This window comes from Megalobrama amblycephala, linkage group LG3 (assembly GCF_018812025.1).
Source record: "Megalobrama amblycephala isolate DHTTF-2021 linkage group LG3, ASM1881202v1, whole genome shotgun sequence".
Lineage (NCBI taxonomy): Eukaryota > Metazoa > Chordata > Actinopteri > Cypriniformes > Xenocyprididae > Megalobrama > Megalobrama amblycephala.
The window spans coordinates 13,830,249-13,974,427 of NC_063046.1; the positions used below are offsets into that span (position 1 = coordinate 13,830,249).

General features: G+C 37.4%; 7 protein-coding genes and 1 non-coding gene across 23 annotated transcripts; 5 read left to right on the forward strand and 3 right to left on the reverse strand.

Annotated features, from left to right (window-relative positions):
* Nucleotides 1–7,908: 7,908 nt before the first annotated feature.
* LOC125264596 (acetylcholinesterase) lies at nt 7,909–16,602 on the reverse strand. Of its 2 annotated transcripts, none has more exons than XM_048184052.1 (5): nt 16,356–16,602; nt 10,984–12,449; nt 10,599–10,791; nt 10,268–10,452; nt 7,909–9,519 (listed from the first exon to the last, which is right to left on the reverse strand). In XM_048184052.1, exons 2-5 carry the CDS (start codon nt 12,380–12,382, stop codon nt 9,398–9,400), a joined length of 1,899 nt encoding a protein of 632 aa, XP_048040009.1. In that variant the 5' UTR covers nt 12,383–12,449; nt 16,356–16,602; the 3' UTR covers nt 7,909–9,397. The 2 variants fall into 2 exon arrangements, with proteins under 2 accessions (XP_048040009.1, XP_048040010.1); XM_048184053.1 differs by lacking the exon at nt 16,356–16,602 and adding an exon at nt 15,639–16,273.
* A 20,814-nt stretch (nt 16,603–37,416) lies between these two features.
* On the forward strand, nt 37,417–50,872 carry muc3a (mucin 3A, cell surface associated). 5 transcript variants are annotated; one of them, XM_048184066.1, is made up of 14 exons: nt 37,417–37,600; nt 38,524–38,595; nt 41,291–42,796; nt 43,097–43,324; nt 43,861–43,979; nt 45,860–45,918; nt 46,046–46,123; nt 46,294–46,406; nt 46,496–46,555; nt 47,157–47,331; nt 47,527–47,688; nt 49,592–49,671; nt 49,835–49,992; nt 50,269–50,872. In XM_048184066.1, the coding sequence occupies exons 1-14, from the start codon at nt 37,546–37,548 to the stop codon at nt 50,311–50,313; spliced, it is 2,910 nt and encodes a 969-aa protein (XP_048040023.1). In that variant the 5' UTR covers nt 37,417–37,545; the 3' UTR covers nt 50,314–50,872. The 5 variants fall into 5 exon arrangements, with proteins under 5 accessions (XP_048040023.1, XP_048040021.1, XP_048040019.1 ...); XM_048184064.1 differs by having other exon boundaries at nt 41,291–41,374; nt 41,525–43,324; XM_048184062.1 differs by having other exon boundaries at nt 41,291–43,324.
* A 4,316-nt stretch (nt 50,873–55,188) lies between these two features.
* LOC125264599 (mucin-17-like) lies at nt 55,189–84,722 on the forward strand. 8 transcript variants are annotated; one of them, XM_048184057.1, is made up of 13 exons: nt 55,189–55,549; nt 60,687–60,755; nt 64,560–66,668; nt 66,852–66,967; nt 70,513–70,571; nt 70,710–70,781; nt 70,979–71,097; nt 71,183–71,233; nt 71,853–72,027; nt 72,223–72,369; nt 83,212–83,273; nt 83,474–83,598; nt 83,862–84,722. In XM_048184057.1, the coding sequence occupies exons 1-13, from the start codon at nt 55,495–55,497 to the stop codon at nt 83,904–83,906; spliced, it is 3,204 nt and encodes a 1,067-aa protein (XP_048040014.1). In that variant the 5' UTR covers nt 55,189–55,494; the 3' UTR covers nt 83,907–84,722. The 8 variants fall into 8 exon arrangements, 5 of the variants coding, with proteins under 5 accessions (XP_048040014.1, XP_048040013.1, XP_048040016.1 ...); XM_048184059.1 differs by having other exon boundaries at nt 55,190–55,549; nt 83,578–83,598; XM_048184056.1 differs by having other exon boundaries at nt 83,474–84,722.
* Nucleotides 84,723–85,785: 1,063 nt separating this feature from the next.
* Nucleotides 85,786–89,861, reverse strand: snapc2 (small nuclear RNA activating complex, polypeptide 2). Of its 3 annotated transcripts, none has more exons than XM_048184069.1 (5): nt 89,845–89,861; nt 88,244–88,508; nt 87,984–88,157; nt 87,103–87,670; nt 85,786–86,657 (listed from the first exon to the last, which is right to left on the reverse strand). In XM_048184069.1, the coding sequence occupies exons 2-5, from the start codon at nt 88,457–88,459 to the stop codon at nt 86,323–86,325; spliced, it is 1,293 nt and encodes a 430-aa protein (XP_048040026.1). In that variant the 5' UTR covers nt 88,460–88,508; nt 89,845–89,861; the 3' UTR covers nt 85,786–86,322. The 3 variants fall into 3 exon arrangements, with proteins under 3 accessions (XP_048040026.1, XP_048040024.1, XP_048040025.1); XM_048184067.1 differs by lacking the exon at nt 89,845–89,861 and adding an exon at nt 89,617–89,765; XM_048184068.1 differs by lacking the exon at nt 89,845–89,861 and adding an exon at nt 89,575–89,714.
* A 518-nt stretch (nt 89,862–90,379) lies between these two features.
* Nucleotides 90,380–90,461, reverse strand: trnal-aag. Its single transcript has one exon. It is a non-coding gene; the product is annotated as a tRNA-Leu (tRNA).
* A 5,650-nt stretch (nt 90,462–96,111) lies between these two features.
* Nucleotides 96,112–111,206, forward strand: nat16 (N-acetyltransferase 16). Its single transcript, XM_048184072.1, has 4 exons — nt 96,112–96,281; nt 101,556–101,779; nt 103,930–104,154; nt 104,268–111,206. The coding sequence occupies exons 2-4, from the start codon at nt 101,564–101,566 to the stop codon at nt 104,832–104,834; spliced, it is 1,008 nt and encodes a 335-aa protein (XP_048040029.1). The 5' UTR covers nt 96,112–96,281; nt 101,556–101,563; the 3' UTR covers nt 104,835–111,206.
* Nucleotides 111,207–111,840: 634 nt separating this feature from the next.
* Nucleotides 111,841–123,808, forward strand: si:ch211-196f2.6 (immunoglobulin domain-containing protein). 2 transcript variants are annotated; one of them, XM_048184075.1, is made up of 7 exons: nt 111,841–116,221; nt 119,697–119,947; nt 121,445–121,810; nt 121,892–122,024; nt 122,166–122,214; nt 122,818–122,968; nt 123,460–123,808. In XM_048184075.1, exons 2-7 carry the CDS (start codon nt 119,896–119,898, stop codon nt 123,486–123,488), a joined length of 780 nt encoding a protein of 259 aa, XP_048040032.1. In that variant the 5' UTR covers nt 111,841–116,221; nt 119,697–119,895; the 3' UTR covers nt 123,489–123,808. The 2 variants fall into 2 exon arrangements, with proteins under 2 accessions (XP_048040032.1, XP_048040031.1); XM_048184074.1 differs by lacking the exons at nt 111,841–116,221; nt 123,460–123,808 and having other exon boundaries at nt 117,417–119,947; nt 122,818–123,250.
* A 1,315-nt stretch (nt 123,809–125,123) lies between these two features.
* Nucleotides 125,124–135,617, forward strand: nat16l (N-acetyltransferase 16, like). Its single transcript, XM_048184073.1, has 4 exons — nt 125,124–125,347; nt 125,916–126,151; nt 130,814–131,038; nt 134,891–135,617. Exons 2-4 carry the CDS (start codon nt 125,963–125,965, stop codon nt 135,458–135,460), a joined length of 984 nt encoding a protein of 327 aa, XP_048040030.1. The 5' UTR covers nt 125,124–125,347; nt 125,916–125,962; the 3' UTR covers nt 135,461–135,617.
* The last annotated feature ends 8,562 nt before the right edge of the window (nt 135,618–144,179 follow it).

Below are 144,179 nucleotides of genomic sequence, written 5' to 3' on the forward strand. Positions count from 1 at the left end.
ATCCATCAATAATTAAAGTAATCCATATGGCTCCAGTGGGTTAATAAAGGCCTTTTGTAGCGAAGCGATGTATTTTTGTAAGAAAAATATACATATTTAAAACTTTATAAATTTAAATAAATAGCTTCTGGTGGACAGATTACTTTGATTATGGATGGATGATTTTTTTTTTTTTCTCCAGAATGCGGCCCCCCATTCACAACCATTATAAACCCTGGAGGACTAAGGGTATTTTTAAAAATATCTCTGATTGTGTTCATCTAAAAGAAGGTAGTCATATACACCTAGGATGGCTTAAAGGATTAGTTCACTTTCAAATTCAAATTTCCTGATAATTTACTCACCCCCATGTCATCCAAGATGTTCATGTCTTTCTTTCTTCAGTTGAAAAGAAATTAAGGTTTTTGATAACATTCCAAGATTTTTCTCCTTATAGTGGACTTAAGTGGACTCCAAACGGTTGAAGGTCAAAATTACAGTTTCAGCACAGTGTAATGACTGAGACAAATCAGACACAATTATTTGTTATAGTTAACCAATAATTGTTTAAAGCACTCTGGGGCCTGTCCCCCATCCCCCGAGAAGTTCTTAGTTACAAGTTTTATTGCACTAAAGAATGTGGTTGCCACATTGAGAGCAGAGAAGAGACACACGAAAACGTGCATCTTTCCTGCATTATCCCCACATAACACACTCTCTTGCATTAATGTATAGACAGACTGGTCTATAAATGAACATGCACATCCCCAGGAAATGGTATCCATTATTACCGTTGCTGTATTACAATCATTGTATTCACGTTTTATGATACATTTAAGGTAACTTCAGTTATGCTATGTTTAGTGTCTATGGGTTCATATCGAGAAGATTTAAATGCTTGTGTATGCGGTATGTCCATACCTGTGCAACACATCAGTATTACAAGAATCTTTAATAGTTCTTCAAAAACTCAGTCAGTTAATCTTGCTCGGTCGTAAAAGCCCTGACAGGAGGTGTGTTGTCACCCAGAAATACAACATCTTCATTGGTCCGGTCAACAGGTTAAAAGCCAGTGAACAATGCCACTCCCTCACTCATTCTTGCTTCTTGGATGACTGAAGAGACCCCCTTTTTGCTGCAGGCCTTTTCAGGCCAAGACCCGTAGGCCTAGGCTTGCAGACCTCTGCCAACAACCCAGCCATGTGCTCATCTATAAGTTGTTTCATAGTACTTCATCCAACACAGAAGATACTGGAAACAACTTCAGACAGAATCATCAAGATTTCTCCTCAGCCTGTAGATCCGATGCTCCTCAGCCTAAAGGCATCTTGCAAGTATCGTACATTTGAACACTAAACAGCGATTTAGTATTCATTTGTATTGATTCGTGCTCCAAGTGGAATATAAATCACACAGAGTAACACAAAGAGCTGAAATGCAAAATTGTTCCAGGTTTGCCAACATTCTTTTCTTTGCTCTTTCTACCCAGGGTGCGTCAGGAAAGGTCTGTTTGAATCTTATGGCGGCATTATAATGCCATTAATGACCGAGCGCACAACTGATGCTTGCGCGCGCAGTAAATCACTTCCGCGAGAGGATAACAGATCTACACGCGAGGAAACAGGAGCCCGCAAGCTCATTTTAACTCGCGCGTTTTGCAGGTTTTTTTTCACATTGCAGCAAAACAGACTTAAAATACTCCGTCATTTCTTGTCATAGAGACATAAGTAATATATCAATTGAAACTATAGAATGTCTTCTTTTATTTGTGTACACTCAGAGTAAAAACACAATGTTGTGCTTTTTGTAAAATAAAGAAAACTAACATGATGCGTGATCTCTCCTCTCCCTCTGAACGAACTCCAATCTGATAGTTCTCAGAAAATGAACTGTAACTTATGAATACTAATGACAAAAAAAATGACACTTACGTCTAAAGAAACGTTGAAATGTCAGGTTTTAAATCGTGTAAGTCAAATCAAAAACAAACATTCTGTGTTTATGTAATCTGTATGAAAAGAGAGCCATGTCAGAAGTCTGTGATTCAGCTCATTACCCGCTAATGCGGCCACGCCCACGGAGCCAGTGCTATTCAGACGCAAATACAGAGGCAATACATGCATACATCGTCTCAATCGTGTATTTATTGTCTTGAAAAGTTTTTATTTGGATGGTAAAGCCATGGTTAGCGATCTCTAGAAGACATGCCGTTAGTTCCTGGTTCCTTTTCTTCTTTATATGAATTTGTGGCCTAAAGGTGTACAGAGAGCGCCCTCCGGCTGCAAGTATGAATTAAAAACACCATTCCTGAAATGTTCTCTTCTTCTTTAGAATAATTTGTGGACTAAATGTGCACAGAGAGCGCCCTCCGGCTGCAAGTATGAATTAAAAACACAGTATCCAGCACTCATAGTGATGACAATAAATATTACTTCTCAGTATAGAAAACTGACATAAATATATAAGAATCCATCAATATTTCTCCAAATGTGCATGCTTTTAAGCTAAAAGCCTATATGAAATGCCATAGAGGTAACATAATTGTTCAGACACTTTGCATCACAGAAATAAATTATATTTTAAAGAATATAATAGAATACAATTATTTTAAATTGTAATAATATTTCACAGTATTGCTGTTTATGATGAGCTGAGACATGATTACAGAGGGTTTGTTTCACAGCCTACCTGACTGAAAGGCCTCATTAATATGCAAGTCATTTCAGGTCATTATTATGTGATTCTTTTGTCTTCTCAGGTGTAAATGGCCCATTATGCATGCAGATATACGCCTCCACGCATACTGTGTTTCTTGACAAAAAGTGTCTTACAAAAACTAAATCAATATATTGTTTTATATGAAGGAGTAGGCAGCATAATTTTTACATAATTCTGAAGCAAAAACTCTAGTCTACAACCTCCAATAACCAGAAGTCTTGTGAACACAGATTTAATATACTTATTTTGGCCTTATTTCAGTGACTTAAGTTTTTAGTTTTTTCAATAACCACGCATAAGTCATGACATCTTCTCTGCGCGCAAATCAAGCCCTCACGTGCCGATACGACTCGCAGCACGCGCGTCATCACTTCCCACACTCGCGCTCGATCTTCTATTTTGCTTGCGCAAACACTTTTTATTTTTGACAGTCGTGGGGCGGGACTTTACTTATTTCAGTGTAACCTCAAATGTCATTGGTCACTTCAGTTTTTCCAGAAGTCTGTTGTGATTGGACGCCTGTTGTAAAACCATTAGACATGGCTTCATCAATGGACCAGATGCAAGTGGGTTAAAATTTATTGACTGATTGATTGCATTATTATTATAATATATCCTTACCAGATACTATATTAACTTGATTTATTATTATTTTTAAGGAGCTGTAGCTGCTGGGGAAAAATGAGAACACATATTGTATTTGCTGTAGTTCACCGCTACATTACCACTATACTTCCACTAAACAGTAGGCCTATCTATGTTTACCCAGCCAAAATTAAATCAGTTCTGAGAACTACAGAAATGTGAAAAGTGTCCATTAAATAGTTGTTACTATGATTCTAAATCCAAAATTACTCCATGTGGCTTTGGATGAAAGATAAATCACTTGTTCATATCAGTAAGCAAGAGTTGTTGTGTAAGCTTTTTGTTATCATTCTTTGTCAGTTTAATATATTGTCAGGTTAATATATTTTCCATTAAATATAGTATAAGGGTTTCAGCACTTTACTCCGTTGAAAAGTTTCAGTTAAAGTTAAGATACAGTACAGAGTATGAATGATCATACCTCTCTGAAACCCAATTTAGAAATTAATCTTTATATCTAAGACACATTTAGTTTTTTTTTTTTTTTTTAAATAAAATCATGTTCAGATATGGACAGTTGTACTCATTTATACTGTGCACTGTACTTACTTTGAACTTAAAGGGTTAGTTCACCCAAAAATGAAAATAATGTTATTTATTACTCACCCTCATGTCGTTCCACACCCGTAAGACCTTCGTTCATCTTCGGAACACAAATTAAGATATTTTTGTTGAAATCCAATGGCTCAATAGCCGCTTTTCCACTGTCGGGCCAGTGCAAGCCAGGGCTAACAGCGTGCCGGGCTGGGCCTATGGCCACAGACCTTAGCCACCGAGGCCAAAATCAAGTTGCGTTTCCACTGTCAGTCCGCTAGCTCCACAGCGCTGATCTAAAAACCGCCCTTAAACACACCTCCCTTGATCAAACGTCGCACACAACCCATTTCAGCGTGTATAGACCATCACCTGACTACGATTAGCTCCGCCTTTCACCTCAACCGTGCCTCAAGCCCCAGCTGGCCCGCTTTGGATCAAGGTTTTCGGCGGGCCGAAAAACCCGTGCCTTTGGCACAGAGGAAGCACCGAAGAGGCACGATCAAGCCCCGGAAGTGACAGTGGAAACGCAACCGGCCCTGGCACGCACTAGCACGCCCGCCTTTGGCCCGGCAGTGGAAACGCGGCTAGTGAGGCCTCCATAGGGAGCAATGACATTTCCTCTCTCAAGATCCGTTAATGTATTAAAAACATATTTAAATCAGTGAATGTGAGTACAGTGGTTCAATATTAATATTATAAAGCGATGAGAATATTTTTGGCGCGCCAAAAAAAACGAAATAAAGACTTATATAGTGATGGCCGATTTCAAAGCACTGCTTCAGGAAGCTTCAAAGCACTGCTTCAGGAAGCTTCAAAGCATTATGAATCTTTTGTGTCGAATCATGATTCGGATCGTGTGTAAAACTGCCAACGGCTGAAATCATGTGACTTTGGCGCTCCGAACCGCTGATTCGACACGCTGATTCATAATGCTTCAAAGCTTCCTTTTGTGATATGTTGCCCTCTGGTGCACAAAACAGCCACCTACTGGAATTCATGTTCAGATGTAGCTTTTTATGAGAGAAGCAGCACACAAACAATAAGTTTTCCTTTAAGTCAATAACTGTTTATTGTGGTTGCGTTGGAAAGTTTCTGATATGGTGCCCAAGAAGGGCAGATATGACAAATAACATCATGCGGAGCATTTGCACGATGCTGTCACTATACATGTTTGGCACTAATTTGACAGGACAGGCAATATCTGGACCAAATTAATAATAATAAAAATAAAATAAAAAGAACAATAACATAGATTGCTATTATGTTGTCAAAGTGCAACAAATGCAGAACATATGCTTTCTCAGCTATGTGCAATATTCTGCATATATTTGGGGTAGAATAATATGGATTTACAATATAATATTTATAAATAACATTTTTTTTTTCTTTATGATGAAATTAAGAGGCAGGTATCCTCTGTGGCAACCAATTTACTTGAGAATTGCCATAATAGGACATTAGGAAACCTTTGCCAAGTTAATGCAAATTAGACAAACGATAACATTAAAAACTGAAGGAAAATATTTGCAAGATAGCACATGGCACTCTATATTGCTATGAAGAAACAGCTGATTTATAGACAGTTACAATACTTGTGATCATTGCTGTCAATTCATGACCACTGTTTTTTATCAGTCAAGTCTGTGGCATTACATGAGTATCAAAGCATTCAAATAAATATATTTCATTTTAAGTGTATTTTGTTATTGCTAACATCAAGATCTATCTCTGGGCTATTATAATGTTTTTATAGCTATAAATGTGTAATTATTAACAGACATCAGCACTAATATTGTCAGAGAGGATAACAGTCAAATTTTAAAGCACATAATACAGAGGAGGAGGGGTCTAAGGCATGCACAGGGAGATTTCATGGAGTGGAAGAGATAGGTGGGAAAGAGCAGCTGTCATTCAGACCCATAAACAAACACACATAATCGTACCATACCCGCGTGACATTTTATAGCTAGTACTACATATTATTTTCATTTTAAATGGCATTGTTTAAAGCTAATTTACATTATTCCAGTCATATTCAGAGGTTAAATGCTTAAATGTCGTCAACCTATCATTTGTGTGCGGAAGAACTGCTGTCTTGGCACTCAGTCAGATCCTTTCCACAGTGTTAACAAAACACTAGATGAATAGTACTAGACAAGTACATGGACTCCATATTTAGAAAAATAAAAAAATAGACTGGCAGAAAGTCGATGAGATGGGCATAGAATAGCCAGGGTTGGGCAAAAATACGTCAAAATGTATTTTAAAATAAAATACCAAATACATTAATTCTAAATGTATCGAAATAAACTACAAAATACAGCAGCCACACCATGTATCAAAATAAAATACTGTATTTTTGTATTTGAAAAATACTAAAAAATACTTTTACAAGGGAGCAAGAAATTTCTTCGTAAACCTTCCATCAATTGGCCTATTAGATCTATCCCTTCACCATTACACTGACTCAGTTGATTAAGAAAACAATGTTTGATAGCACCAGCTTTTCTCTGTCAATAAATCTAACATATGCAACCAGTTAAAGGCACAATATGTACATTAGGATTTTTGGATTAAACTATCCAAAAACCACTAGAACAATGTTATATATTTTGTTGACTTGTGTACTTGCATTATCCCAAATGTTTCCAAGAATGTTTAAATCAAGATAAATATGCAATTTTAGCCAGGACACAGTCCGTGTCTATGCGTCACCTATCAATGACATCATACCCGCGTTACCCTTGATGTCCGGTTTTATTTTGTAGAAACCATGCAAACACCAAAGACGCATTATATTCCTCATCTGTCTAATAAAACAGATTATATGTTTTATTAGACATATGAGGAACTATTTGGAATCATTCATCGACTGAAAACTAATCATGTTATTTAGCTTTTTGTTTAAATCTCGTTTTCTTGATTTACTGTGAGTACCATGTTTTACCATGACTAATATCAATCTAGCTTACTGCAGTGTGCAATAAGTGTCTCATAGCAGCCGCTAGGCGAACACACAGAGTAGCATTAAAACAACTTTCAAAACACAAATGTATCTAATTTGATAAACAGCGCCACATTACCCAACATACGCTAGACCGAACAATGCGAACAAAGCGGTGACTGCGGCGTAATAAAAGTTCTGCTGCTCTCGAGACGTATTGCGCTCGTCTCTCATTAGCAATCTCTCCTGTGGTCTTGTTCAGCTCCAACATCAATCATCCTGCTCTGCTTCATACTACAGTAACGTTAATAATCTCATCCATGAACATGATTTCTGCCCGAGTCCCATCCCGATTCTTTTCCACTGGCTGTAGACATGAAAACAACACATCCCATGATTCCACAAAATCAAGGATAAGCGACTGAATAAGTGACCTCTAGCGGCAAAAATTTACATATTGTGGATTTAACAGATCAAATATTCACATATCCCTGTGATCTCCCAGATGAAGGTTAGTTTTAAAGTAACCAACAGTTTAATTTTTAACACTTTGTGAATGACTCATAATTATAACCTAATTTAGTTACTTGGTGTTTGGTAACGAAGGGCCTACTTTGCATCAGCAACACTGACTCAATGACAAGTCATTTATAAGAAGACAACTGATGGCTCCTGTATTCAAAGCAACTAGTTTATAACTAATTGATCAATTGATTGTTAATCATAAATATAGGGGACTGCTGCTCAGTATAATAGTTTTCAAGAACATTACGTAAATTGGTAAACTATTTAGACTAGGCTACTAAAACAAACAATGAAACTTAACATTTGTTCTGAACAAATCTGGGCAAACTACTGAGTAGGCACCAATCAGAGGCTGCATTTTTATGATGTCATCAAGTAGACTCCTTAAAGTATTTTACAGTATTTTAAAAATACAAAACACTAAAGTATTTTGATACAAAATACAAAGCCATTTTCATCAACCCTATCAAATACAAATTACAAAATACTATTTTGTATTTGAAATACATGTATCATAAATACTGCCCATCCCTGAGAATAGCATTCACAAATTCTGCATGTTCACATGTATATGACAGTGTGTATTATGATTGACCATGATGCATTCACACAAAATAATGTTTGATCCAGATTCACAGGCAAAATGCAAATATATGTATGTAATTCCACACTCTTAATAAATACACACACACACACAAAATAAAACATCTGCTCTTTTTTAAGCTAACTAAAAATGTTTAGTTCTTTTGATACTTGATGTAGTCATGCAAATAATTTACTTAAATAAAAAATACACCAAATATTACAATAAATATAGAACATGTCAAAAGAGTGGCTGTTGTAACCCTGTATTCTTGCTTTTCCTTACAGCTTCCCTTTGCCTGTGTTTTCCTTCATCATCCTCCCACTGCATCAAAAGGGCTGGAGTTAAGATGGCTGACACAGCGGGCTGTCATTTCAAATGAGCACTAAGTAAATTACTCTCCCTCCATTATCGTAATGAGAAGCCTTTCCCATCAAGAGAGGGAGACAGCAAGGGGGAAAAATGATATTGACCCTTTGGCACACAGACAACATTAGTCTTACTCACCAAAGCCCTCTTCCTCCATCAAAGATAAAACACTCAAACATACAATGCCCGTATGAAATTTGAACTAAGAAGAGGTGAAATAGATGAGCTGTATTCTACATACAGACATTTATACTGACCTATGTAGTTGGTATATGGTAAACAACAGAGTTTCTCTCTCATACACACACACACAGGAAGAGTCATGCTGTGTGCACTAGAACACATGCACTGAAATAAAAATAGGTTTTAAATATTAGTACATTAACACACACAGACTCACCCACGCAGAAACATTTCCGTTCAGTTAGACATACATGAAATTAAATGGCTCCTGATTCTTGCATGAAGTATTAGTATATTGAATTGGACCACAGTCAGAAAGCGGAGACAGCAGACAAATTCACACGATAAGGGATAAAGCAGCACATGAAATACTGAGTAGATGTGGTAGATACAGTATGGAGATAAATGTATGGTGAATCAGCCAGTATAATTTAAGCCAATAAGAACACAGGATAAATACAAGAAAATTATATAAAAAAAAGTGGGATCCTGAGGACCAGTGTAAATGAGGGTTTCTAGGTTTCAGTGGAACGGACATGCACGCTCACTGTTCAGAGGTAATATATATCTATAACATTTTTTCTGATAACATACATTTGATGACCGTAGCACTTGATAATCTCTAATAGCAGCTTCAATTCACCTCCTCTCCTTTATATATATATATATATATATATATATATGTATATGTCACATAATATAATTGAGTGATAAGTATAATATTCTATACAGGGAGGAATAAAACTCTGCACTAAAGTGCAACATTCACAAATTCATTCTCATGCCTACTCAGACAGTAATCAACGAAAAAGATTTGGCAACCTTTGCTGTTCTGTAAAGAGACTATTAAGGGTTATGGTCATCAGTTTTCCCTTTCTTTGATCTGCATTTTCTTACATTTACATCAGATTTATCTAGAGGTCTGTGCAGCGCTCCTGCTTGCTGTAATGGTCGAACTGGCTCTTCCAGTGCATCATGTAAGAGCTCCAGCGATTGAACTCCACTTTCCACTGTCGTTCAACATCATCAATGTTGTCTGGGTAAGAAATATGAAAATAAATGAGGAAAACAACAACAACATGAGTTTTGACAAAGGCAAGAGAAAAAAGTTGAAGGAAGATAAAAATGAAGTAATCAATTATACTACTCAGTAGTACCACATCACTATAAAGATTCCACCCATTAAACAGAGCATTTGCCAACAGCCCCCACAGGAGAATTTATAATTTATGATTTTAAGTGACTATACACAGGCCTGCACAATCCTCCCTGCCCCCCCCCCCCCCCCCCCCCAAAAAAAGAGCAAGTGTTTAATTGCTATTTATTCTGGTTCACTTCCAGTGTAATAGTTGGCACAGGACATTTGTTTATATTCTGAGCACAACAGATACACTTGCACAGACAAGGCATTTCCTTGAGAAATAAAGTGGATAGTTTATATTATGGCTGTACTTTGTTCTTTCAAAACTCTTTTGCCCACAGAACCAAATAAAAATAAAACAAACAAAATGTATACTCCAGACAGAAGTATATTAGGTAGACAAAGTGAACCTAACATGTTTTCTTTTGTAAGATGATTTAATCTTCCTATTATGTAGACTCACTCTCCTAAACAACAATAAATTCCACGGACCCATTACATAAAACACAAGCCTGCAGTTTCTCATCTTCAAAATAAACTCTAAGAAAATGACCTACAGTCTCTCTGTAGTTCCTCTATGTGCATGTTAATAGATATAAGATGTAAACGCATGACAGAGGAATATACTGGTTGGGTTTGTTACCTGTAATGTTAAGCAGGCGAGGCAGGAAGCGGTTCCACAGAGCACAAACCTGTGTTCTTAGACCTTTGTGGACCTTTAGTGGCTCTGTGTTCAAGCCCACATGCTTTTGCTCAGTAGATGTAAATTGAGGCCACTGCTTCGGCTTTCGAGTGTCTAAGGAGCCATCTGTGTTAATGTTGGGATTACTTCATGGAGACAAAAAAGGTAGGGAGTTAACCTTCCAGGCAACAATACAAAACATTCCACAAATATTATTTAAATCAAACCTTTTCTGAAAAACATGATGACAAATCTTTTATGGGCACTCTTTTGCTATTTTGCCACCTCTTACCCAGTGCGAGCGAAGTTGGCCCAGTATCTCATTATTCGTCGACTGAGTTTCTCTTCCTCTGCTGTGTAATTGAGTCGTTTTTCTAATGGCAGGCCAAACACAAACTCAATTTCATAACCATGGATTACGCCCATCCACTCAGGCCAGGCCAGATTTGAGGCTCGATGGTCAAACAGGTAAAGGTACACAGCACCTAAGGACAAAAAGAAGAGGTACAGACTGAGAAAAACCGGTATTGCACGATTTCATAATATAGATGCACTCTGTTAATGTCCATTTTGCTATCTTCATCCTGTCGGTCTCAGATTTTAAACTGACATTTGTCTGCAAGGATGCATTAAGTTTATTGAATGTTGTTTATTCTTTACCACTATTATGACCTTACCATGCGAGTTGCCACTGTTGTAGCCTACTGATCCTGAGCTTCCCCAGCCTGGTGTCCCTGGAGCTGCAGCATGGAGGGCAGCGTGCTGGGCATAAGACTTCGCAAAGTGCTGCAGAGGACAGATGACATTTTGATCTCCTACAATATCGTCCATGGCATCTCGATTCTTCTGGGGGTTGTTCTCATCCATCCAGTCAGTGTACTGAAGGAGAACTGCCTCCAAGCCAATCTCATTAGCATGAGGAACGCCCATCTTCACACCTTCAAGGAAGTCTTCTCGAGATATCAAACTCTCATTGTCTTTACTGAATCCTGGTGCACCGTAAAGCAAGAAGTAAGATCCCTCATTTTGATTTACACCCATCAAGATCTGAGTGTATTTAAAGTTCCCTGAGCTAAGCATGGCATCTGGGGTGTCGGGAAGGAAAATGCCATCTATGACAGGGACAAAGGAAAAGCGGAACAAGCTGCTGTAGGGGAGCACTTGCCACTCCTGATCAATTAGTTCCTGTGGCTCTTTGTTTCTCAGACAGTCAACCAGCTCAGTGTCGTTACCCTCACTGCAGCCAACGAGTTTGCCTAAAGAGGTGGCCCTCCGACGGGCCTCATCAAAGCTAACAGTAGCCCAGGGGGTATTAGGAACACCGCTCTGCATTATGGCACGTGTGAAGAACGGGCGGCTGTCTGGTGACAGAACATGCATGCCAACTGATGCTCCCCCAGCACTTTCTCCAAAAATGGTGACCTGTTTTGGGTTACCGCCGAAGAAGTGGATGTTTTCTTGGACCCATTGTAGGGCCATCCTCTGGTCAAGGAGACCCACATTCCCTGGTGCTTCTGATGAGCCATTGAGGGCAAGGAATCCAAAAGCTCCAACACGATAGTTCATAGACACAACCACTACCTTTTCAGAGTATGCCAAGTACCGACCATCATAGACGTCGAGAGAGGAGGAGCCACTATAGAAGCCGCCACCGTATATCCAGACCATTACTGTGAGGCTCTGTGGCCTAGGGGCAGGAGGTACCCACACATTAAGGTACAGGCAGTCTTCGCTCATCATTCTGTTGGGGTTCCACATCTCGATACCTGGAAAGCCTGGGTAAGAGGTGTCTACGAACTGAAAGCAGGCATTTGGGTAGTCTTTAGCCTCAAAGACACCATTCCAGGGCTTTTTGGGCTCTGCTTTCTTGAAACGTCTCTTCCCCAGTGGAGGTTCAGCATATGGGATGCCCAAGAAAGCAATCACATTATTCCGGTCTGGAACAGGCAAGCGTACACCCTGCACACGGCCCAACCTTGTTGCTACTACGAGGTCAGATTCACTCTGTGCAAGACAGCAGTTGAAGAGGTACATGAGGAGCACAGCAGGCAGAAGGAAAATGTCAGAGGTCTTCATGGTGATTTTCTTTTGTTGGCTGGGAAACTACTGTGATCTCACTGTTCTGAGCCAAGGTCAGTATGACCTGTGAAATATAAAAGTTACAAAACTGAGGCAACAAAATAGATTTGTGATGCATTCAATTTCATTCTATGCATGTGAATGTAGAAGACCAGAAACACAAGCTCATTCAAAGAAAGTTTCCCAAGTATAAATTGCAATACCTACGAATTTTGCATAACAAAAAAATACAGACTTATTGAACTTATTGTTTGAATTTAATGTATATTTAAAATTTGCATGCTGTAAGCCTAGTGTGACTGAAAGAACATTGACAGTGATTTCCAGGCCAAACATGCTATAACAGTACAACCAAACAAAAAGGGACTGATGCGAATAGAAGTGTGCTTTAGTTAGGTTTCATGCTCATTTTCGTGTTCATTTCCTGTGAGGTGAATGTTTATGTTTTACATGTTGCCTAGTTGCTATGCTGACTGGATTAGTTCTGGGGTCACAGTTGGGGATAAGAGCACATGAATTTGACTGCAGCTGTGTGAGTGTCTGTTTAAACAAGGCTATTTCTGTTCCCCCTGCCTCCTTTGCCTTTGTGGGGTTCTATTTTTGAGGGTGTTACTTCTCTCTATCAGTCCTTCTGCCTCTCTTTCTATCCAACCCTTTCTCTTTTATATGCAAGCAACACAAAGCATCAATTAATGTAAGTGATTTCAGCAACCCAACTTTTACACAATAAGAGAGATTTTGCCAGAAAATGGCAATTTTGTTATCATTCACTCATGTTTTGTTATCATTCACTCATTCACTTTGTGCTATGTAAAACACACAAAAAATATATTTTTTGAAAACACTTTGTTTTTCCCATACAATAATCTTTGGCTTTCATTGTACGGAAAAACATTTGAAACATTCCTACACATTATTTATACACATTTGTGTTCTGCGGAAGAATGAAATACAGGCTTTCAAAAGCAACATCCATGGATTATTAGGATAAAGGATATCGTAATAAGGAATTGGTGCCAAATGCATTAAACTGGACTGCTTATTACATAATATATTGGCTGTTTCAGAGAAACCGATCTTAAAATAACAAGCAAGATTATATTGGAATCAATAGTGAAAAGAGGCTTAGGGGACTGCAATGCAATTTATCAGTCACAGCATCTCAATGGATTTATTAATATCTTAAAAGACAGCTGCATGCCAGAAATGGGGGGCAAGGGTAGCTATAAGTGGGGATCGGGGGATAGGCAGAGGGGGAGAGGCTGCTGGGACTCAAATTAGATCCTGGAATCCATGTATGAAGTTCACTGGGGGGTTTGCTTTCAGCTTGGGATTACACGTTGTTGTGCACACCATCATGTCATTAAACACAGCTTTCTTTCTCTATAAAAAAACTTTCTACAATTCTTTCCTATGAGGAAGAATGATGGTCTGTCTTTTTCAATTTAACGGGAAACTTTTTTCATGTGCTAAACCATTAAGCACATAGGCCTATTTGTCCCTTTCTCATTCTTTGTATTTGTCACAATCACTGCCAGCAAACCTTAATCTATCCATCTAGGTTGAACTCCGTTGCCATGGAAATTAAGAGCCCACACTACTCACTGCATCCTCACGTATTTGTACGGTCGGCCTGTATACTTGGTTTCACCATTTTCTCCCTATCTCTGTGACTGTTGCTTACTTTTTGTGTTAATGAAGAGGTTAATTAACCCTTTAAAATGCTCAAAAAAGAGCCATTTATCAATTTTGTAAAGACCACCGGTAGGTCCAACCAATGCAATAAAACACAGAATAAACATGATTAGTCTGTCTCACTAACAGTAGAAGCAAAGATTTTGACTAAATTAATACCACCAGCAAACCTAAATGACGCTCAGTCCGTGGTACCCACAGCCTGACATGACCAACAGGCCAAAACATTTCAAAACTGACAGTTTGATGAGCGGCACTGAGATCGATGGAATTTTCAGTTTCGTGGTCTGTCTGTCTAATATTTCATGAGAGAGTGCTCAGCAGCGAACACGTGCCAACAAATACACACTTGTGCTCATGCTGTCCAGAAGCCAACTGTAGATGATAATATTACAATTACAACCACAATATTTTAAGCTTTCAAACAGTCCCCCAGTTGATGAGGTAGTGTGCATGCTACAATAGAATCTTAACATTAATTGCCCTTCTCTGAGGCAGTTGTACGACTATAATTAACTTTTCCCAGCGGAGCACAGCTTCTGAAGTCTAAAAGCTTATCATAACTGCATCAACATCTGAGTCAGAAGTCTCTATGTAATTGTGAGACCAAGTGGGTCATTCTTGTTATGCAGTATATTTTGAGCTATCTAACTTAAATGAATATGCCTGTGCTGTAGTTGTCAGACTTTCAGAAATGTGCTCTGGTCAGGTCAAGAAAACCCTCACTAAGGGTTTTCTAAATTAGGGTTTGTTGCAACTGAGCATATGCACTTTAATTGTAAAGTGCATATTTGAGCATATTTGTATTAATTGTAGCTTGATTATTTACACAATGGAAAGATAATTAACTGGATCCTAGGATAGAGAAAACAGAAAAAACATTTATCGGTGAGGGATTTGAGTTAGCTTACATGAGGATGTCACCACTCACCAGTCATTTAATCTTGATATTTTTTAAACATTTTTAGGAAAATGTGACCATTTCATCAATATCACAGCCTGGAGGATGATGTCATCACAATATGGCTTTTGATAGTTAAAGGGAAACAACAGAAGACTAACAAGATGGAAAGTGATAGGCTTTTCTGTACATGTAATTACCAATTTAAAACAAATCCAAGAATTTTTTAATTTGAAATATTTTAATTAGAAAAAGGAAACACCAGGAATATTTCTTAAACTGCAGTGTACAACATGAAAAAATGGTAACATCCATGCAAAAAGAGAAGAAATTATTTGAAATCCATCCCTATGTTTACATAATTGTGATACTATGTGAAAAATAGAAAGCTAACTAACTAATATGTATTATCTCCACAAATTGGGAGTGCAATATTTTATCAAATTTATTAAAACATATGATGGGTACATGTCAATATACAGCATAGCAAAAAAAATAATAATAATAAACAAAATGAACTCATTCATCTAACCCAGACATGAAAGCTATGATAGGGAAATCCGACAACATTTAGCCTATAATTCAAATCACCATGCTTTGGGATGAACATCATTAAACAAAAATCACAGACGCGCACGTAAATTGAGCGTTACATACCAGGAGGATTCAAAGCAAACGAGTGGCTCTAGTGAAGTGGTAGAAAACCAAAGGAGACGGGAAGGTTGCAAGTAGACAGGTGCTTTTTTTGCTGAAGGTAAACAAGACTTAATATCAGGCAAGCAGGGCCTCCGAGTGCGCGTGCGCCACTGTATTTCTCTTGCACGTCTAATTACATCCATTCTTTAGCGTCACAAATATGACCATCAAAGGCACGAGCATCCAATACTTACAATGTTTTTCGTTTTTACTTGCTTGTTTATAAATATTTGTTCGCAACGCGCATAATTTCAGCGTTTGACACGTTTCTGGCATTATAGCGGGCTGTAAAACAGAAATTAAAGTCAGTGCTTCGTATTACAATTATGCAACAATAATCGGTTTGGCCTGCAAAATGACATACAAATAACGGCGTTAAATGTTGTTATATTCCTAATTAAAAACGCTACAAACCGACCTGTATTCATGACTGTACAACTACAACAACAACATCATACTACATAATATAAACAATACAGTAAATAATAATGTAAGCTGCCTTATTCGGTTATAAATGCAACATGAATCGAAATGTAAATTATGCCCCGAGACGCCAAATTCTGATCTTTTCTATATTTTATTATTTTCACACAATGTAGCCAGCTAGACTAGTCAACTGAAGAACATATGAAGTACGCTCACAGAAGCCGCAAAGATGACTGAATTATTGTAGGCTACCTGGTGATTCCGGTTCACAAGCCGGCTTTGCTTCAGCGCCTCTCCCCTGGGCTCTTCCCCTTTTCTGCCTGTCCTTGAATGAAGAAAGCCAGAATTGTTGCCGTGCCGTAGGGTGATAAGCAAAAGCAGGACAACTGGGCTAGTGGTAGCGCGGAGGGAGTGAATTATAGTGTTGCCTGCCTGATTTTAACGCTGGATCAAGCTCTGACGAAACCAGAAGAGCATTGCTGTGTCGGTAGGGGGAGACTCATTATAAGCATAAAAAAACAAAAAACAAACAAACCATATAGTTCTCGCGAGACGGTGAACCACTGTTGTTCGCTCTCAACAACCACCCAGTTCTAAAGTGCCTATGTAGGGTGCGTCGTTTGCACTGGCGTCAGCATTATGTGCACTTGTCAGGTCCATTGTATTTCTTGTTTTGTACCGCAGTGTAAATGATCGCACAGTGTGCGTTTTCGGTATTTATCATAAAGATTTTTTTCTTAAATTACCCCCAAAATAGAATAAAATGCAACTCCAAAAATTATTTTTAAATCTCAATATACTGTAGGCTACATAACAATGAAAGATCAGTTTCTGTTTGAATTGTCTAAATAAGCAAAATAGCCTATAGTCAAAAAATGCATATCATGGCATCATAAAATCATACCATGTATCTTTCCAACAGATAAGCACAGGCGACTGCATACATTTGTATCTATATATTTGTTTCAGATAAGGTATCACCTTCATTGTGTCAAATTAGTGCTGATCCAATCTTCCTCAGGTTATTGTCTTGCCTTAATGCCACTAGCTTATCACACACAAGCACAAAGCATGGAAGAGAATATCAAAAGAAAGTATGGAGTTATATCTCAAATAGGACTTGAGCCTTCTCTGAAAAAGAAGTTGTCTCTTGCCCACATTGTTCTTAATGTCCATGCTTAATTAACATTAGTTATTCCCATTGCTGATAAAGAAGGCAGAGGAAAATTTGTCCTGCAAAATATATTATCATCTACCTTGCTGGTGTTGAGATGGAAATGGCTAAGATTACACCACTCTGCACAGTTATCTTCCACATTCATTTATTCCTCCTTATTTCCATTGCTAAGCCCCAAACAGAATCTGCTCCCACAGAACTCGGCAGAAAATTTCCTCAGAATTGAAATACTTAAATTTCTACACATGCCATGCCCCTCGCTTGTATGCTTATTAAACATTTTGATTAAGTAGAATAATGCATTTAACTAGAATTAAGAGTGTGGTACTCTCAGTTCAGATTAACACACATTTTACCATCCATTCTGCAGATTTAGAACAATCAGGACAGAAAAGTCAAGAAAGTCGTCAGATTAATTCTGGGCCTTTTACTGAACTACGAGAGCCCATACAGATGATGAAACTTTGAGTTTATCTACCTGTTAGAGTCCATCTCAGTAGAGCCCAGTACTGCCTGCCAGTGAACACATATACTTAAGTCAACAGGTCCACCAAGGGATCTGTACAGACATTAGTGTATCCCCTTAGCATTGGGGTCTGTATGGTGTTAAATGGTTGTTAATCTGAAAGAAGATAGTCATATACACCTAGGATGGCTTGAGGGTGAGTAAATCGGATCATTTTCATTTTTGGGTAAACTAACCCTTTATAGTGAGGGAGACACCCTGACTCACAGCGCATTCCTGTTAACCATGTAGAATATATATTTTTGAAAAAGTATGTGTTGAAGTTTTATTATTGAAAACATGGTAAAAGAGTGGCTATGTCCTATTGCTATTAGTGTAGGCCTACTCTTCCCTAGAGCATACTCTAGTCTTTGATTGGAAAATTATAATGCACCATTTTAAATGCTAATACAGTGTAAATCCATCTTCCTCCTTGTTGGTTCTGCATTCTGTGATTCCTGCCAAATCAGCACCAGCCATGGCATCCATGTATTTCCAAGCCAAGCAGAGAGTGAAAAAACTGCAGACAGGCAGACAGAAAAACGCAGCGAGATGGTGGATAGAAAAAAGCCTTGTCAGAGCAATCAATACGGGGAGTTAAAAGCATCTGTTTGCTGAGCTCAACCTATTATCTAATTGCTGGCCTACTGGTGATTGCATGGACACATTAATCTCTCTCCCTCTCTCTTTGTACCCCTAATAATTCTGGCCTCATAATTCACTGCTTTAAATTTCAGCAATTTGAAGACAAAATGCTGATTATGTTTGTAAGAAAAACTAGTTAAGCCATTAGGGAGACATGTTTAGTCAAGTACAAAAAGATTTTTTATGCACCAATAAGAAATGTATTTGAGTACATTTACATGAAATTTATATGAAAGTCATTAAAGAAATGGAGGTACTGAATCAATCTTTAAGGATAATGATAATTATTAAGCTACTATAATGATGATGATAACAATAATGATGATAATGATGACAGCAGGCATACAGGATCCTTAGTCGTGCTCCAAGTGGAATATAAATAAAAAAGAGTAACACAAAGAGCTGATATGCAGAATTGTTCCAGGTTTGCCAACATTCTTTTCTTTGCTCTTTCTAGGGTGTGTCAGGAAAGGTCTGTTTGAAACTGCTCCTCCAGCAGGCCAAAGAGTGGAAACACAGAGCAGAGCAGCTTGAAAAAGTCAGTTCTGGCCTGGGTAGCTTACTTACCTGTTGATTGTTACTGAAATTACATTACTAACTACAATTTTTTATAATCTATTATATTACACATTTTAGGTAATGCACTCTTTTTGATTACTTTAAGAATATTTTGACCTAACTTGTTAATCACATAGATTTGAATAGGATTGTTTTAAACCATAGCTAAATACAAAAAAAAAAAGAAAAAGAAAATGCATTACATTCTTTATTAACAACATTAAGTGAATTAAACATTACATTAGGAGTTAATTAGATATGAAATGTTGAGAAAACAAGTTTACTTTCAAATCCTTTTCATTTATTTGTCTCTTTAAGGAAATGGGTCATTGACATTACCCAAGCAGTTTCAAGGCGCGCATTTATTGCATGGACGTAGCAAACACATAATGTGTCAAAATGCATACGAACAGTTCAATGAATGATAAATGCAATTATGAACTTAATTTCGTTAAACTGAATGTGCGACGGAAACTGCTGAAATAACTACACACCATTAACAACACTGACGTAAGAGCGCGCGGTTTAGCTATCAATCAGATGCGCGTTAAAGTTGCGTTTGTTACTATGTAGTCCATCCATGTAAGCATTAGTATATTTAATGTACCTGGAACACTTTTAATAAGGTTGTGTAGCCATTCACACTATCCTGCACTATAGTTAACTATCTAGGCCTAACAATACTTTTAAAGACCTTTTAAAGTTTTGGTTTATGCACATTTCCGCAAATGCCAATTTTTATAGGCTATTAAAATAAAGTTATGTAGCATCATTAAGAACTAACATGAACTAACATCAACAATGGACAAAAGGTTGTTTTTTGCCCTTACTCTCTGACACACCTTGACTAAGACACATTGAGGGAAGCATTTCAATAACCCTATGAATGCATATTAAAATGCAGAATCAAATCGAATCACATCAAATTTTAATATGAATCATCTCAAAGCAAATCGTTCTGAATTTGCAAAAAAACATTCTTGAATCGAACGCAACAACTATGAATCGTGAATCGAATTGAATCACTGTCTACCCAAAGATTCACAGCCCTAGAGAAAACGCATGGGCTGCGTCCGAAAACCTAGGTAGCTGTCTTGCTGCCTCGCTGCCTTATAAGAGAATGACTTGCACGGCAGCATTTGTGCATAAAGGCACCTCACGAAACTGATTTCGGACAGACTTCTGAGGCAGTGTAACAGTTTAATGATCTACAGCAAACTAGCGCGAGCTTTGATGAGAACTAAACAAATATTTAACTACAGTAGTAATTTCTCGATAGAAATTATATCAAAATTTAAATATGTTGGTCAAAATTGTACATTTATACACAAACTGAGCAGCAAACGCAACTTTCAGATGCCATCTTTATTTTTCTAGCTCAACTGAAAGCACAGGATTGTAGGATATCAAAGGCAGCTAAGGATACATCTATGCTTCCTTCAAAAATCGATCAGATGTAGCCTATCTCATGAGACAGAAAGTGAAGCTAATTGGATTCGGCTGTGCCTTGATGCCTTCCTACCTTGAAATGTGTCCTCAGAAGGCAGCATTTTTGGATGCATCCGATGCAAAGGATGCATCCGAAAACCTAGGCAGCTGACTTGTTGCCTCGCTGCCCTGACTTGTAAGGCAGCGTTTGTGCATGAAGGCACCTCACAAAACTGATTCCGGACAGACTTCTGAGCAGTGTTGGGTGTAGGCCTACGCGTTACAAAAAATGCTAAACTTTGACAAAAAGTAATTTTTATTGTTATAATTGTGATTTCATAACATTTAGATATGAATCCAACAACAACAAAAAAAAAACTTATGAAAAGATGTCTTTCAGTTAGTCAAATAACACAGCAAATAGTGGAGCTCTGCAGCCATCTACTGGTAAAAGTGATTTTTTTTTTTTTACTTTTAAAACTGCATTTTCCAAAAGATGGGCAAAAATCTTACACTAAACCATGTCAAATTATCCATGTTATCCCCATGAATGAAAGTTAGAAATGTGGGTCTTTTATAAAGTGAATTTTACATAAAAAGCTGTTTTTGTAAAAATATTTATTTATTTATTTATTTATATAAATTTAAAAGATACGAGAAATCCTCCAAAAACTGCACAAATATGAAGTAAAAACATTAATAAACAGAGTAAAATTACATTTGTTTTTTAAAAAGCAGTTATTTTATAACAAAATTACATTTTATTGCCTGGGGTCTGTGGAGACCCCGAAGACCCTGAGTGTACCTTTTTTTTCTACACTAACATAAAAACAAGCTATCACTCCGATTTTTTTTTCTTTGTAGATCTAGAAAGTGTTAACAACGGTACAAAGTTTCATGTCATTTGGACAAAGAGAATATTTTTTTTTTATTTGAGCAAACGTTGTTTGGGGTCTAAAAAGACCCCAAAGACCCTATAAGGGTTAATGACGTCACTAAAACAGTTTTTTGACTAACCTCCGCCCACAGGAATACACAAGAGTTGCATTTGTAGAGTGTGTTTGTCGCCATGTCGTCGAAACGCTGTTATTTTCATCCCGCAGTCCAATCACCGGGTCTGATTCCGGCTCAAATTGATAGGGTAAAATTAAAGACATGTTTACAATAACACTGAGCGCGTGCATCTCCACGTTATGGTAAGAGGCATGACCTTTCCGGGCAAGATGCGCTAAACTGCTGTCGAATCACAACACAGGAACCGCTGGCACAATCAGAACTCGTTACGTATTTCTGAAGGAGGGACTTCATAGAACAAGGAAGTCATCAGCCCGTTTTTATGACAGTGGAAACAGCGGTATACAGATAAGTAAATTATGTGAAAAATACTGTGTTTTTTTACACGCGAAACATGAGCACATGTTATATTGCACACTATAAACACAATCAAAGCTTCAAAAAACCGCGAAAAACGGGACCTTTAAAATCTAAATTTGTCGTCTAAAGTTAAAAGTGAACACTGCCTCTTTAAAATCGTTAGCTGTAGTGAGTTGCACGTAAGTTCGTAACTTTGCACCAGTTTGTGTAGTCGCTGTCTGAAGATGTTGGCAGAAGCGAGTGGCTGTTTTGCAGAATGGAAATATTCCCATTACTTCACTTTTTATGACACAGGTAGGCAAGAACATTACGGTAAAATGTAAGCTATGTCCTCTGAGAGAAAAAACTGCGCGCGCTCTTTGAGAGACGGTCTTCAGTCAGTGCGCTCTCAGCGCACACACATAGACGCCTCTCGTGAGTGTCAGATTTTCATGGTTTATTACACATAAACGTTCAAATATTGAGAAATAGATGTCGTTCCTTCAACATAATGAAGTCGTGGCCACGAGAAAAATATATCGTTCCCTCACCATATGATCTCGAGGCCACGACTTTACATCGCGTGGCCACGAGATCGTTTTGTCGAGGTAACAACATCCTTATGTCGTGGCCTCGAGATCATATGGTGAGGGAACGACTTACTATCACGTTCCCATGAATTAATATCTTGTGGCCACGACATATTATCACGTTCCCACGAGTTTATATGTCGTGGCCACGACAAAACTAAGTGAACCGAACATGTCCCCTCCCGGTCACCATATAAAGTAAATAAAAGTGTTATAGTATATGTTTTAATGAAGTTAAAATGTTTTAAAAAGCTATAAAAGGCTAAACTATTTTATGTTTAACTAAATTATTAAAAGAGTTTCCTTTCTATTGTCTATCCGGTAAAGGTTTATAGGGATTTTAAGAATTAGTAAGTTACTTACTGAGTAATTAAATTACTTTTCAGACAGAGTAATTAGAAAAGTATTTTAAATACAACATTAATTATGTAATTAGTAATTAATTACTTTTTTGAAGTAACTTACCCAACACTGCTTCTGAGGTAGCGTATCAATTTATAGATCTACCACAAAATAGCGAGAGCTTTGGTGAGAACTAAACATATATTTAATTACTACAGTAGTAATTTCTCAATAGAAATGACATCAAAAGTGGAAAATGTTGGTCAAAAACATACATTTACACACAAACTGACCAGCAACTGCAACTTCCAGACGCCATCTTTATTTTTCTAGCTCAACTGTTACAGAATGGAAAGCAAAGGATTGTGGGATAGCGAAGGATACATCTATGCTGCATTTAAAAATCGATCAGATGAAGGTATCTCAGGAGACAGGAAGTGAAGCTAACATTAGATTCGGACATGCCTTGATGCCAAATGTGTCCTCTGAAGGCAGCATTTTCCAGTTTTTAGAGCAGCCATAAATCTCTCAGCAGCACTGTTGTGTGAGTGAACCTCAGCAAACTGCTCAAGAAAGAGCTCCTCCTGATGGTCAGTCCTCTTGGTCTTGGTGAGTTGATGACTCATGAATTTTAAATATTTGGTAGGTTGTAACAACAGTAAACTAATTTACATTGTAGGAATAAGTAGCTACATGGTTGTCCAGTAGTGCACAACACAACGAATTTTAAACAACACAACAGAAACAAGCCACAACACAAGGAAAATTTGGCACAACACAACGGAAACAAGTCGCAACTCAACATAAATGGTATGCTAGCACACAAACAGGGCCTCATTTGCTACTTATTGATGTGTTGAGCTCCTCTTTAAAGGGTTAGTTCACCCAAAAAAGAAAATTCTGTCATTTATTACTTACCCTCATGCCGTTCCACACCCGTAAGACCTTCGTTAATCTTCGGAACACAAATTAAGATATTTTTGATGAAATCCGATGGCTCTGTGAGGCCTCCATAGGGAGCAATGACACTTCCTCTCTCAAGATAAAGGTACTAAAAACATATTTAAATCGGTTCATGTGAGGACAGTGGTTCAATATTAATATTATAAAGCGACGAGAATATTTTTGGAGCGCCAAAAAAACAAAACAAAATAACGACTTATTTAGTGATGGCCGATTTCAGAACAATGCTAAATAAGTCATTATTTTGTTTTTTTTGGTGCACCAAAAATATTCTCGTCGCTTTATAATATTAATATTGAACCACTGTACTCACATGAACTGATTTAAATATGTTTTTATTACCTTTATGGATCTTGAGAGAGGAAGTGCCATTGCTCCCTATGGATATTTTTGGGTGAACTAACCCTTTAATAAATGCAGTGCTTCTTTTTTAGAGTTGAATGAGCCGAGGGATTTTTTGCACAGTCTGATGTAACGAAATCTAAATTTTGATATCCAATGTATTTTTTTATGAACCCTATGGGGCAGTACATTATAATGCTATTGTGCAATCAGCCCATTTTGCATTAAAGCTAACATGCAAGCTTTATAACTACTTGTTATTGACCAACTAAACCCTAATTCTGAACAGTGTTTACTGCACCAACATATTTTTTATGAACCCATGAAGTTTCTATGGGGCAATAAATCTATTGCACAATGCACGTTGCACATTCACTGTGCTGATTCCGTAAAGGCGTGTCAGCTAAACATGCAAGCTTTAGTGGTAATAAACTTATGAAATGCAAATTTTGAACAGTTTTTACTGTACAAGTATATATTTTTTACAAATTCTTGAATTTCCCATATGGGCCAATAGAGCTGTCTGTTGTGCAATCAGCTCAGTGTGTTAATGTTAACATGCAGGATTTATACTAGTGGCAATGGACTAACGAAATAAAAATTTTTTACAATACCAATGTTTTTTGGACCCTTGAGCTTTGCACATATTACCGTTGAATTCATTTCACAATGCTATTTCACAACACTGTTTCTCACGGCCACGTAAGTGATGCTTTAAAGCTAAAATTTGGGCTTCATTCTAGAGTTAATGGTCTAACAATATTACTCATTTTAAACAGCTTTTACTGTACCAGGCTTTTTAAATGACACTTTAAATTCGCATAGCTGTGATGACAACTCTCGGAGAGATTGGCATGATAATGAATGTGGCAATGTTAACGAATTTGGCCTTGGCATAATAGATCTGCTATGCGGCTGCTGCTGTTAATGCTGCTGCAGAGCAAGTACAGAGACTTGCTACAGCCAATACATTCACAGAAATTGCTGTAAGCATGTAAGACATTCTGCTGCTTCTGCACATATAACGAACATAGAATAACCCCCGTAGCAGATCTATTCAGCTGGAGCTGGGGAGTGTGGAGGGTTTTTGGAAGCGCGCTGTGGACTAGGTATGTGCAACGATTAATCGCGATTATTCGTTTGCAAAATAAAAGTCTGTGTTTACGCAATATATGTGTGTGTTCTGTGTATAATAATTACGCATATATAAATACACACACATACATGCATAAATGTAAGAAATATATGCATGTTTAAATAAATATATATATTTATATTTTATATTACATATAAATATATTATATATAAATCTAAATATATTTTTCTTAAATATATACATGCATGTGTCTGTATTTATATATACATAATTATTACAGAACACACACATATATTACGTAAACACAGACTTTTATTTTGCAAACGATTAATCACGATTAATCGCCAGTTGGCAGCACTATGTAGATAACAATGTGATCGCTACAATTGACTTAAGGACCGTCCTCATTTATGTCCCAATTTTCCTGGTTAAGTTAACATTACATAAAAAGAGAGACCAAATTCTATTTTGTATTTTTACACTATGTAAAATGAAAAAAAAAATATATGTATTTATTAAAACCAAGTATAAATTTAATCAAGTTAGTGTTTTTACAAATTTTTACATTTATTCCAAAATAATAACTGAAGGCAGTAACAATTTAAACAATATATATTATAAACTAATATTCAGCTTTTCTTTTTAATAGTCAATTTATTTTCAGCAGTCATCAAGCTAGTCATCAAGGTACATCTTTGTGTCTGTGAGTGAGTGACCAGTGTGTAACTGGTCACTCACTCACAGACACAAAGATGTACCTTTAATTTCGCTGATTGCTCACTAAAAACCCCCTAAAAACTTGAAAAATGTTTTCAGGCCATTTCGAGTTTGATTTTGACATGAAATAAAGCGGTGATATCTAAGTGACAGTTGTTTTCTTACTTTTTAATTAGTCTTCCCATTAACTGTCTTCATTCAGGCCAATTTGACGAGAACGTGCTCGAAAACGAGGTGGGATTTATCTTGCACCAATCATGTCTAATCGTAACCAATCATATCCAATCATAGCGCGATGGAGGCACTGCCTCCTCTCACGTGACTTTCCCCCATTCATTCTCAAATACCCCCCATTAAACCCACTGCACGCTTTGGGTGCTCTGCTTTGTTTCTATGAGCTGAAGGGAGGCACAAGAGAAGCAGACTCCCCGCTGTAACTTCACCTGCGGGAGTTGCTGTTTGACATTGTTTCTTTAGAAAAACGAGTGTCTTTTACACTTTTTACTGTCAAATTTTGTAACGTTTGCATTGTTTTAGTTTTGTAATATCGATTATTTTCTCATCCAGGTTTTTTGAGTAGGCACTGCCTCCCTTGCCTCCTCGAAGGAAACGCCCCTACTATCATCAGCCTGCACCATCTAGAGTTTCACGCCAGAACTTTGTATAAATGAGTTGGCTAATGCTTTAAAAAAATGGTTACTACAGTAAAATGTCCAAAATCTGGATTTCCGTTGTGTTGTGGCTTATTTCTGTTGTGCTGTAGCTTGATTCCGCAGTGTTGTTAACTTGTATTTGCTTTTTTGTTTTTCATTTTGGAAATGAATGTTATGGTTGTCTTTTTCAGTAGCCTACCTTAAAATAACTAATTTGTGGGAGAGGATATAAAAAGGAAGGGGAAATATGTTATTCTGATCCACAGTCCATACAAGTCGACGGTAGTAATACACAATTTCGTTGTATGTCAACCCCCAATAAAATCTCAAAAGAAGAATAAGATTTTGTTGTGTTGTGCACTACTGGCCACTGCACTACATTAAAACAAGATTGATAAGGTAATATTATATCCATATATAAATTAGTAAAAAAATCTTAGTAAAAAAACAATGACAAACTAAATGTACTCCAACACTCCTCTGTCTCTCATAATGCTTCAGCTCCTTTGATTGTAAATCCATAACAACCATCAAATATAACATGAAGACACTGTGAGCTGAATTTTAACTGTGAAAAATCTTTAACCGAATCACCAAATAATCTTTTTGTCTTCATAAAACGTTATGTCTTCAAGGTTAGTAGACAGCTGGTAAAATGAAAGTTCAGTCAGTAAAGGTATTTTCATGGTCCAGAGTCCACAGTTGTTGTTGTTTTATTTCCACAATCACTTGAGATTTGAACAAACTGTATTTTAGCATTTTATATCATTATATAAGAACCATGCCATAATTTGCTGACGGCATTCTGATTAATACACCAATACCTTGTTATCTGCATTTTGTTTATGACAGCTAAGGACAGAAGCAAATAAAATACAGGTCTAGGCCTACAGTACTGTTACCAGCCATGACCAAAAGCTCACTTTTTATGATAAACTTATATCTGACAAGCATATGACAAGTAATTATGTGGTGGCCACACAGGCCATAAAAAATATGTCATGCACAGGTGCAGGATAAAGGTCACAGATACTGGTGCAGGACACAATGCCACACCCACTTTAAAAAGAAAAGTGCGACATTCAAACAGTTAAGTCTTCATCCGATGAATAATTTGGTCAGAATGTTGCATTGTTCAAATTTAAGTATTCAAGATTTTGTGATATATTATTGGTACACTGTAACATTGTTTGTATTTTTTACAGGAAAAATAATGTAAAAATGCATAATATGGTAAAAAAAAGAACTGCAGTTTAACATCATAAGTAAATTTACAGTAAAATACTGTTGAATGTATGTTTGACAGTATATCACTTAAAGAAATACACAGTTATAAGTTAAAACACACAGGCCATTATGTCATCTCCTAATACCTGAAACTTTTTCACCATATTTTTGTGATGAAAAATCACGGGCAATCACAACTCTTTTTTTACCATAAATTTTAAAGGATATTTTTTACAGTGTATTTTTTTATGTTAGCCTAAAGAGCAAAGAAAATTAATGCTGAAAATGGCAGTTGTTCAGGAGATATTATATTTGTGAACGAGTATTGCATTAGTATTGCATTTTGTGTATGAGTATTTTATCAGAACAAAGTGGAGATTACTGTTTTCTCAAAGCATCAAAGCAAACCTTGACTGTGGTCATAAACTTGTGCAGTGTTTGAAACCATGATAGCAAATAAAACAACAACATCCTCTTATCTTCCCATTATGAGTGAATGAGAAAATATGTTTTCCATTGAATAATTTAGTTGTATGCCAATCCCATTCCATAATAAATCATTTATAAATAAATACATATGGTAACATGGGATAAGTTGCACCCTGGCAGTTGACCCTTAATTTTTGCTCCTGACCATAGATGACACAAAATCTCATCTTGGTCAACAGCCTCTAATCTGAAGAACTGAGGGATCTCGATGGGTTGTTTATGGACAAAGGCTCAATAGATAAGTAGATGCCAGTCCGTTTAAAGATTTAAATACAAAATATAGCTGCAAGCAAAGATGACGGGGCCCAAGCCCCAGTGGCTTTAGGACAGCTGTTCATGGTGGGCAATGTGCATTTAAAGTGGGTAAATGTTCAAATTTAAGTATTTAAGATTTTGTAATATATTATTGGTACACTGTAACAATTGTTTGTATTTTTTACAGGAATGAAAAATGTAAAAAAGCATAATATATATATAAAAAAAAAAAAAAAACTGCACAGTTTAACATCATAAGTAAATTTTAGTGATGCACCGATACCAAGCTCCTGTACTTGTACTCATACTCGTAAAAATACCCCCTATACCAAAGACCGATACCTCACGTGACGTAACTGACAGAATTTTCCGTGCACACCGGCGGCAGCAGCAGAAACAATGTCAGCCTCAGAGGTGTGGAAATACTTCAAAATTAATTACGACAACACACGCATTGTGAACTGCATGCTTTCAATCACAATTCGTTATCGATTAGTGAAGGTGGGATAGGCAGAATCGCGCTGAATGACACAGACCAGAAGGGCTCTCTGTCGCGCGCACTCTCTCTCTTTCTTGCATGCGATCAGATGGCGCGCAATCAGTTCTGCTCATGCCTGAATGGTAATGCACACATAGTTGTCAAAATGTCCATCGTGTGGAGTATCTCACGTAAATACAGTTGGTTATGGCTTGAGTGGACGTAAACATTAGGGTGAAAACAGGATATGTGTCAGTATCCATGGATTCGGTCTTAAAGGGACCGTAGCCTATTTGTCATAAATGTTAATAAAACAACAAAATATGTTAAACAAATGTATACATGGTAAATAAACCTACTGTATCTGAAAAACAAGTTTATTTATTTTGTATCTCCATAGTATTTGCTGTATTGTTTGTAATTTGTTTGTACATTTCTTTTTATATAACAACAATTATATATATTGGTAATTATGCCCTTTGAAGGTTATTGGACACTGAAATTTTTGTTCTTTACGTTTGTGACAAGCACATAAAAATTATTACTTTTTTCATTAAAGTAATAATAAAAAAGCTGTCCTACATTCATTAGTCTCACTGTGTTGTGCTTGGAAAACTGCAACATCACCAAAAAAATAAAAAATAAGAGAGAGAGAGAGAGAGAGAGAGAGAAATTAATAAATGTATAGGTATCGGTATCGGTATCGGCGAGTACTAGAAAAAAAGGTATCGGTACTCGTACTCTGTCCTTATAAAATGGTATTGGTGCATCCCTATAAATTTACAGTAAAATACTGTGAAATGTGTGTATGACAGTTTATCACTTAAAGAAATACAGAGTTATAAGTTTAAACATACAGGCCAATATGTCATCTCCTAATGCCTGAAACTTTTGTACCATATTTTTTGTGATGAAAAATTACTGGCAACCACAGCTGTCAGTTTTATTTTACCATCAATTTTATAGGATATTTTTTTTTGTGTATTTTTTTTTATGTTAGCCTAAAGAGCAATGAAAATTTATGCTGAAAATGGCAGTTGTTCAGGAGATATTATATTTGTGAACGAGTATTGCATTAGTATTGCATTTTGTGTATGAGTATTCAACAGAATAATGTACAGATTACTGTTTTCTCAAGGCGTCAAAGCAAACCTTGATTGTGGTCATAAACTAGTGCAGTGTTTGGAACCATGACAGCAAAGAAAACAACAACATCTTCCTATCTTCCCATTATGAGTGAATGATAAAATATATTTTCCATTGAATAATTTAGTTGTATGCCAATCCCATTCCATAATAAATAATTTATAAATAAATGCATATGGTAACATGAGGTAAGTTGCACCCCGGCAGATGACCCTCCCCACCTTAATTTTTGCTCCTGACCATAGATGACAAAAAATCTCATCTCAGCAATTTTGATGAATGGCTACGTTATTTTTAATTTTGTCATTTCATCTGAATATTAACATTTGTCAGATTTAGTCAAGTTTTTTAAAAGTCAAGAAAAACAAATGAGATTTTAACTTTAAGATTTAAAATCAGAAAGTGTTTGAGTAGTTCTAACACAGAGTGGGCAGGCTATTCCACAGTTTAGGGGCAATAACAGAAAAAGCCTGATCCCCTCTCAATTTAATCGTGCCCTTGCCTTGGTCAACAGCCTCTAATCTGAAGAACTGAGGGATCTCGATGGGTTGTTTATGGACAAAGGCTCAATAGATAAGTAGGTGCCAGTCCGTTTAATGATTTAAATACAAAATATAGCTGCAAGCAAAGATGATGGGCTCAAGCCCCAGTGACTTTAGGACAGCTGTTCACAGTGGGCAATATGCATTTAAAGTGGGTAAATGTAAATGTAAGAACTTTGTCAAAATCGTTGGAATATGCCACATTTGGTGCCAATATGACTGTGAACCACAACAACCACATACATGAGATCATTTAAATTTAGATTAATTTCATGTCATAGGATGTTATAGGTCACTTTCAAATCAGCGTGATGTTATCATTTGCAGCTCAAAATTTTGTAAATCCAGAAGGATTTATCTTAAAGTATATTTTTGTTAACAAAATTATTAAATGAATTATATAAAACTATGTTGTCAGTGCACTACAAATGAAGTGGATCTATGCCTTTTATTTTATTATTCAAACTGATAGAGAAAGAGAAGGCCTAAGATATTTCTTATCCATTAATGTAGGCAAAAGCACACAGCAATGAATGGGTTAAACCATGCTGGCTGGTCCCCACAATGTAGGTGATCTCAGGTTTTACTATCCTTGTGGGAACTATTTGGTCCCCACAATGTAATATAAACCTGTACACACACACACACACACACACACACACACACACACACACACACACACCCACACACACACACACACACACACACACACACACAGAGAGAGAGAGAGAGAAAGTTTAAACAAACAAACATTTAACTGTGACAGAACGTAGTATTTAATAATGTCTAATTATATATATATATATATATCCAAGTGCAATAGTAAATAAAAGTAATTATGTCTGAAAACACTGTTCTCAGCAACAAGGCTCAAGGCTCAACCAGGGTTTATCAACCCTGTTTAAAAACCTTTTTTTAACTTTATTTGTATTATTTTAAATATAAATAAATGTTGTATAATTTATTATACAGAGGATATGGGACTCTTCCAGTTTCCCTTTTTGTCATTACTTTAAAGACCCCCTGTGGTGAAAATCAAGTTTTGAATGTTGTTTATATGTCTGTGTGGTGTTTTTAATATGCTTTTGCAAACCATGTGCAAATTCATCAGTCAATGCCATTCTTGAAAGACAGTCTCAAAAACGCGGTTTGAAATCGCCATTGTTCTCTACATCACAAATGAAGTTGTTATGAAAAATCGGGTATAATTAGCAATATAGTGGTTGAATTATGTATATGATTTATATAACAATGTTATGATGAACTATATGCCTTTCTCCACTGACTTTCTATGATGTTCAGAGTGTCTCTAAGGATGCTGACTTTTAGAAGGCAGCTGTCTGATTCTGAGATGGCGAACAGGAACATGGTTTGTTTAACATTAGCAACACATTATTAGCTGTTTGAAAACATAGTCAAGGCAAATGCTAATCATATCAATTATGTTGTCCGATGTTGTAGAGAGCAATACATAAACCGCATCACCATTCTGAAACATCGGCTTGTAGACGACCCTGTAAATACTCATCCACTTCTTCTGAATCAGTTTCTGGTTCAAACATATACTGACATATATTTAAACATATAAAGGGGCTTTTGCACCAGAGGAACCTTTTCATAGTTGGCTGAAGTACCTCTTTTTGACGTTTTCGCACTACAGGAACTAGGAATGATTTTAGTTCAAGGAATTTCTTTTAGGGGAACTAAATTAGCTCCTACTTCAGAGTAGGGTCTAAACCAGTACTATAGAAACACTACCAGTGGCATAAGTGTATGTTGATTGGTCAAATGCATATGAAACACCCAGCACCTGACATTTTTAAAAAGGAGTAAACATGCTTACTCCACAAAAATTTAGAGCTTGATTAAAAAAATCTACATTAAAACAAAAATAGCTGAATTCCTGTTTATCGGAGCTAATGACTGTAAATCAGAAAGCTGTCTGGCTCGATAAGAAAAATATATATGCCAAGTTTGGTGACTATGTAAAACTCATTTTAGTCAAAAGGTGGCGCTACTGAGCCCCTTCTACAAACCCATTTCTAGGCTTTGCCCATGTCTACTGGCCGACAACTCTGATGTGTGTGATGAGTTTCATGCAATTTGAAGTATGCTAAGAGTCTCAAAATCACCCAAAAAGAATATTGAAGTTTGATTTGTTTCCATGACAACAACATTTAAGATATCAAGAATCCTTTCACAGGTGTACATCTGCGGTGTCTTGACATTATTCTTACAAAGTTTAAGCAAATTGGGTAAAAATAAGAGGGCGATTTCAAAGCATTTTTGAAAGAGACACATTTCCTTCTGCCAATTGGTGGCACTATGACTTTGACTTTCACTAGTCACTACCATGTGATAGGCCTCCTACAACGAACACAAAGCTGAAGTTTCATCAAAATCAGTCAATATATAGAGAAGTTACTACACAGTTCCTGTTTGCTTTTTTTGCCAAACCATTCAAGATATCAAAAATTTGCTTGCAATTTCGCAATTTAGCATCCTCAGTGTCTTGGCTTTAAGCTGGCCGAGTTTGTTGGCAATCGGATGAATCCTCTAGGAGAAGCATATCAAATGCCGAGCATGCGTTTTTCAAACCCATAATAGCCGATTTCCTGGCCCAGGTGAAGAAAAAGTACACTTCTATAATGTACTTAAAATGCTCTTTTTCATGCACTAATTTTGTACTTAATATACTAAAAATTCTTCTATAGTACTTTAGATAATCTTAAGAACATCTAAGTGTACTCAACTGTGCTATTTTGAGACAGCATGAAATATGAACTAAAATGTGCTTTTAATATACTATCTCTGTATTTAAAAAAATATATATTTTGCTACCACTTGTAGTACACTGGGTTCAAATGTACTATAAGTAGTATCTAAATGCATTTTTTAAATACAGAGATAGTATATTAAAAGCACATTTAAGTTCATATTTCATGGTTTCTCAAAATAGCACAGTTGAGTGCACTTATATGTTCTTAAGATTATCTTAAGAAGTACTAAAGAAGAATTTTAAGTATATTAAGTACAAAATTAGTGCACGAAAATAGAGCACTTTAAGTATATTATAGAAATTTTTCATATGTTTGTGAAAAGGGGTGTGCAACAGAGCCCCTGAGAACAATAGGGCCCTTCGCACCATAGGTCTTGAGCTCTGATCAAAGAATCTTGAAATCAGTTCTATAATGGACAGGATGCCAATGAAGGGACATTAAAATTGTGGTAATATGATCACACTTGCATACACCAAACAAAAGTCTAGCCTCAGCGTTTTGCAACATTTGAAGTTGAGAAATAGATTGTTGGTTTATACCTACATAAAGAGAATTGCAGTAGTTGAGTCTGGTAGAAATAAAAGCATAAATTACCTTAAAATCTTTGAGGGAGAGCCAAGGTTTGACCTTTGCCAAGAGCTTTAGAGCTGGCTTTTACAACCGAGTTTGTCTGCTTATCAAAATTAAGGGAGCTATCAAATATAACAGCCAAGTTTTTTACAGATGGTTTATAAAAGCAAGACAACTGCTCCACACTGTAAACCCAGATAGTACTACTAACTTAAAGATTGAGTACAATTAAAGTCTGTTAAATCATTGATGCAACTTTAAAAATTAAATTTTCTGAACGAGGAGTTTAGTTTTATTTTTGTGTAACTCAACATTTTTGAGTAAACCCTTATACTTAAATCATTATTTTTAAGTTTACTGAGCGATATATAAAGTGACATCATGCATGTCACATCATTGTCGATGTTACCGACGTAACCAGCTTTGTCAGAAGAGTCCGTTCAACATTAAACTGAGTTGCAGCAGATTTCAAGTTCCCAGCATGCTTTGCGCCACACTCTGTAAAGGGGAATAAATGTTGGAATTGAATGTTATTTTGTGTGTTTTTGCACAAGATTAATACAGGGGAAGATGTGTTATTGTTTAATGTTCTGTTATTTTAGTATGTAAAGGTGATTCTGTGATGTTGAAGTTTTTACGGTTACCATCATGGTAAAGAATAGTGCCTGTGGTTAAGTCAAGAATGGGCTGTGAAACATCAAGGCTATATATTTGTTGTTGTTAACTAACACTTAACTGTAAAGATTAGGTGTTAGTTTATTCAATATTTCAATTAAATTGTAATTACTGAATTTGTGTAGTAGAAAATAATCTCAGTTGTTTATGAGTATTCTGAACTTCTTTGGGTTTTACAACCACTACATCAAAATAATTGAAAAATAAAAAACATTACGTATGGTAAACAAGTTTTATTTACAGTGGACTTAAACATTAAATAAAACTAAAATTTAAAAAATCAGTTTGACTTAATTGTTATTTATAATTATTCTTTACTTAAAAGATTTGAGTTGTTTTACTTAAGTTTTTTGAGGTAATCAGTGTCTACAATAATTTTGAGTACTCTGAATTTATCGGTTTTACAGTGCAGATTAAGACTTTGAATATCATACCCATTGGAAGGACTAAACTCAACAATCTCTGTTTTGGATTCATTTAAGTTTAGTTACATCCAAAGTTTTAGATCAGTCTAGCAAGCCAAAAGTTGTAACGCATTTGAATCATTCAATTTCAATGGCAGATATATTTTCAATTTCAAGATAAATTTTAATTTTTATCTGCAAAACAGTGAAATGAAACACCATGTTTCCTAAAAAATGGTGCCTAACGGAACCATATATAGAGAAAATAATACAGGATCTAGAATAGATCCCTGAGGGACACCAAACATGCTGCAGCAGAAGAAAATTCTCCAAGACAAACTGAGAAAAGGGTGTTTCCTTTAACCCCTCTACAATGTTCAAGGCAGGAGATGAGGATATTATGGTCTATGGTATCTAACGCTGCACTCAAGTCTAGTAACATGAGAATAGCATGTCCACAGTTTAAAGAATATAATTTTAAACTTTCAACAAAGCATACTCTGCGCTGTGGTATTTCCTAAATCCTGTCTGAAATATTTTGAATATGACTGACTGAAATATTACCCTAGTAGGTGCCATCTTACCCCCCTTTTAATATTTGACATTTTGTGCTATAACATTTAAATTAGCAAATGTTTCTATTTATTTCCTTTAATTACATATTGGCTGATGCATCATCATCATCCTGCACATGCTAAACGTATATCTAAATATGTTACAGTTTAAATGTAAATCAATATTGTCCTTAAGGGGGACATCTTCACCCATGTTACCTACATACATTTGTATATCTAAGGTGGTTATAATAGTCAAGATATTTTTTTTGTTAGGATGTTGACAAGAAATATCAGATGTAAAGATGACATTAATTGAATATCTTGAAAATAATCTTAGCTATGCAGGGAAAATAAAATCTCTTTTTCTAGGAGAATGGCCAAATTTATGTACATTATGTATAGTTAAGTAGTCATGCAAATAGATCTTATAGTATGTAAAGCACACACTGGTAATATATTTAAGGGAGAGACATACAACATGTGGAGTGCTTGAGTCCACAGGATCAGGACCACTGAGCTAGAAAGTATGCATTTGGATTTGTAGGGGTGTGGTGGAGAATATGGTGGCTCTGTGGGTTTGCTGTCATCTCCTAATACCTTAAAATTTGTTCACTATATTTTTATGATGAAATACTGGCAACCACAGCTGTCAGTTTTTTTTTTATCATAAATTAAATTTTCTTATAATATTTTACAGAGTATACTTTTTTTATGTTGGCCTAAAAAGCAATGAAAACTTATGCAGATCTTTTCAAATGTTCATCTTGAGCTGAAAATGGCAGTTGTGCGGTTACCTAGATATTGTTCACTGAGAATTGCATTTTATTATAACAGTACAGATTCCATTGCTATCAAGGCATCAAAACAAACCTTGATTGTGGTCATCAACTAGTGTTGTGTTTGAAACCATGACAGCAAATAAAACAGTGACGTCATCTTCATCTTTATGAATGATAAAATGTATTTTCCATGTTCCATTGTGTAATTTAGACGTATGCCAGTCTGACCTCTCACTTTTGCTGTACCTTCTTCTGAACTTTAAACACTAAATTGCCTGTATAGGCAGCACTACCCCAATGACCTTTGTTCTTAAAGCATTAAATGTGTATGAGGAAATAGAAACTTTAGCAAGGGCTTCAAATAATCATTTAATTTATCAATAAATGAAACGGAAATAACATTGACCTTTGTTGTAAAATCATTACCTGTGAGGAAACAGAAACTTTAGCAAGGATTTCAAGCAATGAATTTATCAATAAATGAAACAAAAATAAGATGTATTTGGATGTATTTACTGAAAACATTGCTATGTTTAATTTCTCGCCATTTTTTTTTAAACTCTAATTATCCCTTTTCAGAAAATGTTCTTTCAGTTTTTCAGTGTCTCTCTCTCTCTTTCTCTTTCTCTGTGTATATATATATATATACGGGGGGGGGGGGGGCTTGGCATTTTTTCTTGCTTTAAAGGCCAATTCAAACATGCATTTGCCTTTATAATTTATCATTTTACTGTAACAAGAATGTGTGTGGATAGCAGCTGTGTTCCTTTTGTCAGTCATCATATCCAAATCATGAGAGGTTTTCACAGCATTATAGTTTGGTGTGTTCAGTTGAGTTAAACATCAGGGCATGCAGTTTGCATCCACCAGATTGTGTAATATCAGTGTATCATAAAATGACGTTGGGAAATAAGTAGAAATGTGAAATGGTTCAAGGAAAATGAGTCTTTATCTTTATCAGTGTTTCATGATCTGTACAAACCATCCCTCACAGTGGACTTTGATACTTGTATGTGTGACTTGTACTATCTAAATCATGTACTTGGGTCAGTAAATCACATTGAGTTGGACACTGAAAGTTGCACAGGCTGAGATGTGTTAGTGGCTACACCTGTTAAGGACAGGTATTATTTTTCATGTGTTTGGACTCATACTGGCATCATTTGGGGAAATGAAAAGCTACACATCTTCATTCCTTCTGATCCTGAGTCTTTTTCTCACTTCAGGTAGGTAGAAAAAATATATATATATCAAATTGTCACGATTAGTCTGTTTTCCATTTTAATGGACTCTTTGTTTGTTTCTCCTTGTTACCTGTTTTAACTTTTTGTTGGTTACTATGGTTTTGATTAAATGGCACACCTGTTCGTATTTGAGTTAAGTCCTACAGTTTGTTGTCTTGTTCGCTGTTTTGTTGTTTGCATCCATTTGGATATCCATTTTGCTTTATTTAACAAAACCTTTCTCTCTCAGGCTGACAGAGATAAAGATCTAAATACTGTTTCATATAAATAATGAGAGATTTGTAACAGTTAAAAATTTGTAACAATTAAAAAACTAGAAAAAATAATCTTAAATACAAAGTGAATTCTACATCTCATGATGTAACAACAGGTGTTGTATGCATGTTAAAAGGCTAGTAATGTTTGGAGCTGAATGTTTTGTCTATTAGATATGTGTACTAAACAGTAAACAGTAGACATTCTGTAAATATATAATTTAATAAAAATAAAGTCTAAATGTGAATTTGGATGAATTTGGGCCAGTTGAAAGGACCAAATGTTTTGTTGCTTTCATACATTGATTCATCCATAAACAAAATCAGCCTACATAGTCCTGAAAGGGTGTTTAAAAAGAAATACAGCATGTCTGTTAAAAACATATGTGTACCAAACGCGCTCTCAGTGAAATGTCAATGTTAGGAAAGGGTGTGGAGGAAGATTTACTTTATGATGATTATTCTGGTTTCATGTATAAACCCTCATCTAAAGGACATTGCATGGTGGAAATGCATGAACTGTTAGATATCACATTGGATTGTTTCACATTTAGAACGACTGCATGTTTGCTTCATAACTTGAGCTTTGCTTCATGACTTCATGACAGACATCAGATCCTCTTAAAGAAACAACTGTTTCTATATCCACAGCAGATGCTTCTTCAACTACTCCCCTGACTACCTTGACTTCTCCAGAAGTTTCATCTACAGAAATTACTACAGGTAATTTAGATATTTAAATCACCCATTTGTTATTAGGACTGGGCAATTGAGAGCACAATCATCATGGTCAACTTTTACATAGAATATTCTCAGAATGGGACCCAAACCTCAAATTGTAACAATGAACTGCTTCAATTTTCTTGATTCAGTCCGATTTACTGAATAGAAAGAATAGAACTGAATATAAATAAATATTATATTCTGAATAGAAAATAGAATTGTGGAACTTGTGTATTAAATAAATTCAGTGCACACAGACTGAAGTACTTTAAGTCTTTGGTTCATTTAATTGTAATGATTTTGGCTCACATTTAACAAAACCCCACCAATTCAATAATCTCAATAAATTAGAATACTTAATAAGATCAATAAAAAAAGGATATTTTAAAAAGAAATGTAAGGCTTCTGAAATGTACGTTCATTTCTGTGCACTCAGTACTTGGTTGAGCCTCCTTTTGCATGAATTACTGCATCAGTGCGGCGTGGCATGGAGGCAATCAGCCTGTGGCACTGCTCAGGTGTAATGGAAGCCCGGGTTGCTTTGATAGCGGCCTTCAGGTCATCTGCATTGTTGGGTCTGGTGTCTCTCATTTTCCTCTTGACAATACCCCATAGATTCTCTCAGGCGAGTTTGCTGGCCAATCAAGCACAGTAACACCATGGTCATTGAACCAGCTTTTGGTACCTTTGGCAGTGTGGGCAGGTGCCAAATCCTGCTGGAAAATGAAATCAGTATCTCCATAAAGCTTGTCAGCAGAGGGAAGCATGAAGTGCTCTAAAATTTCCTGGTAGATGGCTGCGTTGACTGTGGACTTCAGAAAACACAGTGGACCAACACCAGCAGATGACATGGCAGCCCAAATCATCACTGACTGTGGAAACTTCACACTGGACTTCAAGAAACATGGTTTCTGTGCCTCTCCACTCTTCCTCCAGACTGTGGGACCTTGATTTCTAAATGAAATGCAAAATTTACTTTCATCTGAAAGGAGGACGTTGGACCACTGAGCAACAGTCCAGTTCTTTTTCTCCTTAGCCCAGGTAAGATGCTTCTGACGTTGTCTTTGGTTCAGAAGTGGCTTGGTACATGGAATGTGACAGCTGTAGCCCATTTCCTGAAGACGTCTGTGTGTGGTGGCTCTTGATGCACTGACTCCAGCTTCAGTCCACTCCTTTTGAAGCTCTCCTAAGTTCTTAAATCAGCTTCGCCTGACAATCTTCTCAAGCCTGTGGTCATTCCTTTCACTCGTGCACCTTTTCCTACCATACTTTTTCCCTCCAGTCAACTTTCCATGAATATGCTTTGGCACAGCACTCTGCGAACAGCCAGCTCTTTCAGCAATGACCCTCTGTGGCTTACACTCATTGTAGAGGGTTTTGATGATCGTCTTCTGGACAACTGTCAGATTTCCCCATGACTGCTATGAAAGTACAACAGGGCTTTCCAGTGTAACTTCAGAAGATCCTGCTACAACTACAGTCAACACCACTCCTACACCAGATATTTCAACAACTGTTGAAACCACAGCAACCAGTGAATCTCCAAATACAGCAGAAACCACTGTAACTCCAGATGAAAGTAAAATAGGCATTTCTGGTGTAACTTCAGAAGATTCTGCTACAACTACAGACAACACCACTCTTATAACAGATATTTTAACAACTGTTGAAATCACAGCAACCAGTGAATCTCCAAATACAGCAGAAACCATTCCTTTCACTCGTGCACCTTTTCCTACCATACTTTTTCCCTCCAGTCAACTTTCCATGAATATACTTTGGCACAGCACTCTGCGAACAGTCAGCTCTTTCAGCAGTGACCCTCTGTGGCTTACCCTCATTGTAGAGGGTCTTGATGATTGTCTTCTGGACAACTGTCAGACTTCCCCATGATTGCTGTTGGGATTACTGACCTAAACCCAGTATTTATACCCTGAGAATGGTAATTTAATAGAACTTGAAATTAAATATTCTAATAATTTGAGATACTGATTTTTTGATTTTGATGAGCAGCAAGCTGTAATCATCAAAATGAAAACAATATTTTACTTTGTCTAATAAATCTAGAATATATTTAAGTTTTACTTTTTTAATTAAATTACAGAAAAAAAAAACATTTTCATGATATTCTAATTTATTGAGATGCACCTGTAGAACCCTAGAGTTCTTGACTTTTTAAGAACCCTTTATGCCAAAAAGGTTCTATATAAAGAGAAATGTCTTAAATGATTACATAATACGGTAATACTGCACAGAAACCATATTGCTTGAAGTCCAGTGTGAAGTTTCCACAGTCAGTGATGATTTGGGCTGCCATGTCATCTGCTGGTGTTGGTCCACTGTGTTTTCTGAAGTCCACAGTCAATGCAGCCATCTAACAGGAAACTATTTTTTCAAGTGATAAAGTTTTAAATAACTTCGTAAAATCAAAAGTTAAAATTAATAAAAAAAATAATTAAAACTAAATCCATGAAAAGATTGACTGAACCTTTAAAATGAAGACTAAAAGACTCTATATGAAATGTAGAACACTTAACAGTTCTATATAGAACATTCTAAAAGTGTGCTGATTATTTTATGTTGCAAAATATTGATAAACAGGTTTATTGTGTTTTTAACATGTTTTCCACTGACTTTTGTAAAAATACAGCCAGTGCTAGACCAATAACAAGAACTGTTTCTATTTCCACAACAGATCTCACTTCATTTTCAGCTAGTGTTTCTGATGTAACTTCAGAAGACCCTACTACAGCTACAGTCAACACCACTCCTACACCAGATATTTCAACAACTGTTGAAACCACAGCAACCAGTGAATCTCCAAATACGCCAGAAACCACTGTAACTCCAAATGAAAGTACAACAGGGCTTTCCAGTGTAACTTCAGAAGATCCTGCTACAGCTACAGTCAACACCACTCCTACACCAGATATTTCAACAACTGTTGAAACCACAGCAACCAGTGAATCTCCAAATACAGCAGAAACCACTGTAACTCGAGATGAAAGTACAACAGGGCTTTCCAGTGTAACTTCAGAAGATCCTGCTACAGCTACAGTCAACACCACTCCCACACCAGATATTTCAACAACTGTTGAAATCACAGCAACCAGTGAATCTCCAAATACAGCAGAAACCACTGTAACTCCAGATGAAAGTACAACAGGGCTTTCCAGTGTAACTTCAGAAGATCCTGCTACAGCTACAGTCAACACCACTCCTACACCAGATATTTCAACAACTGTTGAAACCACAGCAACCAGTGATTCTCCAAATACAGCAGAAACCACTGTAACTCCAAATGAAAGTACAACAGGGCTTTCCAGTGTAACTTCAGAAGATCCTGCTACAGCTACAGTCAACACCACTCCTACACCAGATATTTCAACAACTGTTGAAACCACAGCAACCAGTGATTCTCCAAATACAGCAGAAACCACTGTAACTCCAAATGAAAGTACAACAGGGCTTTCCAGTGTAACTTCAGAAGATCCTGCTACAGCTACAGTCAACACCACTCCTACACCAGATATTTCAACAACTGTTGAAACCACAGCAACCAGTGAATCTCCAAATACAGCAGAAACCACTGTAACTCGAGATGAAAGTACAACAGGGCTTTCCAGTGTAACTTCAGAAGATCCTGCTACAGCTACAGTCAACACCACTCCCACACCAGATATTTCAACAACTGTTGAAATCACAGCAACCAGTGAATCTCCAAATACAGCAGAAACCACTGTAACTCCAGATGAAAGTACAACAGGGCTTTCCAGTGTAACTTCAGAAGATCCTGCTACAGCTACAGTCAACACCACTCCTACACCAGATATTTCAACAACTGTTGAAATCACAGCAACCAGTGAATCTCCAAATACAGCAGAAACCACTGTAACTCGAGATGAAAGTACAACAGGGCTTTCCAGTGTAACTTCAGAAGATCCTGCTACAGCTACAGTCAACACCACTCCTACACCAGATATTTCAACAACTGTTGAAATCACAGCAACCAGTGAATCTCCAAATACAGCAGAAACCTCTGTAACTCCAGATGAAACTACAACAGGGATTTCCAGTGTAACTTCAGAAGATCCTGCTACAACTACAATCAACACCACTCCTACACCAGATATTTCAACAACTATTGAAATCACAGCAACCAGTGAATCTCCAAATACAGCAGAAACCACTGTAACTCCAGATGAAACTACAACAGGGATTTCCAGTGTAACTTCAGGAGATTCTGCTACAACTACAGTCAACACCACTCCCACACCAGATATTTCAACAACTATTGAAATCACAGCAACCAGTGAATCTCCAAATACAGCAGAAACCACTGTAACTCCAGATGAAACTACAACAGGGATTTCCAGTGTAACTTCAGGAGATCCTGCTACAGCTACAGTCAACACCACTCCCACACCAGATATTTCAACAACTGTTGAAATCACAGCAACCAGTGAATCTCCAAATACAGCAGAAACCACTGTAACTCCAGATGAAAGTACAACAGGGATTTCCAGTGTAACTTCAGAGGATCATACTATGACCACCGTTGATGTAACAACAACAACATCTACTCAGTCAACACCCACAACCACAACTGCCAAACCTATTGTGTGTCAAAATGGTGGAACTCCACAATCAAACAACCTGGCTTGTATCTGTCGCCCTGGTTTTACAGGGACACACTGCAGTAATGCTGAAACTCAAATTACAGTCAAAGGTTTGTTAAAAAGTCTATTAAATAAATTTTATGAAAATTAATAAATGATTGTATTAACTTTTATCTCAACATCACATTTTTTGGGCTTGACATGACAATTTCTTTGGATTAATTTAGCTACAATTTCATCTTCAATCCTGTTCAAAAGAATAAATTCACCAGATTTAAATTCTTGCAGTTGTTTTTCCAGTAAGAATGGTCTTAATTAAAATATAGTGCATTCAAATTTTTTCAAAGCTGCGGCTTAATAATACCATAGCTTGAATTTTGTTTTGTTTTTTTGTGGTTACACTTTATTTTAAGGTGTCTTTGTTACACTGTAATTATACATTTAATTACTGAGTAATATTAAGTAACTACATGAACTTACTTACTATAGGTTTAGGATTGTGGTTTGGTTTGGTTTGGTTTTAGGGCTAGTTGCATGTAATTATGCATAATTTATAGTTATTACTATAGTAACTGCATGTAACATATTGACACTGTAAAGTGGTGTTACCTGTTTTGTTTTTCATAAAATTTTCTTTACTTTTCAGAGAACATTGAAAGGACAGTCAAAGTTGGTATGGAAGTGAATGAAGAATTTACTGCTGATCATGGAGACGAATCATCAGAGAAATATAAAAATGTTGTTAAAAGATTCAATGAAATGGTGGTAAGTATTAGATGGCTTTCTTTTTCTAAAACAACATAATTTAAGTCAGTGGTGAAAAGTACTTTATGTAAATGTAATTACTTACTGTACTTAAGTATCTTTTTGGCTACACTGTAGTTTGAGTATCAAAGATATTAGCAACTTTTACTCTCTGCTTGACTACATTTTTGAATAAGTATATGTTTACTCAAATAGATTTGTGATGAGTTATGAAATTACTCGTTACATTTTGCATGGCATCTAACTTTTTTTTGCAGCAGATTAATTCTGTTACAAAAGAAGCAACTTCTCACTAATCAACTGTTTCCTGTTTATCACTTGCACGGTTCTTACACCTGGTATGCATTTTGGTCGATCGGATCAGTAGTAGACAGTAGTACACATTCCTGTTTCCACCTGGTGTTTTAATCCCTCTTTTGTCCACTTTCAACTACGTCTGTCCTGTTTTCTTCTTGGGGAAGGTCTATGGGTGGGTAAATTTATGTTGTTGTTTTTTTTGTTTTTTCACCAGATCTTTCAGTCTAATAGACAAAATAATCTTGTGCAATTTACATATGAATGCGCCCGATGAGCAGCAGCTTTTTCTGCTCTAACAGTCAGAAGAGGAATCAGGAATGGTGAAAGAACATTGTGCTTGGTATGTTTTTCCTCTTCAAACCAAACTTGGGTCTTCAGCCGACAAAAGTTTTTATATCCCGTCTGGCAAGTGCGCTTTCCATAATGTTTATGCATTAGGTCAGGAGGCAGAGAGTAGGTGGTCTTCGGCTGTTCGAATGCATTCGACCACAAGAGCATTGAATGCATTCGAACAGCACAGGAAAGTGTGCTAGCCAGGTGGGACTTAACTTTGTCGGCTGGATATAATATAAGTATATATGATATAACTTTAGTTTGAAGACGAAAAATGTACCAAGCACAATGTTCTCTCACCATTCCTGATTTCTAACACACACTCACAGTGCTCGGCGTGGTCTTGCGGCTATCAGGGCAGAAACGAAAGCTGTATGTTTTCCCATTATCTCTGGGCGCATTCATATGTAAACTGTGTAAGCTTATTTTGTCCATTAGATGGAAAGAAAAAAAAATAATAATTCACCCGCCAATAGACCTTCCCCACGAAGAAATTAGGACAGAAATGCTTGAAAGTGGACAAAAGAGACGGATTAAAACACCAGGTGTAGATGGGTATCTGTCTCTCACGTCTTCTTGTGACCCGAGCAACCAAAATGCACCTTAATACTAGGTGTAAACAGGGCCTTTGAGTCTACTTTTTAGCACAAGTAAAATAAATAAGTACTGTTAAATACGAGAGGCTTTTACTCTAATCATATTGGAATTTGTGACTTGTAATTTGAAAAGTCATTTTCGTTGTAAGGTAGGCTATCTGTACTTTTACTAGTAGCCTATGGTTTTCAGGTACTTTTTACACCTCTAATTTAACTAAAGGATTTAGTCTCAATTTTAACAATACAATTACTTATTCCACAGATTTGACACAAGGAAAGTTACTTACATATAAAATTTCAACACATCTGGCTTTTTATTTTCTATTCCTCTTCTTCTCACAAATGTGCTTGATCACTTACATATTATTGCCCATAAACTTGGAGAGTGGAGCTAACTGCATATATTTACTAAAAATCAGCTTGGGACCACTTGATTAAAAGTAATTTACATGATAATTTAAGTGAAAAAGTGAAGTTAGTTTTAAGAGAAGCTCTATTTTTTATTAATTTGTTTGCAGAGGCCTCTTTGTTTCATACATTGTTACCTAAGCAATAACATACCTTTTTAAGAGTGACTTAAGTGTACAAAACTTTAATTTTGAACAGAGGAGATCTTTTTTTTTTTACTACTTAAAAATTTTCATTCTATTATAGGTTGAACCCTTTTATAAGGAAATGTCTAATTTTGAGCGTGTGGACAAAATAACTCTAAGGTAATTCATCTACTTTAACAGCACAAGCAATTTTGTAATTATATTTTTGCCCATATAATGTCTGACTATAGGTCTAAATGCAGTCTGTTTTTGATGTTATTGTTGTTGTTGTTTTGTCCTGTCAAAGTGCTGGTAGCCCAATGAAACAAAAAAGTAGACTGAGGCAAAGAGGAATAAGAAGCTTATCTTTGAAGGAAACTCAAAGGTAACGGTACAAAATGTAATAACTAAACATGTATAATAAATACTTAAAAAGAAAAATTTAAGTGTTAAACCCACAAAAATGTCCACAATAAAAAAATTACACTGAAAAAGAAATTAAGGACTGATTTTATATTTTGTTTTCTCTCTCTTTTTTTAAAATCATGTGGCTAGTGTGAAGGTTGATCATGATGTTATTCTTAACATTATAAACGAGAACATCGAAGAAACTTATACAACTCTAGTCAAAGAATTGGATGGGGTTCTCAATGAAATCAAAGAGGATGGTAGGTTGTCATAAGCATTTCCTCCCTGTATCTATTCTGGAGTTATTAGATGCATTGTTAATACGTGTTTGTCCTTTTTTGTATTCTAGTCAAAGACTTTGTAAGTGGTGCCTCAGCAACACCGACTAACCTCAAAGATGACATCAAAGGTGAGTTTTTAGTTCACTTATTGTGCTAGACGCAAAAAAGAATAGTGAACTATTTTATATACTACTATTAATCAGTTTTGTCATTTTATTGAATTGCATATTCTACACAAAAAATATATTTTTAAGTACTGAGTGAAACATCTGAAATGCGTTTTAATGTGTAATGTTTGATGTGGAAATATTTGAAACATTCTGCATGCTTTTAATCACAGTTCTGAAAAAGCTTAAAGTTTACACAGTTAACTTACAACTGGCCTCAGCATATGAACAGCATATGATACATAAAAGGGGCACAATATATTATTGAAAATAATTCACAATTCTAATAATTTAATTGTTACTAGGAACTAGAAGATATCAAACCTCCAAAAGTCTATTTAGAAAAGGTTAAAAAAAGGTTCTAAAATGATTCAGTGAACAAAGGAGAGAACTGGGAGAGAAGCTATAAACAGAGACCAACAATTAATTTAGTGAAGCTAAAAAAATGACAGTAGCATACAAATATTTTCCATTAAAATCAGGGAATTGTTTATACTTTATTTATTACTTTTTTATTGTATTATTATTTATTATGACTGTCTCTTTATTTCCATGGTCAAAGAGGTTTGTACAGAGGCTACAGAAGATTTAGGTGAAGACTTCCAAAAGTATTATGAAGCAGTTCTGTTGGATGCCAAAGTGACATGTGTGACTCCATGCCATAACGCTCATAGTCATCCAAAAACATGTATGAACGCTGGCACCTGTGGAGTTACTAAACAAGGTCCATCCTGCTAGTACGTACTTTTATTTTAACTATATTTAATTATTTAACTATATAGTGGTGGTTAAAGATCTGGGCTGGACACTCAAAGATTGTATGTCTGTCCCCAACATAAGTATACTTTTAGTTTGAATAAAAGCATCTGCTAAATAACACATGTACAGATATTTTTTTCTGAAAATTGAAAAGGACTTATAATTTGCTCTAGTTGCCTCGAAACTGAAGCTAACTGGTACTTGGGAGAGGATTGCAGTTTCCAGGTGCACAAGGTTGGATTCTATGCTGGATTGGGAACAGTGGCAGCCGTTGCAGTAATAACTATAGCATTCCTGACAGCTTATCTTGTGATAAACAAACAGGCTGTAAAAAGGTAAGCAATTTATAAAACTGTTCAGTTCAGCAATATTTTTGGCATATCTGGTCTGAGTTGCTCTCTTGAGGTCATAAGGTATTTCAAACTGGGCCTCTCCAGAAGGCCAATGTTCTTCTGCCGAAGTCATCCAGTTGTTTGTTTGCTTCTGTGCTTTGGGTCGTTGTCTTGTTGCATCACCTGACGTCTGTTGAGCATCAATCGGTGGACAGGTTAAACTTCATGTAAAATTATAAAATTCCTGATGATAGCTTCAGGCCCTGTGAACACAAGATCATTATGTTCTGAGGGATTTGCAGACAAACCTAACAGTAGATTTGTTCAGCAACTTCCCTGAAAAAAACAAAAAAAACAAAACTATCCAGCAGCTTCTCTCAAGTCTAGAAAAGGCAGTTTGCTTGGACAGTTTGTTTAATAATTTTCTAATACCATTTGTTTATTTAGCTGTACCATTAAAATGTATGAAGGCCAGAACACACCAAGCCGACGCTGACGAACTAGTAGCGACGAAAGCAGACTGCGGGGTTGGCTCTCGTCAGCAGCATCTGTGTCCAAAGTTGCCCTGACACACCAAACCAACACTAGATAGCCGACAGCCAAGCAGCTCGTCAATTCTGCGCCTGCGTGAGATGAAATGCCTTTCCGTAGCAGGTAGCAGTATCTGAACAGCCAATTAGAATGATCAGATGGCCCGACGGACCGATGCCGATTCAACATTTCGAATCGGCCGAAAAAAAAAAACCAACGAGGACCAACTTCAGCTGACGGTGCGGAACACACTGAGGAAACTTATGCCGAGTTCAGACTGCACGATTTTCAAAGTAGTCGGGTCACTGTTCTTTTCACACTGCATGACTATCTTGGCCAGCATTCAGTCACTGCTGTGTTCACACTGGATGATGGATCGGCGACAGAAGGTTTCACACTGCATGACTTAACAATAGGAAGAATCACCGACAACTCTGTCTGGCACGCAAACTTTCACAACCATGCGAGATGTGACAAGGAAACAACGCGATATCACGCGTGCAAGACCGGAGTTATTATTATTATTATTAAAAATGGTAGTCCGCAAGAAGCTTGCAATACGAAATGCCTGATTCCGCTGATTTGCAGCGAAAACAAGAAAAATAAAAGAAGAATATGGAGGAGGAAATGGTTGGGGAGACTGTGGATTGTGTGTTCTGCAATGAGAGTTGGAGGTAAATACATAACTTTTCAATGTGCTGCTGTTGCGGATGGTCAAGCAAATGTTTGTGCTTTGTTTCTGTTTGATAGAATTGTAATTTATCTGAAACAAAGCCATGCTTGCTGATATTGTGGTCTATAACTCCTCCCCGAACTCCCCGCTGCTCTGTATCTTGCTCTCTCATTGGCTGTCGGTCATCGCCGATGTAGTTTTCAGTCAGAACACTTTTCACACAGCAGGATTTTGAATCGCCGACAGGTCCAGATATTTAGCATGCCAAATATCTCACGGGCTTCGGCGACTCGTCTGTGATTCTCTCAGATCACGTCTTTGCTCATTCACACTGCGTGATTCTCACTCGCGTGAACGAGCACCGATTTGCCTGTGATTTCGGGCATTTGTCGGCGATTTCTCAAAACCTGTCGGCGAGCCAAAATCGGGGCTAAAATCGTGCAGTCTGAACTCGGCTTTAGTCGGCCGACGAACAAAAACTGCCCGACAGCCGACCGTCGGCTTGGTGTGTTCCTGCCTTGAGGGCTACAATCCTGTCACTAAATCTGTGGACGATTCAAAACTTTATGACAGCCCCTCTAAAAATCTGGGAAAATGCAATCAATCGCTCAGGTTTACTGAAAACATTAAGTGTGTATCGAAATAAAAGACGGTGTTCCTATAATGTTTTTATGTCCATAACTCTATTTCTTTGTTTTACAGGAATAAGGACATTAAGCAAGAGCTAGTGAAAGAATGGTTAGATGATGACTTTGAGTGGCCACCACAAAAGAAAACATCAGGTACCCAAAAAATCATTCAACAGTTGTTGCCTGTAGGCAGTAACTGAACATTTGAATCATTCACCAAATTATTTTTGTGCACAATTAACAATATTGTTAACAGTTGTGTTGTCTCATTTTAACAAGTCTTTGATTAGTTAACATACCTTTTTTATATTTCCAGTTGGCATGTATGATAATCCAGTCTACTCATCGGGAGGCATGCATAAGCAGAACAGTTTAGAAAAATATAAACCAGATTTCTCTGCGGATCGATACTACACCCAGAATTTCTCACCTGAACCTGATATTAATCTCCGGAATTTTCAGAGAGACCAGCTTGTGAGTACTGACAGTTGAATACATATCAACATATTTTGTTCTTACAAAGTAAACAAATCTAAAGCCACTACGTGCAGAAACAGGGTTGATAAAGGACGAGTTTTAATTTTTGACTCCTTTTACTGCACAACTGCATGTCCATGGAAGGTACCTGTTACAAGTAGCCACTGATTTTTTTTCTTCTCTACTGATGAATTCAATGCAATATTAGCATTGTAGCATCACTACTATCATGGCTTTTCAATAATTCCTCATTATGTCTTTTGCTCTTAACAGATGAATATGAACAGACCTCAGATCCGGACATCTTTTGATATTTAAGTGATATTCGAAATGTATGGAATTTAACACAAGTAGAATGGCTCTGTTTGACATATTGAATGTATCTGTTGCTTGGATGCTTTAAAAATTTCTAGTCTTGATGATCAATCTCAAGTCAATTGCGAGAGAGTTCAATTTTGTACCATAACATTTTTTAGTAATAGTACAATTGTGCATATTTTCTGTATCTCAGATGTGTGACAAACATCGTCCGTCCATATTGTGTTTGATCATATGATGAAGAGAAGCAGTGAAACTTTAGAAATGTCCTGCTTCCCTTCAGATATGTTATTAAAATAATGAAAGTAGCAAAATAACAATATAGTGTAGAGCTATATCATTTTTACAGCTTTGTTAGTGCTCCTTTAGGAGTCCTAGTGTTTTATTATCATTGTTCTTTATCACATTGTATTAATATGAATTGGTTTGTAGATTACATATTAACCACAAATTATTTATTAACATACTCCAGAAATTATTTATTATCATTATATTCCACACGTTTGTAAATTGACACTTGCTCATGTTCAAATAAATAAATATAAATATATATTCTCAATTGTTTTAGTTGTCTTCTTTTTCCCTGTAATTGCAATCAAATACATGAACCACAAAATTATATTCTTGAGCTGTGTACTGGCAGTAAGAAAACATCAAATAGAGATTAAACATCTTAGATTTTAATGTATAAGCCACATCATGCACTAACGCATGTCTCTTTATTAGTTATTTTTGTACTTTTCAATGTTTTCCTATTCATAGACACACAACACACTTTGTTCTTTCAAAAGGACATCTCATAAGTTCTAATGAACAGAAGTTCATAGATCCTGTTTATATACATAAAAAAAAAAAAGGAAAAAAAAAAAGAAGGGAGGTTTACCTTTGATCTTTTTTGCAATCTTGGCACCAGTCCCTCAGTGAGGCTGTCTGAAGAAACTCCAGGAGCCTGTCACAGGTGTGTATTCTTATAGTTTAAAGGGTTAGTTCACCCAAAAATGAATGTCATTAATTACTCAGTCATGTTGTTCCAAACCTGTACATCTTCATAACACAAATGTAGATATTTTTAATCGAAGTGATTTCTGTCCCTCCATTGACAGCTATATGCAACTACCACTTTGATGCTTCAAAATATTCATAAAGAGATCATAAAACTAATTCATATGAATCTAGTGTTACAGGTAGCTGGTGTAGAGATGAGGCAGATACAGATTTCCACAATAATATAACGTACTTTAATAAATCAAGGCAGGGAACACCAAACATACACATAACACAACAGAGAACGAACGAGGAGTGAATGGAGTGAGTGCAATATAAAGGGAGTGCAGGTGCAAGTGATCCGTGAAGATGGGGAGATGACGAGGGAAGTGAGTGCAGGTGTGGAGAACAGGAGGATCTTGGGAATTGTAGTCCAGGGAGACAAGGGATCTGTGACATTACCCCCCCCCCTCCCGGTAGACGCGTCCTCGCGCCGTAGATGGAACAACCGGGAGGGGGGTGGGCGCCCTGGAGACCTCATGCCGGTGTAGGGGGCGTGTCCAAGAACCATGGCGGGTCAGGAGCCAAAGGCGGCCATGGCGGGTCAGGGACCGAGGGTAGCCATGGCGGGTCAGGTGCCTCGGGCAGCCATGGCGGGTCAGGTGCCTCCGGCAAAGCCGCAATGCCGTCGAGGCCAGGCGGCACAGAAGGCCTGGCGGGAGATGGCAGGAGATGGCGGAACCAGCGGCCAAGATGACGGCCAACAAAGTGAACACCGGAGGGAGTGAGGAGGCCAACTGGAACTGAGGGACGGAGGGATGGAGCGGAGACAGAGGAGTGCAGTCCAGAGGGGAGAGCAGGCTGACGAGGGACCAAGGTGTGAGCGGAGGCAGGATGGAGACCGGTGAGACTGGTGGACTGATGGGCAACGGTGGAGGAGAGGGAGGTTGGAGCCAGGGTGAAGGTAATCGACCAGAGGGCCGAGGTGGAGATCTGGGTGAGGTGGCTTGAGGCGTAGGTGTAGTGTGGACACAAATGGAAGGAGGTGGGAAAGGGAGGCAGGGAGGGAACACAGTCTTAGGGCTGAAGAACAGCGGGGAAACACAAAGTTCATAGACTGTAGCAGGATCGGGCTCGTGACAGGCTGGAGCGTCTGGCTCGGTGGCGGCGGCTGGAGCTGAGGGCTCGGCGGTGGAGCATGGAGATTCTGGTTCGGCGGCGGAGCATGGAGACACTGGCATGGCGGCGGAGCATGGAGACACTGGCTCGGCGAAGGAGCATGGAGACACTGGCTCGGCGAAGGAGCATGGAGACACTGGCTCGGCGAAGGAGCATGGAGACTCTGGCTCGGCGAAGGAGCATGGAGACACTGGCTCGGCGAAGGAGCATGGAGACTCTGGTTCGGCGAAGGAGCATGGAGACACTGGCTCGGCGAAGGAGCATGGAGACTCTGGCTCGGCGAAGGAGCATGGAGATTCTGGTTCGGCGGCGGAGCATGGAGACACTGGCACGGCGGCGGAGCATGGAGACACTGGCTCGGCGAAGGAGCATGGAGACACTGGCTCGGCGAAGGAGCATGGAGACTCTGGCTCGGCGAAGGAGCATGGAGACTCTGGCTCGGCGAAGGAGCATGGAGACTCTGGCTCGGCGAAGGAGCATGGAGACACTGGCTCGGCGAAGGAGCATGGAGACACTGGCTCGGCGAAGGAGCATGGAGACACTGGCTCGGCGAAGGAGCATGGAGACACTGGCTCGGCGAAGGAGCATGGAGACACTGGCTCGGCGGCTGGGTGAAGAGGGGTCCAATCCATCCCCTCATACATGATTAAAATTCCAATTGGAACGGGAACGGCAGGCTCGCACAGGGTTGGAGCGGCAGGCTCGGAGAGGGCTGTAGCGGGCTCTGGAGTGGACTCACTGGCTGGAGCGGGCTCTGGAGTGGACTCACTGGCTGGATCGGCTTTCTTCCTCCTCCTCCGCTTTCTGGACCCAGCGGAGGAGTGTGGGTTCAGTGTGGGACAGGCAGGGAATTCGCTCTCCAGCGAACGACCAACCTGTAGGAGCCCGATGAGACGATCTCCGGCCGTCATAGTTGTGGGAGGCATGGGAGAAGCAGCTGGAGCCAGGGAGATGAAGAAAGAATCCATCATGTTCTTTGATGTGGAAATCTGGCGGTTTAAAGGTCCGTTCTTCTGTTACAGGTAGCTGGTGTAGAGATGAGGCAGATATAGATTTCCACAATAATATAACGTACTTTAATAAATCAAGGCAGGGAACACCAAACATACACATAACACAACAGAGAATGGACGAGGAGTGAATGGAGTGAGTGCAATATAAAGGGAGTGCTGATAATAGAGTCCAGGTGCAGGTGATCCGTGAAGATGGGGAGATGACGAGGGAAGTGAGTGCAGGTGTGGAGAACAGGAGGATCATGGGAATTGTAGTCCAGGGAGACAAGGGATCTGTGACATTTAGCAGTTCAGTCCAAATTTTCTGAAGAGACTTGATCACTTTATATGATGAATACATTTCAATTAGGCTTTTATTCACATATTAACACTCATCAACACAAACATCAGTTGTGTTAAACGGAAGCTCGATCATGTTTGTTTGATGTGCGAGAACCAATGTGTTCATTCTCGTGTGTTACACATCAAGTTTAAGCTTCAGCAAGATGTTTGTTCTTGTGTGTCAGGCAGGTTTGTTTGAGCTTGTTTATGTTTGCTGATCAATGTTTTTATAATTAAAAGCCTAAATAAAATCTGTACATCTTATCAATTGGGTCTCTTTGGTAAATGTGGACTAAACTGCTCAATTAATATGGAATAGATTTACAGTCTCTTTATGAACAAATTCCTAGTATGTGTAAACATACCTGGCAATAAAGCTCTTTCTGATTTTGATGAACTCTTTTAGTTCTGTAGCTGTCTATGGAGGGACAGAAATTGCTTAGATTTCATTAAAAAATATTTTCAAATATATAAAGATGAACGAAAGTCTTATGGGTTTGGAACAACATGACTGTGAGTAAATGACAGAATTTTCATTTTTGGGTGAACTATCCCTACTGTTTTGCTACAAACTGTCCTGACCAACCCTCACCCACCACCCCTAGTAATAACTATTTTAGCATTTGCAGGAAAGGGAAGATAATGTTCTCTATTTTAAGTGCTGCAGCAAAATGATCTATTGCTTTAAATGCTTGAGCTCTTTATTTCTGATTGGCTTCCAATGTTTTTTGTTCATCAGTTGAAAAAAAAGGGAATTCCAATTACATTGTTCCTCTTGTGTCATTATTGTTACAGTTATGGTACAGTTATCACTATTGTCTAAGAATGAAAGTCAAAATTATGTTATATAATTTTATGGTTGTAGTTATTGTCCTTGGTATGAATTAGCCTCGATTAAAATTTTTATTCTATTGTGGTTACAAAAATGTGTAGTACTGTTTAATGTTTTAAGTTGAGTTACAGGTAATGTGTGTACTGTTTTTGGAAATAAATGATGATGCTTTGTGATACAATGTTTAAAATGTTTTTTTTCTTTGAAATCTGTGCATGAAATTGTGAGATTGTAATATTTTTAATGTTATTTAATAAATGTGTTAAAACAGCAGTATGACCTTTTTAATATGTTGTGTGGGGTACAAATGTGCCATCAGGAGGTACAAAGGGCTTGTCAATGGGGCAGTGCCCTTAGAAGTACAAATTTTTACCATTTTTAGGGGAACATTATGGTACCATAGCACTACAAGGTACAATTTGGTCACCAAAAGTACATATTTGCCTTTGAAAGGTACAAACTGTAAGGGTACCAATATGTACCCATTATAAAGGGTACAACAGGTGTACCCTTGAGGGTACTGCCCCAGTGACAAGCCGTTGGACCCCTAAAGGTACAAATTTTGCACATTTTTTCTGACAGTGTGTAATATCAGTGTATTATAAAATGACGTTGGGAAATAAGTAGAAATGTGAAATGGTTCAAGGAAAATGAGTCTTTATCAGTGTTTTATGATCTGTACAAACCGTCTTTCACTGTGGACTTTGATACTAAATCATGTACTTGGGTCAGTAAATCACATTGAGTTGGACAATGAAAGTTGCACAGGCTGAGATGTGTTAGTGGCTACACCTGTTAAAGACAGGTATTATTTTTCATGTGTTTGGACTCATACTGGCATCATTTGGGGAAATGAAAAGCTACACATCTTCATTCCTTCTGATCCTGAGTCTTTTTCTCACTTCAGGTAGGGATATATAAAAGATATATATCAAATTGTCACGGTTAAGGTCATTGCACACTGAGTCCGAAATTCGCATGCGAAACTTTCGCACGTTAAAAAATAAATTCGACCTTACTTTATGTCAATCGCTTTTGCACACTGCCTCCGAAACTTTCGTCCGTCAAAAAAATATTCGGATCAGGTTCGATTTTCTGCGTTTTTCGCATCCGTGGCACGCATTTTGAGAGACGTTTTGACAATTCAGAGCCACCGTACGCGAACGCAAAATTCCAGAATGCCATCTGACAAGTTGATCCACGTCGTCTACAGCACAAAACAGCAGCACTGAATGACAAACAAAGTGCGGAATACAAAGAGACCGAATATAAAGACAGATTGTGCCAGTAGTAAAGCATCAAACAGAGCCACTGACATCCTGAAGTAATCTTTGAAACGCTCGGATAATCCCGCAGCTCCTTGATGATGTGAATTCTCCTTTCTCTCTATGCAATCTTGGGATTGAATGGACCCAATATTTCCTCTTTCTTTTTCTCTTTTTTAAGAAGAGAGGAGACAACTAATCGTGCTCACTGCTTGAAGACTTCATTTTGTATTGTTTTGCGATTTGTTTTGCGATTTTTTCGCAACGCATTCATTAATACGCATCGGACTCAGTGTGCAAGGTCTCTGTGCGTGACGAATTTTTAGGATTGCAATGTGCGAATACGAAAAAACGCATGCGAAAATTTCGGACTCAGTGTGCAAAGAGTCTGTTTTCCGTTTGAATGAACTTTTAGTTTGTTTCTCCTTGTTACCTGTTTCTTGCTTTTTGTTGGTTACTATGGTTTTTGATTAATTAGCACACCTGTTTGTATTTGAGTTAAGTCCTTCAGTTCGTTGTCTTGTTCTCTGTTTCGTTGTTTGCACCCATTTGGATATCCGTTTTGCTTTATTTAACAAAACCACACTGCTATTTTGAGATACTGTAAAAAGTGATTCGTTGGCTCAACATCTATTACTTTACAAGATAAACAGAATAAACTAAAAAATGTATATATTCATAACATTTCAAGCTCTACTTAAATTTTCTAGTGTATGCAACACAAAAATGTAAATTAAAAGGTGAACATAAGTGTATGCGTAAAGTAAATGAAAAAACATAAGTAACATCAACTAGCATTAAAATTTGGTTAAAATTAAGTAAACCTAACATAAAATTTTACGTATTTGTGAGGCACGTGATATGCAAATATTCCATCCAGCCAGTGATCGAAGCTGGAGCCATTTTGAAGCGTGATGTGGTGAAGACAGAGTACTGTCAGGTAAGCTGTCTTTAAAGAAAACTAAGTAAAATATTAGAGTTTGGCTATTAAAACATTCATAAACACTTGTTTATTGTGTTATGGGGTGTATTCCTAAACCGGAAGCGCAACACAACATTTTCTGAAGTTCGATGTGGTGAATACGGAGATAAGAGGTAAGCTAAAGCTTAGCTTTATTAACAAAGTAAAACATTAGATTTTGACTTTTTTAACATTTAATAACACTCATTTATTGTGTTAGTGGGGTGTATTCGTAAACTGGAAGCACAACACAACGTTTTCAGAAGCGCAATGTGGTGACGATGGTGAAAGGAGGTAAGCTAAAGCTTCGCTTTATATTAACGAAATAAAATATAAGTGTGTCGTTTAATGTCCACTCGTTTATTGCATTTGTAGTCAATGGGGAACTTGTATTTTTAATTGTTATGAATTATTCAACTATCAGAAACATGTTACTTATTAATACTAATGCATAGAGTTTTCACACAGCTCCAAAAATAATACTTTTTTTATGTTGTTTAATACTGTTAATGTTGTTTTTCCTCTATCATTCCAGTGCGAACAGTTGTGGTGCAACAATAGAAGGATATGGTGCATCCTGTTTTTGGAGGTATACAATTTTTGTTAATTTCACTCTTGACTATTATTTGTTTTTGACAAATTGGCTTTGCCAAAATAAAAGGTGAACCTGGCATATTTTCTGCATTTTGGGTGATTTGTCTGCTTTTAAAGGCATCATATTTTTCTCAGTCAGTTAAGATACAGTATAAAAGCTTGTGTAAGCACCATGAAAATCAACTTTTTTGTTTCATGTACTTTTCAATCCAATGCTGTCTGCGGAAATACACAGAGAAGTTGATTCAGTGTTTAATGGTGTACATCTCTGACAATGCTGATAATCTCATCAAGCATTACCAGGTGAGTGTCTGGAATACATTGAACGCAATACATATGGCAGTGGTATTTAAACCTGGTCTTGAGGACACTCTGCTCTGCACATTTTTGCATGTCTCCCTTATTTAACACTCCTGATTTAGATCATCAGCTTGTTAAGAGAGAGCTTCATGAACTAAGAGAGACATAAGCCCTATACAGTAACTGTTAAACACTCCCCCCCCCCCTAATTTTCTGCATATTTGTATTATCCTCTGCACATTTGAGAAGAAAAGAACACTTTTAATAGTAAAATAACCTATTTGCAAATTAGCATAAATCACATTGATACATTTTACAGTCCTACTAGCCTGTTGTTGTCACAGTTATGTTCAGTTTTCACAAGCTTTAGTTTGTTTTCATTCGTCACGTCTCTTTTGTCTGAGTTTCTCGCCACTCATCTGTTACCATGGACAATTCATCATTTAGGTCATCACCATTGCATACTTAAGTTCACTCAGCGTTTGTCCGGTCACGTTTAAGGGTATGTTTACTTGACAACGATGTACTAAAAGCGTAAAGTTTTTTCTTTCTACAGATGACAGTGTTAATAAAACTATTTCATTCACACAGATTCGCAAAAATGGCAAAAAAAAAAAAAAAAAAAATTATGTATACCAGACAAATAGTTGGCAATAATGTCACTTTGTAAAGAAACTACGCACCTGCACATACGCATTCTTTTACAGAGCACTCGCAGAAAACACCTTACCTTTGCGTTGAAAAATAAGGTGGATAGACTAAACACGTAATACGCATGTGCATACTATCACTGTTTTCAGATTCATGTTTTTGCGATTTATACGCAGATGACAATTGTATCGTTTTTTTTTTTTTTTTAAAAATGCTTTTTAAAACCCATTTTCAAAAGTTTGTGTTTTCAGGCTACCAAAACGCTGTTGTGTAAATGAACGGCCATAACAGCTAAAAAAGTTTTCCATTTTTAGTTGAAAACGGTGTTGTGCAAACAGCCCCTAAGTTAAGTGTGTTGCATCCTGTTTGCCTGTCATTTGGATTATTGTTATTAAAGCTTTGTGCATCTTCGTCTGTTTGCCTGCAACCACCCGTGACAGTGTTTAGAGTAAAATAAAATAAAACGGTAATGAAACGATAAACTAACATTTATTTTATTTATTAGATATAAAGGTGATTTCTTGTTATTTCAAAACATTCTATCTCATTTTGTGTTATATAAATACATTATATTTTTCCCACTGTAAAACAATTTGAAACTACCATGTAATGTTGTAAGTAAATACACATTTGCTATGCTTTTCTCATAGCCATGGTGACCTAAAGGAACTGGAACAGCACACACACTGAGGATTATCACAAAGGTGGCTTCATGGACGATCCTTTAAAGACTGGAGCTTTTTTCAGAAGTCATGATTTTTGGTTTTAGACTATTTAAGTTGCTGTTTCCAGAGTAATATTGCAGTCCCTGTCAGAAAACCTAAATGCTTTATTTTTGTACTGATTTTACTAATTGTACTAATTGTGTGAAACCCTTTTGTTGAAATGCTGTCCAAAAATGAAGTAAAATGCTGTTGTTAATTGTATGTGTTGTACTTATTTTAAGACAATGAATGTTCTAGAGCAGTACAGTAACTTTTATTCAATAGCTCAAGGTCTAAAATTAATTAAAATTTTAAGTTTGTTCAACTCTATGAACTGTCTTTTTTAATGTAAATTAGCTTAAATGTTAAGTTAACACAACTTGCTATTACTTGGTAAATTCAACTTGTGTTTTTAAGTAAAGAATGTTGAGTAAACAAATATATTTAAGTACCTATAACAAAGGATTTCTTGTTAGTTTTACATAAATTTGCTTCAAGTTGAAAAAAAAGTGTGATGCAAAAATGGTGCATATGTATTTTACGTAAATCCAACACATAATTTTTTACAGTGATCTTCATCATCACTGGACTTAAAACATTACACAAATATGAATTGCTGAATATGAAAATATTAATAGGCAGGCTGACAGACATAAAGATCTAAATACTGTTTCATACAAATAATGAGAGATAATATGAGAACATTTGTAACAATTAAAAAAGTCATTTGCAGGCTTTTTGGAAAAACAATCTTGAATACAAAGTGAATTCTACATCTCATGATGTAACAACAAGTGTTGTATGCATGTTATAAGGCTAGTAATGGTTGGTCTATTAGATATGTGTACTAAAGAGTAAACAGTAGACATTCTGTAAAAATATAATTTAATAAAAATAAAGTCTTGATGTGAATTTGGATTAATTTGGGCCAATTGAAAGGACCAAATGTTTTGTTGCTTTCATACATTGATTCATCCAGAAACAAAATCAGCCTATATAGTCCTGAAAGGGTGTTTAAAATGAAATACAGTGTGTGTGTCAAAAACATATGTGTACCAAATGCGCTCTCAGTGAAATGTAAATGTTAGGAAAGGGTGTGGAGGAAGATTTACTTTATGATGATTATTCCGGTTTCATGTATAAACCCTCATCTAAATGACATTGCATGGTGGAAATGTAAGAATAGTGTATTTTTGAAGGAAAAGTTTGAGAAGTGTTGTCCAAGAGTTGAAACATTTACACACCATCAAAATGGTAATCACTAGATATTATCTAAATATTTTTGTGAAGCTATGGGAGAATCATGCCTGGAGTAATATCGTTACATACTCTTTTATACTATTAGTTGCAGGCACATAAATGCCACTAAAGTTACATTGGCCTCATCTGAAACCACAATAACCAACAAAGCTAACTAGTTGATATATAAAACATGAACTGTTAGATATCACATTGAATTGTTTCACATTTAGACTGACTGCATGTTTGCTTCATAACTTGAGCTTTGCTTTATGACTTCATGACAGACATCAGATCCCCTTAAAGAAACAACTGTTTCTATATCCACAGCAGATGCTACTTCACCTTCTCCAGAAGTTTCATCTACAGAAATTACTATTTCAGCTACTGCTGGAACAGGTAATTTATATATTTAAATCACACATTTGTTATTAGGACTGGGCAATTGAGAGCACAATCATCATGGTCAACTTTTACATATGTGCACAGAATGGGACCCAAAGCCCAAATTGTAACAATGAACTGCTTAAATTTTGTTGATTCAGTCAGATTTACTGAATAGAAAGTGCACTCTTAGGGAAAGAGTTTAGTGGGATTCTACAGGTGCATCTCAATAAATTAGAATGTCGTGGAAATGTTAATTTATTTCAGTAATTCAACTCAAATTGTGGAACTCGTGTATTAAATAAATTCAATGCACACAGACTGAAGTCCTTTAAGTCTTTGGTTCTTTTGATTATTATTAATATTCAAAGACCCCCTGTGGTTAAAATCAAGTTTTTAATTTTGTTTATATGCCTATGTAGTGTTTTTAATATGCTTTAAGACAAACCATGTGCAAATTCATAAGTCAGCACCATGAGTATTTTATGTTTGAAACTGCAGTAAACCAAAGACAGTCTAAAACCCGCGGTTTGAAATCGGTGGTGTTTGTGACATCACAGACTACCTTGTAACTAATCACAACAACGTGCCGGCAGGCTTTAGCATATCATTAACTATGACTGCAGAAAAGTCTCGAGAGAAGCCAGGTTATCCCGGTATATTTTCTGTTGATATGAAAAATTGTGTAGATTTAGCAATATAGTGAGTCTATTACGATGTTATGGTGAACTATATGCCTTTCTCCACTGACGTTCTGAGTTGTTCAAAGCATTTGTAAGGATACTGATTGTTAGAAGGCAGCTGTGTGACTCGTGAATGTGAACATGGTTTCTGTACCAGAGATCATATTATTATAGGGAGATAAGAGGGTCTGTATCTCTTACCATTGGAAAAAGCGTAACGGCTAACTTAATCACGTGCTGCACCTCTCAGCCTATCCTGTAATGGCAGTGACATCAGTTGCAACATTCCCTAGTCTGCCTTGTCTTCAAAAATTTTTAGCTTGATAAAAATGATCAAGCTAAAATCTACATATAGTTCCCAACAAAAGTATTGTTTAGTGTAAAACATGCTGAAGATTAGCAAACAGGCTGTTGATTAATTAAATGATTAGCTATTTCCCCACAAAAGCTGTTTAATCAGCATAGTGAAGCCTCTCATTCTTTGACATCCATTCAAAAAACAGCCTCTGGTCTCCTTCTCTTGTTTTTCTCCTTCAAAATATTTTAATACTATAAAACATAGCTAAAACAATATTGCTTTGAGCGTGTGACCGTGATTCCTGTGCATATTCAGTCAGTGTGGAATCACACATCAAGTTCTGAGAGAGCTATTCAGTCCATTATAAATTCTGATTTTGGCTGGCTCTGGAATTGATCAAACCATAGATATTAGCCTACCTGATAAGTTCAAGTAAATACGATGGAAATCCGCACTCATTCAAGAATGTGCATTTATTTAATGTATGGAGAAGGCACAGGTGCCTGCAGGTGCCTACGTTATTTCATCTGAATGTTTTTTTAAATCTAAAAACTCCAAAAAGCAACGAAATTGTCAAATTTTTGCGCATGTTCACGGAGGAAAACGGCTGCTTGTTCTGTCTGTTTTACTGAGAAATCGCTTCAGGTGATTCAGTGAGAGAGCAGTCCAAACGAATGCAAGTGGATTCAGACCGTTTTGCAAAGGCGTTTTACCAATTCATAATTTAACACAATTTAAGCGTCAGAAAATATGTGAGCAGTTCAGATGCACAGCTGTTAAACTGAATATACGAAGCAAAGCAAGCTTTTTTCCTAAATATCCAACACAAACAACAAATTGCTCATTACTACAGCAACAGTAGACTCTCTGAGCTGGCGTGAGTGAGTGGAGGCGGAGCTGATTTACATATTCATTGATCTGTGTATATTAAATGAGGCAAGGGTGTAGAGTTACATTCAAGCTATTTTAAGGCATGAAGAAATTTTTCATTTTTGTGATCAAAGATGAGTTTTAAGGGATAAAATAATTGACTAAAGGGGGACTTTAACAAAAACCCAATAAATTAGTAATCTCAATAAATTAGAATACTTCATAAGATCAATTAAAAAAGGGATATTTTAAATAGAAATGTCAGGCTTCTGAAAAGTATGTTCATTTCTGTGCACTCAGTACTTGGTTGGGCCTCCTTTTGCATGAATTACTGCATCAGTGCAGCGTGGCATGGAGGCAATCAGCCTGTGGCACTGCTCAGGTGTAATGGAAGCCCAGGTTGCTTTGAAAGCGGCCTTCAGGTTATCTGCATTGTTGGGTCTGGTGTCTCTCATCTTCCTCTTGACAATACCCCATAGATTCTCTATGGGGTTCAGGTCAGGCGAGTTTGCTGGCCAATCAAGCACAGTAACACCATGGTCATTGAACCAGCTTTTGGTACCTTTGGCAGTGTGGGCAGGTGCCAAATCCTGCTAGAAAATGAAATTAGCATCTCCATAAAGCTTCCTGGTTTTCCTGGTAGATGGCTATGTTGACTGTGGACTTCAGAAAACACAGTGAACCAACACCAGAAGATGACATGGCAGCCCAAATCATCATCAAACTTCACACTGTACTTAAAGCAACATGGTTTCTGTGCCTCTCCACTCTTCCTCCAGACTCTGGGACCTTGATTTCCAAATGAAATGCAAAATGTACTTTCATCTGAAAAGAGGACTTTGGACCACTGAGCAACAGTCCAGTTTTTTTTCTCCTTAGCCCAGGTAAGACGCTTCTGACATTGTCTTTGGTTCAAAAGTGGTTTGGTACATGGAATGTGACAGTTGTAGTCCATTTCCTGAAGACGTCTGTGTGTGGTGGCTCTTGATGCACTGACTCCAGCTTCAGTCCACTCCTTTTGAAGCTCTCCTAAGTTCCTAAATTGGCTTCGCCTCACAATCTTCTCAAGCCTGCGGTCATTCCTTTCACTTGTACGCCTTTTCCTATGACACTTTTTCCTTCCAGTCAACCTTCCATGAATATGCTTTGGCACAGCACTCTGCGAACAGCCAGCTCTTTCAGCAATGACCCTCTGTGGCTTACCCTCATTGTAGAGGGTCTTGATGATCGTCTTCTGGACAACTGTCAAGTCAGCAGACTTCCCCATGACTGCCGTTGGGATTACTGACCTAAACCCAGCATTTATACCCTGAGAATGGTAATTTAATAGAACTTGAAATTAAATATTCTAATAATTTGAGATACTGATTTTTTGATTTTGATGAGCAGCAAGCTGTAATCATGAAAACAAAAAAGTCTAGAAATATTTTACTTTGTCTAGTAAATCTAGAATATATTTAAGTTTTACTTTTTGAATTAAATTACAGAATTTTTTTTAATGATATTCTAATTTATTGAGATGCACCTGTAGAACCCTAGAATTCTTGATTCAATTTTAAAGAACGCTTTATGCCAAAAAGGTTCTATATAAAGAGAAATGTATTAAATGATTACATAATACTTTCATGTTAAACAGGTTATTTAAAAAAAAAATTCAAGTGATAAAGTTTTAGATAACTTGATAAAATCAAAAATTAAAATGAATAAAAAAAAAAATTTAAACTAAATCCATAAAATGAAAACCATTAAAATGAAGACTAAAAGATTCTATATGAAGTGTAGAACCCTTTACGGTTCTATATAGAACCTTCTAAAAGTGTGCTGATTATTTTATGTTGCAAAATATTGATTAACAGGTTTATTGTGTTTTTAACATGTTTTCCACTGAGTTCTGCAAAAATATGGCCAGTGCTAGACCAATAACAAGAACTGTTTCTATTTTCACAACAAATCTCACTTCATTTTCAGCTGGTTTTTCTGATGTAACTTCAGTAGATCCTGCTACAGTCGACACGATCCTTACAACAGATATTTCAACAACTGTTGAAATCACAGCAACCAGTGAACCTTCAAATACAGCAGAAACCACTGCAACTCCAGATGACAGTACAACAAGCATTTCCAGTGTAACTTCAGAAGATCCTGCTACAGTTATGACAGATCCTGCTTCAACTGATGCCACAACTCCAAAAGATCCTCTTATGACCACTGTTGTTGTAACAACAACAATATCTACTCAGTCAACACCCAAAACCACAACTGCCAAACCTATTGTGTGTCAAAATGGTGGAACTCCACAACCAAATAACCTGGCTTGTATCTGTCCCCCTGGTTTTACAGGGACACACTGCAGTAATGTTGAATCTCTTACACCAGATATTTTAACAACTGTTGAAACCACAGCAACCAGTGAATCTTCAAATACAGCAGAAACCTCTGTAACTCCAGATAACAGTACAACAGGGATTTCCAATGTAACTTCAGGAGATCCTACTACAACTACAGTCAACACCACTCCTACACCAGATATTTTAACAACTATTGAAACCACAGCAACCAGTGAATCTTCAAATACAGCAGAAACCTCTGTAACTCCAGATAACAGTACAACAGGGATTTCCAATGTAACTTCAGGAGATCCTACTACAACTACAGTCAACACCACTCCTACACCAGATATTTTAACAACTACTGAAACCACAGCAACCAGTGAATCTTCAAATACAGCAGAAACCTCTGTAACTCCAGATAACAGTACAACAGGGATTTCCAATGTAACTTCAGGAGATCCTACTACAACTACAGTCAACACCACTCCTACATCAGATATTTTAACAACTGTTGAAACCACAGCAACCAGTGAATCTTCAAATACAACAGAAACCTCTGTAACTCCAGATGACAGTACAACAGGGATTTCCAATGTAACTTCAAAAGATCCTACTACAACTACAGTCAACAGCACTCCTACACCAGATATTTCAACAACTGTTGAAATCACAGCAACCAGTGAATCTCCAAATACAGCAGAAACCACTGTAACTCCAGATGAAAGTACAACAGGGCTTTCCAGTGTAACTTCAGAAGATCCTACTACAACTACAGTCAATACCACTCCTACACCAGATATTTCAACAACTGTTGAAATCACAGCAACCAGTGAATCTCCAAATACAGCAGAAACCACTGTAACTCCAGATGAAAGTACAACAGGGCTTTCCAGTGTAACTTCAGAAGATCCTGCTACAGCTACAGTCAACACTACTCCTACACCAGATATTTCAACAACTGTTGAAATCACAGCAACCAGTGAATCTCCAAATACAGCAGAAACCACTGTAACTCCAGATGAAAGTACAACAGGGCTTTCCAGTGTAACTTCAGAAGATCCTACTACAACTACAGTCAATACCACTCCTACACCAGATATTTCAACAACTGTTGAAATCACAGCAACCAGTGAATCTCCAAATACAGCAGAAACCACTGTAACTCCAGATGAAAGTACAACAGGGCTTTCCAGTGTAACTTCAGAAGATCCTGCTACAGCTACAGTCAACACTACTCCTACACCAGATATTTCAACAACTGTTGAAATCACAGCAACCAGTGAATCTCCAAATACAGCAGAAACCACTGTAACTCCAGATGAAAGTACAACAGGGCTTTCCAGTGTAACTTCAGAAGATCCTGCTACAGCTACAGTCAACACCACTCCTACACCAGATATTTCAACAACTGTTGAAATCACAGCAACCAGTGAATCTTCAAATACAACAGAAACCACTGTAACTCCAGATAACAGTACAACAGGGATTTCCAATGTAACTTCAGAAGATCCTACTACAGCTATGACAGATCCTGCTTCAACTGATGTCACAACTACAAAAGATTCTGTTACGACCACCGTTGATGTAACAACAACATCTACTCAGTCAACATCCAAAACCACAACTGCCAAACCTATTGAGTGTGAAAATGGTGGAACTCCACAACCAAACAACCTGGCTTGTATCTGTCGCCCTGGTTTTACAGGGACACACTGCAATACTGTTGTCTCTCAAATTACAGTCAAAGGTTTGTTAAAAAGTCTATCAAATAAATTTTATGAAAATAAATAAATGATAGTATTAACTTCTATCCCAATGCCACGTTTTTTGGGGTTGACGTTACAATTTCTTTGGATTAATTTTGCTACAATTTCATCTTCAATTCTGTTCAAAAGAATAAATATTTATTTTTTACTAACTTTTATTTCAGACAACATTGAAAGGACAGTCAAAGTTGATATGGAAGTGAATGAAGAATTTACTCCTGATCATGAAAACCCATCATCAGATCAATATAAAGAATTTGTTCAAAGATTCAATAAAAAGGTAAGTATTGGGGATAAGATGGCATTTCTTTTCTAAAACAACATAATTTAAGTCAGTGGTGAAAAGTGTTTGAGTAAATATTTTTGGCTGCACTGTAGTTTGATTATCAAAGATATTAGCAACTTTTACTCTCTGCTTGACTACATTTTTGAATAAGTATATGTACTGTTTACTCAAATACATTTGTGATGAGTAATGCAATTATGTGTTACATTTTGCATGGCATCTAACCTTTTTTGCAGCAGATTAATTCTGTTACAAAAGAAGCAACATCAGTACTATATCTTCTGCGTTTTGCCCTTATTCTACCAAACTTGTCAACAACGCTATTCGGTTGTTAAAGGGGACCTATTATACCCCATTTTACAAGATATAAAATAAGTCTCTGATGTCCCCAGAGTGTGTATGTGAAGTTTTAGCTCAAAATACCCCACAGATAATTATTTATAGCATGTTAAAATGGCCACTTTTAGTGGTTGAGCAAAAACGTGCCATTTCAGTGTGGGCCCCTAAGAGGGTGGAGCTTCAAGAGCTGATTCTCCGGTGTCAGGATTCAGTCAGGACCATAGGACACACTATAATGTCAGAAACTACGAATATATGCTGCATGGAGATAGAACAGGTATAGTTTAGTTCAATTACGGTTATATTGTCTTCTTGTTTTTATCCACTATATTACTACAAGCCTGTTGTACCGTCCAAATGATGGCCAAAACTTTACAGATGAGTTTTATAACGTTTATTGTACTTCACATAAAAGATGAAGCATCCGTTTTCACTCTAGAAAATCACTGTAAGAGCCTAATAAAACACAGTGCAAGTGTGCATTAAAATATTATCCATAAACTCTCTCTCTTCCTTGAATTATCACCAACATACATAGCGAAGTACACAGAAACACTCATTACAACTAACAGTAAACAAATATATAAAGACATTATGACTTTTTGGGTGATGGTTAATAAACTGATAAACTTTATGTCTGTAAATCAACTCCGATGATCTGTAATAAAGTGCTCTCACCTTCATTACTGCTGTATCCAGTATCACTCTGGAGACTGTAAGCTGCATCACGAATAGTTTTTACTTGTATATCCTTGAGTAGCACATTTTTAGCACAGTCTCTGTTTTGTATTGTCTCTTTGTATTGATATTCGTTCACAAAGCAGTCCGGTGTGAAATGATTCGCGCAGACATAAACGAATTTCGGCAGAACTGAGGGAGCAATTTCCTGGGAAACCAAGTTAATCTACTGTACCTCATTTTCAGCAGCTCAGATTTAGGGAGTAAATGGAGAGAGCTATGTGGCTTAATCCATCCAGCTACAGAACACTTAAAATGTTTGGGAGACGTTCTCGTCAGTGCAGCAATGGCGGACTCGCTGTGAAGGCGCTCAGGGTGGTTCTGTGTTAAAACGGCAGTGTCTGTCAACATTCGTGGGCGGGGCCTGTGGCTTTTGTGATGTCACACTGCCAGGGATCTGTAAACGGCCTGTTCTGAGAAACTGCTTATGATTTATGGGGATTAAAAAAAAAGGAGTGGTTGGATTTTTATCAGTATAGGGTGGTTGTGTACACACACTGGCAACACACATTTATGTCCAAACACCATGTAAAAGTGGATTTTGCATAATAGGTCCCCTTTAATTCTGACGTCATGCGGCAGCGCTTCCGAGTCCAAATGCTTTATCTCATACCACAAAAAAACAACATACGGTGCTAATATACACACACAATGCTATCAAAAATATTGTAATCATAACTTTTATTTCCATACCAAAATCCCAGATGGCCAGACAGTGATTCATCTTTTATAAATCGTTAAAATATTAATATCTGTAATGCTGTGAGCATGGAAACTGTTGTGTAGACTGTAAGTATTTTAAATGTTTAACTTTAAAATGCTAAATGTTTATTATGAATAAATAGTGCTCATAAACGGACGTCAAGATGGCATTCTCAATGAAAACGAGTCGAGGCTTGGACCCGGAAACGGCGTTCCTTACGTCACGACTTAGCAAGTGTGACGTAAGGAACTCAATTTCCCTTTCTCAGTTTCCCTCTTTTCTAACCTCCTCACCCCTTCCCTGGCTCCAGGGGCCGAGCCAAGCGTGAGGCTGTCTCCACTAACGGCCTCGGTCCCAGCCTTTCTTTCTCCTAGCACTGTCCCACAAACAACGCCGTTCACTCTGTCTACTACAACCTGATGCCTATCCCACCAAATGCTACAAGCTTGGAAACCAAACCCCATTGCCAACAACATCAAGTCCTCTTAGAAATTCAAGCTGTTGGCACCAGAGGCGGACACATTCCCATCCCTGGTACATTATTATTCAGAGTTGATATTCCCATAAACCACCCACTGAAAACTCTCCTTGACACCTCTAAACTACATTCTTCAAGCTGCCTCCCCTAGAACCCTGCAGTCCATTCCGCATAAAAGCAGCAACTACAGCCACCCAAAAAGGCCTCTCCCAGCATCAGATTCAAACACTTGGTCACTGGTCATCAGAAGCTTTTAAGAACTACATCCAATCTAATCGCTTCCATATTAAAGAAGCCCAACAAACCCTTATCAGCTAATTTCAGCTCCAGCTCATTCTCTCACACATACCTCATACCTCTCAACTCAACTAATACCATCATTCCAATACAACAGAATTTTTTTATCATTGGTGCAGCAGTGATGTGCCTCGGCTCCCGCAGGAGCTCAGTTATTCTGGCTAATATCTCCACTGCAGCAGCAGTGATGTTCTCTCGGTTCCTGCAGGAGCTCAGATTCTCTGGATAATTTCTCCACTGCCACAGCAGTGATGTTCCCTCGGCTCCCGCAGAAGCTCAGTTTCCCTGGCTAATTTTTCCACTGCCGCAGCAGTGATGTTCTCTCGGCTCCTGCAGGAGCACAGATTCTCTGGCCAATTCTTCCACTGCTGCAGCAGTGATGTAGCCTCGGCTCCCGCAGGGGCTCAGTTCTTCTGGCCAGTTCTTCCACTGCAGCAGCAGTGATGTTGCCTCAGCTCCCGCAGGAGCTCAGTTCTTCTGGCCAATTCTTCCACTGCCGCAGCAGGGATGTTCCCTCGTCTCCTGCAGCAGCTCAGTTCTTCTGGCCAATTCTTCCACTGCCGCAGCAGTGACGTCGCCTCGTCTCCCGCAGCAGCTCAGTTCTTCTGGCCAATTCTTCCACTGCCACAGCAGTGACGTCGCCTCGGCTCCCGCAGGAGCTCAGTTCTTCTGGCTATTCTCATCACTGCTGCGGCAGTGGAGTTTCCTCGGCTCCCACAGGAGCTCAGGAGCTCTTTCCCGGCCCTTCAAACTGACCCTCCAAACAGCACAATCAGCCTACGCAGTGCAATTAGTAATGTTTCCGGCTGCTGTCCTGCATTGGTTTGCAATTTTTGGGGAGTGCTCTGAGTTCGGGCCAAATACCGAGCTCATGCCCTCTCCTCGGACAGCACTAAGGCCTCCTCTTTGTTTCATATGCTGTTACCTATGCAATAACATACATTTTACTACTTGAAATATTAAAGATAAATTTTCATTTTATAGGTTGAACCCTATTATAGAAAAATATCTAATTTTGAGCGTGTGGACAACATAATTCTAAGGTAATTCTTCTTCTTTAACAGCACAAGCAATTTTGTAATTATATTTATGCCCATATAATGTCTGACTATAGGTCTAAATGCAGTCTGTTTTTTTTGTTTGTTTGTTTGTTTGTTTGTTTGTTTTTTGTCCTGTCAAAGTGCTGGTGGACCAATAAAAACAATTAGTAGGCAAAGAGGAAAAAGAAGCTTGCTTTTGAAGGAAACTCAAAGGTAACAGTACAAAATGTAATAAATGTATAATAAATGCTTACAAAGAAAAATTAAAGTGTTAAACCTTGTATTATTATATACAATAAAAAAAATATACAGCTTAAACGCTGGGAAAAAAATTAAGGACTGATTTTATATATTTCTCTCTCTCTCTCTCTCTCTCTCTCTCTTTTTTTTTTTTTAAATCATGTGGCTAGTCTGAATGTTAAGCATGATGTTATTCTTAACATTACAAATGATGACCATGTCTTTCAAAATTATGATAATCTAACCAAAGAGGTGGATAAGGCTCTCAAATCCATAATAAATGACACAGGTAGGTTGTCATATGCATCTCCTCCCTTTATCTATTCTGGAGTTATTAGATGCATTGTTAATCTGTGTGTTTTTTTGTATTCTAGGTGATGACTTAGTTGTAAATAATGCCAATGCAACACAGACTGACCTCAATGGTGAGTTTTTGGTTCACTTATTGTGCTAGGGGCAAAAAGAATAGTGAGCTATTTTATATACTTCTATTAATCAGTTTTGTCATTTTATTGAATTGCATATTCTACACACAAAAAAAATCTTATTTTTAAGTGCTGAGTGAACTACTGAAATATCTGAAATGCGTTTTAATGTGTAATGTTTGATGTTGAAATATTTGAAACATTCTGCATGTTTTTAATCACAGTTCTGAAAAAGCTTAAAGTTTACACAGTTAACTTACAACTGGCCTCAGCATATGAACAGCATATGATACATAAATCAGAAAAGGGGCACAAATTATAGTATCAAAGAATTCACAATTCTAGTAATTTAATTGTTACTAGGAACTAGAAGATATCAAACCTCCAATAGTCTACTTAAAGGTTAAAAAAGGTTCTAAAAGGATTCAGTGAACAAAGGAGAGAATTGGGAGAGAAGCTATAAACAGAGATCAATAATTAATTTAGTGAAGCTAAAAAATGACAGTATCATACAAATATTTTCTATTACAATCAGGGAATTGTCTATACTTTAATTATTTATTACTTTTTTATTGTATTATTATTTATTATAACTGTCTCTTTATTTCCATGATCAAAGAGGTGTGTCTTGAGGCTACAGAAGATTTAGGTGAAGTCTATCAAAAGTATTATGAAGCAGTTCTAGTGAATGACAAAGTGACATGTCTGACTGCATGCCATAGAGATCATCCTAAACCAAAAAAGTGTAGGAACAGTGGCACCTGTGAAGTTAATAAACAAGGTCCATCCTGCAAGTACGTACTTTTATTTTAACTATATTTAATTATTTAACTATATAGTGGTGGTTAAAGATCTGGGCTGGACACTCAAAGATTGTATGTCTGTCCCCAACATAAGTATACTTTTAGTTTGAATAAAAGCATCTGCTAAATAACACATGTACAGATAGTTTTTTCTGAAAATTGAAAAGGACTTATAATTTGCTCTAGTTGCCTCAATGGTTACTGGTACTTGGGAGAGGATTGCAGTTTCCTGGTACACAAGGACGGACTTTATGGCGGATTGGGAACATTAATAGTAATAACTATAGCATTCCTGACAGTTTATCTTGTGAAAAACAAACAGGCTGTAAAAAGGTAAGCAATTTATAAAACTGTTGAGTTCAGCAATATTTTTGGCATATCTGGTCTGAGTTGCTCTCTTGAGGTTATAAGGTATTTCAAACTGGGCCTCTCCAGAAGGCCAATGTTCTTCTGTCATTCAGTTGTTTGTTTACTCCTGTGCTTGTGTTGTCTTGTTGCATCACCCGACATCTGTTGAGCATCAATTGATGGACAGGTTAAACTTCGTGTAAAATTGTAAAATTCCTGTTTCCATTGGTGATGACAGCTTCAGGCCCTGTGAACACAAGATTACTGTTCTGAGAGATTTGCAGACAAACTGTTACAACCCTCTAGTAATGTTGTTTAAAGTATGTAAAAGAGTATGTAACACAGTGTTAAAGTTAAATAAATAATAAAAAATAAATTAGCTGGTTCAGTTACTGATAACTTGTGTGATGTGATGAATCAGGCAGAGGCAGATTAGAATTAAAGCTTTTTTGAGGAAATATACACCTGATGGTTTATACAAGACAGTGAATCCAGAAATAAATATTTACAGAATTATGTACAAATAATAAACAAACATGGAACACAGGAGTGAGGGAAAAAGAGTGGCGCTAAATCAAAGAAATCAACAAAGCAATACATATTCTAACTTATACTATTTAAAGTACTAAACTAGAAGAAATAAAGCACAAAATAAAACAAATCGCCAACTAAGCTACACTAACTAACAAACATAAATACAAGGGGTAGCATCCTTTCCTTACCTGGGGCCCGTTTCAAGGAGGTTCAACCAACTCTGAGTTAAAACTTGAACTCTGAGTTGACTTACTCTGAGATGGGGAAACGTACTCGGTTACTAACGTAACCTCGGTTCCCTGAGATACGGAACGAGTACTGCGTATGGGGAAAGGTCTCCTTTTTCCCCGTTACTGAAGCCTTTTTCAATAACGCAGTGTAACTGCATCGTCATTGGTTCACTCATAGACAAGTTGTTGAACCAATGACGGCGCGGCATAGCTGCGTGGCCTATGGCGACAGAGTGCGCGAATATTCCCGCCGAAATGGGCGGGGTTTAGGGCTATATAAGCGGGCAATTCGCCATAGGATTTCAGGTCATTCGGCTGAAGCGACGACACTGAAGCCGCAGCCTCGTGGCACGGCATGTAACGCAGTACTCGTTCCATATCTCGTTCCGTATCTCCGCATGCAGGGCTCACGGAGAGGGCCTGCAAGTCGCCAACTCGCTTAACCGATGCTAGTGCAAGTAGCAGAGCGGTTTTGAGAGTCAGGGGCCTGAGGTCAGCTGAACGCAGTGGCTCAAAGGGAGTCCCTTTAAGAGCTCTGAGGACCAAAGAAAGGTCCCAGGTGGGAACAGTGAGAGGACGCGAAGGATTAATCGCCTAGAACCTCTCAAGAAACGCACCACGAGGTTGTTTCGTCCCACTGACTGGCCAGCGATAGGAGCATGAAACGCTGCAATGGCTGCTACGTAAACTTTGAGCGTTGAAGGGGTGCGACCCAGATCCAAATGCTCCTGGAGGAAAGACAGTATCGGAGATACGTCACACTCCACTGGGTCTATGTTGCGTGTAGAACACCAGTCAAAAAAGACCGACCATTTCTGGGCGTAGAGGCGTCTCGTGGACGGAGCTCTCACCTGAGAAATGGTATTCAGCACGTCCCCGGGGAGGTTAGCAGGCTCCCGTCGAGGGACCAGAGGTGCAGAGCCCAGAGTTCTGGCTGGGGATGCCAAATCGTCCTGTTCGCCTGAGAGAGGAGGTCCCGTCTCAGGGGGATCGGAAAGCCTGAACAGCTCTGAGGACCAAACTTGGCTCCTCCAGAGCGGGGCCACCAGGAGGACTCTGTGCTTGTCTTCCCTGATTCGTCCGATGACCTGTGGGATCAGAGCGATCGGGGAAAAGCGTAAAGGAGGGTGCTGGTCCAGACATGGGCCAGCGCATCTTCCTCCTTCGAGAAATAAATTGGGCAGTGAGAGTTGCCTTCTGAAGCGAAGAGGTCTACCTCTGCCTAACCAAAGAACTCATGAGAACCGTCTGGGGGTAGAGCATCCACTCGTCTGAGGGGACATTGCTCCGAGATAGCATGTCTGCTCCCAAGTTTGCTCTCCCGGGTATGTGAGTCGCCCTGAGCGACTGAAACCTCGGCGATGCCCATTCCAGAAGACGCTTCGCCAGAGCGCATAAGCGGCTAGATGAAAGGCCGCCCTGGTGATTTATGTATGACACTACCGTCATGCTGTCCAACTGGACTAAGACATGGCGCCCTGTCAGGTATGCCTGGAACGCATGAAGGGCTCGAATCACTGCCAAAATCTCGAGGCAGTTGATGTGCAGATGGCATTCCTCGTGAAGGTCTGGTCTGCCCTCGCAAAGAGCGCCCCAACCTGTGTTGGACGCATCCGTTGAGAGCACCGTCCTTCTGGACACCGCCTGTAGGGGTACCCCTTGGCTGAACCATACAGGGTTCATCCAGGGTTTCAGAGCTGCCAAACAGGCCTGATTGACCCTGAGACGCAGGCGGCTGTGCCGCCAGGCGTGAGGAGGGACCCAGAACTTCAACCAGTACTGCAGAGGTCACATCCGAAGAAGGCCGAGCTGCAGAACCGGGGAGGCGGAAGCCATCAGCCCTAGCATCCTCTGGAAAAACTTCAGAGGGAAATAGGCTCTGTTCCTGACTGATGCCGCGAGCTGCTGAATGGCCAGAGCGCGCTCTGGAGAGACTACAGCCGTCATACGGACTGAGTCGAAAACTGCACCCAGGAACGTTATACACTGGGTGGGGAGCAGTGAGTTCTTGGCAAAGTTGACCCTGAGACCCAGGCACTCCAAGTGGCTGAGTAACACGGATCTGTGATGCTCCAGCTCGGCTCGTGACTGGGCTAGGATGAGCCAGTCGTCGAGGTAATTGAGAACCCGGATTCCCATCTGTCTCAGTGGGGAAAGCGCCACGTTCATGCACTTGGTAAAAGTGCGAGGAGCTAGGGACAGCCCGAACGGAAGGACCGTATATTGGTAAGCCACACCCTCGAACGCGAATCTCAAGAATCGCCTGTGATGGGGGGCTATCTGGATGTGAAAGTATGCATCTTTCAGGTCCAGCGAGCAGAACCAGTCCCCGGGGCAAACCTGCGCGAGGATCTGCTTCAGCGTTAGCATCTTGAACTTCCGTCTCATGAGGGAGAGGTTCAAGAGCCTCAGATCTAAGATGGGTCTGAGACCGCCATCTTTTTTGGGAACTAGAAAATAACGGCTGTAGAACCCCGAATTGCTCTCTGAGGGGGAGACTATTTCTATAGCTCCTTTCCTCAGAAGAGACGTGACTTCGGCTCGGAGGACATGAGCATCGTCCGAACATCGTTGACTGAAGTCTAAAGCACCCCGCTAAAGCGCGGGGGCCTTCGGGCGAACTGAAGCGAGTAGCCTCAACTTATGGTTCCCAGAACCCAGCTTGACACTCCGGGGACCGGAGAGAGTGGAAGAGGAACTTCGCTCTTTCTTAGAGAAGGTAAAATATTCATAGTGTTCGCCATAAGAATGGCGTTTTGCAAGGACGCAGCACTGGGCCCAGTTAGCACAACACTGAACATATCTCCCATGCCCGGAGCTGAACGAGGCGGAGGGGGTGTGGAACGAAAGAGCTTTTGGGGTGGTCCGGCCGTAGCGAGACTTTGCCCCATCCTCTTCCTTCCTGAAAAATCAGGAGGGCTTAGGAGGCGTTGGGTCCAGCGTAATTTTAGGCCGGGGTCCCTGACGTTGCCTCGGGAAGGAGGAGCGCCTACGATGGCGCTGTTCCTTGGGTGGTGCTGCCTGAGAGGTAGAGGGGGCAGGTTTGTTCTGCTGAGCCGGCGCAGACTTGGGGTGGCTGGAAGCAGACGTGGAGCTAGAGCGTTTAGGCAGGAAGTGTCGCATAGCCTGGGACGACTTTTGTGCTGCAGTAAAACGCTCCGTAAAGCCCTCTACTGCTGGCCCGAAGAGACCAGAGGGAGAGACCGGGGCATCCAAAAAACAATCGCAGCTCAGGGCGGGAGAACAGGACGGGGGACTGCTCTCTCGGGGGAGAGGGTGAGGCACGCGGGGAAGCCGGCGTGACGTCATCCAACTCCGTGCGCTGGGCCGCTCTGCCCCGCTGTCTCTTCCTAGCTGGCTCGCGGGAGGAAGAAGACGGGAGGGTGCGAGTGGCGAGATCGTCTTCACCGAAGAAGGCGATCCGCGAGCGCAGAGAGGCGAGACTCATGTTCTCACAGTGAAAACACGAGGTCCCGGTGAGCGCGGCCTCTGCATGGGGTCTGCCCAGGCAGCCGACGCACTCACCGTGCCTGTCGTCATCATGCAGAGGGGCTCTGCATGTGCCACACGAGTGGCGCGGCATTTGTAACAACGCCGTCGCTGTGAAAACAGCGTTTGAGGGGCTCTTTTAGAGTGGCGAGGGCCGCTAAAGCGGTGAAAACCGCTGTTGGAAAGCTCTTTTAGAGCGGCAATAAACCGTGGGAAAATCGCTCTTTTAGGCGCGCCGGATGGCGGCAGGAGACGGGCTGGCAGGCGGCCGGAAGCGGGAAGCGGGCGGCTCGAGACGGCGCTCGAGGCAGCAGTCGACGAGGGCGCCGGCGCTTCTTCGTCGGCGAGCTCAGCAGTCCGCTGCGGGAGCCTCTTCGACGGCGGCGGGAGCCTCTTCGACGGCGGCGAGAGCTTCTTTCCAGGCGAGCTTCTTCCAGGCGGCGAAGGCTTCAGCTGGAGATCAGCGAGGAGCGATGTGAAGTCGTTGCTGAAGGAGAGAGAACTGAAATCCTATGGCGAATCGCCCGCTTATATAGCCCTAAACCCCGCCCATTTCGGCGGGAATATTCGCGCACTCTGTCGCCATAGGCCGCGCAGCTATGCCGCACCGTCATTGGTTCAACAACTTGTCTATGAGTGAACCAATGACGATGCAGTTACACTGCGTTATTGAAAAAGGCTTCAGTAACGGGGAAAAAGGAGACCTTTCCCCATACGCAGTACGAGTGAAGTATCAAAAGGGAACTGAGGTTTCAGTTTCAGAACATCTGAATTCAATTAGTTCAATCGACTCTGAGTAGGTTGACTCTGAGTTAGGCACGTGCACCACAACTATGAAAAGCCGTCATCAATGGAGGTCCGATATTACGATTCACCATGGCAACAGCATGTCACAAAATGACGTCCGCATACTTCTGAGTCTAATTCTTAATTAATTCAAGTTTAATTCTTATCACTGTTATAATATCAAAGGTGAAAACTGGTAGAATGGTAAGTTATTGAACTAATATTTTCTAATATATTTTCATGGTATCCCATATGCAAAAAAAGAAGAAGAAAATAATAATTTAACAGGATGCAATAATAATAGTGTAAATGATTTTATCATTATTGAACACTCATTTATCGTCATTATGTGTTGAATTCATGTTTATAAAAAAGACGTTGTAGACCGTGACGTCATATCACGACCGTTACAGCATCAGAATAAATTTTGTACGTTCAAAGTCTAGTGTGACTGCGGCTTAATTTGTGCGAATCGCGCAAGTTGAAAAATCAGAACTTTGGCAAAAATTTACGCCACGTTAACCAATCAGGAGCTTGCCCTATCAGTGACGTGACGTAGTGAGCTGAGGCATAAATCCGGAACAACAATGGAGAACAAAATCATTGTCGCTGTACATCTTCATACTTTTATAGAAACAGGAATAAAAAGGATCTTGCTTGAAAGAAAGTGAGTGAGGAGGTCGGACAATCTTAGCCTGGTAATACCAGACTCTGCTACTTCACTTTGCTTCGTAGACAGAGTCTGGAATGGCATAATAGAGAAGTGTTTTCTCTCTCGCTAGGGGGCGCTTGTCTGAAGTTTAAAATCATTGGTTACCCGTAAGCCAATCAGATACGTTTAGTTATGACGTATGTTATGTGCCTGTACAGCCACATCGAAGCGCAGACATCATGCATCGAACTCAAATCTATGATTGAACTTCCACTGTAAACCTGTTGTAAACACATGATGATGCGAGTGAAATACCGGAGTGAACATGGCTGTAAACGACTTTTGCAGATTATGCGAAGTTAATCTACGCATACACGGTAACAATTGATAAATTAAACCAGGGCTCTCAAGTGTCACGCATTGAGCGTGACAGTCACTCATTTCGGTCTTTTGTCACGCACTCCCGCCACACATTGTATTTCTCACGCAGAAAAACTATTTATCATATATTTAATATGCCGCAGCGCCCAAAATGTATCTGGCCGCGCCGCTCTCTCTCTGGAACCGGGCAGGAATCAAGCGCGTCTCGAACCTGCCACTTATCAGCCAATCAAAAAAGAAAAGAAAGAGGCTACACAATAGCCAATCAGAAAATAGCACTATTGTATCTGGGTAAGATTTAACGCAACAACCAATGAAAAAAAAAAGCATATCCTGGAATTGTTCACCATCATCCTCGTTCACCCACAGAGGAAACCACTGGAGCTCTGAGCATCACTTTGAGCACAGAATAAGTCATGATCTCCTGTTTTAATGTTACAACAAATTCACAACTTGTTTGACACAAACAATGACAACTTGTCACTCTTGCCTGTCTTCAAAACTTGAGAGCCCTGTTAAACTTTTCCCAAAACCAGTCGGGAGTAGGGCCACAACATCACCTCCATTTAAAATGTTTATCAAACACTCTTCTTGTTCTGGCTTCAGTTTGAAAAAGAGTTGAATGTTCTCCATAACAGAGCGAATTGCATCCCGTGTCTCGTTTCCCATTTCCGCGGTCGTTTCGGTTTTCGATTTCTCTAACCTACAATGTAAAACTCGGCGCTTAGCATCTACGTCACGGCTCTCAGCCCGCCCTCTGTTCGTTGATTGGCCCGGCTGTTTCCAGACCGGTGGAAAACAGAAAGCTCTGACGCTGTATCAGACTGAGTACAGAAGCGAAATGAAATTGAGCGGAAGTAGGAAGTCTGATGTAGTCAGGCTAGGACAATCTGGTAAGTTGTAAAAAACAAAATAAAAAAAAAAACACAGTCTTCACACAATTTGAGCTCTCTCTCTCTCTCTCTCTCTCTCTATATATATATATATATATATATATATAATGAGCTATATATTATATATATAATATCGCGTCTGTTGTGAAGTGAATTTCATGCGCGAATGAAGCGAGTAAACTCAAAATGTTCAAGCGTCCAACTACACGCAATTTATTCGCGCAAGTTGCGTCTGGTGTGAACGCCCCATTACCCTGCTTTCTTGGGTTTGACATACCTCCCATTCTGAAACGGAAAACCCAGAGTTTCCCTCATTTCAGGGTTAATATACTCAGAGTTTTCACTTAGGGTGCTTTCACACCTGCCTCATTTAGTTTGTTGAATTGTACTAGAGTTCCTTATCCTCTTTGGTGCAGTTTGTTTGGGCAGGTGTGAAAGCAGCAATCGCACTCGGGTGCGCACCAAAAGTGGACCAAACAAGCGTACCGAGACCTCCTTGAAGAGGTGGTCTTGGTACGCTTTCAGACGAACTCTGAAGCGGTTCGGACCCAGTTAACGGACCAACGAACCAAATGACAATTCATAACGGGAAATGTGATGTAAAAAGCGGTAGTGTCTGAGTCTGTGCGTGAGCACATTATTTTCCATAGTTGAAAACCAACGAGCGTCTCTTCATAATGTTGTGTAATTGCACTTCTCTGTGCGAGAATGCTGTCTGAAGCCTTTTTCCCGCTCTGCTTCATTTTAACATTAATATATGGTCTCGACACACTGGCACAGCCTACTAGACAACACTGGGATATCCAGTGAGACCGCGTGTGTTTGTATTTGCCGCAGCATTAAATTAATGTAGTATATTTAACAGTGGGAATGACTGCTACAGTCATGTAGTGTTTGCGTGTGTCTCAACATTTACAAATACAGACACAATAAGCTCATGAAGCGAACTTGGCAATCATTATTTATGGATGAAGCTGAGAAAACTTTGACCAATAAGAGGACAGTTGTACTCACATGTGACTTCCATAAACGCACTTTGGTACGCTTTGAAATGTTGCTGTGTGAAAGCGAACCGAACCAAGAAGAAAATGCAACACTGTAACAAATTTAGTCCCTGTTTCGGAACAAAACAAACGACCCATAGGTGTGAAAACACCCTTAACCTCCTTTCTGAAATGGGCCTCTGTTGTGTATAAACAACGTGTTGCATTGTGTAACGTTTGAAGCTTCGAACGTCATGCAGTATCTGAAAGTCAAGACAGCTGGTTTGAAAAAATTGGCACTTCACTGATACATAAAAGGATAATGCATTTAATCATGATTTATTGCTGGGGTCTCAGAGACCCTGAACAGAACAGGGGTTAAACAGCTCACCCAAAATATTTAACTACTCATGTCAGTTACAGATGCATAAAAATGTTTTTAATGTTGAAAATATAAAACGTTAAATACTGTTATTTGAAATTTTTAAAAAATGAAGACACTTTAAATGTGAAATTAAACCCGCCAGTAGGTGGCAGCGAATCATTGTTAATGAGCGAATCATTGAGATTCAACTGATTCATTCAAGCGGCTGATTCATTCAGGAAGTGTTGCTCAAAGACGCAAAATTTAAATTCTGTGGACTTTGGAACTATTTTCATTGGCGAAATACAGCGAAACAGACGATTTGGTGCCTAAAATGTAAGTCACTTGATATTAAGTTCTTGTTCATTAAAGTGTACGCTGAATAAAATCAATATCACATTTGTAATCATGCTAATATTTGGAGAAAAACTGCGCTCTTTGTGTAATATTGATTAATTATATATGAAATATATACAGGGGCATTTTTGCCCCTTATCTTGAATTTTGGGGGCATTTTAAAGGCATTTCAATAGACTAAATCACGCAGTGAAAGAGTACACTTTAATATGCACACACACTACTCTAACCTACTAGACTATGTCAAGTAGTGCATGTGTGCACTGGGTATGTTTTTGTTTGGTTTTTGTAAAGTGAGGGACATACTCGATAATTTCAGATAGTTAAATCAACAATTACGGTATTATAGACGATATATAACGCACACCCTACAGCACTGGCCCGATCGGGCAAGTGACCGGTACGTCTACTGTCCCGAGCGTCGTTCACACTGGCCCGGGGCCATCGGCCAGTCCTTATTGTCGAGCCCTGAAATAACAAAGAAAAACAAACTAAGAAAAGTAAATCGAGAACGCTAGCAACAGACAGCAAGTCAGACGAGAGAAAACACGCGCCTCTCTCCTCTCGTCACTTCCGGGTCTTTATAGAGGGTATACACGTGACGTCACCGTCAACCGTTACGACTGCGGTCACGCCCACTGAGTGGCAAAAGACTGAAGGGGCTCGCACACCGGACGCAAAGCTCAGTGCCGCGACACGTCTTTCAAGTTCGAACGCATTGTTTTCTATTGTTTTTTGAGTCGTAGCTGGCCGCTGCGGACAGGTGCCGAATGTCGCCGCCAGTGTGCGTACACTCATAGAAAACAATGCGTTCGAATTTTAAAGACATGGCGCGGCGCTGAGCTTCGCGTCCGGTGTGTGAGCCCCTTAAGAGCGGCAGCATTGGTTTTCAGTGTGAATGTCGCGAAAAACACACAAAACACATTGAAAAATTGGAGTAGCTAATGATGCTGAAAATTCAGCTTTGCCATCACAGGAATAAATTACTTTGTAAAATATATTCAAATAGAAAACATTTATTTTAAATTGTAATAATATTTCACAATAGTCCTGTTTTTACTGTATTTTTAATTAAATAAATGCAGCCTTGGTGAGCAGAGGAAACTTTTTTTTAAAACATTAAAAATCTTACCGATTCCAAACTTTTGAATGGTAGTGTATATATTGTATTGTTATATATTATGTTGACAACTCATCAATTAAATATTTTCCATCTTATATTCTGCATAATTGGGTGTTTTTCAATTAACAACACTGACAAAAACTATACTATAAAACTATATATGTTTTAGGGCTGGACAATATGACGACATAACATTGATATAGTAAGTGAAGTGATTACGCGGATTTAAACCTACCTATATTATAGTTATATAAAATATTAACTGGCTGATTTGCTTATGTGTCTCCCCGCCTTCGAAATCAGACACATATAAATGTCAGGAAACACGACTCCTGGCTGCATGTCAATATCCATGAATTAGGTTTATTTGACAAGTTGTAAGGAACACATTCAATTCCAACCTTTAGTGTAATTCGTTAGTTTTACTCGCGTTTTTGCTGTTTTCTCTATTAAATCCAGTCACGCAACAGGTTCTTTTGCCACTCAGTCCAGCTGAGGGAGCGCGCTTTCGGCGGGAAAGTGACGTCGATGCATACAGGCGAGTTCAGGTTCGGATTAGTTCCTTAGGGGGAGGTGTCGACCCATTGAATAATGATGATTGACGTGCTAGTCAACCAATCATGAACCTAAGAATTATGACAGTTGAGAAGAAAAGAAAAAGAGAAAGAAACAACCAAAATACACAGTAAACGTAACACAAACCCATTTGCTCAGCGACTACCCTGAAAAGAAAAGAAAACTATCCATCAGCTATACTCTCATGTCCAGAAAAGGCAGTTTGCTTTGACAATTTGTTTGATAATTTTCTAATACCATTTGTTTATTTAGCTGTACCATTAAAATGTAGGAGGGCTACAATTCTGTCATTAAATCTGTGGACAATTCAAAACTTTCTGACAGTCCCTCTAAAAATCTGGGAAAATGCAATCAATTGCTCAGGTTTACTGAAAACATCATCTTTTTCAAATGTGTATTGGAATAAAAGACGGTGTTCTTATGTTTTTATGTCCATAACTCTATTTCTTTGTTTTACAGGAAATACATTGTGCAAAAGGTAGATAATGTCTTTAAGTGGCTTCCACAAAAGAATACATCAGGTAGGCTACCCAAAAATCATTCAACAATTGTTGCCTGTAGGTAGTAATTGAACATTTAAATCATTCACCAAATTATTTTTGTGCACAATTAACAATATTGTTAACAGTTGTGTTGTCTCATTTGAACAAGTCTCTGATTAGTTAACATACCTTTTTTATATTTCCTGTTGGCATGTATGATAATCTAATATACTTACCAGGAGGCATGCGCAAGAAGAACAGTTTAGAAAAAAATAAACCTAATTTATCTGCGGATCAAAACTGCAACCAGAATTTCTCACCTGAACCTGATATTAATCTCCAGAATCTTCAGAGAGACCAGCTTGTGAATACGGACAGATACATACATATCAATATATTGTTTTTACAAAGTAAACAAATCTAAAGCCATTACGTGCAGAAACAGGGTTGATAGATTTGACTCCTTTTACTGCACAACTGCATATGTCCATAGAAGGTACCTGTTACAAGTAGTCACTGATTTTTTTTTTCTTCTCTACTGTTGAATTCAATTTAATATTAGCATTGTAGCATCACTACTATCATGGCTTTTCACTAATTCCTCATTATGTCTTTTGCTCTTAACAGATGAATATGAACAGATCTCAGATCCAGACATCTGTTGATATTTAAGGGATATTCGAAATGTATGGAATTTAACAGAAGTAGAATGGCTCTGTTTGACATATTGAATGTATCTGTTACTTGGATGCTTTAAAAATATCCAGTCTTGATGTATCAGTCTCAAGCCAATTGCGAGAGATTTCTTTTTATACCATAAAATGTAGTAATAGTACAATTGTGCATATTTTCTGTATCTCAGATGTGTGACAAATATCATCCGTCCATATTGTGTTTGATTACATGATGAAGAGAAGCAGTGAAACTTTAGAAATGTCCTGTTTCCTTTCAGATATGTTATTAAATTAATGAAGGTAGCAAAATAAGAATATTTTGCATCATTTTTTAAGGTTTTACTTTGTTAGTGCTCATGGGGCTTTTCCTTACTGTATATTCTATCACTCAATTTACTCTCTTCAGATTACATTGTTATATTATTTTCTACTTTCAAAATACACTATATTGCCAAACGTATTGGGACACCCCTCCAAATCATTGAATTCATGTATTAGAATCACTTCCATGGCCACAGATGTATAAAATCAAGCACCTAGACATGCAGACTTCTTCTACAAACATCTGTGAAAGAATGGGTTGCTCTCAGGAGCTCGGTGAATTCAAGCGTGGTACCCTGATAGGTTGCCACCTGTGCAATAAGCCAATTCATGACATTTCCTTACTACTAAATATTCCACGGTCAACTGTTAATGGTATCATAACAAAGTGGAAGCAATTGGGAACAACAGCAACTCATGTAGTGATGTAAAGCACGCCACCACTGGACTCTAGAGGAGTGGAGATGTGTTCACTGGAGTGACGAATCACACTTCTCTGTCTGGCAATCCGATGGACGAGTCTGGGTTTGGTGGATGCCAGGAGAACTTGCCTGACTGCATTGTGCCAAGTGTAAAGTTTGGTGGAGGGGGGTTATGGTGTGGGGTTGTTTTTCAGGGGTTGGGCTTGGCCCCGTAGCTCCAGTGAAAGGAACTCTTAATGCTTCAGCATACCAAGACATTTTGGACAATTTCATGCTCCCAACATTGTGGGAACAGTTTGGGGATGTCCCCTTCCTGTTCCAACATGACTGTGCACCAGTGCACAAAGCACAAAGGTCCATAAAGACATGGATGAGCAAGTTTAGTGGGGAGGAACTTGACTGGCCTGCACAGAGTCCTGGGGCCTCATTTATAAAGCGTGTGCACGCACAGATTTGATCTTAGAGTGTGTGTACGCTTAAATCCACGCTAACGCTCATATGTATAAAAACGGTCTTTGACATGGAAAAGTGCTTTGAGCCACGTCAGGGTCTAAGCAGACGTACACACTTTTCCTGGTCAGATTACTGCAGGTTTTTGGAAATCTAAGCTATTCTTGCAGTTCGCCAAGGATTTGGACAATGACTGGTGAACTTTTATATGTAATTGACATTAATTTAGTGTCGTTTTAAAATGCGGAGAACTGAAATATTCAGCTGCCCACAAGTTCATTTGCAATTTATAGATTTCACATCTGAAAGAGAGGCGTACGCTCGTTTTCTGTGTGTACGTTCATTCTATGAATTGCACATAGGCACATTGGAGAAATGATCGTAAGATCAAATTTAAGACATTTTCTGCGCAACATTTTATAAATGAGGCCCCTGACCTCAACCCGATAGAACACCTTTGAGATGAATTAGAGCGGAGACTAGAAGGCCAGGCCTTCTCGTCCAATATCACTGCCTGACCTTCACCCTCCCCCACCCCACCTCACCTCACCTTTTGATTTTACAGCCTATAGTGTTTCGCAAAGTGTCTTTATCTCAGATATCTTATCAGCAGCCTGTGAAATAATGTGAGGGACGGTGAGTTATAAACGTCATGTGGTGTGAGGAACAGATAATCATGAAAAATAAACTGATAAGCGTTTTATTATACACTGCAAATGGTAACATCACTTGTCTTGATGTATTTAGACCTCTGTGTTGCAAAGAGACTCATGGATTGTGTAACCATATAACTCACCTGTGTAGTGATACTCACTCTAAATGGTAATGCACCAAAGTATTGTGTGCTAACTTTAATAACTGACACATTTTATTAGCATTGCATTAAAAATGAAAAGAGTATTTTTTTTTTTTTTTTTTTAAACAAATGGAAACTCAAAAGCACAAGACTGGTGACAATACTGAAAATATACAAATTGCAAAATAAGGTTGTTTACATTCATAACAATTTGAAGATTTAGACACTTTATTCAGTGTTACATTAATTTTTTATGAAATTTTAACAGAATCATCAACTCAAGTGTAGTGAAACAATATGAATACTTCATACAAACAAAAAAAAAGAAAGAAGCAAATCTGAACCTGTGGAAAAGTGAAATATGAGACCCACACAGAACATTATTTAGGCTAAACCCCTTCAGAATTCAGCTGAGCCCAAGCATATCATTTGTCAGAATCCAGAGACAGTCTTTTCAGCAAGGATACTGGAACTAACAAAGGATTGAGAGGACAGGTGCCAGCCGTAGCCCAGTCTTTGGCATTTGCTGGTTCTGCGACAGATGACTCAGTGGAGGATCCAGTAGTAGTCCTAAGTTTATGTGTTAATGCAGTAGAATCAGACACATTAGCATATGGGATGTTTGAAGAAGAAGCTGGCATTATTGCAGTTTTGGAAAGCTTTGAGTGTAACTGGAGGAGGTGATGTTGAAGTTCCTTGCAGTCCAGTAAGGGGAGCTCCTCAGGCAAACTCATCAGCATATCCAACAACACTGCGCTCTCTGTGGACATATCAGAATGTCAGGAATGTGCAAAAATATGAGAAAAAATAGAGATCTTTTCACATATGTAAAATAGATTAGTTCACCCAAAATTAAAATTATGTCATTATTTATTCACCTTCATGTCGTTCCTACATGACTGACTGACTGACTTTTCTTAAAAGAAAAAAGTCAATGGGGTCCAAAACAACACTGATCCTCATTAACTTTCATTGTAAAGATGAGAATTTAAAAAAAAAAAAAAGACAAAATAAAGAATGTCATTCAGGTTTGGAACAGCCTGAGGTAAATGATGACAAAACTGTTATTGGGTGAACTATGTGTTTAAGTTGATCTAACATTCCACATTCCTGGGACAATGTGTAAAATGGCCATGAAGAGTATCATTTTTTCCCAATTTGTAACATTATAATAGAATATTAGGTGCAAAATGTATGATACACACCCATAGAAGTAAGGGCTAAATTGCCAGTCGTAGAGCCGATGTTACTCAAATACTGATAAATCCTGTCAAACTTCACAACACACTTCAGCATTCTTGGCTTGATTGTTGGTTCGATTCTTGGTTCAGCATTCTCGAAGTAATCGTGATCCAACAGTTTCAACTGAACTGGATCGTGTGCATTTGAGGAAACTGACGGTGACACTGGACCAGTGGAAACAGGACTGGACACTGTTGGTTCTGCTTCTGATTGCAGCTGGCTTGGGCTTCCTGTCATCTGTGAGGATGTTGGTGTTTCAGGCGTGTTAGGCACTAGACGTGAACTGCTTGATGCATTATCAAATGTGCTAATATGGTCAACAGCATTAGAATTAGAGTTGGGCTGAATTAGAGATGCAATGGAGGTAGTGAAAATGCTGGGACTTGGGCTCATGCCTGAGGCGGAAATCTGAGAAGGGGTTTTAGGGGACTGAACAGGGTGAGAACTGGAGAAAGCAGGTGTTTGGATGATGGGGTGTGGAGGTTCAGAGTGCATCAGGCCACAGGGCTCTGTGGCAGCAATCACAAGCATCTGATGACAGAGAACAAAACAATTATGTAACAATTTATCTGCTTTCTGGTGATAAAGGCATTTGAGTCATAAATAATTGTTATAAGAGTTCTAAATAATCAATTGCTGAACTTGGCGTAACACACCTGTCTGTGTCATTGTAGTTCAAAGGTATCACAAACTTATCGTCAAATCAAAACATTATCCATCACTATTTGTTATTTTTTCCACCATCTCTATAAAGCTGTGTGCAGTCAGACTAAGGTTGAGAAATGATTGAATGATTTTGGTGTGGTGTCTGGTGTATTTCCACGTTGAAATGTCACATACAGACCTGGGAAAAGGCAGAGGAAATAGTCTTCTCATGGGATCTGGAAATTTTTTGTACCAGCTCTGCCCAGATTTCAATGGGAACTTTAGCCTTGCGATTCTCCCTCCTCTGATTTTGAACCTGTTGATAAACCTTCTGCAGGATACGTGACTTCAGGGACTTTATCAGGTCTTCAATCTGAAACCAAGCAGTAATTGCATTACAATGGACATTTGCATGTTCATCCACATTAGTCATGTTTTGGGGGGTGGCAATGAAATTACCTCTTTGAGAGATCGTTGAGGAACTTTGTTTTGAATCTTAGTCAGATCTAACTCTGATTCAAAATTCCACTGCTGCTTCAAAGCTTGCAAAAAGTTCTGTAGATCTTTGCGAGCCCATCCTTTGCAGAACGAGTTGGCACTCAGTGTCTGGTCTTCCTCAACGTTCTTACGTAGAAAGCGTGACGGTTCAGTTCGCTGACGAAATGGAGGTTTCATAGTTGCCGATTAGATAAAAGATATGTCCAATGTACCTTGAAATTGCCTGCTGTATGAAAAAGAAAATGTTCATATTTAAAAACTATCCATAAAGCTTAAACTTTGTTCAGGAACACAAAATGTTATAGTAATCTAGCCACAAGTGTTAATCATTGGAGTCTTATGATGTGGTTTTTATAGCAAAGTACATCTTTTATCTTCATTGAAAGTTAGCGTTTGATCATATGTATGGTGTATTTGTGGACTCATGCAACATTTAAATTTAGATGAATCACATGTCAAAGGATGTCACAGGAAAATTTCAAATTCATGTGAAGATACCTTCAGTGTTTGGACCCCTAAATATGAATGCCTTCATAGGGAAATAAAAGTACATTTCTATAATATACTTAAAGTGCTCTATTTTCGTGCACTAATTTTGTACTTAATATACTAAAAAAATTTTCTTTAGTATTTCTTAAGGTAATCTTAAGAGCATCTAAGTGTACTCAACTGTGCTATTTTGAGACACCATTAAATATGAACTAAAATGTGCTTTTAATATACTATCTCTGTATTAAAAAAAATGTATTTAGATACCACTTATAGTACATTTGAACCCATAGTGTACTACAAGTGGTAGCAAAATATATTTTTTAAATACAGAGATGGTATATTAAAAGCACATTTAAGTTCATATTTCATGGTGTCTCAAAATGGCACAGTTGAGTACACTTAGATGTTCTTAAGATTATCTTAAGAAGTACTAAAGAAGAATATTTAGCATATTAAGTACAAAATTAGTGCGTGAAAATAGAGCACTTTAAGTACATTATAGAAGCCATGAGTAATCAAATCACATTTGATTAGCAGTGTCTATGGGAAGGACCTGTAAAAAATAAGTTTTGGAAGTTACAGTTATGTGTATGAACCTCAAAACAGGTTACAAATGCAACAGCAATGCCCCACTAACAACAAACTCAATGTCTGTAAAGTGTGCCTGAATGCGGAAAAACATAAGAGCTTTCCTAATGCCACTGCTTATTATCTAAATGGCACTTAAGCTTCCACACCACATGACATATTTTCAAAGTAAGCTGTGTATGCAACGCTTGACCAGCGCACTATTTACTCACTTCAAGTGAAATGCACGGTAACCATCAAATAAAATTACTTACAATAAACTAGATGGACAGTCAACACATTACAAACTTCGATAGCTTTGTCACAACACAAGTCCAGTAGGCATTCGGTAGTACCCGTATCTCACTACGAGTCACTAGAAGGTTCAAAAACCACGAGATTGAAATGCGTTTGCATAAGTGGAATTTGCAAATGACGTTCTCGTTTGTGTTTTATACAGTATAGATTTTACAAATTCAATAGGGGGAAAAAACAGTAGTTACCAGCAGTTAACTACACTTAACAGCAGTTTATCCTTAACAGCAAACAGCCAGAGGTTGCGTCACTTGTCGTTTGAGAAACTTACCACTAGAGACCGCTCAAACTTTTCACACGAAAATGTATTTCTCACTGCAGTAGTTTTAAATAACATACTAAGTAGGCCTTCTTTAAATATACCATCACACTCGGTATTTGTCTAATAGGCTACTCCTGTTATAGTGACAAAAAGACCTGAAATATACAATTTTAGCAAAACTTGGAACCTAAAATCTATTTATTTTATTCTGTGTTTTTTTCCCGCATGCAGTATGATGCGATACATATTTCCGTCAACTCAGATCTGACATCAGTAGTAGGGTAAAGTACTTCCGCCTGATACAATATCATTTATATAGATCCGTGGATGAAATATCCACAGTTTCGCCCGTTTGTAGACTTCCAAACATCTCTAGTTGTCGTGAGATCTTCACATGGTTTATGAAAATGTACATGAAGGTTGCTAAATTCACCTCATTATTACCGCACATTCAAAATCATTGGCAGCGGTGGGATTCGAACCCACGCCCCCGAAGAGACTGGAGCCTTAATCCAGCGCCTTAGACCGCTCGGCCACGCTACCTGTTGTGATCATCACCGTCCACCAGTTTTGTAACTTATGATACAATTCTTATTCTTGTCAGTATTCACAACAAATGTGATATGACATTTTCACAGCTATATCGTTTTTGTGAATACCAGTAGCACTGAGGTCACTTTCAACTGGCTCCCTTTTTCGTTCACTTTATCTGAACTGAGTTTGGTTCATTGAAAGTGTACTATTATGTGAAAATACACAGACAAAAAATACAACTCGCAGAAAATTAGCAATAGATAGGCACTTTGCGCAGTGACATGGAGCTGTTTAAACGGTGATGCTGACACCAAAGTCTAATAGCCAGAGCATAAACGCAAGATATGAAAAAAAGAGATGCAAATCCTAAACACACGATCTATTTTTTTAAATTATTTTAATACGACTCTGTAAAACCATATAAAAATGGTAAAGACGTATAGAGGTTGTCATGAAGATCAATTCTGTGGTGATTATGACCTCTGCTGGTGATTGCGTGACATGATTTTAGTGGATGTGAACATTATTTCGTCAACTGTGGTTGTCTGATAAAAGTCAGAAATGCCAAGAGGTTTCTGTAATTGATTGGATAAAACAATTGAAATGGTTTTGTATGCCTGTATTTTATTATTTCATAAAACATGTTTGATTTTAAAAGAGAGAATGAACATTTTCTTATTTAATTTCAACTGTTTGTATATTTTACTTACAAACAATATTGAGTAAAAAGGAAAAACCTATTACCTAAACACAGTTCTTGTATCAGAATGCCTTGTCATCTTCGAGGCCATTGTCCTCGTGTTTCATGTAATAAGTTCCCACATATGGTGCATTTGGAGCAGCCTTCTCGGGGCTATGTGCACCTTAGACAAGACAAAACAAGGTCAGGCAAGTCAGGTTGATTTACACAGTGAATATCAGGTTAGGAATTGTATTTTTATGACAAACTGGAACAAAGTCATGCTTGCATAAAAAGACAGAATAAAGATTAATATGAAAGTGTTTTAAAAAAAATCTGATTCAGTATATCTAAATATATCGCATCATATTTTGCTATTTTATAACCTTAAGAGGATTTGCCTCAGAAGGCTTTTTCATTTTACTTACTTACCACTGCTGTTCGAATATGACCCGACTCCTGAAATGAGAATCCCTTTTGAATCATCTGTATAGTTTCGTATGAATTTAATGCTGATTTTTTGTAATGGAAGAACATAATGATAAAGATAATTATGTTTAGAAAGAACTGACAGCCTCAGTCACCATTCGCTTTCATTGCATACTTTTTAATTAACTGTTATTTTGACAGTTTATTTGTATTATATTATTGTGTTTATTTTGTTGTGCTAAAACTGAGAAATCGTGAGAATTTGTCTCCCACTTTTGACAAAATTATATGTTAAATGACTGAAATCTGCCTTATGTTTACAGAAATTAATTCAGCTGATGATCTATCTCATCTAATTCCATTAGTCTCAACAAAATGAAAAAGTAGGTCAGAGTTCAAATCAAACCAGGATGACTTATGGGTTCTTGGTATCAATTATCAATTCTATTATATCAATTATTAATATGTGACCCTGCACTCTAAAAAATGCTGGGTTAAAAACAACCCAAGTTGGGTTAAATATGGACAAACCCAGCAGGTTGGGTAAAGGGCACCTATTATGCCCTCTTTCAGAAGATGTAATTTAAGTCTCTGGTCTGGTCAAGTTTCAGCTTAAAATACCCAACAAATTTGCCCCTATTTGGGGGTGAGCAAAAACATGCCTTTTACTGTATTACTATATTGCTGGCTAAAAAAATAAATCCAAAATTGGTTGAAAAAAAAATGACTGGATGAAAACAACCCAATCCCTGGGTTTGTCCATATTTAATCCAGCATTTTTTAGAGTGTGGACCACAAAACCAGTCATAAGGGTCCATTTGAAATTTTATACATCATCTGAAAGCTGAATAAATAAGCTTTCCATTGATGTATGGTTTGACAATATTTGGGCGAGATACAATTATTTGAAAATCTGTAATCTGAGGGTGCAAAAAAATCTAAATATTGAGAAAATCACCTTTAAAGTTGTCCAAATGAAGTCCTTAGCAATGCATATCCGCTCACATGAATACATTTTTGATATATATATATATTTATGTTAGGAAATTTACAAAATATCTTCATGGAACATGATCTTTACTTAAAATCCTAATGATTTTTGGCATAAAAGAAAAATCTATCATTTTGACCCATACAATGTATAGTTGCAACTTATGACTGGTTTTTGTGGTCCAGGATCACATATAGCCTATGTGTGTGTACTGCATATTTTTATTATGTAAATAGGCTACAAATACACACGTGCATGTATATATTTAACAAAAAAAAAAAAAAATTATATATTCAAAATTATATATATTATAAACTACAGGTGCTGGTCATATAATTAGAATATCATCAAAAAGTTGATTTATTTCACTAATTCCATTCAAAAAGTGAAACTTGTATATTATATTCATTTATTACACAGACTAATATATTTCAAATGTTTATTTCTTTTAATTTTGATGATTATAACTGACAACTAAGGAAAATCCCAAATTCAGTATCTTAGAAAATTAGAATATTACTTAAGACCAATACAAAGAAAGGATTTTTAGAAATCTTGGCCAACTGAAAAGTATGAACATGAAAAGTATGAGCATGTACAGCACTCAATACTTAGTTGGGGCTCCTTTTGCCTGAATTACTGCAGCAATGCGGCGTGGCATGGAGTCGATCAGTCTGTGGCACTGCTCAGGTGTTATGAGAGCCGAGGTTGCTCTGATAGTGGCCTTCAGCTCTTCTGCATTGTTGGGTCTGGCATATCGCATCTTCCTCTTCACAATACCCCATAGATTTTCTATGGGGTTAAGGTCAGGCGAGTTTGCTGGCCAATTAAGAACAGGGATACCATGGTCCTTAAACCAGGTACTGGTAGCTTTGGCACTGTGTGCAGGTACCAAGTCCTGTTGGAAAATGAAATCTGCATCTCCATAAAGTTGGTCAGCAGCAGGAAGCATGAAGTGCTCTAAAACTTCCTGGTATATGGCTGCGTTGACCTTGGACCTCAGAAAACACAGTGGACCAACACCAGCAGATGACATGGCACCCCAAACCACCACTGACTGTGGAAACTTTACACTGGACCTCAAGCAATGTGGATTGTGTGCCTCTCCTCTCTTCCTCCAGACTCTGGGACCCTGATTTCCAAAGGAAATGCAAAATTTACTTTCATCAGAGAACATAACTTTGGACCACTCAGCAGCAGTCCAGTCCTTTTTGTCTTTAGACGCTTCTGACGCTGTCTGTTGTTCAAGAGTGGCTTGACACAAGGATTGCGACAGCTGAAACCCATGTCTTGCATACGTCTGTGCGTAGTGGTTCTTGAAGCACTGACTCCAGCTGCAGTCCACTCTTTGTGAATCTCCCCCACATTTTTGAATGGGTTTTGTTTCACAATCCTCTCCAGGGTGCGGTTATTCCTATTGCTTGTACACTTTTTTTCAATCTTTTCCTTCCCTTCATCTCTCTATTAATGTGCTTGGACACAGAGCTCTGTGAACAGCCAGCTTCTTTTGCAATGACCTTTTGTGTCTTGCCCTCCATGTGCAAGGTGTCAATGGTCGTCTTTTGGACAACTGTCAAGTCAGCAGTCTTCCCCATGATTGTGTAGCCTACAGAACTAGACTGAGAGACCATTTAAAGGCCTTTGCAGGTGTTTTGAGTTAATTAGCTGATTAGAGTGTGGCACCAGGTGTCTTCAATATTGAACCTTTTCACAATATTCTAATTTTCTGAGATACTGAATTTGGGATTTTCCTTAGTTGTTAGTTATAATCATCAAAATTAAAAGAAATAAACATTTGAAATATATCAGTCTGTGTGTAATGAATGAATATAGTATACAAGTTTCACTTTTTGAATGGAATTAGGGAAATAAATCATTTTAGATGCATTTTAGACACCACTAACCAAACCTCACAAAGAGAAACATTAACAGTGGGTGTAGAAATACATGTAGACTCATTTTTAAATAGTTTTATTCACTGACTAATGCTGTACTACAATAGATGGTCTAAATGGATGGATTTCTGGATGGTTGGTGAATGGCCACCATTGTTCCAACAAGACTGCGACATCAGCAAGGAGCTGGCGGATGATGATTTGGGCTGGAATATTAGGAAATGAGATGGAAGGTCCCTTTAGGGTCTCTGAGGGTATTAAAATGACTTTTGCAAGATATGTGAAGTTCATAACTGGCCATTTTCAGCTATGATATAAAAAAGAGGAAAGTACCTTCTGAAATACAATGCACTATGCACTATCCCATGCTGCAAAAAAACCCCACAGCAATAAAACTGTTTGAAAATGTATTTCTACACCCACTGTTAATGTTTCTCATTGTGAGGTTTGGTTAGTGATGGCTGAAATGCATCTTTACGCACAACTGCTAGCCTGCATGGAGAGCTTCTTGAGACTCCAGAGACACCAGCAGCTTCAAATACCTGTTTGCTGCTCAACACTGGCTTTTTTATAGCTGCCCTTTTAATACAAATAAGCCTTTATCTGACCGAGTTCTGCTGTGCTTTAAATCACTCAGAAATCTTATGATAATTTGATAATCTCCATTCAGTTTCACAAAATATTAGTTGTTTTCATGCCTTTTGCACAACATTGGACCATTTCATGCTTTTCATCTTCAGAAAGATGTTTCTACCTCTCCATATGGCATGAGAACTGTGACTTGCTTAATAATGTGGAACAACCTCTAAGTAGGGTTTCCTTACTTAAGTAGACCTGGCAAATTATTTTGTCTGAGACCAGTTATCTAAAAAGACATGAATAAATAAACAAACATACATTTTCTTAGAAAAACTAAAATCTTGAAATGATACTGAAATCTTACTGATATGTCACTTGCATAATAAATTGGAACGCAGTATATATATATATATATATATATATATGTGTGTGTGTGTGTGTGTATTTATATATACATAATAAATATACACAGTACACCCACATATATCACATATATTATGTAAACACAAACTTTTTTTTATTTTGGATGTGATTAATCGCGATCAATCGTTTGACAGCACTAACAAATATATGACTAATTACATCAATTTTGACTATTTCAATCTCTTTGCAATGTAAGCAAGTATATAACTATATTAATATGATATATGCATGTTATTATAGGCCAGTAAATGCAACACTTAGTTTTATACTGTATGTAATATATTTATAAAACATGGGGTTCTTTTTGTCGGCCTATGGGGTCCTTGGCCTGAAAAAAGGTCACCAATTTCGATACTTGTGCGAACACCTGTGCACCAGCTCTTTTGTATATGCAAAGCACATTTACTCAAATTCAGCTGTGTATGTACAGTATCTATTTAAGTTGCAAAAACCAAGGGGAGCAAAGCATGCACTGAGTCAACAGAACAGCAGCACTCATCTTGTTCGGACGCATTGGGAGTGAGTGTGAGAGAGAGAGAGAGAGAGAGAGAGGCACTAAGGCAGGCACAGGGAGAGAGAAGAGAGAGGTCGATCGCGATTGGGTGATGGTTTAGGGGGTTGGCATACCTCTCTGCCTCTTACTGGGGGATGGGGATGAGGATGGGAATTCTGGGAGGGGCTTCATAGTGACCTCATACTTCATATATTGTAAGTCTGAACCGGCATTACCTAAAAATTCAGCCTTTAATCTAACCGCAGTGCAACATCACATCTCTTCAGCATCTGTCAATCTGACCTCTGTATTCTTCACGGGTCCGACGCACGACGTAGAGGTAAGTGAGATGGTCCACTGTGCTTCCGCTAGAAAGGATTTTGCTCGTGCAGCCCATGCTTGGCAAGGGCTCGACGAGGTCGAACAATCATTGTACTTGGATTTTCACGTCTTCAAATTGTAATGGGCATCACGCGTTTGCTGTATTGTCCTTCTCACCCTTTTTCAAGTCTCACGGCCATTTTGCACGGCCCAAATTAATACTTATTAGAGCCGACAAGGCAATGAATGAAATGTAAAGAGAATTCGCCGGAAACCCTCAAGTATAGGTTTTGTAATATGTTGGCATTCATGTCGAGTAGCCTATTTTCGTTTGGTCTCTCTGTGCGTGCGACGTTTTTCAATTTATGCCGGATGCCGGTATTTGTGGAAAAGGGACATTTTTTAATCGAATATAATAGTAACAATAGAACTCCTTCGTAAATAGGAATTCTATTGCCTCCCTGCTTGACATGTCAAAACGTTATGCGCAAAAAATATATATTTATTTATGCTAGAATTTACTGGCGATTTATTTTAAACTAGCTAAACGTTATATGAATGTGTATACGGTAAGTATTGCACCATTAGAGTCAGATCTATTAGTGAGATTTTGTGTTAGATCATTGCATTAATTTGTGTCTCGAGTGGGGGCGGGGCGAATCAATAGGGCTCGGATTGCAGTGATGCTGAGAACACGTTACGGCTTTGGCTTTAAAGATGCTGAATGCATCCGTCGTGAAATATATCATTATATATCTGTCGTATTTATATAATAGCCTATTTATAGAAATGTTAATTGCTGACTAATTCTAAATCCGCGACGTTCATGTTCATTGCAGTCAAATGTAGGCCGATTCTTGATTTTTGATTAACTGATGCAATGTGCTTATGTCCTTCTGTTCGTGTTTTGTAGTTCTTGCTGGTGTGAAGTCGACAGGCTCATATCATAGTTATTTTCCACTGGCACGTGAATGCCCATGCTGACGCACCATACCTCCAGTGTACATGACATAACCGCGAGAAGTAGGAGAGACATATGGCATGCCCTATTATTAATGGGCATGGTGTGCAGGCAATCTGCTGCAGTGGTGCAAGGCATGTACCAGTGTGTCATGCTTGCCCCATTTTATGATACTTCTTTTAGTTTTTGATGTTGCTCCACATACCGCAATACTGCATTTAATGAGCACAATTTAAGTTCATTGCATACACACACTTCGGTGCCTTGAAGAAGAGAGGTATGTGGTCCTGATGGTCTTAATTTGACTAAATCTAATGTTCCAAGCATGCAAATTGTTTTTGTTCATTATAATGTTGTCAGAATGACTGATGAATAAAGTGATAATTCACCCACAAATGAAAATTCTGTCATTCTTTACTCACCCTCATGTTGTTCCAAATGCATTATGTTGTATTGTTGTTATTTTTTCCTTGGAACGTAATGAATACTTTTATTTAAAGAATCTTTACACAGGTGTTTTCCATCCATTTATAGTGACCATGGGTGTCATGCTCCAAAAAAGGACAAAACCCTACCATAAAAATAGTTCATATGCCTTGTGTCATACGAGAGCTTTGTGTGTGGTAACCCCTAACCTTGGCACATTGCACAGGGTTTGTCAAGTCAAAAAGCTTTTGGTTCTTCTAACATGTCTTGTACGAGTATGAAATGCGGCAGTTCAAAAAGGCAGGATGAAATGAGATTGAAGGAGTAAAATCCCCAAAAAAATCTGTGATAAAAAATAAAACCATATAGCGCAGGAGTAATAAGTGCGGTTGTTTTTAAGTTCTTTTTTGGAGTTTGACACTATTTGGTTACTGTGAACTGGCATTGTATAAAAATGAACTGTGTGAAAATCCTTCTGAATTACTCCTTTTGTGTTCCACAGAACAAAAGGACACATAAGGAACGACATGAGGGAGAATAAATTGTGACAAAATGTTTGTTTTTGGGTGAACTATTCTGTTAAATTAGGTTCTCTGTATTCTCAGAATGATGTCGTGCAACTTTATCTTCAAGTATTCATACAGAGCTTGCTGTGTTGACTCCACTTTGTTATCATGTTCACCATGTGACAGGACAGAGCTTGCCACTGACCTAAATGTGTGCTCCATATTAAGATTAAGACAGTTTAAATGTCAATTACGCCAAAATGACACTGCATGAAAAAGAGAGTATTTAAAAATAACTTAACTAATTTAATAGTATGTCTCTAGTACATCATGCATTGGTGAATTCGTATTTAACACTCATTTCTAAATCTATATATTACACATTTTTCTTCTAGAATTGTTTTGCAGGGATTTAAAATGTCTATGTTATGAAAGGGACACTATTTTTCAAGGTTATCCTCTGTGCTCCCATAATCTCGTTGAATGAATTTATATAAACAAATAGATGGGAGGGGAAGCTACAGAATGCGATGTTTTGTCCATAAAGAACAGAAGGGGAAGAGGACATAGAAGGATAGAGGAATTTAAAGGACAGAAGAGATTAAATTAATTAATTGCTATCATATATGCATGCATGAGAATGGATGATGAATAGTTTACCGAATACCATTATAATATTTTTTGTTTTCATTTTGTATGATGCTCAGATGAATCTATGATGTTCTTATTTGAAGCAAAGGGCTGGTAAACAGAATCAATGTTTTCTTTGAATAGGATTTTATCTTTTCAGATTATGTAAATGTGCCACAATAAGCTTGTAGAGAGAACATAGACGTGCTTTAAGTAACGTTCCTTGTAAATAACACTTTCATTTAAGTCCTTATGACCTTCTCGGTATGCCAACCTCCTTTTGGCTTTGATAATGAATTTTCATTTTCATAAATTACATGAACACATTTTTCCCTCACCCAATATTCATTTAAACATTTTTTACATTTTACCTAATTGTGATTATTGAATGAAAACAAAACTGTAATTAATAGTCAGACACATCTTTGTATTTTTGGTAATTTCTATACAATGACTAATATATTTTATTAATATGCTGTTGAGATGCAAAACATATTAAGGACCTTAGTCCAAACATGTGACTTTTTTTCATTTTCAGCTTTCATTTCCAGTGTTTGCCTGACTTGTTAAAACTGACAAAGGTACTAAACATACAGTAGTAATGAAATCATAAGTCTATAATGGGTACAATCTCAATCTCACTGAACCTGTTAGAAGATCAAAGAAGCCCATTTTTTGGCAGTGTCGAACACTACATCATACTAATATGCATCAAATCATTGTCTTTGTTAAAGGTTGTAGGGGCATCTATCTATACTGTGCAATAAATTCATGAGAGTCCACTTGACCATAGCAGTATCACAGCTTAAATAGAAAGTGAGAGCGGGAGTTAACTAGGTTAGTAGTGTTAATTTAAGTATGTAGTGCTTTAACAGACACTTATTCAAAGCAATGAACAGTACATTTATTAAATAGATAATCTCCCTGGAATAACCAGGGTTAAGTACTTTGCTACAGCCCATCCAATCACTCCTTGCAATGTTTGAACTTAGAACCTTTTGACATTACCAACCCAGCTCTATAACCACAGCACTGGGGCCTGTGAAATTTCTCACACAGTAGAGCATGCTGGTAGCCACAACAACGTCATAGTTCCCAGGGAATGCATGAGTTGATAAAATGTATATTCTAAATACAATGTAAGTAGCTTTGGATAAAGGTATGAACGACTGAAAACAAAGGGCAGATTCAAATATTCTGCTCAGTGTCTCTGAAGAAGTGTTGTTATCCGTGCAGTCAGATTCCAGTACTCCATGGAGCAGTCAGTTGTAAAACATACAGAGAGCTTAGTTGACTATATTTACATAGTCTTCCTCAACTTGGTCCTTCGTGATCTACTCAACAGTGTGGTTGTTTTCTTGACTTCATACTTTATACCCAAGCACGTTTAAAGCATGTTTTTGCTTCTTGATGTTATACTGTTTCACATTCATCCTCTCCTTCAATGTGATGTAATTGTAATAACTCCGCCTAAGGCAAATTTAAAGTCTATCCCATGGAGAGATGACAAGCCCTGTGATATAACAGCAGAGAAGGACCTTTTTGCAATTATATAACACATCTCATTGAAAGATGTCATGCCCAGTATCTATATATTCACAGACACTAATTAAAACATTGGTGCTAAAGTCCATAGATAAGTTAAGTTTAATCTTCAAAAGAACTAAATAAAAATAATAATAATAAAATCACAATTGTTTGGAACTCATTAACGGACCCGTTATGCAGCCTCAAAGATTCCACTAACCTGATGGAATTTGCTAATTGGTGTTTTGTTATTTTGTTCTCTTACTGAGATAAATTAATTTGGGGTTAATAAGGGTTACCAGACATAGACCGAGCATGAGTTAGGTTAGGGAATCTAGGGAAACACATTGATTCGGCCCAATGGAAAATCACACATCTGTCCAGTTTAAGTGAACTATATCCCATTACAGATTGAAGGGCAAATGAAAGACTAAGAGAGACAGTCGCATGGAAATTAGGAAATCGAATATTGCATAGCAATTGGCTAGTGAACCATGAATGAATGGTTTTTGTCAGCCTCAAAAAGTGCTGCCCAATAGATGTTTGCCAAACCCAAATAAGCTTTCGAACATGAAGGGTTTTCCCATTACAGTAGTGCATCAATGGAAAAGTACCAGGGCTTTCTCAACCGGTAAGGGCCCAAGGGGGTGCAAACAATGTTTGCTCTGTGACTTGTTCGCAGTGTTGCTCACACTGCACGGATTTTCTGCCTTTCAATCCCCGACACTCACTACCCATATATGCGTGCCTGCACACATCTGCCTTCCCATCCGCTTCACCTTCCCCTGGACGTCTCGCGCCATTATTTTCCAAGTCCTTTCAAAAAATGTGTTTATTTTCCACTGGGAACCAGGGCAATGCTGCTCAGTGAGAATTTAAAAAAGGATTAAGGGTTCTGGCAATAGGAGGTGGACATGTCTGTGTATGTGCGTTGGCCGATGGGCGGCTGTCTCGCATTTGGGCACGGATACAAGTTGCCGCTATCGATGCCAACCTGCTGGCGTGTTGGCACGGGAGGATAAACACTGCGACATGAAGCACAAACCTTTCACTGTACTGAGCTGATAAGGACCCTCGCACAAATTGTTTTGTAAAGTTCAATCTTGACATCCTTGAAATAAAAAAACATTTGCAAAGGGACAGTATGTTCACATGGAACCTCTTTTTGGGTCACTGATCATAACGTGATGTTCAAGTTGGAATCTGATTGTAAATCTCTTCCCATGATTGACTGTGTCTACAGCTTTAAGGATGAAGATTGAAAATGGCCTGCCTTGCTCTCAGCTCCCTGAGGCCCCTCCTCAGACCGGCCTGCAGTTTACAGTGGCAACAGAAGAGGACTTTGATGACATCATGGCCATGAGCAAGGATATCTATGGTGGCCTGGACTATCTGCCCTCCCGCTATCAAGCGTGGCTGCAAGAGAGCAACCGCACTGTCATTTTGGCTCGCAAGCAAGGCAAAGTGGTAAGAAAGTGGATATGGAGAGATATTTTTTGCAGTGCATGTTCCACTCTCATTCCTAAACAGGAACAGTTCACCCAAAATGAAAATCTTTTATCTAGCCCCATGTCATTCCAAGCCTATTTAACTTTCTTTTTTTCTTAGATGTAAGGAACATACAGGTTATCTGAATGAATGAATGAATGTATGAATGAATTGAAGGGCTGCATACGATAATCTCAAATTTAATCTCAAATGAAAAATATCATAATAGCTACTGCACTAATTTGCATAACTTTAAATTTATAATTAAATGTTATAATTAGAGTCAATTATGAATAATAAATTATAAATATTTTTTCTATTTATATCAAAATAAAGAATCATTTTTACAATAAGGTTCATTAGTTAACTACATTAGTTAACATGAACTAATAATGCACTTCTAAAGCATTTATTAATCTTTGCTAATGTTAATTTCAACATTTACTAATACATTATTAAAATCTTGTTAACATGAATGCACTGTGAATTAACATGAACAATGTATTTATATTAACTAACATTAACGAAGATTAGTAAATACAGTAACAAATGTATTGCTCATGGTTAGCTCATGTTAGTTAATACATTAACTAATGTTTAACTAATGAACCTTACTGTAAAGTGTTACCAAAATATACAAAGACTATAGAATAACACAAGACGTGTCACTCGTATTGTTTTGAATGGGAGAAATTGTAACGCGCAATATGGCAGAATAAGTCCCGCCTTCTAAATAAGAGCCAATCGCCGACTGGTAAAGTCATCGCGTCACTTCAGCGGCCGTTAGAATCACCGGTTTCTATAGAAACAGTCAGAAGTGCACCTCCGAAGAGATGCGCATTTAGGTCTGCGCATGCGCATTAGCTTGATCCAGCCTGAAAAATTGTTTTTTAGTTTTTTAGCGTTTAGAAACTAAATTTATGAGCCGGTTGTTGTTAGATTTCATTGGTGATTTCAAATATGAAATTTAATCGTAAGGTTGGCGAACAGTTTTGGAGAATTTGATGTTTCCCTATTCAAAGAGATTGCATGATGCCCAGGATGCCTGAGAGGCGTTTCAAAGATGGCCGCCGAGTAAAATGACTTGTCTTAAAGGGACTTTGAAATATATCACTATTGTAATAATACAACTGTACTGTAAAATAATATTTGTTTATATAATTTTTATATATATATATTTATTTATTAATTTTTTCACGGGTTTTCAAGTCAGGCTTTTATTTTGGAAGAAATCTGCTGGGAGACCTTTAAGTTTCTATGTTAAGTTGACAACAGGTTGATAATTACAACTCAAAAACTTGTCCATAAACATTACATAGATGGAAAGAATCTCAAGCTGACTAGCTAAAGATGTTACTATACCCATTAATAGACACAGTACTTCCTTGAAAATAATTCCAGCAGAGCTACAACAATCCATAATTAAATGATAATAGATAATGCTTTACAATGAACTCCGAGAGCTACAAATGGCAATTTATCTGTTCAATAAAATACCTTACTCACCTGTTGAGTAATAAAACTCCATCTCTGCATCACTTTTTTCAAATCCTTCAGTTCTAGCCATAACCGAAAAGCGAAGCAAATGTTGATTCTCATTTTATTACGCGCTCTGTCATCATGTTCTCTTTTTGCCAGCAGACTCTCCATCAGACTCAGCTTTTTTTAAAATGGGTGATTCCCCAGAGGTTCGAGATTTAGCGTGCTGCACATCAAATGATGTCGCTCATTGTGATGCCTAACCTATGCCACTCCCACACTATACACGCATCGAAGTAGCCAGAGCAACTTTTCCTTATTTACAAATTATGACGACACGGGCAATGAAAACCATATAAACACTCATAATAGGGTAAGACAATGATGATTTAAATTCTGTTACTTTTGAACAAAAATAGTTACATAGTGTACCTTTAAATGTATTCATTCACTGAAAATTAAACAGCTTGACAAACCTAGCCCCATTCAAGATATTTTATTCAAAATATACCTTTTGTGCTCCATGAATGAAAGAAAGTCACGTAGGTTTAGAACAAAATGAAGGTGAGTAAATTATGACACGTAAACTCTCCCTTTCCTCTATCGTAGATATAACTTAGGTCTGCTTTTTATGCAACTACATTTTCCAGATTGCGCTGGAGTCAGTGTGTGTTATTGATGATGGCGAGACCATGCTGGTGGAAGGGCTTCGCGTTGCCCCACAGGAGAGGGGGAAAGGTGTGGCAGGGGTACTTCTTCGGTTTTGCTCTCAATTGGTTAAGTCCAGATACCCTGACGTTAAAGTCAGCAGATTGACAAGAGATGACCAACTGGGACCAAAAGACTTCCAGAAATACCGGCTCATCACCAAACAGGTAAGAACCATTTACATTCGAATACAAACATTTTGTTCAGGTAAGGTTTTATCTTGAATAAAACCAGCTAAAGCCACATTGTCTCCATTCTATCACCAAATTCAAACGTGAAGGGAATCCTCCTGGTGCGCTTCCATGCTGAAGACCTAAAATTACGCCTTGCTGATCTTGGGCCTAATATCACTATAGCAGGGGAGGGTCTGTCCACCACAAACATCCCAATCCGTTTGGAGCCAGCAGAGGTGCACCAGCTCTTCTTAAGCGATGTTCTAATGCAGGGTGTCCTTCCCAATGCCACCATCGTTCAAGATTGGCAGCCCTTCAAGCCTCTGTCTAGCAACATGGACATCCTGCTGAAGAAGGACATTGATTGGATGGTTGATGATGCCAGACGCCCAACCATGGCCAGCTTGTGCACCTTCCCGTTCCGTGTGCCAATCGGTGATGACTGGTACTACCTCAACATCGACATGTTTGGTAAAGACCTGACGCTGGCCATCCAACAGCTGTTGTGCCACCTGAGGTGCCACACTGGCAGTCTGAAGGGTTACGTCATGTGCCAGGTGTTCCTGGAGCCCGCGCTGTGGAAGCCGATGGCCGATTTCTTTAGGGAGACCCTTAAAGTGGAGTTGGTGAAAGAGTACACAGAGCAGTGTGTTGTGGAGTCTGATGTCGTTTAGTCAAGGAGCCTCAGAAACACCTTCCCTTAAAAATTAGATACCAAACTTACAAAATAAGAGGGAACGTCTCCTTCAAATATGGCACCTAAAATATCTACTTTAAAGGGACAAAAAAAACAAAACAAACTTCAGTTCTATTCCGCTTAATGAAAACACGCTCATAGGATTTAATTTATTTTAACAGCAATTAATTAATTAAAATAAAATGCATGTAAGTGAACAAACTAGAATAAATGTGGTAGATGCTTGTTTAGGTTACTTAATTTATTTCCATATGCAGTACTGTAAACAGTGGCGCTGACAGGACAGGGACTGGAAAAGAAGGAGCAGTTCCAGATTATATATAAGTAGGGACCCAAATTGTTCCAGGCCCTTTCATTTCTGTTGGCATCGCTGACAGTGAAAGCATATTTACTCATGCTGAGTTGAAAAGAAAACTGCACAATCTTTAGGGCACTTTATGATACAAAAAAGAAAATGGGATCTCACTTTAGAGTCTGTTGCTTTTTCAGAATGTGGCACTGTAGCTGCTAGAGTATTTAGAGGGAAAAAAACACAACAACAACAACGTTTCTTTTTTAAAAGGGAGTTTATGACAGGCTACCCATATGCAAATCGAAATGGTCTTTAGAGGCAGTTTTAATTAACCTGAAATGACTAACATTACCACGTTGGAAAAATGTAATCTCAGACTGATATGGTCCTCGAAAAAATTGTCTTTAATAATATTTCCTCTAAAAGTACTTTGCAGTGCTTTAAACTCGGTATCAAATTATAAATATCTGGCTAAGAACGTTTAGATTACAGTCTCAAGTTTTTGCTTTAAGTACTTGAATCTAAAATTATGCTCTATCAGTATTTGTACCTAACTGTAGATTCAAAGTGCAATTTCAATAATACACTGGAAGGAATATTGCTAGAAATACATTCAGGTAGATATGATTAATAACTAATAATGAAAGAGACGTACAATTGTTTTTTTTTATTATTCATATTTTATTTCTAAAATAAATGTAAACTGACTGGATCACATTTAAATAAAAAAAATGCAGAAAATATAACTAGGGATATATACCGTATATATACATAAATGTTTGTATAAATGTTCTTTCTAAAATAGTTCATTTAGTTATAATTAATTGGAGACATCGCTATGTAGTGATTTTATTACATTATACATATGATTCAGAAGAAACGTGATCTTAAGGAAATTCTCCAAATTCAGTGCTCCAATGAACAGAAGAAAAAAACAACCTCTGAAAATCTTCGTCGGACTCAGGTGATTCACCCATGGAATCAGGAAAACAAAACCTCATATTCTGGACAATTGGAAACCTGAGCAAGACAAGTGACAGTCGCTCATCTCTATGAAGAGTTTAATTTTTTTTTGACAGACATACACAATTTATCCGATGGAAAAGAATGGATGAAATCACCAGTGCTCCTTTTTAATAATGCAGAAGATAAGGATCCATCATCTCCTTCTTGTCTTGGAAGAAAGTGAAGTGAAATATTTCCAACACAGATAAAGAAAAACAGAAAAAAAAAGCCTTCAGACATCCTCAGAACCATATTTAGTTCCTTTGCCCCAAACCCAGACTGGAGCATGCTTTTTCCCTGAAGCACTGTGCAAGAATGAGAGACACACAGCCCGCACTAGAAAATGCATCACTGTTTGTTTCTCGAACAGCTAATTTTCTGGTACTAATTGGAAGGTTAAATGAAACAAAAGTTCTATTAATTTATATCTTAATATATATATAAAAATATAATATAACTTACAGTTTTAAGTCCTCACAGAGTCCACTCCCAGTTTTTCAGACAGATCTGAAGCTCAACCTGTATCCACTAAACTAAAACCCTGAATTTCTTTACTCTTATTACTAATAATGTGTCTGGCTTGACTTGACTTGGTGGACTTATTTTGTATCCTTGTATGAACTCTCAACATCCACTGACGAAAAGGAGGCCTCCACTCCTCCATTTGGACAGCTGCATGTGGGACTTGTGTTGCGGTCAGTATACAGGCAGCCTTTTTAGTTATGAAAGTTACGGCATTTTGAAGATTATTAACTGTAATTCAAATGAAAGTTTATTGCATTTGTATAGGTGTACATATATATACATTTCTATGTTTGTTTGGGGGTGATTTGAAAGGGAATCTTTGTTCAAATTCTTTCATGGCTGAAATCTTGAAATCCTTCATGTCTGCTACGTGCTTTCGGAGAAAATGGTCAAACTCAGTTTCAAAATATGTAGTTGAGAAGCACAAGGTACATTAATGCTTCGGTTTCCCATGGAAATTACATTTGCTGAACTCAAAACAGTGTATATTGGCCTTTAAAAAGCTACAAATGATGTTAGAGTCAAGCATCCTTGATATGCTATTTTTAACTGGCCGTTTTCTCCTCTCCAAAGCACTCGTCATATTTAGACATGATGGATTAGAGACCCAAAATGTTTGTGTTTTCTGTTGTACATAGTGCAGTGCATTTAGATTTAATTGTTATGTATTATGTCAGTTTACCTTAGCGGTAGAGGGTTCGGTCACTAGCCTCTATATTTAGCTGTTACTTTCTTTTGTCACTTTTATCTGCGAGGCATTTGGTAATCCAGTAATCACTTAAGAATATTTCTCTCTTTTGTTGTTGTTTTTATATTTCTGCTCCATTTTGTTTCTTTCGGCACTTTTATTGTCTAATTGCCTTTCCAAGTATTTGTGAATTGTGCAGGAGCTTGTAACTCTATATTTTACACAGGTCCTGGTGTCAGGGCCGTGAGACTATAAAAGGTTAGAGGCATGTGACCACCTGATGGCGAAGAGATGTAAAGGATACGTTGCCCCTTGTTTCGCTGGCACGCGGGGAGTGAACTTTAAACCCATTTCTTTCAATTATAAAGTGGCTTTTCACTTTCTTTTTCTGGAATGGAAAAATAAGACAGGTTGCAGAGGGAGATGAGGGATGAAGCCGGGGCTATGCTAGGAATAGGTGGCGAGGAGATGACATGTGATCCAGATCATGTTACCGCTCTAAAAATGAGTAAACATTCATTTTGTATTGTGCAGATGGCCAACGACGAGGGAGGGACACATTCTAGGAAAGAGAGGCGATCAGGCCTTGCGTTCGTAATTAGCGGCAACTGACTATTTAGGATAGACCGCCCCGACCAGGATAGCTGGTATTTCCCAAGCTCTGCTTTGTTAGACTCAGCACTAAAGTAATACCTCGAAGGCTAAGACATACGAAAGCAAATCTATACACAGGCACTTGTTATCCCGTATGACTGTGGGCCAGTTAGAGTTTCAGGGCTCGTCTCCGAGTAACCGGATACCGAAAGTGTCATCTTGCGTAGAACAAGGGTTCGCCCCAAGACTCCCTTTACCTTCCACCTGATCCCCGTCAGCTCGACACATGGAAATAGTGAGCAGGAGAGGTTAAAATAAGAAGGCTCGAGGCTTCCAGCCTCGTCATACGAATGCACTGTCCTTTGCCACGCTGCTCAGTACCTATGTTTGTTGTTTATTTCACAACGGCGTCTTTTGTTTTTCATTTTCCTGACTGCTTTGTAATGTTTCTGAAGGGCTTTACGTGTATTAGAATCAGCTGTGTATTGTATGTTTTGTGAACGAAAGCGAGAGGAAAACCACCAGGGAGATTTTGTTTCTATTCCAAGTCACTATTCAAAACTGAAAACTTAACTGAAAGCCTTATCCAGGTGATCTCAGTTGAATTGCTGATTTGCACTATCAAGAGCTTCAACTCTGCTTCTCCCTTTGTTGTTTTCCATAGAAAAAAAACATATACTGTGTCTATACACAGATGCTTCTGAAATGGCTAAATCACACAGGTATTTTCACCTGTGGTGCACTAAGCTATTTTGTTACATTTAATCTACAAATCTCATGCAGTATTTGGAGGTAAAATGCAACTAGATCCCAATGCAAATTGTATTTTATCTCACGCCATGTCAGAATCGTCCAACTCCGATTGGATTGACCATTCATCTAGCTGTTCTGATGTGCTGCACTTTATACTGTAGATATGTAGATATTCCAAAGCACAGTGGGGATCTTCATAAAACATCAGTGTGAGTTGCTGTAACAGTCATGGTCATTCAGTGGATCACACTATATTTTTTGTAATCGAGGAGCGTAGGCCTATCTGCATACCGTTTTTAAATTCAAGGATATTTTTATTAGTGTGCTCCTCCTCACTTGATAGGCTATCTTTAGAAGTAATAAAGCTCCTACTTAATGACCATGGTCTGAATAAACCACACTGTACCTGTCTGAAACCGCTGATGGACATATTTACCACTATCGGCAAAACAGGGACCATGATTTCTACAGACCTCAAGAAGGTGGTGGTTTGAATGTCCATGTCATCCATTCTCTTGATGCAGCAGTGGCTGTTGAGTTTGTTTTCACGCAAGTCTTCCCATTAGCCCTAGATACAAACTGGGTGTCATGTTTTGTGTGTTTGTGCAATTGGAATATACATACGATGGGAAACTAATGCTTACGGATGAGATATCTCAAAAGAAAAAGAAAAAAGAACTCATGGCCAACTGTCAATCAAGAGGGTGAATACAGTTTTAATGCCATAAAGGCATTTTGATTATAATAATTGTTTTCCTTTTTTTAAAGATTTTTTTATCACCCATTATGACTGCTTATTCTCAAGCAGTGATGTGACAACTAATGGAAAAGTATTTTAGTATTTTGTTACCTGTCTTGTTTCTTTTTTTCAGAGATTGTGAGAGATGCAGAACTATTTTAAATACAGTAATTTTTTAAAAACCTTATAATCCATGAGAGGTTTTTGAAATGTGCATGTTGTGTGAGTGGGTGGGGATGGGCTTTACAATGAGCATGTGACTAGATTTACACTGAGCACAACGACCCTGTACTAATAAAATGACATTTAGAAAATGTCAAATTGGAATCGATGACGACGGACAAATTAATGATGGAAGTTTAGACAGGGTATTTAAAAATGGTAAGGGTAAACCTGTTTTTCTTTTCTTTTTTTTTTCTTTTCTTTTCTTTTCTTTTCTTTTCTTTTCTTTTCTTTTTTTTAGCCATGATATAAATTTTTACAAATGATAGCTTATACTTCGGTAATTGTATAAAAGAATTTAAAAATCTGATCACTGATCATTTTTTTATGCGCTTTTTTGCTTGTGGTATTTTATTGTAATTGTGTGCATCTCTATATACCTATTTCTTTGTACACTTAACAAATAACTTAGCTTGAATATTTTAATATACAATATTTAGAAATATTTAGAAACTGTCACTTCTTAAAATCAACATCATTAAATTAAATAATCATTAAAGCAGAGGTCATAATGTGTGACCTGTCTAATATATATATATATATATATTTTTTTTTTTATTATTTTTATTTTTTTGTTTTGTTGCTATTTTATGTTATTTTTCTTTTTCTTTTCTTTTTCTTTTTTTTTCTTTTCTTTTTTTTTTTTTAATGACAAAGATTTACAGGTCTAGACCAATGTTAAATCAAGTACTAATCCTGGCTGGTACACTTGTTACGAAATTATTTGCAAAATTAATTTAATTCCCTATTCTTTTAATTGAATTCATTTAACTTACATCCCATATTCTTTTAATTGAATTCATTTAATTATAACAAGAGTTTAAATTTGCCTTTGCTAAATGTTAAATGTACCAACGAACGTTAGTAGGAAATTGTAAATGGATGGATGATCCAGAGTGATCATCCAGGATGATCCATAAGCAGATTAAAGTGTGACTATAGGCAGATGGTATGAAGTAACTTTACATGAAGTAACGGATATGCCAATGGCCATGAAACTAGTCAATGTGCTCTATCATATATTGTTACATTAAATGACAATGAAATGTGTATGTTTATTATGTATAGGACACATTTACTGCACGTAAGTTTTTGTTGACCTCTAACATTGAACAGTATGTAAATTTATGTAAAAATCTAGATAACCTCTAAGGTCCGAGCTTTGTCTCTGCTGTCAAGTGTGATGAGTAATCCTATTTACAATATCCCAAAGATCACATGTTGAATGCAGTAGAAATCCAGATGAACCCCATGAAAACACAACTGTCATGTTTCCATATTCTGCCATTTAAAAAAAAAGCCCCAAACCGTAACATCAATACAGTCTTTGACAAGAACCCAAATGTTGAAATTCTGTATATTTTCCATTGAAATCCTATATATTGGAATTTTTGGAGCTCAGTTTTTATGACTGCAATATGTGATTGAAAACAAACAGTGACACTGCAGTCTTTCTGAGTCTCTTGGTTAATGTCACCCTTTTGTTGTGTTCTTGTATTACTTTACCTTGTACATAATCATTTAACATTTTTAACATTTTAACTAGTGTTTATGTTGTCAGAGTGTTTGTCATTACCATTGTAACAACGTAACCGTAATGAGCTCTATCTTTAATGGCAACAGATGTAATGCAGTAATACCTTTGCAAAATATGGCAGATAACAAATGGCTTTATATGAAGACTTGTGACTAATATTGTTGATCAAATGCATTTGTAAAAGGACTGGTGAGGTTTTAGCCACTTGCTGTAGTTGCAATGCAGTATCAGAATGAACAAAATGTATCTAAATAGCATAGTTTAGATGTTATTCGCTAAGTGATGTTTTGAATTGATGTATTAGAATAAGTGTTTTATTTTCCAAATTGTTAATCAAAACTTAGTGTTAGAGATATTTGTGTGTGTGTTTACCTAACTGTATATTGTGCTTTTTAGCAATAAACAAACAAACAAACAAAAAGAAAACAAAAAAAAAGGAAAAAAAAAAGAAAAAAATCCCTAAAACAACCCTTAAACAAACAAGGCATAGAATGAATTCAAAACTGATAAGAAAAGAAAAAGAAAACACAGAAAGTGAACGTTGTTGCCAGTGTTAAATGGCAGTTATCTGAAAAAGAGAGAGCCATACATTAGGGTTTTTTATATATGCATAACCATGTGTATTAACAGAAGCTCAGCAGATGCTTTCAATGTGACCTACAGTACAACAACAGTACACAAATCACATTACAGAGAAATACCAGGACAAGCAGCTGACAATACACAATGCTTGCCAAGCTAGGCCTTAGTCACCAAGAAGAAACTCCTTACAACTGCAGGTATAATAAAACTTTGCTTACTAATTACTTTAACTCGTAGCCAGGATGCTTGGTAAGAAGCAAACTAATTAAGTTTGTTAAGCATGTCTAATTTCTTTCGACAAGGATCATGCTGATGGTTGTTGTTTTTTTATATTTGATGAGCTGTTATGTTATTGATTGACCCAATAGTCAACAATGTGCAATGTTGCACAGTGACAGTATATTACCCATCCCAAAATCTACTGCTGTGTCTTTAGGTCCACTATTATCCATGAAAACGACTGCATTATTATATTATAGAGAACACATGCACTGCCAGCACATAATGTGAAACATTTGGGCTTGGTAAGCAACAAACATGCATCAACAGTAAAGAGGCCTATAGAATGGTATAGCATAAGATAAGCGTAACAAAAGCAGTGCTACGACAGTCGAGCAAGGATATATATACACACATATATCAGGCAATGACAAATGGAGAACGTGAGAAGCTTCTTTGCTGAACTATGCTGACACGAGGAGCAGCTGTCACTATAGCCTCACATTATTGACCTCTGTTTTACTGCTCCGCAAGTACAATAGTGTCTTACGGATGAGCATTTCTTTATAAACACACTTAGGAAAATGCGAATGTCTCAAATGTTTGGTAAAAATGGTGGCAGACAGAATATGAGAGGTGGACAGCTGCTAAAGATGAGTTTGAAGAATTAAACCCATGCCACCTGTTCTTGGATTACAATGAACATTTCAGAAATTCATTGCACTCCAATTCAGATAAGTAAATCAGAGGCTAGATTAAATAAAATGAGTCTAGAGTTTGACATCACAACTCAATCAATTAATTCCTGATATTTTTGGGCTTACCCTACTTGGTTGCTTTTGGAAGAGTGACATATTTAAGAAGCAAGTAAATAAACAATAAGTAGCATTATTTAATCTAATGTCCGACGTTGGCAATTTTATGATGACGAGAGAGGAGAAAATATATTTGACTTGCTTTCTGAATTAAGTGTGCCATCCTAAAAAATTCATGGTGAGAGTTGGGATTACAGTGCTGGAAAGGCTTTGGGCCAAAAATGACACTAAAATGAACAAAATGTCCCCAAAATTCAAAATAAAGGACAATTAAGCTCTATTGCGACTGTCACGATTAAATTGAAATGTGAAATGTGAAATGAAAAGGCATTACATTTACAGTAGATTTGCTCATGTTGCATCTGATTTTTTTTATGCACGGTGTCCAGCGTTGAGCATAATAACAAATCACACGTTTCAGTTTTTGTGTCATGTACATGAGCAGCATGTGTAAATAAACATAAATGCCATGTCAGATGCAGTTTTTGTTCTACCTTAGTAGTGTAAAGATAGCTTTTGTGGCAACAATTTACAATAAGGTTACATTTGTTAACACAATAGCATTTATTAATCTTAGTTAATGTTAATTTCAACATTTACTAATACATCATTAAAATCAAAGTTTCTTTTGGTTAACATTAGTTAATGCACCTTGAATGAACACAAACAAACAATGAACAGCTGGATTTTTATTAACTAACATTAACAAAGATTGTAATAAATGCTCATTGATAGGTAATGTTAGTTAATAAATTTACTAATGTTAACAAATGAGACCTTAAAGTGTTACCGTCTTTTGCTGATGTTGAAAAAAAAAAGAGATTAGTAACAGTCTATGGTATTGTGATTGATTAATTGAAGTAACTTGTTAAATTTAAGTTTTTGACATAAAAAACAACACAGATATATTTAATGAAGTAATTATAAAAATTGCCCCAAGGGTAAACAAAAAGAAAAAATGACCCTGTAAATCAGTTTCTCCTTAAAGGAAAAGTTCATTTCTGACCCTGTTGGAATGATACTGAATGTTTGCTCCAAAACATTAATAAGGTGTTTAAAACAAAATAAAATCATCATATTTAATGATATTATGTTGTTGTAAAAATTATGTGATATGAGATGTACTGCATGTACTAAAAATATTATACCATTCTTGTCCCCATAAAAAAAAAAAAAGAAGAAGAAAAAAGAGAGCGTGAGAGAGAGAGACCAGGTCCTTTGTGAGTTATATAATGGCAATGGCCTAGACAGCGTCAGAGTGGAATTTACCCAAACTCTATTTCTTGCTATGCAGAGCTACGGAGGGGGATGGGAGAGCACTGTGTTGCAGTGTAATAAAATGCAGTGAGGTCAGCCTATATATTAAAGTGGGGGTGGGTTCAGGGTATGAAACCCCATAGGGATACTGAAAGTAAGACTAGGGTTAAAGGAAAGGGGTTGGGGAGGTTGGGGGGCACAAGCTGGCTTCATCTTTCTCCTCAGCACACAAACCAAACACATGCTATTGTATTCCAAGAGACAGAATATAGATAAGCAGGGTGATGGATATGGAGGTACTTAGATTCATTATGTAACACGTCCCCTGTGGATGGTTATAAACAAAGAAACACACACACACACACACATACACACATATATATATATATATTGTGCATTGCATAAATTATATTTACAGCAATATATCCACAATAAATCGTGTTAGCACACAGTCATGCCCACACACAGACCATTGAAACCTCTGTATGTACACCTGTCCATCTGACAGATGGGAATGGGGGAGGGGTGGAGAGAGAGAGAATGAGGATGACGGTATAGGAGAGAAAATGGGTCAGAGGAAGAAGCAGAGGATACAGAAAAAGGACGCACACGTGTACTAAAAACTGAAAGGAAAATAATCAAACAGACAGAATTTAAGAACAAAGCCACAGGGGGACATTGCCTATATTGATTCTAGATGTTATTTTAAGCTCATACACTACAAGATCTTGATCAAATGAATCACACTATGAATCATTGTGAATATCCATGACAACAGTATCAGAGTGCTAAAAACATCCATGTGAATGTGTCTGTGTAAATGTGTGTAATTCAGCCTTGCCTCTAGAAATCTGTTTTCTTGGTTTAATCTCAACTCTAATCAGAGCAAGGTCAGTCTGGGGCAGGGTTTGTGTGTGTTTGTGGTTAGAAATAAATTCTCCAAGAAAGTAGATCTTATAGAAAATTGCGTTCCAAAGATATTTTCCGAAAGCTCTGAATAGGCAGATGTTAATGGCTCGTAAATAACTCAAAAGGATTTATTGTGGGTCGGAGCAGGGCAGAGGTTTGCGTGTGTGTATGTATGTGTAAGAAAGCAGAAGAGAGAGACAGCAACAGAGCACATGGTGTGGACTGAGTGTAAATTAGGACCAAGGCCATTTATATGAGGAAGGGGAAGGTGGTTGTAAAAAGAGGACACAGCGTGACCTATACACACTCACAAAAAGACTTGCTAAGAGAACTGCTTTTCTTGCAGGAAATTCTGCATGGTCTAAACTTTGTATGAACTCCATTTGCGAATGTTCAACTTTCGAATAAACTGGGAAAATATAGATGTGTATAGCTGATCCAAATAGAGCAAGAACACAAGACCTTTTAACCCTTTCACACATAGAGGTCTCTACAGTGGACAGCTATTCAAAAAACTATACTTTTACAAACCTCCCAGTTTGTCTAGGGGTAGGAGGATGTAACAATTATTGTACATAAAATAAAAATAATAAAAGAAACAAAAGTGACTGATGGTCACTTTGATTCCCTGATCCAGAAAAGCAACAAACACCAAATTAAGCAAAATAAACTTTATTTAATAAGTTCAAAGATAACAACAAAAAGAAAAAATAAAGAAAGAAAGGGGGCAAATGTTCAGGAGAGAGCCAGACCAACATAAACAAAACTCTCTAACTGACAAGGGTAGCATTAAATACAAAAGAAAAACAAACCACTCTGTTATAATGTTTGGGATCTGCAACATGCACTCAGCTGATGAGCATCAGTTGGAACTCAATTAACGACCTGCAAACGAGACAGACAGGAGAGAGAGAGAGAGAGAAGGAGAGAGAGTGGAGAGCACGTACACAGCACATGACATGCTCAACAAATACAATCACTCTCCCCAAATCACACATATATTACAAATACGTCCATTGGATGTAATAATGGGTTTTGATTGCAGGTGCACATTAACCACTACAGTGGACACTAGTGCATCATCCTATACACTGCCACCAAGTGGCAAGCCGTTGTATGTGGAATCTTTTTCTTCTTCTCCAAACCAAGATGGCTGACAGTGAGTCAGAAATGCCAAGTTGCTCCGGATTATCATTCCATTCTTTCTATCCTAGGAGAGGTTTGCAGGTAAAAGAAAATTTGGAACATCAAGTAACATCTAAGGAGTCATATCATTCTTACATTTTCCAAGAATTGATTTCAGATTGGAAGGAAATTCTGATTAATCATCTGTCCACTAAACTGGACATCATGCTTTACTAGCCATATTTCAGCTACAATTCATACTATTACTGTGACTGTAGAAAATACTTCATCTGAAAGTAACTGTTTTTGGTTGTAAATAAATGTATTTGTGTTATTAGAATGTAATTTGCAGTTCAAAAAAGTAATCTGATTAAAGGTGCCATCGAATTGAAAATTGAATTTACCTTGGCATAGTTGAATAACAAGAGTTCAGTAGCCTACATGGAAATGACATACAGTGAGTCTCAAACATCATTGTTTCCTCCTTCTTATATAAATCTCATTTGTTTAAAAGACCTCCGAAGAACAGGCGAATCTCAACATAACACCGACTGTTACGTAACGGGGTGTATGCCCCCAATATTTGCATATGGCAGCCCATGTTCCCAACATTATGAAAGGCATTACACAAGGGCAGGACGTCTGGATGTGCACAGCTGAATCATCAGACTAGGTAAGCAAGCAAGGACAATAGCGAAAAATGGCAGATGGAGCAATAATAACTGACATGATCCATGATATCATGATATTTTTAGTGATATTTGTAAATTGTCTTTCTAAATGTTTCATTAGCATGTTGCTAATGTACTGTTAAATGTGGTTAAAGTTACCATCGTTTCTTACTGTATTCACGGAGACAAGAGCCGTCGCTATTTTCATTTTTAAACACTTGCAGTCAGTATAATGCATAAACACAACTTCATTCTTTATAAATCTCTCCAACAGTGTAGCATTAGCCGTTAGCCACAGAGCACTATCAAACTCATTCAGAATCAAATGTAAACATCCAAATAAATACCATACTTACGCGATTAGACATGCTCCATGACGAACACTTTGTAAAGATCCATTTTGAGGGTTATATTAGTTATATTAGCTGTGTAAACTTTGTTTATGCAACGATAGAGTCGAGAGCTCTGGGGTGAGCGCGAGCAATTAAAGGGCCAGCAGCATAAATCGGTGCATAGTTAGTGATGCCCCAAAATAGGCAGTTAAAAAAATTATTTAAAAAAAATCTATGGGGTATTTTGAGCTGAAACTTCACAGACACATTCAGGGGACACCTTAGACTTATATTACATCTTGTAAAAAAACGTTTGATGGCACCTTTAAGTAATGCATGTTATTTGTAATGCATTGCTTTACTCGTTACATCAAAAAAGTAATCCGATAAAGTAATGCATATACTCGTACATGTTACCCCCAACACTGCTCATTTCATGTGAGATTGAAAACACCCACATGCTAGTTTTTCCACTGTCTGATAACATCAATGATCAATGTAGGTTTCAGTCTGAGGTTTTCTCAGAGAGGAGAGCTATGGTAGAAATGTGTCCATTTTTAACATTTTCAATATTATCAGCTATACTGATACTGATAACTGATCGACATACTCTGGCAGACTGGAGGGAGCGTGAGCGTTTTTTACATAGTCTGGGTTTCCACAGGGTTGTATTTTCAGCAGATCTCTTGATGGAATCATATGCTCATGTTCTGATATCAAAGACATGAATGTGAAGTTCTCCGTCTGCTGGTTGAACAGGAACAAACTCTATTTTATTTGCAATAACTGAAGCTGTATTATATTTTTTGTATATTTTACACATGATTTTCACATGATTTGGTTTGTTAAATACACATAATATTGCTGTGTTATTACTGTATGTTTAATACAGTATCTCTTCAGTTAAAACCAAAAACACATCATGTCCACTCAAGTGGACATCTGAAAATCTCTTTAGAAAAAAGTTAAGATCTTATTTTTCATGCCGAGCAATAAAAACACATAAGGAAATCCTGACTTAGGTTGTCATAATTCATACATGAAAGAATTAAATGGCTTCTAAAATGCAATAGTCTTCATCTGAATAATATTTATAATAATAATAACAATTGAAGATGTCATATTTAACAGATAGGCAACATGCAATATTTTACAGTGCTTTAGCATTACTGAATAAATATTTTTAATTAGTTACAACAAACTATTATTAAAAGGAAATGAAATCATTGACTTGTCATGCCCGTGGTTGCAGGTCTGTAAGAAACGGATCTAATTGCAGCAGCAATGACTTTTTTTTAAACAAAACAAAACACTCAGAGGAAAAACACGAACAGAAAAACCAGAACTGAAAGAAACACAGAGCTTTGAAATCATTGATGTTTCTGACGTCACCAACTACCTTGTAACCAATCACGTCAATGTGTGATCATCAACGAGTGGATCTCTGAGCTGGTGTGCAAAAGTGGAGGCGGGGCTAATTTGCATTTTGAAGGAAAAAAATGTTTGAATATGTCATTTTGGTTATCAAAGATGAGTTTTAAGGGATACAATTGTTGACTACAGTGGTACTTTAAATACAAACTCATCAACAAGATTAGCGACAGGTGCAACTGATACTCCATCTCTATGAAATGCCATAGAAACTAACTGAAACTCAGGAGACCAAACTAAACACGTGCAAAACCCACCTCATCAGAGAGTCTGTTTTTTTAGTTTAAAAGTGAATCATTGTAATAATGGACAATTAAAGGGATGGCTCCTTAAACGATTCTGTCATCATTTACTCAACCTCAAGTTGTTCCAAACCCGTATGAATTTCTTTCTTCTGCTGAACACAAAAGAAGATATTTTGAAGAATATGGGAAACCAAACAGTTGATGGAAGTCAATTGGAGCTCATCAACTATTTGGTTGGAACAACATGTAAATGATGATCAAATTTTCATTTTTGGATCAACTATCCCTATAATGATTTTACTGATAATATAAAGTGACATTAAGAGTCAAAATGAACATCTTTATGGTTTGGTGTCAGTGCACTACTTACAGTCTTACAGATGGGGCTGTGGGGGAGCAGAAGACAAAAAGTGGTTGGCAAACACTGCTCTAGAATGTCAGCAGAGTCCTAGCTTGACATTTGTGTGTGTGTGTGTGTGTGTGTATGGTCATCTCAATTTTCACCTTGTAGTAAAATTCTTTAACCTCCTGGCTGGGCAATATATCATGTACAATTCAAGTATTGCATCAATGTGAATTAAAGCTGCCGTGGTGACGCATTTGCTATTAACATATTTGATTTGTTTCCATTATTTTCACCTTCCCTTGCAGTTTCCATTAAATGATTCCATTTCCTCTAGATTTTTTCTTTCTTTCATTTTCTAGTGCATTTTTTTTAATGTGGTGAGCATGACTTTACTTACAGTTTTTGCATTTTTTTTTTTTTTTTCATTTCAAGTAATATACTACAAGCCTTATATGTTTAAACTTGTGACAATTTCATTCGAGTGCCATTTCTAGGTAGAAAGACATGCTTGGTGGAAACTCCCACGTTCACTAAGCATCATTTCCTTCTTAGAGACATCAAAGATCTGACTGAGTTGGCAATACAAGAAAAACAGAAAGAAAGAAGAAAAAAGCTCATTCAAAATGGTTGATGGTAAGACTTACAGGTATAGCGGTCCAGTGTGAAGTCAGTATAACAACACGATAAAAAAAAACAGACAAAGCAGGAAACAGGCAGAAGAGAAAGTCAGTGTTGGTTTAGCTCGTCAACCATGAGCAGCAACTTTCTTTGTGCTCTTTTCATACTTGCCTTCCTGGAATCAGGTAAGTGCATATTGTGTGAAATAACTAAAAAAAAATGCTTTTTTGTTTGTTTGTTTTATTCAGATTTGTACATTTCAAAAGTAAATGGATCATCAAAAAGCCTCTGGTTATTAGTTTTAGCAAAGGATGCTAAAAAATTTGCTTATTTATTTAAGATGGTTAAAGTAATGGAATAACAAATATGATTGTATGGCGAATTAAGCTTTCATTCAGATTTTGATAACATTAGCACTGTCAAAAGCATAGATCAACACCTTCACAGCACTTTCACTGACAGCATCTTATAATCACTCAATTATCATATTACTTTTCAGTCATGTTATACCTTTTAACGAATGGGTTGTATTTGTATTTCAATTTCATTCTGTGATTTACTTTTAGAATTCACTTTTTAGAATTTTCATTGATTTATTTATTCTGATTGGATTTTGCATGTATTATTATTATTATTTTTTTTTTATCCAATATTATTAAATGTAATAGAGCGAGTTAAATTTTACTTCTAAACACAAATTGTATTGTGGTTTCAACATGCGTCATAAGCTGTTCCGTCTAAAACGTTTAGGGCAGTATATAAATTGCGGTAGGCTTATATAAACCACTTCTGAGGCTAAATATAAAACAAATGGCTCCATTGTGGCTTCATAGGTTTGAAGAAGACAAAGCATTATTCTTATTAATAAATAAGTTCACAGCCATAAAGATTGACTGGAGAGGAAGATTTTTGTCAGTAACAACTAGACCTGTCATTATCAGGAATTTTGTACTGATGATTAACTGTCATACAGATAATTGCAACACTTTACAGTAAGGTTTCATTAGTTAACATCAGTTAACTACATTAGTTAACATGAACTAAGAATGAACAATACTTTTAGTTAATATCAATTTCAACTTTTACTAATACATTATGGAAATCAAATGTTGTATTTGTTAAAATTAGTTCATGCACTGTGAACTAACATGAACAAACAATGAACAGCTTATGAGACCTTATAGTAAATTGTTACCTGGATGTGTATATAATAATAAAAAAAAATTAAATAAATCATATAGGCCCATATGATTTACTTTAATTTTGTGAAAATTAATATCTATATAAGCATTTATGTAATTATTTGTAGTATAATGCAGTCTGATTAAACACATTTTTTATATGACGGAAGACCTTTGACTTTGTGTGCATTATAATGGTAATTATGATTCTTTTGCATCACCACATTTAAAGGCATTTCTTTAAGCGCATAAATTTCCTTTATTTAGATGGCAAAATGTAACTGAAATTTAAACTGCACAATTATTGTGGTTATCTCAAATAATTGTGATTAGACTGAATAACCCCAACGATTAATCAATAATCGGCTATTTTTTCCTCAATTAAACCTACTGAATGTAAGCATTTTTTAACCTAAGCATTCATTATTTAATATTTTTCGATTTATGTCTCAGTGATCCTTGTAATCGCTCTACATGTTTTTCATTTGTGTTTTTTAACAGGCAAATCAAACAGTGATATATCTATCAATCACAGCCGAGATAGAGATGGCCAGAACATTACCTGTGTCCTCTTAGGGGATGAAAATATGACACAAATCAACTGGGAGATGCTAAGAGGCACGAATCGCACCAAACTGGGGATGTATCATCCATATTTTGGAACTCACATAAATGATGAATATAAGACTAAAGTGAAGATACAGAACAAAACATCTCCACGTCCATCATCATCCCTTCTCATTAAAGTAGCATCAAATGAGAGCGTGCATATCTGTTGTGCGTTCATAACATTTCCTTCGGGTAAACTGGAGCAGTGTACTGATATCAGTAAGAAAGATGACAGTGTCAATGCATCTACAATAAAAGGTAATGCTTGCACATGTTGTCCTACACATACTCTGCCATAACTTTGAGACTCTTTATTTTATTATGATATTTTCATCATAGATTTTAGTCACATGAAACAAGAAGCAAAGCTGGGACTACTTGGACGTTTGGGTGCAATGATCATTGGAACGATTCTTTCCCTCTTCATCCTAACCATCCTGTTCTACTTATGCAAAATTAACAACTGCAGAAGGTAGAGATCACATCTTACAGACATTTACACAACAACAGTAAAGACTAAGCTCATACATTAAAGACCAAAACAGCAAAAAGCTGCATATGAAAAAATTCAAAACAAGCTGAGAGTAATTTCATGGGAAATTTGACTTTGCAGGAGGAAGTCTTTTGAAATACGAACATACCAGACAGACTCGCCAGCTGAGGTAAGAATTTAAAGCTACAAAGAAGTAACTGAAATAAATAATATATAAAAAAATGAATAAATTATTAGAGATAAAGTTTCTGTCATTAAGAAGATGAGTGAGGTTAATAATTAACTATTCTTCTAAATGGTAATTCTATACATGCAAACATTAAAGGACTTATTCAGTACCATTCTATAATTATAACAGCTAAATGTGACAAAAAGCATGTCAACAGCAGTCACAGCTGAAATGCTCACAGTGCAATCTGGAATTTGCAGTGTAAAAGTGTGAAAAGTGAAGTGTACTGAATTTATCTGTGCCATTTCCTTTCAATCTCAAACGCACTTTATCATAGTAAGTGATTACATTAAAGGTAGCAGTTTCCTGTTATTTTCTCAAGAACGTGCATGGTTGCGGTTTAAGTTTGAGCGCTGTTCTACATGACCAATTCTAACGACCCTTGTTTGCGGCAACATTTTTCTTTATATATTGTTTTACCTTATTTTAATGACAATAATAAAAGCGTCCTAAAACTAATGCAAATATATACTTTCTTTTTTATTATTTTATTGACATTATATATATATATATTCATCCTAAAATGTAAATCTCTTACTTTAGACAAATACAGAAGAAACACACGATGCACCAACTTCTCAAAGTTCTCCAAATGGCTTTGACCCGTCAAAACTTTATGCCAAGATCAAAAATGACCTTTTCTATGGCCGGCTGTGGAAGTCTTACCAAGGCCAACCTAAAGCATGGACTCAAGGTACAATGACTGATCAAGGACATGTTTATCACCTGTTAGGACAGAGTCCCTTACCAAGGAGAAATGTAGAGGGCAGCCCCTTGAGGCCAAATACAACTGAATGATTACATTTCAGCAGCTCATATTATCCAGAGCAATTTAGAGGAATCTAATCATATTTGTGTAAAGTAAAATAGTATAAAGCTAATTGCAATATATTATGTAAAGAAAAATGATTAAATTAATTAATGATTAAGATGCATGTTTTTATCATTGAATAAACTTGTGAATCTTTTATGACAGTCCTTACCACAAGTCTCAAATCATTTTTAATAATTTCTCTGCTGCAGGCTAGTTTTATTAACTGTCAATATATATATATATATATATATATATATATATATATATATATATATATATATATATATATGCACACAGTGCACAGCATAAATGAGTACACCCCCTCTGAACAAATACATAAAAGATGTATTTTATTCAACTCGTCTCTACAGAATCCCCCACAGGTGCTCAAGAGCGTTAAGATTGGGTGAAATACATGTCCACAGAAGGTTTTTCACCTTGGGAGAATGCATATCGTCATTGTCATGTTGAGAAAATGCCCAACAACGCAGGAAATGAGGAAAGGGTAACATCTTCTGTTTCAAGTTTTTGTATTACATCACACAGTGGTGTGGGAATTCATGACAGCATTGATAAAGCACAACTCCCTCACACCTTCAGCACTCATACATCCCTATATAAGAGCTTTACTACCACTGAACTTTACTGTGGGAACTTTACTGTGTACTCCTCCTCCTGTGTACTCCTGCAACACCATAACATTTTGGATGATTATTTCAGGGGCCTTGTCACAAGTCCATTGTTTTTTTTTAATTTCTGTGTTACTTTTGCTATGTTTTCACACTTAAAACAATGATTTGGTAATCCTCTTGTAGCACTGTCCTCTTTTGTGCAATTAAGAAACAAGTTTCCTGACGATTCTTTTTCAAGTGGTTCAATTGTTGTCTGAGAATGATTCAGTGGGCTATATAACACTTTTAATTGTTAAAGAAATCACTTCTCTTTAAATGTTTTGGTTCAACATACTTACCTGTGTTGATCAAAAATTTAATTTTACACCAGAAAAAAATATTTATTTAGTAACTTTCAGGAGGGCGTACTCATTTTTGCAACACATCATTTTATCACTTTGATAAGAAAATTTTGTTTTCCTGAATAATTTTGACATGCTTTTTTGGTAATTGGTCAAGCAGACGTGTCTGAATCCAATTTTGTTGCTATTGACTTTAGACCAGGTTTTTGTTGGTCAGTGGCGCAGTCATTTTTAGTTGCCTCAAAATAGCAACACGCCTCGTTTTCAGACTATCCTTTTTTCTTTCTGTATATTCCCACTATTCATGATCAGTGAATGTGATAGCCTATATATTGCATGGGACATGGAAATGTTATGCACTTCTGTTATCTAGTTCTTGTTCTGGTTTTATACTTCCTGCCTGTGGTTGTAAGTTTCCGTAATTACATCCTCTGAACATAAAACACTGACTTTTAAAAATATATATATATTATTAAATGCTTGAAGAAAAAAAAAACAACATTAACAAAAATTGTAATCATTGTCATACCTTAACAATACAACAATAATTCAGGGTCCTTCAGTCTTTCAGTAAGTGACAAGTCCTTAAACAAAGCCACTGTTCTTATTGCTTTTGAGTTTTTAGAAGTCAGTATAATTAAAAAACATTTTCATTTCAAAGGTGAATCTTAAAAGAGGTTTGCATTTAGAAAAAAAATACATTTAATGTGATATTTGTGATAAGTGATAGGAAAATTACATTTCTATATGTAATTTCTGTATGTAACAAATCTCACACCAAAATGTCACTGTGTTAGAGTAATTCCAAAATAAATGTAAAGTAGCTTTCAAGTTTCTCTAAACAAAAAGAACAGTTGGTATTAATATCATTCTTAATTCTTTTTTTTTTTCTCTTCATTGAGGCCTATTAGACAAAAAAAAAACCCTGCAATGTCGCCTTCTACCCGCTTGGTGGGGCTACGATACTGTTTTTGAGAAGGAAATGGCTTCAGATTGTATCTTTTAAAGACGCTAGTGTTTATTATTTAACTGTTTTTTAAATGTACTCGAAACGTCTCAAAGAAGATCTCTGTGCCCACGGTATCGAATGTTGGATAATTATTGATCCGATTAAAGATGCCAACCTTATTAACAAAACAAAAGAAAGCGGTTCAGGCTGTGTAAAGGTTAGGCATTTTAAACAAAAGCCTGCAAGAATAAAGTCCATGATCGTCCGAGGAGGGACTTGTCCAGATTGTCTCCTGGAACACAACGTCAAAATCACATGATTATCGACACGTCACGCGGTAAGTCCAGACTGAGACAGACACATTTTCTATCAAACACCACATTACCGAAGAAATCTTCTGCACGGCTTTTAGTGTATATCGCTGGTAAACTTATATATCAGTAACGCTTTGCTTATATTGTGTTTTTGAAAGTAGGTTACTTGCATTTTTAGCTGTGCAAATAGTTAGTGCTTAATGTGATCACATGATCATAGCAAGTCCACTTTCTTTTTATTACCATAGACCAGAGGTGCCCAATCCTGGTCCTGAAGATCTACAGTACCTGCAGAGTTCAGCTCCCATCCTGATCAAACACACTTTGCAGGAAGGTAGATCTCCAGGAGCAGGATTGGGCACCTCTGCCCTAGACAGTAATCCAGAATTATATCTTTTTTTTTTTCTTTTTTTTTTTGTTGTTGCTTATTTATAATGCTATGCATCTAATGTTATATAATGTTATTGCATCTGCTTGCAATAGGCCTATTTAACAATTACATTCAACTAAAATAAGGTATTTTAATTTTTGATATATTTTAGATTTTTAATGTTGTTGTTTAAATCTGTTTTTATTTGTTTCTGAGACCAGACTAGACAAAAAAAAGTTACAGTCAACAGTTAACCTGTGCAGTAACGATGAATTCACACTGTGTGGGTGAAAGTGATGGACTGACCTTCTGTCTGGCAAGACCAGAGGATTACGATGACGTGATGGCCATATCAGAAGACATATATGGTGGCAATGACTACCTTCCACATCGCTATCACTCCTGGATGACTGAGCCAGGAAGAGTGGTTATTATAGCGCGAAGAGATGGGAAGCTGGTAAGCGATACATGAGTAAAAAGTTTTGATAGACCTCATGTGTTTTCTGATATTACAGTAGCTCTGACAGAAGCCATGAGGATATATTCAATACCATTGTTAAATTGTAGTCTAATATTTCATTAAAGCATAGACACACACCTATATAAGCTTATTATTAGGGGTGTAACGATACGCTCAGGTCACGATACGGTAAGTATCTCGATACAGAGTTCACGATACGATACGTATCACGATATTTTGAACAAAATGAAACTGAAATTCAAACAAGATTTATTAAAAAAACATGAACAAATTTCAATAATTTTCCTTGTTGTACATACAAGATCACATTTCAATAAAATAAATAAATATAACATTTTAATAAAAACCTTCTGTATTCAAATTAACAGTTGAATAGGGCTGTCTGTCACTGAAAAAAAATGTTAAATTTAACATGAACTTAGAATTATGAATAGGGGCCGTTCACATATCGCGTCTAAAAACGCGTGGAAGGCGCGGCCGCACCGCTTCTCCTTCTTTCCAAAGCGCTTGCGCTCCTGTGGCGTCGGTCGTTGCTATGCAACCATGAACTGAGCTCTCCAAGAGGATCAGGATGTTTCTGCAAAGGATAAATGATTTCTAGCCCTTGCATTAGTTTTACTACGAGATATATTGATGGAGATAAGATATAAAAACCACCATGAACAGCTATGATAAGCTATGATCAGCTGTTCGGCTGAGCTTTTGATGTTTTGTTACGGAAAGGCCATAGCTGATCGGTTGATTCTTGTCACACGACCTGCGGAGCGCTTGCGGCATTCTGAGAAGTTGAGAATTGCATGCGCGTCGCGACCGCGTTGATCCCATTATGAGCGCGCCTGCCGCCCGGCTACATTTGAAAATAATAACTGACTTGCACGCGGAAAAGACGCAATATGTGAACGGCCCCTAACTTAAAGCAAAGCATCGCAAGCGTCTTTTGCTTTTCTGTGTTCCTGTGCACTGCGGTGAAAGAAAGCCACGACTTTTCTCACGCGACCATGCAAGAGACTGACATGAGAAACGTTTAAACCTGCTTGCAAGATTCAATGTGTGCCCGAAACACTTACTGAACTAGAGAGCTGATTGAGACACGCCATCTACGATAAATCGTTACACCCCTAATACTTATAGTAATTTAAAAATGTGGTAGCATTGGATCTGGACAGGAAGGATAACTCTGGGAGTTGGAAGGGGTGTGTCGCGATTCTGCCTTCTCACATCGCGATACAGGTTCGTGGACCTGCGTATCGCGATTTCGGTTTCATATCGCATATCGTTACAGCCCTACTTATTATATATTATAAAACTAGGATTTCCAATAAATTTACAGTGTTATTTGGTCATCTAAACTTGAATGATACAGAGACATGGAATATTAACATTTAACATCTGCGTGTTTGTTAAAACATGAACCATTAAAATCACTAACTGTTACGATAGGAAAAAGTTAATGGTTATAATATGCTCTGATGTGTCTATTGAGAAATACAATGCTTGTAGTTCTCATGAAAGACAACATTTTAACTTGTGGCTGAAATTAACCACATCAGTGCCTGTGCTCTCTGCTGTGCACATATTTGATTGACTCATGACCCATATATTTGTACTCTGGATATGACATATGACTGGACAGCTTTGCTCTTCATATATTCTAGTCTAGGGCAGTCAAATAAGGCTAATGACAACACTGTAATTGTTACTATCAGAGGTGGACAAACAACTATATTACTTGGGTGAAAGCACAGATACTGCTGGTCAAAACATTGCCCCATTACAAGTTGTAAACTTTTAAAAGTACTTGAGTATCAAAAGTAAATTTCCTTTTTTTTATATCAATGCATTGTTTTATTATTGCATTGTTGTATGTATGCATACAATACCTTATGCCTCTGAAGCAAATACTGAATACACTGACTAGCTTGTAGTATCTGTGGAATAAAGAGCTTTTAGAATTTTACAAAACCTAGAGAAATTAAAAAACTGAATTGACAGCCATAATCATCTTCATTTTTTTTAACACTCCTACCCACCCCCGCAATAAATTAGATTCTCCCACAATTCTGAACACCAACTAAACAAAATAACATGTAATTCACCAGAGGTTCTGACAAAATGCTGCAGTCTATTTAAAAATGTTTAATTGTTTTGAATTAATTATTTTAAAAATCATTTTGAATGATTCAATGACTCACTCATAAATACTTGTTTCATTATTGGATGAGTCAGCATTTTTGAACGAATCTCTTGAATGAATAATTCAATGACAAATACATTTTTTAACAGTCACTTGTAATCAGTACAATTATTATTTCAAGTGTCATTGTGAAATTTCTGTCATTTATTACTCACCCTCATGTCGTTCCACACCTGTAAGACCTTCGTTCATCTTCGGAACTCAAATTAAGATATTTTGATGAAATCCGTGAGGTTTTTAATCCTCCATTGAAAGCTACGAAATTACCGATATTCAAGGTCCAGAAAAGTAGTAAAAACATTGTTAAAATAGTCAACGTGACTACAGTGGTTCAACCTTAATGTTATGAAGCTTCTGTGTTTACATCACATACATGCGTTGTGCTGCTCACGTGACCGGACAGACGAATTTGTTGAATTAAGTCGTTATTTTTGTTCTGTTTTTGCACACAAAAAGCATTCTTGTTGGTTCATAACATTAAGTTTGAACCACTGTAATCACATTGACTATTTTAGTGATGTTTTTACTACTTTGCTGGACCTTGAATGACAGTAATTTCATTGCTTTTAATGGAGGATTAAAAAAAAAAAAACCTCTTGGATTTCATCAAAATATCTTAATTTGTGTTCTGAAGATGAATGAAGGTCTTACGGGTTTGGAACGACATGAGGGTGAGTGATTAATGACAGAAATTTCATTTTTGGGTGAACTAACCCTTTAACTTTCAAATGGTGTTTGCCCTATTTTGATTGTAGACATCAGTGTTTATATCCCAGTACTTCTGTGATCATTTTAATAATTGTTATAATTTTAATAAAAATACCTATATGACCAACTGCACTAATGCAGATTTAAATGTTCCGGTATGAGACAGGCGAATCATTATCATTTAGGAAAGAGATCGTGTGGGTGTTTGGGCTTTTTATGATTAATTGTGCAGCTCTACACATATAAAAGTTAAAAGGTATTAAAGGTGGTACAGAGGATGTTTTCGTCTACTGAGTTTTTGAAATGAGCGTTTGAAATGATGCACATTTTACGACTAGCTAAAACATTCTGACTATGCTCAACATACAGCGATAGTTTCCTGCTCCTGAAGCAGATTTATATACTTTCACATGGAATTTGAACACCGACTGTAATCGCAGACTGAAAGCAACTGACTGGACGCGTTTGAGCGCGATCAGTCATAAGTATCAATTTACATTCATAATCGGCCTTACAATCGTTAAGCCGCGCACACACTTAGTGGATTCATTATGTCGGACTCACCTCATAATCTGCAGTTGTTACTCCTGTCTCCTGACAAAAACATTGCATGCGGCGCATGTAGTGTTTAAAGTTACTAGAGCGCGCAGCCGCGCGTCTCTCACAAGGAACGTCATGGCAGTGATTGACAAGCCAGAGGGCCAATCCGCGCACGTCTCTCACAATGGCAGTGATTGACAAGCCAGAGGGCCAATCCGCGCACGTCTCTCACAATGGCAGTGATTGACAAGCCAGAGGGCCAATCGTTTACGCGATGATCGCGTAAACGATTGGCTGATGTTTTTAAGGCCCTACCTCGTGCACAGATGATGTATATTAATAATATTCCTTTCAGTGCACCTAATAAATAGTCTTTTATCACTTAGTAAAGACAGTTTCAAGTAATATTGCAAAAATGTATAAAACAAAACATCCTCTTTACCACCTTTAACTCATTTAACTCTATTTAATTGACTTCTTCGATTTTTGCCATCAATTTATCATCAGTGTTCACGACACGTGACCTTACAAGAGTGATTATTGATAGTCTGTCTGTCACCTGCAAAAAACAATCATGTAAGAAAAAAAAACATATAAGACAATGTTCATGTCTTACAATTTCTCCTCTTATTATTTCCACAACACCAATGCCCTCCACCTTACCCTTTCTATTCTTTTTTTCTTTTCTTTTTTAAAGTTGTATAACAATGTTTGTTACTTTTAAAGATAGCTTTTATAGTTGACAAATTACAAATTTTGCAAATGTTTTCCCCCCCTGATATATTAAAATTTGTATTGGCTGTGTGAACTGTTGTGAACACATTTGAAAATTTTGTACACAATGTTTTGAGAAAATTATGCATATGATTTATAATTTGTATGAAATAAATGAAAACTGACAATTACAAATTGTTCAGATCACCATGTTTTGAATGCAGTGATCTGAGTTTGGAGAAAGGTGTCAAATTGATTCAGAAAAATTGTAACTATCAACAAAAGCAGACCAATTTTAGCACAAATAGTTTTATTGTTTACTGCACTTTGTAATTCATTTTATTATTTATTTTAACAACTAATTAATCGGAAATCTCATTCACATGAAATATGTACCTACTTAAGAGAGTATGCGATTTCAGACGCAGCTCAGGTATTTTAACCTTTTTTAATATAAAATAATTATTCCTGTGTGACTTTAGGTGGCGCTGGAGTCAGGTCTGGTGGTTGATGGAGGTGAAACTGTGATAGTTGAGGGCTTAAGAGTGTGTCCGAATGAAAGGGGCCGTGGTCTGGCTGGAGTGATACAGACATTTGTTGATGGCTACATAAAGAAGGTCTACCCCAATGTGAAGACCAAGCGCCTCACCAGAGGAGATGACCCAGGGCCTGAAAAACTGCGCAAGTTCACACTGCTAGCCAGACGGGTAAGTTAAATTGATATTTGAAAAGTGAAACATATTCCAAGTCAAGTCACCTTTATTGTTCAATATAAGCACTTTATACAAAACAGATTGTTTTAAAGCAACTTTACAGCGATACACCGAAAAATGATTCAGTAATGCAAACAAAATTCAATTCTGCTGGAAAGTAGCTCTAAAAAGACAATAGTGTTATTATTTAGCTGAAATCAGTTCAGTGTTGATTCAGTTCGGTTCAGTAACTGTAAAGCTCACATGGAATGAGTTCAATTCAGCTATAAAGAAGCTCTGAAGAAAACAGTGATGTCATCATCCAGCTCAGTTCTTGCTAACTTTATTTAATGTATTATGAACAAAGATTAATTAATAATGGACAATAGTATATTTTAAGGCTGGTAAGCGATTCAAATTTTATTCTATTTATTTACATGAAGCTTCATCTGAATTGGTAATTAGATATACTTGTAGACCAAAACAGTTTGTTACTAACATTCTTCAAAATATCTTTTTATGTTCCACAAAAGAAAGAAAGTCATGCAGGTTTGAAACAATGTGAGGGTAAAGAAATGTAAATAGAATTAAAATTTTTGGGCAAACTATCCCAAAAATATGAAATAATTTTCATTAAAGTGCCCCTATTATGCTATTTTAAAGGTTCCTAATTTTGTTTAGGAGGTCTTCTACAACAGGTTTATGTGCATCCAAGATCAAAAAACACTTTCATTTTCTCATGATTTACATTGCACATTACCACATTTTTCACTGATTCTCAAACAACTCGTCCGATGCTTCAGTCTCTCTAAACCCCTCCTTTCCGTGAGCATCCTCTGCTCTGATTGGCCAGATGGCACATTCTGTTGTGATTGGTCTACCACTTATAGCACCCGACGACAACAAAACGCTATTACCATAAGAGAACTTCAGTTCTGGTCCAGAGGCTTCCGGAGCTTAGTAATTGTATCCCCTGTAAAGACTAATTGTATACCCTGTAAACGATGGCGTCGATTTTATATCAGTCCGAGCGCGAGTCCGATGATGAAACATTGGAAGAACTAGTTATTCAACGCGGATATTTCTCAGTGATACGTAACTCAGTTTGATGTACAATATGAGATGTTGCAACTCTACTTCCTCTACATCAGCATTAACAAGTGTATGTCCCATCAACAATCTGATGTGTATACATTCGGGACAAAAACATCTCTCGTGTGACATTGCACTCATTACTCGTGTGATATTGCTTAACTATATCATATAATATAAATACCTCAACTCAAAGTTTATTTATAGAGCACTTTTAAAAACAAGTGTTTACCATAGTGCTGTATAGACATAATCAGAATAAAACCGTAAACACTTTCAACAAAACATAAAACAAGAACATCGTAAAAACAGCTCTCATACTAAGTTAATAATGAGTTACTGAGTTATGCCAAAGAGTAAAAATGAGTTTTAAGCCTAGATTTAAAAGCAGAAAGTGTTTGGGCCTGCATAACATATAGAGGCAAATTATTCCAAAGTTTTGGGGCTGCAAATGCAAAAGCATGGTCACCCCTGTTCTTCAGCCTTGCTTGAGGGACGACTAAAAGTAAATGCTCAGTGGACCCAAGTGCTCTTGATGGACCCTGTATTAAATCAGAAAGCTATCTTGGTGCTAGTCCATTTAATGATTTAAATATTAAAACTAAAATCTTAAAATCAATTCTAAAATAAACAGAAAGCCAGTGAAGTGAGCCCAATATTGGTGTAATACAGTATGTTCCCTTTTGAGCATTCCTGTTAACAGATGAGCAGCAGCATTCTGTTCCATCTGCAATCGTGTTAGGTAGCCTTGGCTAATACCTACATAAAGGCCATTACAGTAGTCAAGGTGGGTCGAGATAACAGTTTCAAAATCATTAACCCTCTGGGGTCTGAGGATTTTTGGGGCCCTGGGGCAGTTTTGACATGCCCTGATATTTGCTTTTTTTAGTTGCTTATAAACATAATAATGGCAAAAGTCATTACACTGTATTCAGCACGAACCAGGCTACCATAATATGTGAGCAACATGTATGTACACGTTTGTATTTTTGAGAGAATGTTTATGCATGGTTATTGAAAAAACAAAAAATTTAAGTCACTGAAATAAGGCCACAAAATAAATACTAAATATGTGTCCACAAGACTTCTGGGTACTGAATGTAGAAGCCTAGAATTTTTTGCTTTGTGATGTGAAAATCATCCCGCCTACTCATTCACATAAAACAATATATTGATTTAAATTTTGTAAGACACTTTTTATTTAAAAAGACAATATGCATGGAGACATGAATACTCATGTGAGTGAGAACTAAAGAATGTGAGGACAAAGTAGTTTATTTTGTAGTTTATTTAAAATATAGTTAACAATATAAATGAGTCAAAGGCACATTTTGAGTACAGTTTTACCTGGAAATAAGTCCCGTTCAAAGATATAAGTGAACATCACTTACCTGGCATTCCAAGATGTTTAGTGTTTCTGTGCACTGGAGAGAGAAAAAGATCCAGTCAGTGATCTCACCATCAAATATCAAATTCATGCAGTCTAATGTGTTCCAATATCTGGTCACTGTGATTTTCAAATCTGAAATATTACAATTTAAAATAATGGTTTTCTATTGTGATATACTTTAAAATATAATTTATTTCTGTGACGCAAATCTGAATTTTCATCATTCATTGTGAGGAAAAAAAAAGCTTCACTGATGTGGCACTAGGCTATTTCAGAGTAAACACTTCATAATCTGCCCAAAACAAAGAAACTTTTTCCCTATGTAGTACTCCCCACTGGCTAGTCCATAGGGTAGGATGTGATTTCCGTAGTGTTCCTTTCTCACTGAGTTAACAACATTGACAAGCAGGTGTACGCAGCTGTGAACTCTAGGATTAGCCTTACTGCCAAAAATTTTTTTTAAGAAGAGACCCTACAGCTGTAGTGACCTCTTGGAAAGGTGAGTAGCTTCCTTGAAAAGGAGACCTGAGGACTTTTTACCCTGGGCATTACGAGTGAGCATTGCTGTACTTGTTGTTGTACTCTCAGAGGTGACTGAGGCTCCCAAGGATGACCCCCAACCTGTTGGTTCGACACAACCGAGACGTTTTCCCAGAACATACAATGTCACTGAACGGTGATGTCACAACTATAAGAGCATTATTCATATGTTTTTGCACGGCCCTAACTACATGTGTATATATAGCTTTGTTGAGACCATATTATTCAGTTGATCAGTGATATTCTCGCTCACCTTTGACGTTGTTGCCTCTTCCATTACATCAATTTCTGATTCTGAGTGACCCTATGTTTATGTCTCCCCCTATCCTGATTAGTATTATCAGTTTCAACTTCGGAATCTCTTTTTATCAGAAACCGCATGGATATGGAAAATGAAAATATGCTTGACTGTCTTTTTGGCATTTTAGGCAATATTAACTTGTTTATTAGAATAATTCATCAGGTAGCCTATACTGTATACACTCTTTCCAACGCTATACCCTAAACTTTACGCTTTACTGCACGCAAAACAATAAGCTTTAAGCACCAACTAATGAGAGTGATTATGAATTTAAGAAAGCTGATTGGTCAAAAATATATGCTTGGGGCCAATAGCAAAACATAATCTTAACATAAACATAGACTTAAATATTAATTTTAAAATGCTTGATAATCAAAATACTGTGTAATCTGCATTTCTTATGTCTTTTTATATTGTTGTTGTTCTTAGATGAATTATGCACTCTACTAAAGTTCTTCTTTCTTCTTGACTCTCTCTCACTACCTTTTTGATCCTTACCACAGCAACATTTATCTCTGTTTTTTCTTTCTGTCTTTTAAACCAGGCTGTTCTGTCTCTGTTGGGGAATTCTGAGGGTTTTAATAGCTTTGTCTCAGGTCTGAAGGAAAAACTGCTTGCGTCAGATGGGTCCAATAGCAGCCGCCCTTTAGTGTCTGTAAAGGACTTGGATGCTCTTAAGGCCCTTCTTTTGGATTCAGACCTGTCTTTCAGACTTCAGCTTCCAGGGGGTGCTATAATCCAGGACTGGGAGCCCTTGAAACTCATGGAGAGTAACCTTCACATCTTGGCAAAGCAAAACCTGACATGGTTTGTAGATGGTTCTTGTGGGAAACCCCTGTTCATGAGCCTCCACACACCTCCCTATCCTATTCCATTTAATGGAGGGTCTCTACGTTTTAATATCGACCTGTACGGGACAGACACTTCTTTAGCAAAGAAGGCATTAACAGCTCACCTGGACAGTGTGAAAAGTGAGATTCAAGGAATAGTTCTGGTTCATATATATATGCATCAGGCTTTATGGGAAGATTTAAAGCAGTTTTGTGTGGGCCATGAAACGGTGAAGCAGTTTCGGGATTACTGGGAGCAGCTGTTATTGGAAAGAGAGTTATAATGATAACTAAAGAGAAAAGAGAAATTTTCCTGAGAAATCTTCCCAAGAAAGACTTGTTTAATATTTTGGTGATTGATTTTAGCTTGACTAACTGATTTAACATGTTAATGTATAACAAAATTGTAGCACTTTTGTAATTTGTGTCTGAGTGGAACAAGGCAAAAAAACTGTGAACTCATTACTCTAAAATGTGCTGATGTCAGAAACATGAGGCATGTATTTGTTCCTGCATGTCTCATGAGTACAGAATGATTTATGAATTGAATGTTTAAAAGAAAAGTACTTCATACTTCACACGCATGTGCTTACAATAAAAAAAAATAAAAAATCAATACTGTATAAACAACTTCAAAATTAAACTTTTTCAAAATAAATACAACAAAATTGAAAGTCACAGTGTCTTTTACAGTATGTATGATATAAAGCTGTTAGGCAACTGATATCGGCAGTGACAAGAAAAAAGGATGTTAACACTGGAAAATCAGCCTCTTTTTCCACTAGGGTGTTTTGTAATTGCCTTTCATGATGGAAAAGCACACGAGGAGTCCTTGGAGAAAATATGTGACGTCTGAGAAACAGGCAACAGTGTAATGGATGTGCTGAGAATCTATCCATCAGCAAATTATTCTCCTCCTCTGACCATCTATGTTGTTCCCCTCTCTCTCTCTTTCTCCATCACATTCTTTCCTGTTATTTTTTTCCTTCGTAATACTCTCTCTTTACTTTGCAACCATGATTTATGTCTTTCCGTCACGCTCACCCCTTCCATTGTTCTCACTATTCCACCTCTGTCCTTTGGTTTCTCCTCCTCTATTAGTTTCACGTCACTCTTGCTCTGCTGAAGCACTTGGCTTGTCATTACACTCATTTAGTTCCAGTTCTGTCTCTCAAGTAATGTCCATCTGTTCCTCGTACCAGACCTTATTACAGAGCATCTCATGACAGAGCAGATCACCTTCCCCCTCCCTCTTTTCACAAGCACACATGAAGTCACCCATCCAGACACACGATTACAGTCATCAACTTCATTAAATAGACTGATGGAAAAAGTGGAGACATTTTGTGCGCTCATGAAATATTACATTTGAGGTGTACACTGTATTTCATGCATGCTGTTATAAAAAGCTTATATGACATTTATTTAACCAGATTTCTAACTTGTCACATTCATTCTGACATGCATTACATTTGATCATGGACCATGAGAGACTGAATTATTAACATATGAGAAAGGCTTAACAACTGCATCACTGATTAACTTAACAAATTATCAGTCACAAACTGGATGGTATTCAGTAGATCACAGAGGAGAAAACATTTCAAGTATGTTAGTGAAAAGAGCAGAAGATAATGAAAACTGCACACCAAATTAGTCACTTTATTGTCATGAGTTACTATTATGTTTTCTTACTATGAGTTTAAAGCACATTTATACAGCTAAACGTTTGGGTAACAGCTTTGAAAATGATTTATTTGTACAAAACTATTGAATGTCAACACTATTCAGTACTTTTACAATTAATTAACATTATCTAAATTTATTTTATGATGTAATGTTTCATTTTTTATTTTATATTTATTTTATATAATATATATTTTGATTTATTTTTATTGTCTTCAAAACTCATATAAAAATTATTTATTTAAAATTATGTAAAAACATAAGCTATTAGCAATAACCAGAAGTGTGTGACAACTTCTCATTTGAACTTAATCCTCAGATGAGAAATACATTTAGGGCCAGTTTTACAGACACAGAATAAACCAAGGCCAGGACTAAGAGGGGACCTCTGTAACTGACATTGAACTTTAATCTTGGATTTGACATATGTAACGTTGGTTTTGGGTTTTGTTTCATGTTCATGTTTCATGTCACATAATCTATGTCTGAGAAACAGTCCTTTGTGTGTCTTTTACTATCAGGCACAGAGCAGACAGGCTCAAAAAAGGCCTCTTTTGTAAAGCTTTTATGAATGAATTTAAGTACACAAAGCATCCAACATGCTGAGGAAAACTTGCATTATCCCGTGGACCCAATATATAAGAATATGTGATGCAAAATGAAAGATTTCCTCTGTATTGTGCAGCATGCAGCAGAAAATGCTGCATTAACCTCTACTAAAAAATGACTATACATGAAATGAAAGAGGTAAATACAAATAAATTAGTTAATATTTTTTTATAAAATGAAATATTATTTTGCACGTACATTAAACAACTTTAAATTAATTCGACTCAAGGTCAGTCATAGTTACTGACCTTGAGTTAAATATAAGATCATTGTTTGCTTTATGACCATCACTCTGGAGAATCTGCAAGGCCTCCACAGTAATTCTCTATTCTTTCTCTCCTTCAGCAGCACAAGTACAAATCAAAAATAAATTTGAATTGTCAGTTGCAGGGTAATGTTTAATAATGATGGAAGGACAATAATCTGTATACATGTTATACAGTGGATCACAATAATAATTTTGTTAGTCTAAATAGCATTTTGTGGGTCATATATGACTTTGGGGGAATTTCATTCATACACTAGACCTTTAATTCTCCTCCCAGTGTCTATCTGTCTTTGTACATGAATGAGAGTTATTTTTCCAGCAATGCAGACAAAGCATCCATAAAAATAAGACTGGAATTGATGCCTCAAATTTCTACAGTAGAAAAAACTGCAGTTCCATTTTTCACCAAAAGCAGGCAGCACTGAGCTGCCTCTCATGTCCTTATTGAAATACAGCTCTGTTAGTCAGAGCCATTACCGCAGAAGTGATAATGTGGCTGTTTTGGCGACCGGGAAAAGCAGGGGTGGGGTGTAAGGACACAGTTCTCCGAAATGTTTTTGCTGGTGACGATTTGAGTAACAGTAACTAGTTGTCAAACTTTTTAAGATCTGTCCAAGAAATGCAGTGCTTAAAACCTCTGGAAGTACAGAGGGCGAAATGCAGCTCTCCCTTGATTTGAGTTACAGGATTTGGCTGCTAGAATGACTCAATGCTTTATGTCATTTCTTGCTCTCATTTTCTCTTTTCTCATTTTCCTAATTTGCTTTCTTTCACTTCCTGGCACTTGTATGGATTTGACCTAGCCACATGACGCATCTCAGAAATGGAAGAGAAAAGAGAGAGAGCTGGTTGCTGCTGGAGCAGATAATTATTATCATGATGATGATGATAAGCCACTCTCTGTGTTAAATTTGGACTTCATCGAGCTTCCGCTGTAGATTATCCCAATTTTACCACCCTGGGGGCCGCTATCAGTCTGCAAAGTACTAGTTGTCATGGGCTAAAGACTTACTAAAGAAGCGATTACCTGAAAACGAGGTACTTCTCTAACATTTTTTTTAATTACACATTCAGATATGTTTGGTGTGTCTTTGGCCTTGTAGTGATTGTACTACAGCAAAGACATTTTTAAAATACTGTGAAATGAAGGGTGACAGAGGTCATTTAAAGGTCCCGTTCTTCGTGATCCCATGTTTCAAACTTTAGTTAGTGTGTAATGTTGTTGTTAGAGTATAAATAAAATCTGTAAAATTTTAAAGCTCAAAGTTCAATGCCAAGCGAGATATTTTATTTAACAGACGTCGCCTACATCGAACGGCCAGTTTGGACTACATCCCTCTACTTCCTTCTTTAATGATGTCACTAAAACAGTTTTTTGACTAACCTCCGCCCACAGGAATACACAAGAGTTACGTTTGTAGAGTGTGTTTGTCGCCATGTCGTCGAAACGCTGTTATTTTCATCCCGCAGTCCAATCACCGGGTCTGATTCCGGCTCAAATTGATAGGGTAAAATTAAAGACATGTTTACAATAACACTGAGCGCGTGCATCTCCACGTTATGGTAAGAGGCGTGACCTTTCCGGGCAAGGTTCGCTAAGCTGCTGTCTGAATCACAACACAGGAACCGCTGGCACAATCAGAACTCGTTACGTATTTCTGAAGGAGGGACTTCATAGAACAAGGAAGTCATCAGCCCGTTTTTATGACAGTGGAAACAGCGGTATACAGATAAGTAAATGATGTGAAAAATACTGTGTTTTTTTTACACGCGAAACATGAACACATGTTATATTGCACACTATAAACACAATCGAAGCTTCAAAAGACCACGAAAAACGGGACCTTTAAGACAATTTTCTGCCACAGAGCTGCTCAGAGATGCTCTATATATGAAACACCTATTGTTCACAAGTGTTACAAAACTATACCGTGATGATAGTTTTGTTTGACATTATGGCTTTAAATTCTTCAGTATCTGTCATAAGGTGGACCAGTGAACCCATAAATTAACAGATGTAGCACCAATTACAGTGCTGACATGACAACTTTCAGAGTGTTTGGCATGCTAATGGATATTACAATATTGATATGTTTGATCTTGGCAGAATAGGTCTGCTGCGCTGCTGCTGCTGCAGCACAAGAATGGAACTTGTTACTGCCAATACATGTGCTGTGAGCAAATAAGACATGCTGCTGCAGTAAAATATAGTGTACATGAATTACCTGTAGCAGATCTAAACATAGAGCTGGGGAAGGTGGAGGGTTTCTGAAAGTGCGCTGCAAATGCTGACCACGTTTGAAGGTTGAGCAGCGAGCAATGATATTACGCAGCGCCTCTCACAAATGTCTCCGTGGTTGCAAGGCATGCTCCCTGTGCAAACAGGGGGTCACAGCCTCTCTGTAATATCATTGCGCCTGCTGCACCCATGGTATAGCAGCAAAGTTATTTGATTATTACGCCAGAGTGAGAGTATAGTTCCTAGCCATATCGTCCTAAAAAAACTTTTCATTTTCCGTCGATCTTAGTACACAATGTAACTACAGAAGAGTCAAGTTTTAAATAGGAAAAATGTCGAAACTCTTTGGTCATTTTTTTGAGCGAGATGCTAATGGTCTAATCAGATTCAATGAACTATGCTAAGCTATGCTTAAAGTGGTACCGTTAGACCCGGAGATCGGCTGAATGGATTCGAAAACGGTAAAATTCAACTGTTTAACTCTAGGGGAGTTGGAAAATGAGCCTATTTTCAAAAAAAGTGGAGTGTTCCTTTAAGGACCTACCAGCCTGCACCATCTAGAGTTTCATGACACAACTTTGTATTTATTTTTTACTTGTATGGGGCACATTTCTGATCAAAATAGATGAAATATCCTCATTTAAAATGATGCTACTGGTAAAACAGTTACTGTACTATTGCACTGTATTATGATGCATATTACTTATAATATTAAATATTAGATTTATGTTACAGGAGCTCATGAATCTATTCTTTTTCAGCTCATGCTTAAATTAGAATATACTGACACTTGTTTTAACTTGTCCAAGAAGGACATATTACATGGATTTACATAATTAAATCAAGTCAGGTCAAGTCAAATTTATTTATTTCATGAGTTCACACTTACAAATAAGTCAGGTAAATTAATTGGTAAACGTATTTGGCGTGCTGTCCGGGGAGAGGGCTCCGAGCTCGGTAATCGGCCCGAACACAGAGTACCCCCCCCCCCCTTTTAGATTATATGAAGTAATCCAGAGAGTGTGAGGAGACGGGGTGGTGGAGGGATTCTGGAAACTGTCGAGGATCCTTGGGTGAGTTTGACTGTGATTATATACAGGCCTGAACTCATGCCGATTGGGTAGATATGTTGATTACAGATTGTTGACAGCTGGTTGAGATGACGTAATGATTAAGATGTTGTAATGATTGGGTATCTTATTTGACTTGTTCCTCCTGAACTACGTTTATAAAACATCATATAGTGCTTTTTACAATTGGTAATTGTTTCAAAGCAGCTTTACATATTAGAAGCACAGAAAAAAGAGAAGTGGTTAAAAATAAGCTGTACAAGCAAGCGTGGTAATATGTAACATATACAAGATGGTGCTACATTAAGCCAATGTCGGCTGACTCCCAGGGGTGGAAAAAAAACCCTAGGAGAAAAACCCAGCGTGCTAACACTGGGAAAAAAGTCCTAGGAGGGAAAAAACCCCTTGGAAGATATATATAATATATGTAAATGGATATGGAGATCAAAATCTAAATTATACATTTTTATTATAGAGATTAAAAATAGATTATATATAAATATATGTAAGCGGATACGGAGATTTAAAAATAGATGCAGGCCAGAACTGGATCTGTAGGCCCATTGTCTCCTGGGCTACGTTGTAGTCAGGTCCAGACACAGGTTCTCCATCTGATCTGGATACGGCCTGGATCCAGCACCCGGCAAAACCTCAGGATAAGCAGAGAGACTGATATTAGCGTAGATGCCATTCTTATTCTGATGTACAGGTATATCTAGTGTTATAGGTAAATGTTCTCGGTTCCGGCCGACCTAATTATTGCAGCGTAACAATCCTTTAACGGATTTGAAAAATGTTAATGTATTGATAATGTGTTATGTGTATGCAAGAGCAAAGAGATGTGTTTTTAGTCTAGATTTAAACTGACAGAGTGTGTCTGCTTCCCGAACAATGCTAGGAAGATTGTTCCAGAGTTTAGGTGCTAAATAGGAAAAGGATCTGCCGCCTTCAGTTGATATTCTGGGTATTATCAACTGGCCTGAATTCTGAGATCGCAATAGACGTGAAGGACTATAATGCACCAAGAGCTCGCTTAGATATTGGGGAGCTAAACCATTTAGAGCTTTATAAGTAAGTAGCAAGATTTTAAAATCTATACGATGTTTAATAGGGAGCCAATGTAATGTTGACAGAACTGGGCTAATATGGTCATACTTTCTGGTTCTAGTAAGAACTCTAGCTGCCGCATTTTGGACCAACTGTAGTCTGTTTAAAAGCCGAGCAGAACAACCACAAAATTACATTTTATGACAATAGAACAAGGACCAATAAAATGTAATTAAGACAAAAGTCAAAGGCATAAAGAAAAGATATTTCTTTTGGGTTTTTTTTTGTTTTTTTTGAGTTTGCAATTAAAAAGTCATCAAACCAACTGAAATAACAACATTGTTAGAGTGTATGATTAATCAGATTACCACTGTTATTAAATTATTCTTTTTACTTGTAGATGAGTATCTCTCCTTAATGAGTAGAGAAAAGAACTCACGTCACAGATAGGCAAACTTGCTTCACTTTGGGCTTGTTTCCAGATGCCAAATACAGCATTTAAGAGCAGCTATTAATTTACTTTAATAACCCCCTCATCATGACTCACCCTCCCAATGAGTGTCCATATGTCTTCTTCAACCTGTTGACTCAGATCCGGATTGTCCGAGTAGCAAAGGCCTCTAGTAATTATACAATGTTGCAGGAACACAATGTACAAATTCCACATCATTTTCCAAACAATAAAGCCATCAGTGTAGCTTCACTTCCTTTTCAGTTAAGTGCTTGACTAATTAGTCACCTTCTTAAAGACAGAGGACAGGCTTTAATTGATAAACATTGGGACAAAATTATACAGAAGCAACCATGATGCCATGGCAGTTCTTAATCACAGGAAATAAGCCTAGGGTTGGAGGATGATGAGTGCCATTAGGCCCAGAGCATGCTGGGTAAAGAAGCAGCTATTAGAGAAACATTAAATTAGCGTAATTCTCACCCACAAAGGAACAGTTCAGAATGTGTGTGATGTAGGGGTGGGAAAAAGGAGAAAAAGAGGGTCGAGAAAGGTGGAAGAAAGTCTGTGCAGGAGCAAATGAGATAAATTGAAGTGCTTAAAATGGAAATTGGCTGCTTCTGTTGTCAAAATCATTTGAAGCACGTATGAAACATTATTAAAATTAAATATATAAAATAAAATTGCAATATTTCTTACTGTATTTTTTTATCAAATAAATGCAGCTTCAGTGAGAAAAAGAGACAGAAGTGTAGAACAGAAGTGTAGAACAGAAGATAAAACATTTATCAACAGCATGAGCCTTAAAAGTTACACTCACACACTTCTAAGTATGGGATTATTGTTCCTTTATTCCAAATAAATAGATTATGATGCACAAATAAATAAAAATTAAACATATTCACAAATAAATAGAATGAGATCCATAAATATATGTTAGGGGTTTCACAAAAATGAATGAAATTCACAAATAAATAAAATGATATTTGCAAATAATAAGCATTATGTTTTATGTCACGCAAATCAACTCTACCTGGCATTCATTTGTAAATCACTTCCTGTACATTTGTGGAAATTTGAAACATTTCTAGCATCAAGACGTGCAGACAGATCCACAAATAAGGTGGACTGCACCCACTGTCTACTCAGTCATTTGCCTTTTCTCTGTTTTAAATATCCTCTTTTACATTCATCTGTTCATTACTGCCATACCCTGTCATGCACAATTGATACCCCTGGAACTGGGAAAAGCAAGCAAAATATTATAGTTTGTATAACATTTAAATATTAAATATTGTAGTTTAAGTCATGCATGTATTTAGTTTAATTAATGACTAATTTGAAAGACAATGACATAGTTTAACTGCCAGTATATCATTTAAATTCCCAAAGTTACTATCAAAAACCTTAAAAGACAGCAAACGCTTCATTTTACTTCAGGATGGTCCAGTTTTCAATGGCAAAACTATTGAGGGTGGAATTTTAGTAGAAGAAGAATGACCACAGAGCGTAAAACTGCAATAGTTACTATTTTCTCGCACTGCATTCCTGCACTGCAGGACACTTTGGGGAACACCTCAAGCGTGACTGGTGTCTGAAGCACGTGTTTAAATGTGACATTGACATTGTCACT

Coding starts and splice junctions, on each gene's coding strand:
- LOC125264596 (XM_048184052.1), bottom strand. CDS start 12,382: ATGAAGACCTCTGACATTTTCCTTCTGCCTGCTGTGCTCCTCATGTAC. Junction 10,792..10,983: donor CAACAGTGGCAACTCGCATG/GTAAGGTCATAA, acceptor TTTTGTCCTTAG/GTGCTGTGTACCTTTACCTG. Junction 9,520..10,267: donor TCGCCTGCTTAACATTACAG/GTAACAAACCCA, acceptor TTTCTTACCCAG/ACAACATTGATGATGTTGAA.
- muc3a (XM_048184062.1), top strand. CDS start 37,546: ATGAAAAGCTACACATCTTCATTCCTTCTGATCCTGAGTCTTTTTCTC. Junction 38,596..41,290: donor ATCTACAGAAATTACTACAG/GTAATTTAGATA, acceptor TTTCCACAACAG/ATCTCACTTCATTTTCAGCT. Junction 45,919..46,045: donor GTGGACAAAATAACTCTAAG/GTAATTCATCTA, acceptor GTCCTGTCAAAG/TGCTGGTAGCCCAATGAAAC.
- LOC125264599 (XM_048184056.1), top strand. CDS start 55,495: ATGAAAAGCTACACATCTTCATTCCTTCTGATCCTGAGTCTTTTTCTC. Junction 66,669..66,851: donor CTCTCAAATTACAGTCAAAG/GTTTGTTAAAAA, acceptor CTTTTATTTCAG/ACAACATTGAAAGGACAGTC. Junction 70,782..70,978: donor CTTTTGAAGGAAACTCAAAG/GTAACAGTACAA, acceptor TCATGTGGCTAG/TCTGAATGTTAAGCATGATG.
- snapc2 (XM_048184069.1), bottom strand. CDS start 88,459: ATGAAACCTCCATTTCGTCAGCGAACTGAACCGTCACGCTTTCTACGT. Junction 88,158..88,243: donor CTCAACGATCTCTCAAAGAG/GTAATTTCATTG, acceptor GCTTGGTTTCAG/ATTGAAGACCTGATAAAGTC. Junction 86,658..87,102: donor TTTAGCCCTTACTTCTATGG/GTGTGTATCATA, acceptor ATATGTCCACAG/AGAGCGCAGTGTTGTTGGAT.
- nat16 (XM_048184072.1), top strand. CDS start 101,564: ATGAAGATTGAAAATGGCCTGCCTTGCTCTCAGCTCCCTGAGGCCCCT. Junction 101,780..103,929: donor CTCGCAAGCAAGGCAAAGTG/GTAAGAAAGTGG, acceptor TACATTTTCCAG/ATTGCGCTGGAGTCAGTGTG. Junction 104,155..104,267: donor ACCGGCTCATCACCAAACAG/GTAAGAACCATT, acceptor TCAAACGTGAAG/GGAATCCTCCTGGTGCGCTT.
- si:ch211-196f2.6 (XM_048184074.1), top strand. CDS start 119,896: ATGAGCAGCAACTTTCTTTGTGCTCTTTTCATACTTGCCTTCCTGGAA. Junction 119,948..121,444: donor ACTTGCCTTCCTGGAATCAG/GTAAGTGCATAT, acceptor GTTTTTTAACAG/GCAAATCAAACAGTGATATA. Junction 121,811..121,891: donor CAATGCATCTACAATAAAAG/GTAATGCTTGCA, acceptor TTTTCATCATAG/ATTTTAGTCACATGAAACAA.
- nat16l (XM_048184073.1), top strand. CDS start 125,963: ATGAATTCACACTGTGTGGGTGAAAGTGATGGACTGACCTTCTGTCTG. Junction 126,152..130,813: donor CGCGAAGAGATGGGAAGCTG/GTAAGCGATACA, acceptor GTGTGACTTTAG/GTGGCGCTGGAGTCAGGTCT. Junction 131,039..134,890: donor TCACACTGCTAGCCAGACGG/GTAAGTTAAATT, acceptor CTTTTAAACCAG/GCTGTTCTGTCTCTGTTGGG.